This window comes from Thunnus thynnus, chromosome 12, assembly GCF_963924715.1.
Source record: "Thunnus thynnus chromosome 12, fThuThy2.1, whole genome shotgun sequence".
Taxonomy (NCBI): domain Eukaryota; kingdom Metazoa; phylum Chordata; class Actinopteri; order Scombriformes; family Scombridae; genus Thunnus; species Thunnus thynnus.
Window position 1 is genome coordinate 3935837 of NC_089528.1, and position 143395 is coordinate 4079231.

At 38.9% G+C, this 143395-nt stretch overlaps 10 protein-coding genes across 25 annotated transcripts in view; 4 read left to right on the forward strand and 6 right to left on the reverse strand.

Moving 5' to 3' along the window:
- LOC137193617 (xenotropic and polytropic retrovirus receptor 1 homolog) overlaps positions 1-14613 on the reverse strand; it is a 41679-nt gene extending 27066 nt beyond the window's left edge. Inside the window, exon 1 of the mRNA XM_067604856.1 lies at positions 14176-14613. Within this exon, the coding sequence (XP_067460957.1) occupies positions 14176-14244 (69 nt within the window). The 5' untranslated portion in view covers positions 14245-14613. The remainder of the gene's footprint in view (positions 1-14175) is intronic.
- An 18221-nt stretch (positions 14614-32834) lies between these two features.
- On the forward strand, positions 32835-51363 carry LOC137193619 (dual specificity protein phosphatase CDC14AB-like). Its single transcript, XM_067604859.1, has 14 exons — positions 32835-33410; positions 35547-35637; positions 40842-40917; positions 41009-41101; positions 41203-41282; positions 42599-42665; positions 43041-43103; positions 44947-45034; positions 45240-45470; positions 45604-45742; positions 47322-47532; positions 47791-47882; positions 49148-49291; positions 49454-51363. Exons 1-14 carry the CDS (start codon positions 33365-33367, stop codon positions 49500-49502), a joined length of 1470 nt encoding a protein of 489 aa, XP_067460960.1. The 5' UTR covers positions 32835-33364; the 3' UTR covers positions 49503-51363.
- LOC137193618 (dynein axonemal intermediate chain 4-like) lies at positions 51318-62776 on the reverse strand. 4 transcript variants are annotated; one of them, XM_067604857.1, is made up of 17 exons: positions 61163-62774; positions 60903-61071; positions 59932-60095; positions 59014-59120; positions 58568-58724; positions 58179-58318; positions 57463-57627; positions 56977-57162; positions 56622-56776; positions 55508-55588; positions 55240-55394; positions 54966-55126; positions 54718-54842; positions 54391-54489; positions 52780-53006; positions 52530-52683; positions 51318-52323 (listed from the first exon to the last, which is right to left on the reverse strand). In XM_067604857.1, the coding sequence occupies exons 1-17, from the start codon at positions 61219-61221 to the stop codon at positions 52273-52275; spliced, it is 2355 nt and encodes a 784-aa protein (XP_067460958.1). In that variant the 5' UTR covers positions 61222-62774; the 3' UTR covers positions 51318-52272. The 4 variants fall into 4 exon arrangements, 1 of the variants encoding a protein (XP_067460958.1); XR_010930862.1 differs by lacking the exons at positions 51318-52323; positions 52530-52683 and adding an exon at positions 53865-54038 and having other exon boundaries at positions 52919-53006; positions 61163-62776; XR_010930861.1 differs by lacking the exons at positions 51318-52323; positions 52530-52683 and adding an exon at positions 53865-54065 and having other exon boundaries at positions 52919-53006; positions 61163-62775.
- A 90-nt stretch (positions 62777-62866) lies between these two features.
- fam151a (family with sequence similarity 151 member A) lies at positions 62867-75413 on the forward strand. 2 transcript variants are annotated; one of them, XM_067604866.1, is made up of 14 exons: positions 62867-63258; positions 64336-64527; positions 64760-64923; positions 67137-67286; positions 67445-67594; positions 67695-67857; positions 68218-68275; positions 69327-69416; positions 70485-70561; positions 71013-71149; positions 71957-72127; positions 72866-72972; positions 73557-73736; positions 74687-75413. In XM_067604866.1, the coding sequence occupies exons 2-14, from the start codon at positions 64457-64459 to the stop codon at positions 74996-74998; spliced, it is 1830 nt and encodes a 609-aa protein (XP_067460967.1). In that variant the 5' UTR covers positions 62867-63258; positions 64336-64456; the 3' UTR covers positions 74999-75413. The 2 variants fall into 2 exon arrangements, with proteins under 2 accessions (XP_067460967.1, XP_067460966.1); XM_067604865.1 differs by having other exon boundaries at positions 62867-64527.
- A 620-nt stretch (positions 75414-76033) lies between these two features.
- acot11a (acyl-CoA thioesterase 11a) lies at positions 76034-92565 on the reverse strand. Of its 5 annotated transcripts, none has more exons than XM_067604860.1 (17): positions 92413-92565; positions 88836-89027; positions 88589-88658; positions 88429-88489; positions 87508-87612; positions 87186-87321; positions 86408-86499; positions 85854-85915; positions 85112-85231; positions 84790-84928; positions 82889-82944; positions 82608-82674; positions 80340-80423; positions 80127-80260; positions 77580-77747; positions 77350-77476; positions 76034-77269 (listed from the first exon to the last, which is right to left on the reverse strand). In XM_067604860.1, exons 2-17 carry the CDS (start codon positions 89017-89019, stop codon positions 77036-77038), a joined length of 1839 nt encoding a protein of 612 aa, XP_067460961.1. In that variant the 5' UTR covers positions 89020-89027; positions 92413-92565; the 3' UTR covers positions 76034-77035. The 5 variants fall into 5 exon arrangements, with proteins under 5 accessions (XP_067460961.1, XP_067460965.1, XP_067460963.1 ...); XM_067604864.1 differs by lacking the exon at positions 92413-92565 and adding an exon at positions 92221-92240; XM_067604862.1 differs by lacking the exon at positions 92413-92565 and adding an exon at positions 92060-92129.
- A 1648-nt stretch (positions 92566-94213) lies between these two features.
- On the reverse strand, positions 94214-100709 carry mrpl37 (mitochondrial ribosomal protein L37). Its single transcript, XM_067604867.1, has 8 exons — positions 100215-100709; positions 99596-99779; positions 98362-98477; positions 97908-98093; positions 97635-97789; positions 97319-97450; positions 94900-94974; positions 94214-94633 (listed from the first exon to the last, which is right to left on the reverse strand). Exons 1-8 carry the CDS (start codon positions 100579-100581, stop codon positions 94556-94558), a joined length of 1293 nt encoding a protein of 430 aa, XP_067460968.1. The 5' UTR covers positions 100582-100709; the 3' UTR covers positions 94214-94555.
- A 330-nt stretch (positions 100710-101039) lies between these two features.
- Positions 101040-107590, reverse strand: LOC137193623 (uncharacterized). Its single transcript, XM_067604869.1, has 5 exons — positions 106836-107590; positions 105253-105401; positions 104301-104451; positions 103518-103616; positions 101040-101726 (listed from the first exon to the last, which is right to left on the reverse strand). Exons 1-5 carry the CDS (start codon positions 106879-106881, stop codon positions 101554-101556), a joined length of 618 nt encoding a protein of 205 aa, XP_067460970.1. The 5' UTR covers positions 106882-107590; the 3' UTR covers positions 101040-101553.
- A 1203-nt stretch (positions 107591-108793) lies between these two features.
- Positions 108794-125495, forward strand: LOC137193624 (casein kinase I-like). 4 transcript variants are annotated; one of them, XM_067604870.1, is made up of 12 exons: positions 108794-108940; positions 113462-114618; positions 114904-114973; positions 116569-116717; positions 116839-117073; positions 118152-118237; positions 118398-118482; positions 118663-118811; positions 119297-119377; positions 121331-121432; positions 123051-123157; positions 124269-125495. In XM_067604870.1, the coding sequence occupies exons 2-12, from the start codon at positions 114340-114342 to the stop codon at positions 124321-124323; spliced, it is 1398 nt and encodes a 465-aa protein (XP_067460971.1). In that variant the 5' UTR covers positions 108794-108940; positions 113462-114339; the 3' UTR covers positions 124324-125495. The 4 variants fall into 4 exon arrangements, with proteins under 4 accessions (XP_067460971.1, XP_067460972.1, XP_067460973.1 ...); XM_067604871.1 differs by having other exon boundaries at positions 118666-118811; XM_067604872.1 differs by lacking the exon at positions 121331-121432.
- Positions 125496-127360: 1865 nt separating this feature from the next.
- LOC137193629 (major facilitator superfamily domain-containing protein 12-like) lies at positions 127361-139776 on the forward strand. Its single transcript, XM_067604886.1, has 11 exons — positions 127361-128212; positions 128471-128590; positions 130899-131109; positions 131249-131378; positions 132868-133107; positions 133311-133403; positions 133480-133572; positions 134869-135039; positions 135126-135220; positions 137184-137314; positions 137812-139776. The coding sequence occupies exons 1-11, from the start codon at positions 128065-128067 to the stop codon at positions 137853-137855; spliced, it is 1476 nt and encodes a 491-aa protein (XP_067460987.1). The 5' UTR covers positions 127361-128064; the 3' UTR covers positions 137856-139776.
- Positions 139777-141516: 1740 nt separating this feature from the next.
- Positions 141517-143395, reverse strand: part of depdc5 (DEP domain containing 5, GATOR1 subcomplex subunit) — a 19569-nt gene continuing 17690 nt past the window's right edge. For all 5 annotated transcript variants that reach the window (XM_067604879.1, XM_067604876.1, XM_067604881.1 and 2 more), the window contains 5 exons: positions 143366-143395; positions 142675-142846; positions 142532-142592; positions 142326-142408; positions 141517-142243 (listed from right to left, as the gene is read on the reverse strand). The exon at positions 143366-143395 is cut by the window's right edge and continues 140 nt beyond it. In XM_067604879.1, the coding sequence (XP_067460980.1) occupies positions 141945-142243; positions 142326-142408; positions 142532-142592; positions 142675-142846; positions 143366-143395 (645 nt within the window). In that variant the 3' untranslated portion in view covers positions 141517-141944. The remainder of the gene's footprint in view (positions 142244-142325; positions 142409-142531; positions 142593-142674; positions 142847-143365) is intronic.

Genomic DNA, 143395 nt, shown 5'->3' on the forward strand with positions numbered 1-143395 from the left:
GAGGGCTAGTAGACAGCAGTCATTCAGTCGCAGTAAATGCTAGTAGGACAGCAGGGACAGTCGCCCTCTTTCATCTACTCTGACTCAAGGGTTAGACAGTAGAGCGGTCAGTCAGTCAGTCAATGTTTCAGAATGCCAGCAGAGCACAAGACCACAATGCCCTCTCTGTGTGCCAGCCTGCCCGCCGACAGAGCGGGACAACACTGGCTTCTGCAGCAAAAAGCAGCAGAGCAAGTCAAGGTCATGCTATAGCCCACTCAGCAAGCCCATACTCACTGTTTCACCAGCGCAGCCACAACAACAACGTAAACGACAACGACAACAGAGATCAACAGCAGACAAGGCAAAACAACAGCAAAGACGTATAAAGAAAAATCAATAATAAGGCAGTAAGGTGATTCCTATCATCCAGTGTGTCTGCCATTGTTGATTTGGAAAACAGTCAAGTATGTATTAATTCCTTAAACACCAAAAATGACAATTAACCTTACAAATATAAAATATTTATGTGATAAACAAGATAATCAGGCCTGCAAAAAGTATTTACCAGGGCACACACACAGAGAGAGAGAGAGAAAGCTCTGCAGACATTCAGGGTTGCAATATGGACATGTAGTAAGAGCATATCATTGTGTTTTCATTGACTGACTATAAAAACACAGCTATAATCTGAGGGAAGAATTCAGGATCAATACAAAACTGTTTGACATTGTAATCTGAGAGATTAAGGCACTCAGCAGGTAGAGGAGATAGAGAAAAGGAGTTTTTCAAATGTTGCAAGGAATACAGTCTACTGCTGTCTTATCTGCTAACATTCCCATCAGCTCCACTGGCTTCACTCTATTTTCCTTCACCACCAAGAAAAACAGCTTCTTTTCACACACACACACACACACACACACACACACACACACACACACACACACACACACACAAATACAAATACACGCACGAACAGAGTAGAAGCTAAATCCCAAGGCAGGCTTCCTGTTTCTTTCTAATACCACTTTTCCACAAGGGACGCATGTTCAGCCCGCATTTCCCAACATGCTGTGTGGGAAATAGTCAACCTGTCAGACTGGGAATTACTTAGATGGGTGATCGTTATACAACATGAGTCAAACTATTAAAACTGCACTGCTTCCATGGAATATCGTGAATATCTTTATTTTGCTTTTGAAATCGTCATTTGTTAATCTGAATCAGAAGTTAAAGTAACTTGAATTGACCCAGATGTTTAAAGAACAACAAAGCCAGATGGAACATAGATTCTTTTAATATGACACTAATTTACGGTAACAGTGCTTTGTTTGCCAATCTAATGTCATGCTATCATCAGCAGCAAATACACACACATTTGGGTAATTACTGCAAAACCACACGATTTCCCACACATCTCCTTAGGCCCATAGGATGTGCGTGCATACGTGTGTGTGTGTGTGTGTGTGTGTGTGTGTGTGTGTGTGTGTGTGTGTGCAGTCGATAGGCTGGCTCAGCATGTGCTCAGGCGCAAGTTTCCAAAACAAAACACACGCAGCTCAACAGGAAGGAGGGCAGCTCTGCTTATCCTAACAGATTACCCTACTTCTGTCCTTTTCCCCTTCACTCTCTCCTTCTCTACCTTCACACACACACTCCTTCCCTCTCTCTCTCTCTCTTTGTCTCTCTCTGTGTCTCTCTCTCTATCTGTCAGCTTCTTGCTGGGCATTTTCTCCTCTCCCACACACACACACACACACCTCTACCTTGATCTAGACACATAACTTGTGGCAATCACCACAGGCAGACTGTTGCACCACAACAGCTGACCACAAATCTGTGTGTGTTTGTGTGTGTGTGTTTGCAACCCTTCTCTTGGTTAACTTTATTTTCTTTTTAATGTTTTCCCTCCATTTTCTTCTTTTTCCTGTCTTTTCTCATTTTCTTTTCCCTCTTTTGTGCTTATATTTACAATTTATTATAATACCACCTACTAAACATCTCTGCCCACTCCTCTCTTTTTCACTCTCCTGCCCCTTCTCCTAATCTCTTTTATACACCCCTTTTCCTCTCTCTCTCAGCCCCTCTCGCTTTTCCCTTAACCCCCCCCCCCCCCCCCCCCCCCCCCACACACACACACACACACACACACACACACACACACACACAAGGACACAAACACTTTATATCTTGACACCAAACTGTTAAGAGGATTACATGAGTCATAACTGGATTAAGCTTGCATTTGTTTTCTGTAAAAACCTCAGATCTCTACATTTTCTTTTATTTTTGTGTTACTGGTAGCTCCTCGTGAAGGTGCTGCAAAACAGACAAGAAGCCAGCTGTGTTTCTAAATGTCAAGCCTATTGAGAGCCTGATATTAAAAAAAAGCAAACAGTGCTCCCAAAGTCCTAACTAAAGGTTTTGGAGATTTTGTTTGTTGCAGGACGGTGATGTCACACTTTCTGACGCACTAATGATGCAAAATAAAAGCTAAAGCAGCGGCTTCACTCTGCCTTAACATGTGACTGAGCAATTCTCTTAACTATGACTATAAGTGGAAAACATGACTAAAAATAAAGACTGGGTTTAATCTTATGTTTATGCAAAGATGACTGAAACTGTCAGAAAACATGAATAACTTAATTTTAGCTATTGTTGACTGATTTATTGTTGACAATTTACCTGAACTGATATGCAAAGTATTACAGATAAGCGTGTCAATGTGCAGGTATCTACTGTACACTCACTCACTCAACCAGACACACTTGCTACACACACACACACACATTACACATTGCCCTGTTCCTTAAAGGAGTCACGCTACTCTTCTAACAGTACATTTCATATAGACGGCCTATGAAGAATGAGGAGAGGGATTATTCTGATGCACTAGTAAAGACTCAAAACAATTCCACCAGAAACGTAGGGTGTTTTAGTGCTCGCACAGTGTGCCAGTGAAAATCATTAGTAGCCCATTGATATTAATGATCGTGTGAAATTTTAGCAGCAGCGGCTCATAATTCTGCAGCAGCACATGAATGTAGGGAAAACTCTGCAATTAGGGAGTTAAATATTGAATCTATTTCTGCTTCTTTCAGTTATAATTTTCCTTTTCGTGCTGCAGTGCAGTGGCTCAGAGTTTAGTGATGTTGCCACAATGTGCTTGTCTTGAATCTCAGCCCAGCTGTTTTTCTGTCTGCAGGTTCTCTCAGCATCAGTGTGAGGTTTTTATCTTCTATGCTCCATCTTCCCCCACACTAAACACATACATGTTAGCTACTAGGAATCCTCCTGATACTGATACTGCCCTCCTGCTATACAGGCTTCACACTGCTCCTACAACTCAAGTAGGTCAAATGCAGGGCATACCTTTCCCTGTGCAAAAGAGCTCAACGAGTTCAGAATTTGAGTTTTGAGATCTTGGTTCTGGGTGAGTGAATTTGCAACAGCTTTTCAGAAATCAGTGTTTCAGTGGGGGTTTTTTTGTGTTGAGGTTAAGGTTTGACTTTATTTCACCCAGAGCTGTAACAGTATTACAAATGACTGAATTCAGTAAAGTCAGGAATTGGTTGAATATGCATTCACAGGCCCTTTTCACAAAAATACATGTGTATCACAGCAGGAAACTCACAGGTGTAAGTAATAAAATAAATGACGGCTGATTTCCATTTAGCTGTTTCAGTTTCATGGTGCTGGTGTTGTTTGGCTGGCTCACTGTCACACTGTGATGACTTACTGGGACACTTGAATAGAACAGAGCCATCGTTAATGTTATTAGTAACACCTGTGCTTTTCCAAATCAAACCGTCTGCTGTGAAAAAGGCTTATTTTTGCGATCACAACCGAGCTGCAACTAGTGATTATTTTCAATGTCAATGTATCTACCAAATATTTTATCAACTGATTGATTAAACATTTGCATTTTTCTGTAAATCATCACAAAACAGTGAAAAATGCCTACTTGTCCAAACAACACTTCAAAACAATTCTAACCCTAACCCTGGCCCTAACCCTAGTCCTAACCCTGGCCCTAGTCCTAACCCTAACCCTAGTCCTAACCCTGGCCCTAGTCCTAACCCTAACCCTAGTCCTAACCCTGGCCCTAGTCCTAACCCTAACCCTAGTCCTAACCTTAACCCTAGTCCTAACCCTAACCCTAACCCTCACACAAGATAAAGAAAAGCAGTAAATCCTCACAAGTGAAAAGGTGCAACAAGGTACTTTTGGTATTTTTGCTTGAAAATGAATTTAACCAATGATTCATCAAAATAGATACATTCATGAACTGTAGATAAAATACCATTTCCCTAATGAGATCAATCATGTTTAACTCAACTAAACTTTGGCCTAATGTGAAGTGGAAAAAACTGCTTTGTGTCCTTGTGAGTTTAATCTGAAGCAACTGTTAACTGTACGTCACTGCTGTAAATAAACCTATGAAAGTAATCCATACACTACTTAAATCTACTTAAACCTCTAGTAACACAGTCATGGGGATTAGGAGTATGCAATACTGTTCATGTTAATACAAGTAAGAATCTTCGCTATTGTGACATGTTGACATGTTTACATGATCACTACGTACAGCAGCAACACTCATGGTTGGGAGTGAATGTGATGTTGTTACAGGCTCTGCTGTGGAGGAGTTAGTTTCAAAAAAAATGGAACAACTTCAGTCATGTGGAGGTGGTTTGATAATATGATCATTAAGAGAAAAAGAGCAGAGGGGCTTCTCCACACAAAACACTCTGTCATGTAGAAACTACACTGACCGCAAGACACGTTGCACCAGGTTCTGATTCAGGTCGGGTGACAATGACTGATCACAACTGAGATCATGACATTGTATTAGCCAGAACAGCATGTCTCAACTGTCAGCCTAAACCTCAAATTAAAGAGTTTCCCACCGAGTGGCCTCAATAGTTTGTAATGTAATACAGTCTCAAGACATGTTGCATCTAGAGTATCAAATGAAAACATTCTCAGATCTTTGAAGCCACACCAGGAGCTGCTGAAGGGCGTTGTGATAAAATAACTGACTGTAGTAGAAGGTGACACAGCCAACAGAGGGAAATAGTACTTATTAGGGCTGCACGATGTATCGTTTCAGCATCGACATCGTGATGTGCGCATGTGCAAAAGTCACACTGCAGGACGGGCGATGTCGAGTAAGGCAAATGACACGTCATGCTACGACTTTTGATGTGCTCTGATGAAGGGGTGCACTTCATCAACTTATCAAAAAACCCTTCACCGGAGACCATAGTGAACTGATCAACGTGCATGTCTGCATATCAGCTACCTGTAAACATGCACGCCTCACGGCTACTGTCACAGATAATGTCGCCTGTATGCTAGAGGCTGAGATTCACTTACACCAGGTAGCTTTTGAGTGCGTGTATTCCTGTTCTCAGCGGCACCAACAGTTAAGCAGTCACTGTGTCCTAATGTTAGCAATATAGCTGTGGATATAGCAGTGCAGTGTATGTACAGTTTAGGCTATTTGTCAGTGAAAAATTGCTACAACTCCACAAGACCCAAGCCCAGTTCCTGTGTCTTGCTTGCCACCTCCTGATTAAAGTGAAGGGAGTTAGCCTCTGGTGGAGCATAAATGAGCTACACCTGGTGCCCATTGGAACCTGACCAGGCTTACTTAAGGTGGACTGACCTTTAAGGCCCCCTCCCCATCGCAATATATAACACAGAAAAGAAAAAAAGATATCTCGATGTCAGTTTTTTCCCCAATATAGTGCAGCCCTAGTGCTTCTATGGTCTCATTAAGCCTCAGCTCATAGGACGGGAGGCAGTGATGGGAATCCAAAAGAGACCTATGCATGTGATCTATGCACGTGTGTGTCAGTTTGCATGAAAAGTGAGTATGTGTAAGTATGTGATCCTTCTAATACCAGTCAGGTGGTAGCCAATGCTATCAGCACTCAGTCCTGGTCTTTCACATCCCTCTGACCTTTTTACCCATTTCTTCCCCTCTCTCTCTCTATCTATCTCTCTCTGTCTGTCTCTTTCACAATCTCACCAGGTTCAGATTTTTTATCATTCTCAGTCTCCATACAGTACCAGTCTGTTGTAAGAAGGTTTGTAGCAAGATTTTGACAATAATTCCTTTAGAAATGTCCAATTGTCTGCTCTTTTAATCCCTCTCTTCTGTCTCCATATTTCCTTGTATGGACATTTTCTTGAATTGAATTCTAGGTGAGTCACGTCACTCTGTCTACACTGACCTCTTTGTGTCTGTGTACATCTCTCCATCTATATTGCCCTCTTTTTGCTCTCTCTAACCCCCCCCCCCTTCTTTCCCACTCCTCCTCTACTATGTTCTATCCTTTGTTTTCCATCCTAATCAGATGATAAGACCAGCAGAATCAGCAGCTGTCTTCCATGACTGTATTCTGCTGAAGGCAGCACTACCAAGAAGCAACCACTGGACTAAAACACACAAACACACAGATAAAGACAGGGCTAAATATATGTTCAAGAAATGTGGAGGAAACAACCAGTGGGTATGTTTTGTAGGCCTGACTATCCAACAATCCACTGCACGCCAGTCAACAGCCAACTGTTTCATGTTGCAATCATCAAGTCGTTAAGTAGGTAAATATCACATAACCATGTGTTCATCAGTCACTTGTGAATATGTAATATCATATTAACTGGATGAAAGAAAAAGTCACTGGCAGGTGTAAATAATGGAGGCCAGACATGAACTCTGCTGTTTGTTCTTGTTAGCAGCCTGGACAGGTTGTTAATCACTGGCTCTTACACACACTGATGGATTTTCCACTAGCCTACTTTTCTATTTGTAAGTTATCCATCATGTGTTGAAAGTTCATACTGTTAACCCAGGGTTCATGGAACTGACACTATTTCAGCACTAGAGTGGGATATCATTTGATATGTTCTAATCAAATACTTGAGTTTTGTATGTATAGATACCAAAATAATACTTTTTTTTGATACCTACAGTTCATATATTTTTCATTGGATAGACTGAATCGAACCAGACATTTTACTGACAGATTTCAGTACTTCAGTAACATAAAAGTACTGAGTCTCTGGGTATGCTGTCAGCCCATTGGAGGCAACTTCTTAGTAGTAAATTTGGGAGTATTGACTTTACAAATTGAGTAGGGGTGCCTGAACGCAGCCTAGACCTAGCCTAGTCTAGCCTTTGGGTTTCAGTTAGCTACCACTGTTGTCTGTCAGCAGCTGAGTCTTCATATTTCACTTCTATATACAGTATACTTAGGTTATATGGTTGCTTAAATACTGTGTGCTAGTATAGCTACTAATGGTGGAGCTATTATATGGATGTTCATATGTTCATTGTTTTGACAGAACTTTTATGTCAGATTCATATATAAGCCCTGAAACATGAAAAGCCAAACTGAGAGAAAAAAATTCCACCTTTTCCACCACTGACCTCAGGTGGGAAATTAACAATAAAATGGCAGCAGGTTCATTATGAACTGTAATTAATTATGTACCTTGTAGGGCTGTCACTTTTTATTTGAAATGGAGAAAAAATTAATATTCAAACCATAATCGAATTCAAAATTTACAGTCTATAACAGATCTTTTGAAGTAGTTTACCTCGTGATCCAGCTGCATCTTTGACCTATCAGTAAACTAAAATAATCAATAAAAATGGATGAGGACGCTAGTAAGCAACATCATGCTGATCGTATAATCATGACACCAAAGCATCTGAGAAACAGTGTGTGGAAGTATTTTGGGAGTGACAGCGTAGGTGGCAAAATTACCAACAAACATACCAAATTTGTAAAAAGCAGCTGCCTTACTCTACAACGGCAATAAATATCAGGACTCAGCAGCTAGTAGTAGCTCACCTTGACTGACACAACACTATCTGAAGACACACAGTGCAGTTGTATGACACCACACAGGGAAATAATAAGACTACACTGAACAGTAAGATACTCTCTGACCACTGACAGATGGACATCGCTGGCCATATATGTGGTTATGACACAGTTAATTGTATCTGACACATATGGTTTATGGGTTACGTTTGAATGAATTACTTGTTAGTTAGACTTCTTGAAAACGTGACAGCGCCAGTACCTTTGAAGTATAATCTTTTAAAGCTCTGTAAGATGGTAAAATATATATTAGCTTTAGACGGTATTATATGCAGTATAACTCTAACTGACACTTTTATTGTCCATAAATAATCACACACACAAACTAAATGTTAAAATTGACTAGATAAGTAGCGTGGGTTAATTAAGTCTGTCAGTGTTGTTTCAACAGGCCCTTCTTGAAATGTCTGCTGACTTCAACAGTGACTGCAAGTAAAAACAGAGGATTGTTGATTCACCCTTATTTTTCTGTCTACTTCTTTATTCATCACTCTGACTGAAACCTGCTGCCGTCAGCAAAATAACTTCCCATGAACCAAGGCTGCTGAAGCTTGGAGTTTCCACCATTGCAGCTATGAACAGAGCTCGACAGCAGTGTAATGCTGACAAGAAAAAAATTAGCTTTTTTTATAAAAGAGCTAACACCTCAGGCCTATGGCATATGGAAATTACGTCACAAGGTGCTGCTGCCCGCTGCGTAGTACAGTAGAATGATGACCCTTCTGCTCCTACACCTAACAAACTATACATATATTGCAAGTGACATGCTGTGACTGAGTGGACATGACTCAGGCATCAATTTTTAAAATAAAAATGAAAATGAAAGGGTTGTTTTCTTGAGTCAATTAAAATCAGTGTCATGTTAAAACCACAGTGGAGAGCAATGACAGCAGCTGTAAAAAGGTATAAATAGAAGTTGAAGAACTCGTGAAAAGCTTCTGGCTAACAAAATAAAAACAACACTGTACAGTAGTACTGAGGTATTTTGTTGTGGTTGATTTATTGTTCAGATAACATTTTAAAAGGGGGACATATTCTGCACATTTCCAGGTCTATATTTATATTTTGGGGCTCTACTGGAATATCTATGATTTACAGTTCAAAAACTCTTTACACAGCCCCTCGGTTCAGCCTCTGTCTTTAACAGAGCGTTTAAGCTCTAGCCTCTTCAAGGCCCCCCTCCTGATGAGACAACTCTGTTCTGATTGGTTAGCTTCCTGAAGTTGTGTCTGGGCTGACTTCCAGCCATTCAGAGGTGAACGTCAACAAACTACAGTAGAAGGATTTCACTACTTTTTCTTTACTCAAAATGTCAACTTCTCAAACACATCCGTCCATGTTCAAGCTGAAGTCCAATCCGAAATATGAGAGTGGACGACACAAACAACACATGGAAGAACGTTAGCAACAACCTTAGCTACAGAGGGCTACAGAACGGACAGCAGTTTATGAGCATGTGTGACAAGCTGACATCAGCTCATTGGCCAAGTAGAAAAACACGCTGCAAACGTAGAAGCATTCACAGCAGGTTGAAGCCCTGGCTTTTGACTTGCAGGAAGCATTTCTACCCACGTTACCCTCAAGTTTTGGAACTTCTATCATGTTTAGCAAAGATATCATAACAGTATATCAATAACAGAAAACCTCAACAAGCATAATATGGCCCCTTTAAACAGGGTTGGATATCAAACCCTAAAACATTTTAAATAAAGAGTATGGAAAACTGTCAAAACTGACACTACCTAGTAAGATGCTTAGACTTGTTTACTTGTTCTTGGATCACATATTTCCAAGGATTTGTGTTGAGAGCATATTAAACGCAGACGCAGATGAGAATTCAGGCTTATTCAGTTCAACTTCAACGTTGGTACCTGTATTTAAATGTTTTGAACAAAACCCAAATAAACATAACTAAGAAAACACATTTAAATAGCAAAAATTAAAAAATGGGAATCAGTGACATCACTGGTTAGTGCTGTATGAAAAGGCAGCACTGTCGCTGTTCAGAAACATATTTTTCACAAATTTGTCATTAGGAGAAGTACCAATAATGTAATGACAGAGCTTTCTTGATATAAAAGGGAAACATTTTTTAATTGTAACAAGAGCATTTCAAAAAACTGGCAGCCTGGAGGTTTAATGTACCGACCATGAACTTCAAATCTGGCCGAGGACCTTTGCCAAAAAATGTTTCAAAAAAGGATTTGATATGTAGCTGTATTCTGCAGAAATAGATAAATGTGAGTATTTGAATAAATCAATCTTCAGGACTAATCAGATTTCAAATTGACTCACTGAAAATGAACCAAATTGACATTCTAGATGTTTACATATCAGGACTGACACGTCTTATAACTACCCACCTCCATTTGAAGACACAACGGGTAAAAGCAAACGTTAACGTTAAGACAACAAGACACTGGGGGTTTCTTATCTCATGGTGGCAGCTCTCTTGTCAAAGATGTCTAATCTCTGCAGGAAACACACATGGCCACAATGTTGCGGTAATAAGGTTAGCATAGCAGCGCTGTCACGATCCATTTCAGTGTATGTATAGTAATGTTGGCACCCCACGGCTGCTTCAATCCACCACTCCACTCGCACTAAGCCTCTATCTTGAGCTTCCGGTCTCATTTTGTGTCTGGTGCGTCTTTCTCAAGTTCTCTACAAGTTCTGTCCTTCCTGAGACAACACCTAAACACCTCAACATCAACTTGTCATTAAACATCCCAGGGCCTGACTGAGTGCTACAGCCATGTAGTCATCAAGCAGGTTTGTTTCAGCCAGTCAATGAGTCCGTTGAGTCATACAGATGACCATCGGGCATTTGTATTCTCACAGTTCCTGTCTAGTAGTCACGCTAGGAATCTGTCAGGCTAAATAAAGCTGTTTCCATCAGATATTTTTATTGGGAAATGCAGCCAGTCGGTCGGTCAACAATGTCTGAGTCTGTTCCATTGTCCAGACGAAATCTGGATATTTCACACATTTTTTGCAGATAAAACTCCAAGAAAAAAAAAAAGTTGCTCTCTGTTATAGTGGCCTAAAGACAGGCTCTGTAATGAAACATGGCAGGTTTGAAACAGCATTAAAACAAGACGCTGAGGGTGTTTGGTTGAGCATACATCACATCATGACAGTGCAGGCTATACCTCTGTTTATCTAACTGTCCTGCTAAGTGTCTGACCCCACCGCAGCTGCCATGAGAAAACATGACATGCATGAAACATCCCTGGTCAGCATGGGTCTGCAAACCTCACAGGCCTGGCTTCTACATCTTCACGGGACTAAAACTAACTGGGCTCAGGGCCAGATTTACAGCTGTGGTGGAACAACAAGCTACATCTGGTCTGCATCCAAACCCTGCAAGAGCGAGAAGAAACAGACTCCATGTGAAGCTGCTGCTGAAATAAGCGACACAAAAATTGTTGGGAGAGAATCAACGTTCTCACATACGGCTCCTCCAGGTAACGTCAGGATAACTTCAGGGTGGCGGTGCATGTGTGAAATCAACCTGAGCGTTAACCATGTCCCTGCCTGATTATCTTAAAGTATATTAAATTCTAACAAAAACCAATGTCACTGAAAATACACAAAAACTTGGAAAGAGAATTCCCAACAGCCAAACTCTACGGGCCAAGTTTTCTAATACACCAGAGGCAGTTTGGTTTGGTAATTACAGAAGCCGTATTGGTGGCTGTTTGGATCTCCAGAGCTGAGCTTATCTGGGGTGAATTCTAAAAAAGGTGGCAGGCTGATATAACACTGAACAGGGCTGCTGAAGCTGCTAAACAGACCGCATTTCTAACAGCAGGAAAAGACTTTTGGCTCAAAGCTTAATGTGACTGTGCCGCAAAAGGAACACAGAACTAAAACAATGTGTCAGAAGTGCAGAGGAGATGATTGATAGCTTTTAACTGAAGGCAAATAAGCTTCTGCTTCATTCTGAATGAAGCAACGGATAAAGAATCTAAGTAAATAAGATACAAACAACAGGCAAGACATTTGAAATAAATTCCAGATCTTCTTCATAACGTTTCAGGTTCGGGTAACCGACTAAGTGACACTGACTGAAAGAATGTGCTGCTGTTACACCGAGCTGTACCAATATGTGACTATGCAGCACTGGCGATGACTTACGAGAATACTGCAACTACCGTCACCAAACAATGCAGATAATGCTGCTCACAGGTACAGAGAGGGAGAGAGACCCTGGAAGCAGAAACACAATAGCTGCATTCCTGCAACACCCGATCTCACAGCACAGAAACACTGTAGTATTGTGTATAATAAGACCTCTCAGTGCAACTTTATAGCTTATTTATATACATACATATTGACACAGCCTGTAACAACAAATGATGAGTCAGTGAAATGTATTTTCCAGTCGTACATTGTTGCATTTCTTCCTGCTTGGCAATATAACAAGTAACTATAAAGTGACCATACAAGTGTTTTATAATTAACAAGATCCATGCTTGAATAGTTCTGAACAGTAAACTTTATGGTTCAAGTAGGTTTGAGTTCCAATAGACAGTTAAGTTCTGGATCTGGTTTATCTCTTATCAAATCTTTCATCGTGATTCGTTTTCTATCTGCAAAAATGCCAAATATTCCCTCGTTTCATCTTCTCAGTTGCTTTTCTTTGTCCTATGTGATGGCAAATTCAATATGTTTGGGTTTTTGTTCACTTGCCAAAAGGACAAAAAAAGAACTTTTGGCTGTTATCTGGTTAATGTGCTCTCTGCAAGCCAGCGTCTGTACTCGACTAAAGATTGTTTAGGAAGAAAAAGAAACAGCGCTCTGGGAAGGGCTGGATATACTCCAAAACGGACACAGACAGCGGACACAAAAGTGGTTCTATTTATACTGCCGTGGTAGTTAAATTTTGGGCTGCACAAAGAGGGTCCACATGCCCCCCCACCACCACCCCCCTCCCACCCGCAGACATTGGGCAGATGACAAAATTTACAGCTGTGCGGAAGTGGAAAGTCAAATTTGACCTAACACTTTGTGATCATGCAGTTCAACAAGACCAACAGAGCGGTGAATTTTGGAGAAAGTAGCTCCTGAAAAATGAAGTTGCAAAGTAAGTAGGTTACCGCTGTTACTTCAAAGTGTCAGATACATATTCAATCATGTCGCATTCTGGTTGTGCAGCATCAAAGGTTGTGCACGTTCATTAGGCTGCCAATCAAACCAAAATCAATTTTTTCTCTTCTCAGCCAACTATGATTGGGGGTTTTAGTGAGTTTTCTTATTTACTTTAGTTACAAATGTTGAAAGCTGAATCTAAATTAGTTCATTACAGGATTTACACAATTCCTGCAGAACCATTTATGGCCAATATTACCTCCTTGTCCCAACGGACTGTGTAACAGAGTGTGCCTTTTGCATTACACAAACTACTGTGAACTGACTACAGATTGATTACTGGTAATGTAATTTGTCCAGCAAGCAGACCAATTGTGTTCCAGCTGTGAAGGTCACTTCGACGTTAGATATGGGTTAGTTAAGACTTATGTAGGAACTGTCATTACCTCATGATCAGCACCATGGTGCAGCTGCGTTTGGATATACTGTATTGCTATTCTTGTCTTCCAACCCAGACATGTTGGCAAATATACTAAGAGCATCCTGGACATTTTTTTTTTTTTTGCATAAATGCAAAATCTTTATTTGAATTTTAAATAATTTGTTTACACTGTCCGCTCAAATTTTAGGCTCATAAAGATAAGAGCTGAACTGCCTGATTTAAAGGTTCAAAGGTTGCAGGGTGAGCTGTCAGCGGCTCTCCATCCTGATGTTCAAACAGCAGCAGGACAGAGCTGGGCCAGCATTTGAGGACAGACAGAGGGGTTAACAGGCGCAAAGATTAACTAGCTCAATAAATGATGACTCAGCTAAATGCCTTTTGTCTCCAAAACACATTCCAAGCAGCTTGTGAGGACACACACGCGCACGCACACGCACACATACACACACATAGAGACAGGGCTCTGCTGTAGCTTGACGTGGGAACCTGCAGAGCAACAAAACAAACCTAGCTTGTGTAGTTTGCTAGCTAACACTGGTGGGCTGCTGTTTGATTTACGGACGTAACAAACGAAGCAGTTCCTCTCTTCCTGTTGTAACGTAACGACGATGGGAGAGTGAGCGAAAAGGAAGCCATCTCCATCTCTGTCCAAATGGTTATAAACAGAAATAACCGGTGTTTAACTGGAGAGACATCTAAGCTATACCGTCAGCTAGCTACGGGCTAACAGAGAGCAGGTTTAATGTGAAGCTGGCTTACCTCATACTGGATGTACTGTTTTCTCCACTCCGGGGTGATGTGAGCCGACAGATGCTCTGTGAATTTCATTTTGACGATTCCCCGGCTGCTTACTGTGAGCTGGACCTCAGCTGGGCAGCTGAAGGTTTAGCTGAGCTGCTTCTCAAACGTTACACAGAAACTCTCATCCGAAGATTACGACCAAAGACAGAGAGATGCCCTTTTTTGTCCTCACGTTACCGGCACATATTTCTGTCGTTTTAGACACACTCGACGAAGCGATTGTGGAGGCACATCTTAGCTAAAGAAAGATATTTCAATCTCGTTTTATCTGTAGCGCCAATGTCACCTTATAGCGATTATTTTGTGGTAAACAGGCTGAGAGAGCTGTCGCTAGCTGCTTCTTGCTATCTTTCTCCTCCTCTCTCTGTCGTCCAGCCGCTACCTCTCCCGCTACCTTCACGTGCCGTCGGACGTATTAAAACCAATCAATCTTGGCGAGGGGTGGCATCGTCAGACAGTGTTGTTCCACCAACCAGCACGGCGAAACTGGTCGTTTTAAAGATAATGGTGGGGCAATACGCTGTCTGTCATAGAAAAGGGTGGGGTATATACATTTTTTATATATAGGCTAACCCAGGAGATGCTGTCATTTAAAGCCTTGTTTCAGTTTTACTCACACATGACTGATATGTTATTCATCAACACACAGTATTTTTTTCTGGTTCACCCTGCTTTGCTAGATTTTGTTTGTGCTTCAACGACATAGATCACTTCTCCTCAGACAAAAAAGGCCGTGAAAATGTCTGAATCTAGATTTAAAGAATCCTCTCGTCCGTGGTGGTAAATTCAAAAACCTCCTGCAGCTGCTTCACATTAAAAGCCTTTCACAAGTATCTCTATCCGATAACATTTTTGACTGTCTGAATTATAATAATCGGTACTTGCTTCAGTGGACCTCAGTATCTATATAATACTTCTCAGTCCTGTGCCTATGATAAACTTAAAAATACCGTAGGTTCCGTCCAAAGTCTTTTAAATTGTTTTGAACTCTGTTTTCTCTCAGCTGTGTTTATAGCTTGCGTTTCAGAGAACAACCCTTGTCAACTCAACTCAACTCAAATTTATTCATAAAGAACATTCAAAAACAACAGGACCAATGTGGCTTCATCGCTACGTATTCCGACGACACTTGAATGTCACATACGTGACGTCGCCAGCCACCTTTGGGAAAAGATGACGTAGATGTACTGTAAATCGTCTTTGTAAGGCAGAAATTCAGGTGGAAAGTTTCCATCACATATCCTCCGTGTTCTTGTGCTTGACTCAGTGAGAATGTAGTCACGAGACAGAAATAGACATATGTGAACAAATGAACCCTAAAACTGCAATTACCTTGATTTTTTTAAATGATTTATATATGACGTTTAAGTGGGAAGTACAGGAAATGACTGTGATACCATTAGATGAATAGGTTCAAAGCCTCAGAGAAGAAACATGCTCACCATGGGGGAAACTGCTGGAGAATGATGAATGGACCAGGAGCAGCATGTATTTCCAATCAGTCAGTTTTGTAGCCTGAATAGATTGTTATTGTCCTGAGCTTGGATATGAATTTAACCCTTTGACAGCAGTGGGAAGTAACTAAGTACATTTACTCAAGTACTGCACTTAACTACAATTTTGAGGTACTTGTACATTACTGAGTATTTCCATCTGATGCTACTTAATACTGCCACTCCACTACATTTCAGAGGGAAATATCGTAGTTTCTACTCCACCACATTTATTTGACAGCTTAGTTACTTTTTGGCTTTTGATGTCTTACAAAAAGCAGTGTGTAGTCACATTTCAGATGTCGATGAGTTGTTAACAGCTCCACCAAATGGTGATTTTCCCTCTAAACCTCTCACACTTCTCAACCGAAAACAGATTTGTGAATCAGAACTTTGTTTTTTCTTCTTTCCTCTCCCATTAATCATCTCACGACCCCTCAGATTTATCTGCTGACCCTTTGGAGGGGCCCGACCCCTAGATTGGGAACCATTGGACTAAACTAGCTAACTGTATATAAAGTAGTGTAAACTAGCTCCACCTCCAGCAGCTACAACAGTAACATGCTGCTCTAACACTGATGCTTCACTATTAATAATCTAATGATGTCATATATAATAATATATCAGTCAGAGGGACCAAACCACTACTTTTACTGCAATACTTTAACCATACTTATGTACTTTTACTTAAGTGGGATTTTTCATGCAGGACTTTTACTTGTAATGGAGTATTTTTACATTGCTGTATTGGTACTTTAACTTGAGTAAAGGATCTGAATACTTCTTCCACCACTGCTGTCCATAATTTAAAGAAAGCATACATGTTTGTTCCAGATATCAGACACATTATAAATCAACATTGTACCTAAAACTTCAGCAAGATTTTAACATTTTTAACAGTAAATGTTGTTAACACAAAAGAACAATCAGCCTCTGTCTCAGGTGCTTAATTAAATCACCTTTAATGAAGTTATGATTGGTTTATCTTCTAAATACTAACCATACTGTAAACCAATAACATATTCCTGCTATCATAGTCCAATTTAAAGATGTTGAGTTTAAGATATAGGCTACTGGAAGTAGTCACAAGTGTTTCAACTATGACAGTCACCCCCATCTCTTTCTCTGTCTTTGTCTCTTTGCTTTTTTATAGAAAATGTCACTAACATTCCTTTCAGTGTCAGTGTTTATCTTCCACACTGTGCTGTCCATACATTTTTGTTATCAAATGTACTCCATGTTCAGGGTTGTGAACATGGAGTACAAGACTGTCATCATAAAACAGATATCTAATATCTTTACACAGAAATAAATATACAAATTATGATATTGAAAAATGATGTTATTAAAGGATGACCTTTCTTTAAAATTGCAGAACACTTCAATTTGTTTAATAGAACATTGAAACTTTTCCAGGACTGCATTTTGGTCTCAGGCAGAGAGATTTAATGACATAACCATCTGAACACGTCCATTTCTGTAAACGGTGCTGATGCTGCTCTGGCTTTTTTGACCATATAAGTCTTATCATGACATATCCATGGCAAATGCAGAACAATGGACAGGGCGGCTGTTATAATCAGATTAATGGCGACCTCTGCTGTTACATTCAGGAATTTCACCCCACCAGGTCTCTGGTGTTTTATTCTAGCCAGTCTTTGCTGTTTATATTTCTTCGGTTATTTATATTGAATGTTTCATAAGCAACATCATATATAATAGATAGGAATGAGACTTATAAGTCAATTTGACTGCTGTTATAAACTAATGTTAGTAGCAGTTGTAAGAGTGGCAGCAGCACTAGTAGATATAATAGTAGCAGTTGTAGGTACAGTATTTGTGGTAGCAGTAAAGATTTGATTTGATTTACTGATTGGGACAGTGTGCAGTTTTAAACATTAAAGATGTACTGCACCTGAGTTAGCTCGAAGCTAATTTGCATCTGTAGTCCCACACAATCAAAACATACAACAGCACAACAACAAACAGTAGAAAGCAAAAAAAAACAACAACAAAAAAACAAACAAACAAACAAAAAAAAACAAACACAGAACACACCATACAAAATACAAAATATAAAGCTACACACAACAGCACATCACATACACCCACAATGTCAATTAGAAATTAATAATGTAAACTAGATGGTAGCAGTATTAGTAGTACAGTAGTACCAGTAATGCTAGTACTGGTAGTTACAGTAACAGTAGTAATACTCACAGTGTTGGTAGTAGTAGCATAAGCAGCACCAGCACCAGTAGTTGTGACATTAATCTTTACATACACAGTAGTTGAGCCATGCCTCAATTTTTAGAAGACACATATTTAAAGAAATGTTTGAAATGTTTTCAATCATTAAAGAAGGTGTATTAAAAGTAAAGGACATTTTAACCATAACGACTCATAATATTTAAATTTCACACATAATTCTACACAAAATTTGAGAGAAATCATCCTAAAAGATGAGACGATTTTTTTTTTTTACAAATATGTGTTTAAAGTTTAAAGTGCCTTTGAGGTCAGTTACTGTGTGAAGCCTTTTGTGCCCCCTAGAGGTCAATTTACCAGCACCTGCATATCAGCACATACAGTATGTTACTGTATTCAGGCATAATTCAGCTCTCTACACTGGTGTACACAGTCTGATCTGTGTGGGATTTAAAATCCTTAAAGCAATATCTTTTAGACTGTTAGCTTACAGTAGTTAAACACACACACACACACACACACACAAACACACACACACACACACGTCTTTCATTGAACTGACTGCACATAAACTCATTCCTAACACACATTCATGCACTTTCAATATATTGTGAATTCCTTCAGTGCTGCAGAATGAATAATGTATCTGGAGACAAGAGAAAAGTTATTACTGATATGACTCACTTCATTAGATTAAGAAAATCTGCATGTGTTCGAATTTGACTACACCATACATTTCCATACTGTTTATTGATAGTTTGCCTTATTGTATTGATTATTAAAACATGAATTGAGTTAAATGAGTAACACCAGTTGAGGCTCTTCCTTCAGCAGCATGCATTCAAAGAATAATCCCAAAATCTGCTTTGCGTTCAGTGAGTAAAGTTGTCACACAGTCACATGTAGGACTGAAGGTGTTCTCTGCCGTCAGAGTGTGGGATTCTTCTGCTACCTGCACTGCTGTGCAGCGTGCCTGAGGATAACCACTGTTACCTGGCAACCACAGCCATGTGCCATTTGTTTTTGACTGATGCTTCAAACCCATTTGCATTATTTGCACAACTTAATTCTATTTGCATATAACAGCTACTGATGCCTGGTCTTGTGTTAGAAAAGCCAGACTAAACTCATTTTTAATAATCAATAAATCCTTTTTTAGGTTCTTCAAATGATTAAGAAAGTACATGACATGAATACTTATAGATACATTTTCAGGTTTTCTACCTAAATTAATTCTATAACTAACCACAAGAATTTGAATTTCCAGCTCCGGGAGCTTTTGGTTGATGATTGTTGACTAACTTTATGTCAAATTTATATGATTCATGATAGCTTTAGAGGTTACATATTGCGTGTTGCTTTATTGTGATTGTGGACTCACTAATGACAGGGTTCCTGAGGAGGAAATCACATTCCACTCTTTAAAAATATACTGTACTGGCTGCAGCTGCCTCATCATTTTGTTATATAATATGTAATTCAAAATGTTTTCTGTCTGATTCTGAGGGATTAAAATTACATCTGCAACCCATAGACATGCAACTTCAAATATATTTGAGCATGTAACTGGATCAATTGAGAGAAAAACAATGTTGGATTATATAATCTACGTGTGTTTTTGTGAGCGTGTTTGTAAGTGCGTGTGTATAGATGGAGCTGAGTGTGTGTGTGTGTTAATGTGAATAAAACACAGCTCTAAACAGAATCTTGTAGGAGAACCACAACATTTGTGAGATAGTGAGCGTGACAGACATGACTTACAGCCTGTGGAAACATTCAGAGAGCCAGCAGGACTAAATGTAGAGCAATCATTACTGAGGATTAACAGCCAGCAGGGTCAGATTAGGGCGGCTCGCCTTTTACAACAAGGTTGATGTAAACAAGCTGGTGTCTGCACTCTGAAACAGATCTTTAGTTCAATTTCCACAAAAAAGTCAAGTCACACTGTTTCATCGAGATATAAAAGATTCAAAGCCTTTATTATAGAGGCTGCATGTAAAGTCCTCCTCAAACAGTCACATACTCACAATTAAGTGAATTTTTCTCCTCTCCTGTTTTGTTCTTGCTTTAACAAAAATCATTTATTTACTCTCTTTTTTTATTTACTATTAGTATAAATGTCTTTACTACTACTGTGTGTGTCATAATGTATATATTTCCTTTGTTATCTGTGACAGTATTCATTCTTATACTGTATTTTCTTTATTATTAGCTGTGTTAGTGTTGATTCATATATTTTCTTTACTATCATTTTTGTCATTCATGCTTATTTTCATCGTTATTAGCTATTCATGCTTATTTTCTGTGTTTATTTATTGTGTACAGGTGTAATGAGGAAGCAGGATGTTACTGTATGAATTCTCATGTGTGTAATAAAAGCATTTATTTAATTCAAAATTGTGACTGGAGGAGCGCTGTGCGGTCATGTATCTACTATAATAAAAGCCTTTTTTTTGTATCTCGATGACGCGGTGTGACCTTTCGGGGGGATTCATTTCCCCTTTTTTGTGGACATCGACTGCCTACTTGTGCATCAAGAGCACCTGTTTTGTGTCACATCTCTGTTAGATCCAGAAAGTGCTATTTTATTTGTTTGTTTTTTTATCCTTATCTTTATTTCAGTAAATAATCTTTTTCAGGAGTCCCAGAAACACTTGCAAACTGTTGTGTAGTTGTCAGAGACAGTCATGTTGGGGCCAAGAACCTGCTTCATTAGCATTTCTGCTGCATGTGACAGTACCCACTGATCCTTTGTTTGTAACTTGTATCCCCCACCTCACCCCAGTATTTCAAACTCAATGAATTGCCACAAGCAGCAAAAATCTCAGTTTTATCAACATTCTTATATGTGAAACAGCCAGTTGAAAAACAAATTATAGGTCATGTGATATTCCACTGTTCAAACCATATGCTGCCCTCAATAACAGCTCACAGTGTCTTCATAATGCAAGTGAGTGCCAATGTTAATGTCGGGTACTCAGACACCACAACTGTGATTATTTATTCATCAGCGGAACATGATGTGATTCCTTTATTTATTATTCTGTGATTTATTTTTTAATATCTTTATATATCTTGCTTATGTAGTTGTGGTTCTTCATCGTCAGCTGCATGAGCCTCGTTCCAGTTTTTAAGTGTAGGAAACCTTACATTGATAAAACACCTCTGAGTATTTCTAATATCACTTTATGTGGCTGAAAAAAGAGTGAATATGGAACTGCAGTAAAGAAAAAAACAGCCTTACAAATTGAATCTGATTCACTTTATTGATCAAATGAAGTAAACCTGTATAGATATCTATGTGCAGTAGATAGTAACACATTTAAATACTGTCTTATGACAACATCAGTTCAAAAACTGTGCAAATATTCCTTGAAAAACATACAATATTCAATAGATGTAACTTTTTCACAAGATATAATCACGTCAACTCATCAACGTTATGATCACTCATTTTTACAGGCTAAAGTAAAAACTCAAAGTAGGATTGATGGCAAATGTACAAACATTAAATGAGGAAGAACTAGGGCCACCAAAATCTCCACACCGACATATTAAATAAACCGGATCTGGACAACTTCTCCTTATTGGACCCAGTGACATCCACTACTGAGAAGATCAGCTGCAAGAATCCCAGGTTCCCAGAGAGCCAGGGGGTTCTTCAGGCTGACAGGGTCTCTGGATTTCTTATAAGTATTAGCAGTTCAGGACTTTGTTGCAGGAAGGTGGCATTACTGAGCATAAAGAGCTGGTCATAGTTAATGAATAGTTACTTAAAGGCAGTGAATGCCTGATTCACTGAACAACACTAGTGACTTTACAGCACATACAGCAAAATGTGGTGAAATTGTCCAAGGCCTCCTGTAAGAGGCTTCATGGATGATCTGTAAATCAGGAGAATAGTCTATTGAGTAGCTTATTACCCAGGCTCAGTCTCTCTCTCTGTCTGGGTCACAAGGAGTATAATTACCTGCACATAGGTAGAAGTGCTTCATACAGTATGTATACATGCAGTCTTCAGTGTTTCACAAAAGGAATAGAAAGAAGAGGGCAAGGCTGATCACATCATGGTGGTATCTGTTGTCCTTCTACAGTATGTAACCTTGAGTCTCCTGCTGCAGTGATCAGTTCATTTCAACCTCTGACTCCAGAGCCTCATCACAACACCAGCGACCTGCTCAATCTAAAATAAATGCATCCTTGTGACCTTTGATGCAAAGTCAGGAGTTTGGGAACATCTGCATAAGTTAAATCTATTAGGTAACATAAGATTATTAGTATTCTTTCAAAACACCACAGACAAACCTTGAGTGATCAGGACTGTAGCTACTATTGTCCTCTGTATTTTTTTTATGAAATGTGGGGACTGGAGATGCTGTTTATGTTTTATCATTTCCTTTTTAAGGTAGATACTAAATGTTTTAGAACAATTATCCAAAAATTTTAAATTACAATTTCTAAACCCTCTTTTTAAATTCTTGACAGAGTAGAGAAAACAGATTATATAGATATAAACATGGGAAAATTAATGGGAAATTACATACAGTCATTTTTTAGATCCCTTAAAAATCACACTTACTCTTATACTTACTTGAATCTCATTTTTAGAATCCTGTCATTCACTGTGAAAGAGATCAAAAAAATGAAAATAATCTTCTTTTCTCAACAATAACATGTAACCCGAAAATTGTTTTCCTTGTTTAGTATAGTGCAGTCATTACTTGTGATAAAAATGCCAGACAGCGACGTATACATGTAGTATGCAGTAAATACATAGAGCACATGCTTGTATCTATACAGCTGCTCACATTCCCTTCCAAATTCCAACAGTTGTGGAGCAGTGAGGCTTCTCTCTTGGCATTCACCGCGTGCCTTAATTGACTGATTTTAAATCAAGGTCCACTGTGAACACTGAGAGAGGAAGTCCAGATTCATAGAAAGACAGAGAGAGTGAGGAAGAATAACCTTGAGGTTAAAGAGGCTGCTGAGGTTGAAGCTACAAGCCTACACATCTCAAATCTATCTCTCTATCTATCTCTTTATCTCTGTCAGCTGAACTGTGTGCACCATCAATTGTCCATTTTTCTCTTCCTAGCATGCAGCAGCATTGTTTTTCTGTAATCCTGTAACACGGTCACAGCTGCCAGTATCATCTATGAAGAATATTCCCAATGATTAACATCATATTTTGAAGAAAAATCAAGCCAAAATGAACACTTTTGAATCCTTCTAAAACACACTCCCTTACTGACAATAAAGGTCACACACATTCCAGCGGATCATCTCCCTTTTGCTCTAAATTTTAAAGCAGCAATCAGCTCTTTACACCTGCCTGCCTTAATGGACTGCATTCACAAGTCAAAATCATGCACAAACACAGATAATGTTCAGTCTTTCTTTCTCATGACATGTCAAGGACACATCAAGCAGGCAGCCATTACAGAGTAGAGCCCAGGCTGCATGGGGATCTAAATGAGGCTAAGACTAGATTTGATGAGGGAAGCTTATCAGAATGTAAACAGATGGAAACCGGAGCATCTGAATCGTTTTATCGTGGTGATAAAGATGACTTTTACGCACCAGAGTGTGGAAAAAGGGCGTTTTTCATAGGAATGTCTTCTTCTCTTCTTGTGCCAAATGGTGACACAGTATCATTCCCCTCGTGAACAAATAGCATCTGGAGTCTTATGAGCTATTCAGAATGATGATTTTAAAATCGTTACCATTGTCTAAATGGAAGAAAATAATGAAAGAATATAAGCATCAAACACGCACCGCAGTAACTACTATAAACACACCACAGTGCAACAGACACAATGTCCCTGCTGAATATTGTAGAGATAATAAAAAACATATAAATCATAAGGTTACATCATGCTGAATATTGACAAGCACAGACTCACAAAATGTCCCTCTTGGAATGTTATATAAGAGTGATTTTCATCAGGCTTTACACCCCTCCCGACACTAAATGGAGCAGATTATTACAGTATGTAGGCCGGGCCATGCAGCATTAGCCTATATACTCCAACAAGGCCTAACATTCTACCAAACAATAAGTAAATATTCCATTCAAATAAAAACATTCAATTTAAGAGAAATCATTAACTGTGTTAGAAAATATATGTAAATATATCTGTATTCATCTGGAATAGCAGGCTGGATGCAGCCCGCATCATCCTAATTTACGCACAAAGGCAGCCTCCTCTAAACGCACATCGATTGAAATAACAGGAATGAGTTGCCTAAATATGAAGAGCGTCGATGTCTGCAGTGAAACACGGAGCTGCTCCTCTTCTTGTCGCATTATCTCCTCCAGGATTCATCCCGGCGCCTCCACATCCTCCCTCTCTCCTCTCCTCTCCTCTCCTCTCCTCCTCTTTCCTCCAGATCCTTTCATGCAGGACAAAAAAAAAATGTTTCAGATGGAAAGAAAATAAATTTAATTCTCTTCCGCTGAGCCGCAGTCTCCTCTTCCCACTCTCCCCCAAGATGCTGAAAACTGATCTCGGTTAATTGGTTTAATATTCGAGACGGGTTTGTTAAATGAAATCAAAGAGTTTGGATTCATCCTCCCGGACAGTGCGGACGGGCGGGCGGTCGAATACGCACAGGAGAAGGCTTCAAGCGGCTGGGGCGGGGTGACGTCACCATGCAGACAGATGCTCTCTCTCTCTCTCTCTCTCTCTCTCTCTCTCTCTCTCTCTCTCTCTCTCTTCTCTCTATCTCTCTCTCTCATTCCCCCCACCACACCCCGCCACCCCCAACAACAACACTAGCATCCCCACCCCTCCCCCCTCTTTGCCCTTGAGACCGGGATAGGCCTGTACAGCTGATGCTGCCGTTTGGGTCCGTCACTTTGCTCTGTTTCCCCATTATTCAGCAGTCCATTTAAAAGCACAGAGCCCCATGCAGCAGCATTTATTATCTGTTAGAAGGAAAAAACGATTTTATACACTATATAAGCAAGAATCACATTCTACATTTAAAACAATTAGCATATAATAAACAAAAAACATTTATAAGTGAAATATGATGATGACTCAAAAGTGTGTGTATCTTTACAATAAAGTAAGGACTACAATAACTTGATGTGATGTTTTTAAATGGGAATACAATGTATTTGCAATGCACAGAATTTGTGCACATGCAGTGTACGACAGTGTGTTACTGAAAAGCTATTCTGATCAGGCACAATGTAGCTACCATCCAGCACAGCAAGGTCCTGTTTTCTTTTTGTTTCTGGGAATTTATGGATTTTAACGACATGGGGAGCAGTTCACATTGTGTAATTACATAAATGACACGTGGTGGGGTTTGATGGCTGATTTTGTTATTTTTTTAGAGTAAATATCTAGACTAAATTTGATTGTTTTGGGCAAGAATATATATAGAATTAAAATATATATTAAAATATAGAGACTGAGTCTTATTGAAACAGCATTTAGATTATCATGCATTGGGGTAATTATATCTATCTATCTATCTATCTATCTATCTATCTATCTATCTATCTATCTATCTATCTATCTATCTATCTATCTATCTATCTATCTATCTATCTATCTATATATATATACAGTGCTGCTTGAAATTTGCTCTATTTCTCCTTAAATATGACCTAAAACAAACTGAGGCAAAAACTTTACACTTGTTCATTTATTTATTGAGGAAAATGATCCATTGTTACATATTAGTGTGTGGCAAAAGTATGTGAACCCCTAAGATTATCAATACATTTGAAGGGGAGTGTTTCAATCAATGAGATGACAATCAAGTGTGAGTCTGGGAGGCCCTGCCTTATTTAAAGAAGAGAAATCTGGGTCTTCACTATCAAACTCTGAGCTTCACAACACAGGTTAGTGGAAGTGTGTCATGGCTCAAACAAAGGAGATTTCTGAGGACCTTAGAAGAAGAGTTGTTGATGCTCACCAAGCTGGAAAGGGTTACAAAACCATTTCTGAAGAGTTTGGACTCCATCAGTCAGCTGGCAGGCAGATCATATACAAATTGAAGACATCCAACACCATTGTTACCCTCCCCTAGAGTGGTTGAACAACAAAAATCACACCAAGAGCAGGTGTGTAATACTATGGGAGGCCACAATGGACCCCAGGGTAACATCTAGGAAACTAAAGGTCTCTCTTGCAGTGGCTACAGTCGATGTTAATGAGTCCATCATAAGGAGAACATTGAACATCAATGGTGTGCATGGCAGAGTTGCAAGGAAAGAAGCCAATTCTCACCAAACAGAACATTGCTGCCGTCTACGGTTCACTCAAGACCACGTGGATAAGCCAGAAGGTGGTTGGAGCAATGTTCTGTGGATGGATGAGACCAAAATAGAACTTTTTGGCTTGAGTGTGAAGCGTTCTGTTTGGCGATGAGCAAACACTGCATTCCAGCATAAGAGCCTTATCCTATCTGTGAAACATGATGGTGGTAGTATCATGGTTTGGGCTGCTTTGCTGCCTCTGAACCAGGACAGCTTGCAATCATTGATGATTTCTGAGTTGTACCAGCCAATTCTACAGGCAAATGTCAAGGTATCTGTCTGTGCTCAACAGAAAGTGGGTTATGCAGTAAGACAACGACACTAAACGACAAGTTGTTCTACCAAAGAATGGTTAGAGCAGAAGACAGATAATGTTTTGGAATAACCGAGTCAAAGTCCTGACCTTAATCTTATAGAAATGCTGTGGAAGGACCTGAAGCAGGCAGTTCATGCAAAGAAGCCCACCAACATCTCTGAGTTGAGACTGTTCTGTAAGGACGAATGGCCTAAAACTCCTCCAAGCTGATGTGCAGGGCTGATAAACAGTTACCGGAAACGTTTGGTTGAAGTTATTGCTGCAAAAGGGGGTCACACCAGTTACTGAAACCAAGGGTTCACAAACTTTTGCCCCCCACAAATATGTGAGATTGTGTAATTTTCCTCAATAAATAAATGAAAAACATGAGAAAAAAATGACGCTGATCACGTTTTTGGTCATATTCATGCACAAATACAGAAAATTCTAAAGGGTTCACAAACTTTCAAGCAGCATATATATATATATATATATATATATATATATATATATATATATATATATATGTAGAGTTTAAATGTCAATCAGTCACATAATAAATAATTTTCCAGCTTCCATCTATAAAACCACAGTTTGTGTTCTGAACTTCTCAGGTAGAACACTAAAGAGCACTTAATATATTTAATATACTTCCATGTGCGCTCATGATTAATGTTCTTAAAGTGTGCTATTCATGACATACTAACAATGTACTTATTATACTAATGATATACTGGATGTTTAGTGCAATTAAACACATACTGAAATACACTTTCTGCATTTGACTATTTTGAGACACCATTAAGTTGTTGCCATTAAGTCAGTCTGCTTAAGTATATCTTTTTGTACCGATCATGTACTTTGTTTGAAATGCATTTTTGTGAACTTTAAGTATATATTTGTCCTTTTAGGAGAACTACCAATACACATTTAATATACAATAAATATACTAATAATATAATTAAAATATGTAAAAAAACAAACAAACACTAAAACTACATGAATTTAACAAATATATATATTTACATACTGAAAATATTTTACAGTAATAACACCTGAAATTTGTGGTTTGAGTATAGATTCAAGCCTTATTTCAAGTATGTAAAGGTAAGTACAATAAATTGTGTTCAAAAATACTAAATTACAAACCTCTCAAAAAACAGAACCAAAAAAAAGTATTTCAAAAGAAAAAACATTAAAAATTGTAATATTTTACTTTTTAACTTGACATCAGTGTTGTGTGTGTGAATGAATGTGATGCAGAGTCAGTATGTGTATATTGAAGTACTACTAGATTAATAATACACATTAAAGTAGTACATTGAAACACAATTTTAATCCATTTTTCAGGCACTGAAAATTAGCCCCAAAAATAATAAAAATGTACTTCATACGTATTTATTGATATTTAAATATAGTTCAAGCATATTGTTAATCAAGTCAAGTATTAAAATGTTTTGGCATATTTTACTGTGTATTGATAATAGTATAATTCATAGTATACTTAATTATATTTAATAAAAAATCATCCACATACACAATTGTGTTTACAAAACACAAACTGTCTGTTTGATATGTACTCTCATTAGTATTTACTACATGTAGTTGTGTCATGACTTTATCACTCTTAATATTTATACTATTAATTTGTTCTATTAATGTGCAGTAATATCAGCTGTCCTGGTGAAGGGGAATCTTACTGTCGGTCTGTGACTGCGATGCTGAACGTGCATTAATGAGATAAATCAGGAACAATGGAAAGTATAACTATAAAACTGTGACATGACTGCGTGACATGGCAACACCTTCCCAGTAACAGCGTGTGACGAGGTCATAATTGCTTCCACATTTGCTGCTTTCTTTTTCTACACTCACTGTGACTCTACTGCTGCCCCTCCACATTTGAAGAAGTGTTGCCAGATCTTTTGAATGAAACTGATTTCCTGTGAGAGGACATTTCAACAGGAACTGCTTTGGGATTGATCTATTCAGACTCTCTAAGGGAGAAAGCAGTCTTTCAGAGCTGTGATGCTTCATAAAATGAAATAAGCTGCTGGGCAGGGCTGGGAGTGAGTCCAGGACTGAAAAGGTTTGAGTGGTTTCTTTGATTGAAGACTGTGTCACAGTAATAGACCTATAATTTAAACACATGCTTCTTTTCATCTCAACAAACACAATCAGGTAGATGGTTTTAACTTTCTGGTCAAGCTGAAACTTGTTTTGACGTCATGCTTCCTAAATGGAATCAATAACAAGTTGTGTTTTGGCAGCATGGACGGAGAGGAGCAGATTGGAAAGTTCAATGACACTTCAATGTGCCATCACTCACTGACGTGTTACATCACCAAACACATTCATCTGATGAGTGCTGGAGCAGCGATTTTGACTGCATGCTGCTGTCTTTTCTCTCTCTTTCTTGCTCTCGTTAACAACAGCAGACTCTTTGAACAGGTCAGGTTAAAGGATAGGTTCACAATTATTCAAGTTTGTCTTAAAACAACAAGAGGGTGCCCATAAGAACATTTAAACAGGTTTTACTTGCTGTAATCAGACCTCCTGTTCATACTAGCCCTGACGAGATCAACAAGTTCTCCACATTAAATGACAAAATATATGGTTGGTCCATGAACTCCAGAATGACACACAGAAGTGTTTTCTGACCTAACACCCCTATCAGCAGGACATCATTGTGAAATAAACATTGTGGACTGGGTTCAAATTACTACTTCTTTAAGGTCATGAGACCTTAGACGTCATGGTTACAGCAATACTCATGTGGTTAAGATAAGGGATTATTGGAGTTGTGCTTTTAGAAAACAATGTTGACTCCTACAGCTATCTACTGTGTTAAAATCAATGCTTTGCCTCTCTACACAGACTTTGTCGCTTTCCAATAACATCACCTTTGCTCCTGTCATAATTACTAAGGTCACTAGAGGGCTTCTGTCATTTCATCGTAAATATATGTGGTTTTGGGTCACTTCCTGAAATGTCGCCTATTGTTTTTCCTTTCCAATGTAAGTGATATTTAACGCTAATATGCAAAAGCTTCAGCAGTCTGATTTAGACAAATCAGGTGGGTATCATCCTAATCAATTTAGTACAAAATTCCATCTTTGTGCTTCCCTGCACAGTTTCTCTGCTGAACAGAGTGGATGGATATTAACACAAAGAGGTCATTTTGTACTAAATGAACTTTGGATGATTCCATTTGTTTAGCCCAGAGTGCTGAAGTTTTAGCATATTAGCTTGGAATACACTTTGGAAGATATGTTTGCACAGAATGGGGACACTTACACTGAAAGCACTTATGGGATGGCCAGTTAATGTCTAGTTTGAACAGGAGGAACAATTACAGCAAGCAAAACCTGTTTCAATGTTCATATGGTCACCTGACCTGTTTTAAAATATAAAAAAAATATGAATCTATCCTTTAACTAGACCTGTTCAAAGAAATCTCTAACGGATCAATAGAGTATTCTGTTTCAAGGACATCAGCAGAATTGCTAGTTTACCTGACAATTGCATGTTAATGAATAAATACAGAGGTACAGCAGAGAATCATTGCTGGACGGAAGAGGAGGAGAGGATGGGAATGATCAGACAAGGTGGAGAAAGATGAAAAGGCAGGACATGTTGAGGTCATGAGAGAGAAAGATGCAGCATGGCATCAAAATTGCTGCTGCAGCCCTCATCTGATGGATGTGTTTGGTAAAAATATGAACCTATCCTTTAAAAGGCACTTTACAGGGGGGTCAGTAAGATTCTTGGAAGTTAAAATACATGCAAGACTCATGACCACAAGGCAGGTAGAGCATCAACTACTAGTGGTTTATCAGATTTATGCCGGTAACAGGTGAGGAGTTAGACAACACATGATCTGACTCCTGGGGCTGTGTGGCAGTGAAGTTAAGAAGACAAATTTCTATCACCTCCAACTGTGATCACTCTAAATGTCAAAATAGCTGTTCACACAAGACAGGTGTTGTGTAAGGATTTTGCAATCATAAGATAGTGATTTAACCAATGTCTAAGAGCAGTAGAACAAGAGCCACCAATCAAATGGTACCATTCTTATACAGATGTCAACGGACAACAGAAAAACACATAAATATGAGTATAAGTCTGTATCAACACACACAATACAGTAGGTGATGACAGAGGGCAGGAAGGGGCTACCAGCTGAGAGTCAGCTGAATAACCAGGTTGTGTCTTTCTCACTCCTTACCAGCTTTTGGCTGTGATCCACAGGTTTGTGATAACCAAATCTTCATGAAAAATGGCCTGAAAAAATAATTGTGGACACACATCGTTTTCACAAATCAACAGCATTTGCACAATTTGCCAGCAGTGTGTCAGGGAGTCAGGTGATGTAGAGAATTGCATACTTACAGAGAGCTCCCAGTGAACAGGTGCAGAACACATCTTCATGACATACAGTTAATTACAGTAGTGTTTAAATTATACAAATATCTAGCATACTTCTGTGAACCCACATTTTTTAAATCAGAAATGCAACCATAAAAAGTTTAAGATGAAGCCTTCAATATGTCCGAACTTCAAACTAAAGTGAAACCAGGCTATAATTTGACAGAATTAAATTCAGCTATTATTCATTGTAACACTGCAAAAGCAGGAAATATTACACTACTTGATAGACTCATTGGCCTCTAGCAGCTACAGCTGATGTCATAATATGACTGAACATTAGGGGGCAGCGTGTTATTAAAGGAATGACAAACCATGACAGGCACCAACCCTCATATGATCATTATATGTATGTCCTCTAATTATGAAAAGTTTTATCAGAAGAATGGCCATCAATGGTGTATAACTTTAATTACTTAGTTTTCAAATATGACCCTGGTGAAAATAGATCAGTTTTATTTTTTCCATTAACTATCATATTGTGTGTGTATATTATATAGTCTCCATGATGCAGTTTGTGTCTCAGTTTGAAAGGTTTTATTTGTTGGAGTTGAGTTTCATTATTTCATGTTAATGGCGCAGGCGTCCTCAGCTGTGACCCTGCTCATTCTCTTCCTTCTGGTAATCTGATGTCTAATTGGCTAACTGGAGCAGCTGAAGCTAAGACCAGGAATAGGACTACATCCCGTACACAAAGATCTGTGTGTGTGTGTGTGTGTGTGTGTGTGTGTGTGTGTGTGTGTGTGTGTGTGTGTGTGTGTGTGTGTGTGTAACATTACTGAGATGAAGGAAATATTATATTACATGGTGGATTACATGATGGATTTATCTATCCAAGAAAAGAGACATTCATATTTTGCTCACATTTTGTTTCAATTTGACAAAAAAAAATCCAGTTTGAAATAAAGACTTTTGTTTAAAGTCTTTATTTCAAACTGCATGTCATAAAATTGCATTAAAATATTTGAATACTGACTACAAGTTTTGCTTTATGAGTGTTATTTGGAGTCTCAGCAATCAACTTGCTGTGTAACTCACTTGAAACCAGAGGAATCTCACAGGTTCTTGATAAAGGCAGCACTAGGATAAGAAATCATTTCTCATGAGCCAAAATTAAATAAATGAGACTGCATTCAGCAGCCTCAGTAGGTTACAGTACGCTATTTAAAATCAGGTGTTAGATTTAAAAAGCAACATTTTAACTGTAAAGGTGAAGTCCACTTTATAATACACTATTAGAAAGCAGTGACTATATCATAGTGACTACACCAGCACTTCTGTAAGTCAGTGTACAATGGGACTATTTCAGAGTGCCACTCAATCTGTACAAGAGTATTAGTGATTCTACAAATAGGTGACTTTTGTTTGATAAGAAACCAAACACCTAGTGTATAATCACCATCTGAAACACTTGTGTGATGTAAGTGCAGATTTAGTTGGCTCATGTGAAACTCACAGCTCAGCCGGCCAGTCAGGGAGCTCAGACATTTGGCACCCAGGCCGTCGGCTCTGCACCCTTGGGTGACAGGAGCAAACTGACATTCCTCAGACCAGAGGAGTCAATCTGAAAACTCTTATGATAATATTATATATTAGAAGATGCTGGAAGTATAGTACTGTTGCATTAAAGAGCATTGTACAATCACACTGGAAGTCACTGTTGAAATATAATTACAAATATGGAAAATAAAAATGAATCATTCTTTTTATAGCAGTATTAAAAGTATTATGTAAATATACATTACAGGAAATCAGGGATTACAGTCATATACTACAGGTACTGTTTTATCCATCTCTACCAGGCTTTAGCAACATGCCAACCTTTGAGTGTGTGTGTGTGTGTGTGTGTGTGTGTGTGTGTGTGTGTGTGTGTGTGTGTGTGTGTTTGTGTGTGCGTGCGTGTGTGCAGCCTCTGACCGAGCATGTGCAGAGCAGACAGATTAGCGCTCTCTCTGACTCTCTGGGCGGCTTGGTGCGTGTCCTCAGCGCTCGCTGGAATATTCCAGGAAACGTTTTAATTTAGGTGTTGAATAATTTGCGGGAAACTATCCCGCTCAAGCTGAGGAAGCGGGTTTCTGGGAGAGAGAACCTGAATGAGTTGGGTTTTATTGGCCTTAAGAGACTTTTGACGCGCGTGGATGGTGGACGTGGAACTGGAGACGTGACAATTTGCCTGTTAAAGAGTTCTTGGGACTTTTTTTTTTTAGAGCTGGACGTTTTTAACTCTAAGTACGGTTAGACTCATCGAAGTTGGATAGAAATACTGGATTTTATCATGATATTTTATACAGGAGGCGTGATATTCTGGACACATCTCAAGAGGCATCATAACAGATAATCCAGAATAAACAAACCCTCTTCAGTTTGATATAGACTTGAGCTGAAGAATATTCATATTTTAAATCATATAAAACAAAGATTCTTACAGGAATCACGTCGCGTAGTCAAATGGCAGATGAATATGAACAGTCCTGTGCGTCAGAATTTATCAAAGGTAAGTTACACGTTTGTTTGTGGTATTTAATAATCAGTGGTGGAAGAAGTATTCAGATCCTTTATTTAAGTAAAAGTACCAATATAGCAATGTTAAAATACCCCTTTACAAGTAAAAGTATTATGAGCTTGATGGAGTTAAAGTATTGCAGTAAAAGTAGTGGTTTGGTCCCTCTGACTGATATATTATTATATATGACATCATTAGATTATTAATAGTGAAGCATCAGTGTTAGAGCAGCATGTTACTGTTGTAGCTGCTGGAGGTGGAGCTAGTTTACACTACTTTATATACAGTTAGCTAGTTTAGTCCAGTGGTTCCCAACCTAGGGGTCACAGCCCCTCCAAAGGGTCACCAGATACATCTGAGGGGTCATGAGATGATTAATGGGAGAGGAAAGAAGAAAAAACAAAGTTCTGATTCACAAATCTGTTTTCAGTTTTTGGACTTTTTGTCTAATCTTAGATTTTTGGTGAAATATTGGATCATTTGAACATTTATTGAAATGGAACCATGTAAAAGCTTGTTATATTATCCATTGTGTCAAATCTTCATCTGAAAAGTAACTAAAGCTGTCAAATAAATGTAGTGGAGTAGAAAGTACAATATTTCCCTCTGAAATGTAGTGGAGTGGAAGTATAAAGTAGCATCAGATGAAAATACTCAAGTAAAGCACAAGTACTTCAAAATTGTATTTGAGTACAGTGCTTGAGTAAAAGTACTCAGTTACTTTCCAACACTGTTAATAATCAGTAATAATCTGTATAAATCTTCTACACAAATATCACTGCTACATCAGTCCTGATCCCTGAGAGGTACACATGTTATCAAGTGTAATTGGCTGGACATAAATACAGTAAATTGGCCTTGAACACTGAGACCCCCATTATAAATAACATAGAAATAGCCTATAATACTAAGACAAAAAGACAATATCACTACAACCTGTTGAGTACCACAAAATGGGTGTTTATGGTGATATTATAGGAATATTACAGTGACATAAGAGGCTAAATACAAATTAAGTTACCATAAACATGTTAAAAGCCATAAAAGCACAATACGATAACACTTTAATTTCCCCTATTTAGCTTTTAGAGTGGCATACAACATGCAATAAATAGTTAACAATACAATGTACACAATATAATGTAGTTGTTGGTGCATTTCTGAGAAGATCCTTTATAAAGAGTTTATATGTTGTAACTAATGACTTTATTGATGGTTAATAAAGTTCACTAATACTTTGTGATACAGATATAAGCCATTAATAAGAACAACTTTTGGGTTGCCAGGTTGTGACTTTATAGACTGTTCTTAGGTTCTTCACTTTCTAAAGAGCCATCATATATTCAGTTATAAGTGCTAACAAATCATTGATAAAGGTTTTTATTATTATTATTATTTACAACAATACAACTGAAAAACCAAAAGTTGATCCTATTAAAGGCATATAAATGATCCAAAGCATTTATTGAGCATTTGTAAAGCACTCAATTACAACTTCTTATTAGAGAGTGGTACCAGAGTGATCAGTGGTGTAATGTGACTAAGTACATTTACACAAGTACTGTACTTAAGTACACATTTGAGGTACTTTTACTTTAAATAATGTTTCTATTTCATGCTACTTTATATCTCTACTCTATATATCCAACGTTATGTAATTAAGTGTTACGTTTTGAAGTAATTCAGTGAAAAAGGTTTCAGTAGTGCTAGGATTAAGTTTTAAGTATTAAACAGGTTAAGTAACAGGCAGCGTGTGGTTTGAGGCGAGGAGCTTTGAGCTCTTGTTTTCAGAACACTGAACTTCAGTAAAACTGAGAGAATTTCCAGTTACTCATGTGGAATATCATAATTTAAATGTGCAATTTCTGGAAATGTACATTGGACATGTGAGTGCAATTAGAGGTTTCACTATCAGAACTATTTGTCTATATAATCCAGTTTGAAACCAAAAGCACTGGTCATCTGGGTTGATGTGTCCCTGAACCAAAAACTGAAAACCAAAACTGTCCATGATGCAACTCCTCCAGCTGAACTCACAACAGCCATCAATAATGCAATGTTATCTGTCTGCTTGTCCCTCTGTGTGTGTGTGTGTGTGTGTGTGTGTGTGTTTGTTGTCTACCACAGACCGGCTGTACTTTACCACTCTGCGTGTCAAACCAAAGAATACAGCCAACACACACTACTTCAGCACAGATGAGGAGTTCATATATGACAGGTACGTTCCTGTGATAAGCAGCTGGATCACATTAACATACTTTGGTCACTGTTGGAGTCGCTGCCACAGAATCTTTTGACAGATGTTTTTATCCACATCTGGTGACAGAACAGTGTACCAAAAACACTCAAACATGCATAATACATCAGTTCATCAAGTCTGCTCACTAAATATTTTGTCAATCAAATCATGTTGTGTGGTCTGTAGTCACCTTCAGTGTCTATGATGTAAACAGACTGAAATAATGACAATGTTGCCACTACTTAAATGCACATACATTGATGTTGGTTTAACAAATTCTTTATGCTATTTTTAGTATTGGACCATATTTTATATTTTCTGTATCTTGCATGTTATGATGTCATTCCATATTTATATTTACATTACAGCACGTAGCAGTTTCCTCTATCCTCAACATTTACATTACTGCTCAGTAGTCATGACTGATGGAACAAGTGAAGCTAGAGGTTTAACACCAGTCAAATCACTCCACTGATTAAAGGTGCACTGTGGAGTTTTCTTGTAAACAAACAAAAGCAGGGCTGAAAATAATGATTATTCCTATTATCGATTAGTCTGTTGATTATTTTCTTGATTAATCAGTTAGCTGGTCCATAAAATATCAGAAAATGGTGAAACATGTCGGTCACTGTTTCCCAAAGCCCAAGCTGACGTCTTTATGTGTCTTGTTTTGTCCCGACCAACAGTCCACAACCCAAAGATATTCAGTTTACTGCCAAAGAAGACAAAAAGAAAACTCAAATATTCATATTTGAGAATCTGGAATCAGAGAATTTGGACATTTTCCTCTTAAAAAATGACTCAGAATGATTCATCAATTATCAAAATAGTTGGCGATTAATTTAATAGTTGGAAACTTAAAAAAATGTTTACAGTGAGTGTTTATCATCAAACAAACCTGATGCATTTCCTTCTACATAAAACATTTTTAAAGATGATTTTTTTAAAGAAGTATTTTTTAAATCCTGTATCTTCTCTGCACTTCCTGGCGCATTACAGCCACCTGTAGATCAGTGGAATAGTGTGAAGTCATTGGCAGGAATGTGTATAGCGTCACCCGTGTGCACACTTGCCTGCATGTGAGCCTGCAATGGTGACCCACACATAAAAAAACTGCTTCATAGCTCTACTAGAGGTGTACCTGTGGACATGCAGCTAGCTTTGGTTTTATGTGATGAAGGTTTTAGATACTGGCCTCTGAAACTTTTGCTGCTACTCCAAAGCAATGGAACTTCAAGGAATTTTGATTGTTCTGTTTGAGATGCTGAGAATTTTTCTCACTAATCTGGATAATCCACAGATGCCACTGTCAACAGTTTTCATGGGGACTTCTTCAGTACAAAGTAATTGAACTGAAAACCATTCACACTGAGGTCTATGGATTATCCAGAGACGGAGCCATAGTTGTTGAGATTTTCAAATATTTAGACATCTCTGATTCAATATTTCAAAATCTGGACAAATTTAAACAAAAACTATCCGTTAAACATTATCATTAACTGACCATTAAAAGTATATTTTTGTTAGTGGTTGTACATTAAGAACCAAGTATTCCTTATCAGAGCAGGTAAAGCAAATCATAGAGGTTAGCAACATGTCAGTCCAGATTCTGTATGAAGAGTTGGGTCTTTAGTCTGGTTAACATCACAGAGCTGTCATGAGTCTGATGTTTGTGAGGACCTTAAAGTGACAGAGTGACTGCACGTGAGCAAAAGAGGTCTTAGTAAGTAAGTCAGCAGCTGATCAAATAAAAAGCCCCAAACTTTATATACAACACAGTTCTGTCAGCACAGACATGGAATTACTTAACAACACAATGTTCCAACATTTTCATACAAGTATGCAACAGAACGAAGACTTTCTGTTCTGTTAGTACAGCCAGTTATTCAGGGTGCAGTTACTTCTCTCCTTCACTTGTACCCTTTTGCTCATCTTTCCTTTGCCAGCGCTAATATAATCTGTCACCTCCGTCACTTGAACCATGTGCAAATTTATCTGAGTACATAACCCAACAGATCATCATGCATATCGAGTCGATGCTCTGTCTTAATACAGCTCGGAGCTGTATTATTACTAGCAACAGGGTCTTACATATCACACCCTTACATCTGGGGAAGTTGAAGAACACACAGGCTGCTGCACTCTGCATCAGTCAGAGTAGTTGACCATCTGCCAAATTAGGTCATTGCAGCTATAATAAAGTTTATTTATATATCGCTTATCAAACTCAGAGATTACAAAGTGCTTGACAAGGACAGAATGAGAGAAGACAGAAAAACAGGCAACATATGTGTTACATATGGATTTTCACACCTAGAGTAAACCAGTCTGCATATACACATAAATACACACACTTTTATTTTAATGTACACGATTTGAACAACAGTAAAAGAAGATACTGAGATTGCAATTGAGTTGGAGAGTCGTTCCAGAGTTGAATTGCTCTAACAGCAGAAGCTCTTTAGTCTTATACCTGGACATAAGAGGAGCTAATAGCTTCCTGTGCGATGACCTCACACTGCATGTAGGACCAACCTGGCAATGATTAAACATGTCTAGTGTCCACACCACTGGTCATTAGACTCTCTGCTATGACAGATTTATTTTATTATTTTATTTATTATTATTATATATGTATATATATCATGTATATATATGTGTGTGTGTGTGTGTTTGTGTGTGTATGTGTGTGTGTGTATATATATTATTTTTAGCAAAAAGGTTAGACTTCCCTTTCTTGCTAAAAGTGAAGAATGTCACTGTGCTTTTTCTTCAAAAGCACACCTCAGTAATTCACTTTAATACCAAACTGAAGCTTTTATTTATGTAAGGAATTGTGGATGTTTTCACATGAATACACACTAGCAAGTAAGTTATTAAACATCATACAGACAGGTGACATTAGAGGAAAAACCTGACTAAATGAGTGGAGAAACGAATGATCATGGCCTTTACAGTCACCAGATCTCAACTCAGCTGATCACCTATGGGAGGTGTTAGACATTAGGCTCTCTGTATGATGCAGAGTGTGTGTGTCACCTCAGACACATGTAAGTACAGTAGGCCAAGGAAATAGCCCAGTCATGGTTAATCCCACTTCTCTCACCCTTCATTCAGTCATTCTTGAATTTCATCTGGTCATGTGAATTCCAGCCTGAAGGTGAGGCACACTGGTTGCTGTAAACAGAGCTGGTGGTTATGATCCCGCTATAAGACATAGGTCAAGATGAGATCAGTGGCTTTGCCCTCGTGGTGGAGAGGGATTTAGGACAATCTATGGATGACGTCAGTTGGACTGGATCATTCCAGTCTACCAACTCAAATGTACACAGTCGCTAGTGGTTGACAGTCTGAAAAATAATGTTGCTATGTTTGAGAAAAAAAGATTTGCAAAATCCTACATGTCTTTCCAGGCTATAGTACAATAATTCAGTGCACTTAACACACACGTCTTACATGAACATCTTACATAAGTAAACCATAAGCATAATATGGAATATTATGGGACAATTTCACCCTTGTGAAAGCACAGTGCAGCTCATTGTTTGCGCTCACAAAGTATGTGTACTGATTTAAGCAGAAGCTTATTATGCAATCATGTCTGAAGGAGAGCTTAAAAGGTGCAGCTCAGTGGTGGAATTCATCTGAGATCAACAAGCTCTGAAAAGAAATAAAAATACATTTGCCTTTGCAAAGATCATGAGGCTTAACAAAAACTAGTATTAGACTTAAGTGGAACTTCATGGATTCAGAAAACAGGCGTTTTGTTGAATGTGAGGCTAAAGAGCAGCGGGCGGCAGATGTTGAAAAGTGCTCTTTGTGACATTATAATATGTTGGATGCCAGCTGTTGTACAAAATCAGCTTACTTCACATCATCAATGCAACCACAATCATGGCATGTCTATCAATAACATTATAATATCAGCAGCCAGTGAAGGGAAGCTGGAGTAAGGATGGATATGAACATGTCTCTGCGGGGGAAAAGCTGCGCTTCTGCATTTTGGAAAAGTTCCAACTGAGACCGAGATCTCTTGCTCAGGCGGCAGAAAATGGAATTATAATGATCCAAATGAGATGAGATCAAAACACGGATTATTTCTGCTGGTCATCGAACAATAAAAAAGAAGTAATTTTAAAAAGCAGGACTTTGTCACAGAGGTCTGGGCCACATAACTTTTCCATGTTTTGCACAAATTCTCAAGAACATAACCCGATTATGGATTTGGAGGCAATTAAACCACCTTCTCCCATGTATGTTTGTCCTTTAGCTAATGAAAACAAATATTAGAGGATTTTAAGGTGGAAGTGCTCCCAGCTACCTTACAACTATTTTAAGAAGGTGGGGGAAGTCCATAGTCATAACACCAGAGCCAGTGTTGCAAACTAATAGATTTAAGTCTAACACAGGTACAGTAAGGATTCCATTGAATCCTGCCCAGTCATCCTGAGTGCTATTTTTTTACCCAAGCACCCTGTGGTTCAGGCCAATCACCCGTCAATTAGCACTCTGGTGTGACCTTATGGCAAACATGAACACATACCATATGAGAGCAGGAGTTGCACCTTTCATCATGAACCCAGAATATAGTGCATTTACACTCATGTATTTTTTCAATAAGGGTGGAGGCTGTGGTGTTTGTAGAACAGTTTGGCCTTAACAAAAAGGAAATCCAGGCTCTTGATAAGTCACGGCGCTCTCATCTTAATGCATCAAACTCAAAGCCTGTTTTAGCAATCTTACCTGGAGCAGATTATCAGAACACACCACTGTCCTGTTGACTCTCTAAGGATAAATCATTTGCCATTTTTGAAAATGAAACAAGACCATGTCTGTTTTGTCAGTCATACATATTCTGTACATGCTGAGCTCCATTTGACCACAGTAATAGCTCTATAGTGTATGACAACTATACACACTTTACTAGATTTCAACATTTGCATTGCTTTTGCATTGACAGAACCACACCAACAACCAAACAGCCACTTTCTCTTAAAGGCTTGAATATGGTGGAAATGTGTGAGAAAGGTTTATACTTGTCAAACTAATTCAGCGTGCAGGGCTCTTATGTATGAAATTTTATGAATAGATCATGATTTCCAAGAATAGATTTGAAGGTGTTGGTTTATATGACATGATTCTGCTCCCCTGCAGAATAAATGAGCATTCTGTGTGTGTTGCAGTTTCTATGCTGACTTCGGGCCTCTCAACCTGGCCATGCTGTACAGATACTGCTGCAAACTCAACAAGAAGCTCAAGGTAACAAAAACACAAACAGGACATTCGTTCAGTCTACAGTGTGCATCCTTTATATCAGTGCTGTTGTTACTGACTGTATTTATCTCTTCAGTCCTTCACGATGTCTAGAAAGAGACTGATTCACTACACCAGTTACGACCAGAAGAATAGAGCCAACGCTGCTGTTCTTATTGGTGCCTATGCTGTAAATATCTCTTTATTTGTTCGTCTATTCCTCTATTCATCCATCTATCTGTCTGTCTATCTGTCCGTTATTAATAATATAGGTTAATCTCCTTCCTGTAGGTCATATATTTGAAAAGAAGTCCAGAAGAAGCCTACAGGACTCTGATCTCAGGAAACAACATGGGCTACCTGCCTTTCAGGTAGGCCTGTACACACACACACACATACACACACACACACACACACACTGTCTGCAGTATTATAAAGGCATAATTTCTCGCCAAGACAAATGTGTATGTTTGTGTTTATATATCATTTAACACACCAAGCTACAAACTGTGCTGCATGTGCATAGTTTAATGTATCTCACTTAGGTACGGGGTTAAAAAAAAAAACAAACATCTTCACCTCTCCATCGGTGTCTGTTGGATTTATTGTCAATAATATATTTTTATTCACATCACTTCTCTAAGTGGTTTTGACAGAAAGTACACTAATCTTTGGTGGATTGGGTAAAAGTACAAGTTCACTGCATCTTGGGTTTAGATGTGATTCATTCTTTGTCCAACCTAACAGCAATTTAAAAATAAAAAAGTTAGTGGTAAAAAGCAACCATGTATTACTGTAAAGCAGCACTCCAGGGATTTAGTGCTGCAGTTGCATAAAGTTAGTGTGAGAGACAGATTCAAATAAAGAATGGTTGAAACTGATGCAGGTTTAATCTCCTTAAACAACAGACTCACCTTATGTGAGGTGTCCCAATTCACGCACACTTGGATATATCAGAGCTTTCAGAAGAATTCCAGTTTTTTGCAGTCTACTTTAAAACTTGGATGTTGATGTGAAGACTACTTACAAGTCTGGAACTCATAATTCCAATAACTCCAATATGATCTCATCCAGAGCAACAGAAGACATTTTACAAATGTTTTCTACTCATGAGCTGAACTTGATGTGTAAAATCTCATCAAAGCCCCCTTTAAAAACAGTGAGACTGTAAAATGATAGTGGTCATTTGTAGAGCTCAAATACAGTACATGTAACTCTATGCAAAACAGAGACTTGACTACAGCTGCAACGATTAGTCGAATAACTGATTACTTGATAGAAAATGAATCGGAAACTATTTTGATAATCGATTAATTGTTTAGGTCCTTTTTAAAGCAAGGGTTCAAAAATGTGTGTTTGCTGCTTTCCTTGTCTTACAGTATAGAAAATGTAATATCTCTGGGTTTTGGACTGGTGTTTGGACAAAATAAGACTGATGATTATGGAGCGAAATGATTGATCAGTTGAAAAAATGATCTGAAGATTAATCTTTAATGAAAATAATCCTTAGTTGCAGCCCTCAACTTGACATGTTCAAAATTTAGTCAGGTGTTTCTTGTCTTTGATGCATCCGATGCCAACGTTTGGATGCTGATCACAGTAGAAGGCTTTTAATTAGAATTAAATTAACATATCCATATTGGTGTGTGTGTGTGTGTGTGTGTGTGTGTGTGTGTGTGTATCATAGGGATGCAGCAGCAGGAGAGAGCTCCTTCAACCTCACCATCCTCGACTGTCTACAAGGAATACGCAAGGTGAACTACACAGGCTTAACTTAGTTAGTAGTAGGTAGAGTACTAACTGTCTCGTACACACTGAGTCTATCAGAGACTAGTGAAAGGTCAGTTAGCTTAGTTAGTCAGTGAGGAGAGAAACCTAACCCACCTTTATAAGATGACGCAAAGTTTAGTTACATCATATTGAAGTGATGTAAGATTTGAATAGCGTCTGGTAAAGAGACAAAAAACAACAGCTGCATGGAGGTCAGAGTTTTTCACCACTATATTCTTAATCTTTTAGTCTTATGAAAGTTTAGAGAGGTCATTAGGAGAGACGTTGCATCACAGTATCAGACTTTATTAAAAAAGCTACCCTGGGTCAACTCTCTCACTCTCTCTTCTGTCCTCCAGGCGCTGCAGTATGGTTTTCTGGACTTTGAATGCTTTGATGTAGAGGAGTATGAACATTATGAGGTGAGGGCACACAGACACTATCATCAACCCACACACAGCTCCACCTGCCTTAGAATTAAAAGACACAAGCAAGGACGATTATAAAATAACTCAACAGAGTAAATGAAAAACATCCAAGTCACTGCATGAAAAGATAAAGAAGGATTAAATTTTGTTTTTTGATCCCTGCTGTAAGCTAAGTAGAGATGATCTGGTTCTTTGTTTTTCTTTTTTGTCTCTTTCTGTCCTTAATCATCTTATAATGATTAACGAGGTAATATAATTTTGGTGCGTCAATGTTAGTTTTGTACCACATGTGGTCCTGTGTTTCTATACTATATATGAAAAAATTCATGACTGAAAATAATATTTCAAAGAATTGAAGCAACAGAGGCCAAAACATCCTGACCTTTACGCAATAATATGGCAGAAAAAAGCACTACATTTCCCATAATGCAACCAACAGCATGCTTCATTCCCACACCCACAAGTTCACACCCCCAGTTTATAATTTGTAATGCAGACTTTCTGTTATGAATTTTCAGCCAAAGCAGAGATATGATGACATGATGATATGATGACATCATCAGGGTTATTTTTCTCCAACTACAGAAAGCTCCTCCACAGCTGCAGAACATGTCATACAGCTGTTTCTACATGCTACGCGATACTCTTCACTCTTCAGAGGAGTCAATTGACCTTTATGTGTACAATCACTCTAATCACTAATTTACATCAGTCACTTATCACTCTTTCCCCTTTACATATTTTACTCTACATATTGTATCTTGTAATTGTGGTGACACTTTTTTTTTTAAATCACCATTTCATGTAATGTCTGATTCCAGTGGTGGGAGAAGTATTCAAATCATTTACTTTAGTAGAAGTAGTAATACCTCACTGTAAGAATACTCTATAACAAGTAAAGGTCCTGCATTCAAATTTGTACGTAAAAATACAGAAGCATTAGCAACAAAATGTACTTAAAGTATCAAAAGTAGAAGTGCTCAACATGCAGAATGGCTTCAGATCATTATTACTGATTGATTACAGTCATTTGTAAGTGGTACATTGGTACTTTGAACTACTTCATGTACAGTTCGCTGGTTTAATCTATAACAGTGTCTCATATTTTATAAACTGATCATATGATTTGTATATAAAATGAAATGTAGTGGAGTGCAAGTAAAAGTACTATTAAGTGGAAATATTTATGTTGGTCTATGGGAGGGGGAGTAACATAAATAAGAGTCAATTTATTGAGGTTTTCAATCTTTTATTGCCAGTTATAGAAGCTTGAATTTAACTTCAGGAAGAGTCTTGGCCGAAATAACAAACCAAACAGCCCTGAGTAGAAAAATAAAACCAAAATACTAAATAAACTACTTGAAAAAAGGTTAATCCCTAATAACACATAAAAACAGGAAAATGAGAATGGAACAAAAATGGCAGGTCTGCCCTACAGGGCTGCAAGGAGCTATAAATACTGTGGGTGTAAACACATTATTAATACAGGTAGACATCCACTTATGGGGAATATAACACTTCAGTAAAGTTCAAGTACATCAAAACTGTACTGAAGTACAGTACTTGAGTAAATGTACTTCAGTGCAATTCATAGTTTCCACCACTTTTTCAGAAATCAGAATCATTTGTTATGATGAATGATGAGTGGTCTTAATTTTAATAAACATTAGCGCTGGTGTGAGATTAGTGCTCCAAATTGTCCGAATGGTTTTACTCGTTTGCAGTAATAAAATCAAAATATCAATTTTACAGTTATATTCTGATGTTTCAAAATGATACATGCAGTCTTATTACCTGTCATACACTGCATCTCCTTCTTCTTCTTCTCTGTGTTTAGCGAGTAGAAAACGGGGATATGAACTGGATCATTCCTGGGAAAGTTCTGGCATTCAGCAGCCCTCATCACCGCAGTAAAATAGAGAACGGTGAGTCAGGTGTCAAAATGATGTCCAAAGGGCCTGGCATGGGCTCTAGTGAGGCTTCAGTAAAGTAAAGAGAAGTATGTATTTGAGTATTTATTGAATATGCTCATTTGAAGTTTATCACTTCGGAGTACAAATAATTACTCTTCAAAGGAAACTACTCGTCTGAATGCTAAGAAATCATATGATCATCATATTGTTCTTCCAGGTTATCCTCTCCACGCACCAGAGGCGTACTTTGCATTCTTTCACCAAAATGACATCACAGCCGTGGTTCGTCTGAACAGGAAGTTGTATGAGGGCAGGCGGTTCGAGGATGTAGGAATCGAGCACCACGACCTCTTCTTCCTGGATGGGACCACGCCCTCTGACCTCATCGTCAGGCGCTTCCTGCACGTGTGTGAGAGCACAGAAGGAGCTGTGGCTGTGCACTGTAAAGGTGAGAGTGGATTTGTGTGTGTATCAGGGTTTTTTTTCTCACAGTCAAATAAAATAAAATGCATCTTCATACAATATATAGAGAGTAAACCTTTTCTAAAACGTCTCCCTTTAAACACTCCATCCAATCATAGCTGGCCTGGGCCGTACGGGCACCCTGATTGGATGCTACCTGATGAAGCATTACCGGTTTACTGCAGCTGAGGCCATCGCTTGGATCAGAATCTGCCGGCCTGGATCCATCATCGGCCCCCAGCAGAACTTCCTAGAGGAGTGAGTCTCAGTTATGAATTTACAACAGCTCTGCAGATGTTTTTCAGTCTTCTGGTCGTTCAGTCATTCCAGCTGTTGGATGGATTGCCATGAAATTTGGCATGAACGTTTTAGTTTTTCTATTTACACCAACATGCACCAACAGGTCTAATTTTCCACCATCAGTTCATGGCAGCATACATCAAAAACTAATGACAGAAATTCCCGTCAGCCGCAGTTATAGTTTGAGATTAAATGGTGATTTTATAAAATATTTTTCTTATTGTCAACAAAACCAACGAAAAGACCAAAACCAACAATGAATTGATCTACTAATAAATATTGTGTGTGATATATCTTACTCCTAGTAGTTTATTTTGAATCAATCCCACATACACCATCCCGCTGCTGGAAATACTCAAGCAGCAAATGTGAATTAATCCTCCGCTGAAAATAGTCCCCAACAAATGCACTATTTCCTCCAGTTTGAGTGACGTTTGCTAAGAACTATAGTGACCAACTGCTTTGGGAAATTACTGAGCCTTTTTAAAAAATGAAAATATATATCTGTAAGCTGTTTTAAAGATTTACATCCTCAGTAGGAACAACTGGCTTAGGGAGAGCTGCAAACTGGGTAGGGTAGAGAGATGGACTAACATATTGTTGGTTTTGGTATTTCTATGGGATTTATTGACAATAACCAAAATGTTGACTATTGTCAGCCTTATCCTTTAAACTTTTTAATGCGTATGTTAACATACATGCCAGCTGTTGGTAGTGTGACAATAGAACCTGAATCTGACATGCTGAGTCTCAGGTGTCCTAATACAGTAAGAACTGAAGTCTTAAAGCTTGTTTATCTAATACGAAAAGAATCCAAAAGAATTTTCAGGTGATTTGTATTGACGCTACTAAAATGATGATAAAGTGTTACTCAATTCTGAGTAGGAATCTGTTTTACATATAACTTCTGTCATCAGTTGTTGTTCAAGTACAGAACAACTGATGCAATGAGAAAGGAAGAAAAAAGACAACACTAGTTCAAATTCAAATTAGAATAGAAATAGACATTTAGATGATATTAAGAGTACAACAGTTGAGAGCTACTGGTGGGACCATTAATGGGGAATTTGACCTATTATATCATAGCAGAACATAATTACATGATGGCATTTAGATTTACATAAAGACAGTGAATCTGGTTGAGAGGAATGTTTTTCATATAATCAAATAAAATAATGCCATATGTTGTAAAAGGTTTCAACCAATATGTATTTTTTGTGTTGTATGAATTAATTGATTTCTGCAATCCACATCCCAACTGGCACTGGACCTTAATTTTAGAGAAACACATTTTTTGGCGATAATCAATAAGATTTTTTTAAGCTTGACATCACTGCCATGACGACCAAGTCTTAAATTAGTTAAATTACCCAGCAGGTGGAACATAGGAATGTATGTTTATCTTCCCCTAAGCCACATGTAAAGCAGAGAGGTGAAGGATGGAATGATGACAAAGCTTATGGCAAAAATGTTGGTACCAGTGTATGGAGTCATTTTTATTTGTTCCTTATGTGTGTGTGTGTGTGTGTGTGTGTAGGAAACAGCACAGTTTGTGGGTCCAGGGCGATGTCCATCGCTCCAAACAGAAACTGGTTCAGCAGAGACAGAGTCGGCGGCAGCAGCATCTGCAGCAGCCTCACAGCTCGGACTCTGCGGGGGAGAAACAAGAAGCTATGTCCCGCCTGCTGTCAAGCATGGATGACCTGTCAATCAACACCACCCTCTACAAATCATACAGTCTGGATGAGGTGAGGGGCGGGGCTTTCTGGCATCTTTATTATTGCTCCTTTAAAGTGAGGATTACATTATTTAAGACTATGAACAGACATTAGCTACGTATTTACAATCCGATCCTACGGATGACTTCACATTTTCTTGAAGTTCAGTTTGAATAAATTTTTCCTTTTGTTTAATTTTATTTTGTATATTAAAAAAAAACTGTTGAAAAATGGTCATTCAGGAACCCAGTGTCTTAACAGACTGATATTACTCTATGCATACATTAGAATAACTGCAAGGAAACCAGTCTAACTCAGGGAGACCAACTGAGAGCACTGAAGGGAAAACGGCCACCAAGATCTGCCTCATCTTCCTCAAGGTACACTGCACTGTGTGTGCATGTGTGTGTGTGTGTGTGTGTGTGTAAGTAGGTGTGTGTTTGTATTAATCATGTTGCAGGTAGAAAAATGGGTTTATGATGTGAAATTATGGGAACTTGCCTCACATTTGGTGAAATTAGTCCCATTGAGGTGAATGATTTAAATTGTAGGGTTATGATTTGGTTTTGACTGAAGGTAACTATTGTGTTGGGGTTAGGCATGTAGTCAGTATGGTTAAAGGAATAGTTTGACATTTTGAGAAATACACTTATTTGCTTTTTGCGGAGAGTTAGATGAGAAGATTGACACCACTCTCATGTCTGTCACTCAATAAGCTACATTGTTAGCTTAGCTTAGCACCAAGACAGGAAAAAGGGTGAATCTGAAAGGGTTATATCTCCTATAACAAGTTAGTCAGTCAGTTTTTTGAGGTGCTAATAGGCAGATTATTTTTACATTTGGATAGCCAGGCTAGCTGTTTCCCCCTGCTTCTAGTGTTTTTGCAAGGCTAAGCTAACAATAGCTTTTTTTGTATCTGTCAGAATGTAACTCTCGGAAAGAAAGCAAATAAGTTAATTTTCCAAAATGTTGAAGCTACTCCTTGAAAGGATAAGGCTGGTGATTTTCAATGTTTTTCTTACAGACAATAAATGTTCAGAGTCAAACCAACAGTGAATTGATCTACATACAAGTTATGATATGTAGTACAACAAGCTAACGAAGCTCTGGAAATGGAGCCGTGTTCCTGCACAGGCTCAGTGTGTCTGCCTTACACAGAACTACTCTCCTGAGACTGAAAACGTTATTGCTGTTATTAGTTTTTGGAGCCATTTCTAAACAAACTAATATGGTTGTAAACTTTTTGATGAAGAAACATGTCACCCAGTGCATCCGTATGACTCATTGACGTGTTTTTAATAGTTTTTGGACAACAACGGAGGTCTACGGCACAGAGGAATAAGATATATCAGATACTTTTAAGTAGATCAGTTCATTGTTGGTTTGGCTCTGCACGAGATTTGTTGACAGTAAAAAAAATATAGAAAATAACAGCCTGATCCTTAGAGGTTAGAATAAGTCTCCAGGGAGTGATTGTGAATTAATGCAATGCCCTAGCTCCTAAGTGACAAAATCAAGTAAGTGTGTGTCTTTTTACTAATGGTAAGCAACAGGAATTCATGATACATCCTGTTTTAATTCATGCATCACCCATACAGACATACATATGTAATTATCTGTCAATGCCTTTGTGTTTCTTAATTAGGTTGAACTTGTCCAAGGCCTCTCACTGCTCCATCCTCCCACCCCATAAGTCCTCTAAAGTCCCCCTCTCCTTCTCCTCATCCTCCTCCTCCTCTTCTAAGAAGCTGGTACGAAGCTCCTCCTCCTCAGCCGTGCAGATCAAGAGGTGAGTCTCCATGTTTTTGTTCCTTTTAACCACTTTTCATATACAGTGCACAAGCATTAATGGGACTCTCTGACAACACCATTGGGAAGAAATGAATATTATTTCTCATGTCATACTCTGCTCATACTCTCTCTCTCTTTCTTTTCTATGTCTCTCTCCCAGTCCCTTCAGCCTCAGTCTGTTCAGTACCAGGCATGCTGTCATTCACTGACTTCACAGTTTCCAATCTGCTGACAAGCTGAGTCAACCTGTGGTTGTCTAGGCCTTAAACATTTTGTCAACCTTGACAATTAATTATCTGTCTGACACTGTAACTTCACATTTAATGCAGGGATTCACAGAAACAGGAGCTTTGTAGAGTTATCCCAAAGTCTGTAAAACACTTATGCATAAAGTTAAAGGGCTTTGTGGATCATTGGTCACCTTAACCAATATGTGTTAAAAGGACTGGCACCAAAACACATGTCCATGTCTCCAGTACGTTATAATCAGATGGTGTTATGTAATTATGGGCAATTAACATGATCTTTAACATGAGAAAAGCTGTAACACTGGCCTTGATAATATCTAAACTAACAGGATTTTTTTAGAGAAGAAAAACAAAAATGGAGCTTTGCGTGGTTCAGGCAGAGCACTAAAATCACCATGCATGAGTTGATTGGCATCATCATTCATGTTTAACAATCATTCATCAACATAATATAACACTGTTTCCTCCAAGCAGAATTCTTTGTTCTCATTTGTATTTAATGAACAAGATCATTAATGAAAAACATTCATTAAAATCTTTTCAAGGGTTTTAGAGCACACTGGAAGTGCCGTTTTTGGAGTGCATTGGAAATCTATAGTGTTGTTGAACCCTTGTACAACTTAGGCTTTTATTGCAGTCACTCAGAGTTTTTCAACATTTGTTACAAGGTTTCATCCACAGTGGAAATGAGAATAAATTGTCAAAGGAGACCTGGGGCAAACTATCTGTCGGTCAGATCACATATTGGTTCAGGTAACAAATGGACCAAACTTAAATAGGTGTTTAAAAGGTATTTAGTACCTTTCCCAGCCTGAGTAACTTTGAGTTTAAATCACATCACAGTAAGTAGCAGCAAACTGGAGAACATAATGTAAAGAATGAAGGGGATTAAAGCACAAATCCACACACATTTCAAGTATCTTTTGTATAGGTATAGCTGGCTGTATGCTGTACATCACTGGAGGCAGAGCATTGCAATACTGAATTCAAAGCTTTACCATATGGGTCTCTATATGGCAAAGTTATTAGGATTTAAAATCAAGAAGTGAGCACAGATTATAATAAGAAGGTTGATGGTTTTTAATCTGTATCCTTTTGATGTAACAGCATTTTCAAACAATGTAGAAATCGGTGGAGGAGTGAAAACAAAGCCATGTAACTCTCAACTGCAACTGCACTTTATTTTTTAGAACTTTAAGATACATGTTTTTGAAAAGAAAAAAAACTTAACTTCATAAATTATTACTGAATATTTGTTTTGAATCAAGTAAGGAGCACTATATGAACAGATCATATACGTACATATAGTTCAATTAAAATCAGATTTATCAAACAAAACACAGCATGGAAACTTAAATCACAGAGATATTTTTAGTTGCCAACAATAATTTTGGCAACTAAAACTGTCTTCATGAAGGGAATTTTTTCAGTGGCAGGCCACAGGAGCCATGCCTGTGTGTGTAGCTGTGTTGAACATTTTTTCTGTTTTCTGAGCAAATGCTATGTTGATATTTGTTTAACTTTGTTTTTGTTTCTTGCAACGTGAATGCTAATCATGCTATGCAAATGATGTATTGTTGCTGTTATGAAATATAATCATCTGCTCTTGGATCATTTGTGACCATTATTGCTGGTGTTGTTTTGGCACTGTATTGTCTGATCACTGATTGAAAAAATAATCATTTGTGATGTACAATTTGATGAGTTGGTTGTCATTAGTGTTGCTGCAGAGATTATTATTTTCAAAATGAATAAAGGCTGCTGATGAAGATAAAATGATTCACATTACCCTTTATTAAGCACACATAACAGTAGAATTGACGCATGTGATAGCCGTCAGCTTCTGCTTTCATACTCAAGGTCTTATAATCATTTTTCCTACAAAAGAAACAACATATCCAGGAGCTTGAGGTTACAATGTTAAGTCATTAAAAAACTCGATTCATGAAGTGGCTGGCATTTTTTTGACTTCCTGTTAAATTATTGATGTATTTGACAACAAGAAGTTTAGGGATGAAACAACAGAACGTTTTGTCCCTGTGACACTTGTCAACATAACAACAAAGACTGAACTGGTATGCGAGACTAAATGTCAAATGTATATTTGTAGTAGATAAACATTCCCTGAAAAGACCCTAAAATGCTGTATTCATGAATGTAGGGGCTTGATTTTGCTCTGTCAACGATCAAATTAAGGTGTTTTACCCTTAAATTTCCCCCCTCCCCATTATTCACTACAATTTTAATCTCACAAGACACATTTAAGGGTGTTTAAGTTAAGACAATAAGGGGTTCTGTACCTGTATGCAATCTCAACATGATTATGTGTATGTGCTGCTTTGGCTCCCATGTGAACAAGCAGAGGAAGTTAGGATATATCATCACAAACATGATGGATAAGAATCTAAACATCTAAAGCACCTAAAACTTTTTCACAGTGCTGTATCTGTTTATGTGTATTTGTGTATTTCACATGAGAATCCATCTTGTCAGGCTTCAAGTTATGTGCTTGTGTCTGAACCACCTGTAGTTCAGACAAATCAGTGTCCTATGAGGATTCTCGCGTGATCTTGTGATCTCGCCAATACAGCTGCCTCACAAGGTAAAATCGTGATAGACAGATGGTACATCCAATCTCCTGCCAAGTATTTTTTGAAAGTGCCTGCCCTTTTCCGAAGAGTTTCCAAGGACAACTTCTCAAATGGTTTTGTGTAACAAACCATTTGGCGCATCAGGTTAATCTGGATATTGCAGAGCAGATGATGCTTTCCAGAATATCCACCTGAAAGAAAAGATCCAGAAAAACACTGAGTCAGGTAAGAAGCTAACTGAAGAAAGAAGCTTCTAAACTGCATATTAAATGCCTCACAACAGTATGATATTCTGTCAATAAAAGGCAAATATTACATGAGATGATAATGGAGTGAGTTTAATAAAAACTCATCAGTTGTATTTTTGTCCAACTCGCCACCTGTTCCTCAGTTTTACCTGGCTGCTCTCTCCCAAACTTAGGTTCTTGAGCTGGTAGACGGTCACTTGTCCATCACTGTCCCCTACTAGGACACAGTTTGTCTGTGTGGCAAACAGCAGGGACTTCATCGTCACACCAGGGGTAGCAGGCTGCACAATAATCGGGTCTAGGCTGAAAGAGACGTGTATGAACATACAGGATGCATCAGAGAGACAAACAGGGTGAAGCTAAGTGAGTACAAAAGTCTCTCTCCTCAGTCTGACTCACATGCTTGAATTCAGATCCCAAATCTCCAGCTGTCCCTCATTAACAGCCCCGAATACTGTGGCCCACTTTGGGGACCACTTGATGTCACACACGGCTCTCTGGGCGGAGGCGAGACTTAACACGGGGCTAAAGTGATCCTGCTTCCACAGCTGAATGGTCCAGTCAGAGGAGCAGCTCAGGAACACATCAGGACTGAGTGGACACCATGCGAGGGAGTTGACAGGACACTGATAGGGAACGAGATCCGTGAATGTTACTTAGGGGTTGTCTGAGTGCTTAACAATGACCCACAGATCTTTAAAAAAAACAAGATTAGCAACAAGTAGTCACAGAATTACATGCAGAAGAAAGAGTAAAAAACTGAATGCAGAACATACAGTGAGATCTACAGCAGAATAAGTTTCCTTCTCAAGGCCATAAATGAATATTCCTAGAGCGAGGAGTGAGGATTTTTTAAAAACTTCATAATACAAGCATTTTGATTCCTGGAGAAGATATGGATGGATTAAGTAACTGGTGAAGAGATGAATTTTCAACTTATAATAGAAAATATGGAATGACTAAGCTCTACTGACTTCTACACTTATTTCTACTTATTAAAGCTCATCACTTCACTCTTAAAACTTCAGTAACTTGTTTTTGGCCACTTGGGGGCAGCAGAGCAAGCTGAAAACACAACCCTGACATATCATAGTCATTTAGAGTTGTGTTACTGGTCACATGATGATTCACCGATTCCCTCTCCATCAACTCCTGAGAAAAATATCTGGCTCTTTATCTGCTAAGTTTGCCGCTACATTCTCCAGCGAGTTGCCAACTTTGCCTGTCTGTCATTTGGTGCGAGGCAGGCAGTAGTGGACAGTTTAGTCTCTCAGGTCTATCCAAATAGAAGTAATATCTGAATAAATTATCAGCACATTATCCCACACCCACCTGCTCAGCTGTTGCTACTCCCCAATTATCTTCACCTGCTGCTCATTACCCCATCGGTACTATATATACCAGTCCTCTGTCATTCACTCCCTGCCAAATTGTCAATGTTGCTTCAGTGTACACTTGCTTTCCAGCCACCCTGTATGTATTACCTGTTCCTGCCTTCACCTGTGGTTTCCACCTTCTGTCAGTTTGTGACCTGCCTGCCTTGCCCCTTCAGACTTGTTTGCTTCTTTGGACTGTATTATGGATTTTGATTATTAAAGCCCCTTCTCATTCAACCTGTCTGCCTTGGTGTCTGCATTTGGGTCCTCCTCCTGTTTGCCCTGTATACACACCCATGAAGTACTGTTCTGCTGTCAACAGAAATAAAGTACAGTATATTATAACATCATGTGCTCATGGCATTCCTATGCATGTGCTAATAAAACGTGATACAAACAATACATGGACCTACTAATGAAAACATTTCTTTACAGTGCCATTAGTCAAAACTCTACACTTGCCTGTTAATCAGATCTTATCACCTAAGTAGAAAATGAGATATGAGCTTCTGCAGTCTACTCGGAATAATACACCTCAGGTTTCTGTGTTTTAAAGCAGCTGTATCAAAAGAATTAACATGATAGAATATCCAGTCATTCATCATGGTTGAAGGTTTTATACTAAAGGACTTACATAGTGTTTCCTGTAAGTCTCCAGAAACTGCTGACTGTTGTAACAGGAGCACTTGTGGATGAGACCTTCCCATGTACCAGCCAGATAGATACTGGAGTCCTGGAGAAACAGAGAAATGTAGAAGAGAAGTGTGATGCATGATAGCAATGATGCACTAATTTATGAAGTTAAATACAGAGAAACACAGGTAAGAGGAAAAAATGTCGGATGTCGGAGCAATTTCACCACCACAACCCTCCAACAGATATGTATTTCCACAATAATGGATGAGGAATCAAGCTCAGCTAAAACAAGCATATGGTAAACTCATTTATGTCATCAACTTACTGTTGGATGAAAGTCAAAACACAGACCAGGAGTCAGTGCTGACAGAATGCTTTCTGTATTCTTTTCTGTTTTGGTCCCTCCAGCCTTCTTCTTAGTATTATGAATCCTCTTGAGCTTCATCAGGTCTATGGCAAAAGATGTTTAAGTTGTTGGAAATTCTGCTTATTTCTTCATCTACTTCTTAATCAGCACATGTCTCAAACAGAAATGACATGGTTAAAACCACTGCCTGATGTAGAGCACAGTACCTGTGCATTCGAGGCCATTGTTGCAGACAAACCACTTGCTAATCCTGCCGTCTGCAGCCACAGAAAAGAGAGCTTCTACCTTTTCATCTCCTGTTAAGCTCAGTTCTTGTTGAGTCCACCTGAGCTGCCACACTGGACCCAAGTGTTTGTTGGGACACCCACTGTGTAGAGCCAAACACAAAGAAAGAAACAGCAACAACATGAGTAGCATCTGCTCGATTGTCAGTAAGTGATATACAGTAGGAGCCTCTGTGTCCACACACACAGTCCTCACCGGCTGCTAATGACACGTGTGTTCTTGTCTTGACTCTGCACACTGTAGATAGCAATGCTGCCATCTTGCATCCCAACAGCCAGCTGACTTGGGTTGTTGGCTGAGAAATCCACAGAAGTCACAGTATTGTCACAGTGGATGACACGCTCAGGCCACTGCAGAGGGGACACATGACAAAAACAAAAGCTCACTCAATATTTTGCATGAGGTAGCAGGGGGCACTGGAGGATGACATCCAAAAGTTTGGGAAAGTGAATAAAGGTCATACTGTGGGGTTTTTGAGGGACCAGCAGCAGACCAGTCCTGGTTTCTGTGAATCAGACTCACCATAGCCCACAGCCAGGAGGTCCTAGCAGAGAAGAGACGTTTCATTGAGGTGCAAACATTTCATGTTTGTAACTTTTTAAACTAATAAGAACTTAAAGTAATAGAAGCGTAAAAAGTAAATGGTTGCTCACTGTGTTGAAATAAAAGTGTCAACCAGGGTTAATACCCTTGCAATTCTGTTAGTTGTACATCAGACTATTTATATTGTATGCATGTGTCACCATAATTTCCATTTTTTAATTTAATAGTTATATTTGTTCATATTTTGAGAAATTCTCTGGAGGTGAACTTAATTACGTCTATGTTTCTCAAAGCATTATAAACAATGTTTAAAAAAATCAGCAGCAGTCTATCTTTCCAAACAATGTCTTTGTTACTGTCAGCTGTTTTCACAAGGACTATTTTCTGAAGGAAAGTAGTTCCAACGAAAGCTGCTGACTGCATGATTTAGCACAGTGGGACATTGTTTCTGGAAAGAGACATTACAGATAAGTTTTTCAGATATATTTAAATGCTTTGAGCACTGCAAATGAAACTTCTATTCACGTCTATTCTATTCTATTCTATTCACTTGTCCTTCAGCCACTACTGTGACCGGGTCACAGTACATACCTGCTATAACTGCTGTTATGGATGTTGATTACAACATTTTGTTAAATAAACTGCTTTCTGTGGGTTTTGATGCTTCTGCTTACAGCTGGTTCAAATCATATTTCTCTGTTAGAGTTAAAAATGTTTCTGCTGATGGTTTTAAATAAATCCCCCTAATAGTTGATAAAGGTGTCCCTCAAGGATCAGTATTAAGCCCCCTGCTATTTACTCTACATAAATTATATTTACTTGCACTGTAATGTCCATTTGTATACAGATGATACCATCTTGTATGCCATTGGGCCTACCACAAACCAGACCTTCTCCAGGTTATAGTCTGTTCTCAGGTCTGTCTTGCAAAAGAGATTTTCATCTCAATGAGACTTCCTGAATAAATAAAGCCTAAGTAAAAAAGACAAAAATGGCAGTAATTCAGGAGACAGCAGCAGGTGTGTCTGTGTTACCGGGTTCTTTGTGTTCCAGGCCATGCTGCTGACGCTGCGTCCTTTGCTAAGCTCACAGGTGAAAGTCCAGAGACGCTCCAGGGCAGGAGTCGGAGAGCTCTCTGTATCCTCCTGTCTACACCTCTCAGCCCCAGGCTTCATTGGACTGTCAGGATCTGACACAAACATTCATACATACTTATTTATTCAAAAGGTAGCAATTTATAAGACTGTGACAAATGATCTGACCTTGCACTAGGTTGGGAGGTAATATTTATGCATTGGGAGGTGCTGGCCAGTCAGCATCTGGATTCAACTGCATCATCACTTGTGCACGGCAACAATGCACGGCATGTGGGTGAAGAACTGACTTTACCTTCTAGTACAGGCAGCTGCCTGTAAGCAGCCAGCTTGGGTTGCAAGGTGTTTCCCAGGATGCTCCTCTCCATAACTAATAGACTATGCTGAAATTTCTCTGAGTGCATGATGAGCTGCAGGTCTGTCTCAGCATTTAAACTGTTCCCAAACACTTCCATGTCTTTCAGTGAGCTTGCAGCACTGCCTGAAGAAAAATATGAGAAAGTAATACATGCACATTAATCAATAATATCATTGAAAACCTATCCCAATGTTTTCTAATGATATCTGAATCACATCAAACCCTTCTCTCTATACCTTAGTTGTGTCAGAAAAGTCACTCGCAGTGACTGTAAAAAAAGAGGCTTGAAAATACAGTTAATTTATTTACATATTGTTGACTTGTCCACCACAGAGAAAAGAGTATTTTTGGTTATTCGCACTGGAATTACACGCAACAAAACCCAGACTGAAGCAGCGCACCCTCAGTGTGCTTCATTGTTACCTGTGCTGGTGGTGCTGCCCACTGACAGGCTCCTCTCTGCACCTCTGCTGGTGTCCATCACAGCCTCTGGATACTCAGCCTTCTCTGGTTCAGGGCTACACACTGTTTTATCCTGCTCAGAGCTGCATGAAGTATCATACATGTCCCAGGTGGTAACAGTGGTGGCTGTGGACATGGAAACATTTGAAAAGATCATCCACTTGAAAAACTGAACACTGAACAGGATTGGTTCAATTTAGATAGCAAAGTCCTCCACTGTTTAGATGTGTAAGTCCCAGTACTTATTTTTAGATGAGTAAGTCAGTACTCATTTGGACAGCTGAAGCTTCATATATACATATATATATATATATATATATATATATATATATAGCTTTGCATAAACTTTTAATTACATTTTTGCACAGTAGGAGGACTGTGGATTTTGTTCCCCATCACTTACATTGTAAGTGCATTATGAACGGATCTTCTAATGGTCAGTATGAACAGGAGGAATGATTACAGCAAGAAAAACATGTTTCATTGTTCATATGGGCTCCTGACTTGAAAAAATGTGAACCGTCCTTTAAATTCATCAGGTGGCCAAAAACACAAGTCCAAATGAGTGCCAACCTTGCTCTGTGTTTGCAGGATTATCTACCTGTCACCCACTTTAATGGATTTGTATAAATCATCACTTAATTTAATACTAGACAAAGAGAGCAATTAAGCCTAACCTGCATCCACCATGACCATGCTGTCACTCGGGACTTGTTTGTTTTTAGTCACTGCATTCAATGTCTGCATTGCTCGATCAGTATACTTATCATTGCCCATTCTGTTCTTGCAAACCTTGGCATACTGATTGTTTCGCTCTCTGTAAAAACAAGAGGAAGATGACAACAGCTTGTTACAACCAAAAAAGCGTATACATTTTTCAGTTATTGATAAATAAATTCACTTCTATTTTACAGTATGCGTGTCCCAGGGCAGTTCCACAGAGCAAGACATGTCAGAGTGGTGAGTCTTTTCCAGGGTAAATCTTGGATTAGCCCTACTCAAAGTTGACAGATTTCAGATCTTGTCAAACAGTTAAGAAAACCAGGAAGTAGAGGACGTCACTCACATGATAGCTTCTGCGTTATCAGCATCCACTGAAACAAAGGTGCTGGGTATGTCCAGCAGTGAAATGCTGTCTGTCTCAGAGATGTAGACATCTATGACCGCTTTTAACATGTTATCTGTCACCTGTTCTTTCACACTGTTTCTTTTCCGATGCAAATCTGGCAGGGAACAAACATGACACAAAAATAAACTTTTACCACTTACCACAATAGATATGTTACAGCTATCTGTTAGAGAGAACTGTGAATAAATCATAATAAAATTTATTTGTAACTGTATTTAGCTTCATTTAGTTTACTTTCACTTGTGGCCATGTATATCCAGGAAATATTAGGTCAAAACAATGAATATAGTAATTAAAAGGAATAAACAGTAGAACAAACACACCAATGATGCCCTATATATTTAAAATGAAAGAATAAAAAAACATATAGTATTGTAATGAACCTGGGAAGTTGATGGGTATGTCCCGTTTGGAAAACGTATCCTCAATCTCCTCATTTACTGACTCTATGGTAGACTGGCTGGATATTCTGCTGCTACCTAATATTGACCTGGAAAACAACGTAAAGAGTACATTTTTACACAGTGAAAATGTGTGGCAACATTTGCCCAAATGGCCTATACAAGAAATAAAAACAGTTATTATAAATGATACAATACCTCACAAAACATAGGTCTACAAATCATATTTAAGCATATTAAGATAAAATACTAACACTTTAAGTTGGCATTTATTAGTATATAAACAATTAATAAATGGTTAATAACACGCTAGAAAGTAAGTTGTAGGCTTACATAAGGACATTGTTAAGTGTTTATTAATGTACTTTATTTGTCAACAATTGTAACTTCTCTGAAGAGATTTTATATTGTATCAACTGTGTTTTACCATATTCTCATTAATACAGCAGCCTCCACTTATGGGTGCTAACACAAGGATTTATAGTTGTTGACAAATACATTAATAAACACATATCTGCTAACAACTACATTATAGTGTGTTATAAACTATTATTAAACTGTTTGTATACTGCTTATAAATGCTAAATAGGGAACTGTAGGTAAAGTATTACCGATAAAATTATTATTTTCCTGCCAACCATCATATCTTATCAATAAATGATACATTCAACTAGAATAGGTGATTTCATTTACTTATTATTTTATATTTGTATTTTTAAATTAGACTGTATATCATATGTGCAACAAACCAGCTGTTGGTGTTTTTCCATTTTCCTAAATTCAAGTGATGTTGTGTGTTAAGTAATGAGGTGCTGGATCCACACCCTGCCATCTTACATCATCTCCAGCTGTTTGACCATCAGCTCAGCTGCTGTAGAGTGTCAGCATGTGCTGAGGTACCTGGAGAACGGCATACTGAAGCTCCCACTGGTTGTTGTCTGCTCTGATGTTGATCCAGCAGAGATCTCATCTAGAAAGAACCTGCCGGCTTTGGCCTGCAGGGCTCCTGCCTCCGCCTGGTACAGTGGCTGAGGAGTGACGTCATTGTCCTCTTCATCAAACACCTGCAGCAAGAACAATTAGCTGCCACTAGCTAGCTGCAAGGTTACTGCTGCTAAAGGCCAGTGGTGGAAAGTAACTAAATACATTTACTTAAGTACAGTTTTGAGGTACTTTGCTTGAGTATTTCCATGTGATGCTACTTTATACTTCCACTCCACTACATTTCAGAGGGAAATATTGTACTTTCTACTCCACTACATTTATTTGACAGCTTTAGTTACTTTCAGATGAAGATTTGACACAATGGATAATATAACAAGCTTTTAAAATACAACACATTGTTAAAGATGAAACTAGTGGTTTCCAACCTTTTTGGCTTTGGACGTCTTACAAAAAGCAGTGTGTAGTCGGGGTCACATTTCACATGTCTATGAGTTGTTAACAGCTCCACCAAATAGTGATTTTTCCCTCTAAGGTTCCTCTTTCCTCTCCCATTAATCATCTCACGACCCCTCAGATGTATCTGGTGACCCTTTGGAGGGGCCCGACCCCTAGATTGGGAACCATTGGACTAAACTAGCTAACTATATATAGAGTAGTTCAAACTAGCTCCACCTCCAGCAGCTACAACAGTAACATGCTTCTCTAACACTGATGCTTCAGTATTAATAATCCAATGATAATAATATATCAGTCAGAGGAACCAAACCACTACTTTTATTGCAATACTTTAACTACATCAATACTGTATTGGTACTTTTACTTAAGTAAATGATCTGAATACTTCTTCCACCACTGCTAAAGGTACAGTGCGAACAGGACTAATATAAATACATATATAAATATGTGTTAAGCCTGCTGTAAGTTACCCGAACAGCTTGTCTCGGGGTTTGAACGGTGCTCTTCTCCAGGACTTTGCTTCCTCCCAGGAGGCTGAAACTTCTCCTGCTCGGGGAAGCGACGGCGCTGGCCGAGAGTCTTGTACTCTGGGTGACTCCATGTATGGCCGACACTGAAGTATTTATTGTTCGAGAGGAACTGGGACACAACGAAATAAATATTAACACAAGAATTAGCACGGTTACCGTTTCTTTGACCATGTTGACTTGCTGTGAAAATGTCAACTTACGGCTTCAGAAGCAGAGTACGTCTCTTCTGTCTTTCTTCTTTTGCCACCGCTGTAGACATCTTTGTAGTATTGTCGCCATAGCAACGTGACGCTCCGCGCCCTTGCTGGAGTGACGTGTAACGACCAGCAAGGTCCAACCATGGGTCCGTTACTATGGTCCGTTATTGCAGGATTTTTCATTGGGGGGGCGTTAGCCAACAGTGGAAATGCACTCCTATATATATTTATTATTTTTTCCCACTGCAGCTCTCCACTCTCCACCAACCGCCTCACTGTAATTGAATCATGGATGCAAGCCAACTTCAAACTAAACTGTGATAAATCTGACATAATCAAACCAACCTTCTCTATTATTATTACCCGTTCTTTTAATTCATTTAAGAAGAAAAGGGGGAAAAAAATGGCATACACACACCATTTCTGTTAGACTGCCATATTTGTGTTTGTGAAGAAAAGCTGTTGGTCAAAAAGGCTAAAGTTGAGGGATTAAAACAGTGTTAGAGTTCATACATTAAAATTTCCTTTCTGGAAGGTTAGTTAACTTCAGCACCATGCACTGTTAAAACAGCACAGTGCAACCATTGGTTTTAATGCCTTTCCTCATGTGTGTGGAGGAAAGTGACAGAGTTTAACGTGTGATAAAGTTTTATAGCATATCTTGAATCAAAGTGACATTTATATTGTCTTCATGTAACCTGATCCAAGATTAGTAGGCTACTAATGATTTTATGATTATGGCCTCATGTGTTTACTTTGCTCAGCTGTAGGAATATATATGATATAATACGACATTAATGTTTTCTATCCTGATAAGTGGTGTTTGGATTGCAATAAATAATTTCGGTTCGAGAAGTTAATGTGTGTCTCAGCTGCAGTAAATAAATAATGGACTGATGACTGGAAATGAAAATTAAACTGTCCAAAGTAGTTCCAGAAGTAATCTGAAAGATCTCATGTTCTCAGATTCATGATTACATCCATTTTCAAGAAAAATTTCACACAATTTTCAACTTCCCCAAAATGCAGTTTGACTCTATTGTTGATGTTAAAATTCACAACAAGGGAGTTGTCTCTATGTTACATGACCTATGTATCGATTCTGTGTTGATGATTGCTTGTGGAGGATTGATGAAGCTGATATTATGTCTGTTATTTCTTGGTGTTGATTTAGTCCTTAGCCAAACCAAACCAGTAAAACTGGCACTAGGCCAAATCTAATCACAACTATAGGGCACTTTACCCATTTTCAGTATCAGTACATCAATTCATGAGGAAAACACAAGAATGTACATCAATGAACACTGAAGTTTGTCCTGTCGTAGCCTTAAATAAGCCAAATTTACATCCTTGGATTTCACCTCATAAGTCTTTGATACTTGTGTGTGTGTGTGTGTGTGTGTGTGTGTAATATCTTATATCAATGCTTCCCCCTCTCCCCCCACTACCTGCCTCTCGCCTGAAGTAGGGGGCTGAGGGGGCGGCCGCCCAAGGGCCCACGCTCAGGAGGGGCCCGCTGGGGAAGTAGTGCTCGACCCCGTGGGAGCAGCAGGAATAGGAGAATTTAACTCTCTCAGCTTCTTCTCTTCATTCTCTATGGTAGTTCTTATCACTATGGGTGTAATCCCCCCTCCCACCACAATGTGGATTGCAATGGCAGAGGGGCGCTGTCCGTATTTGTGCTCGTTAACTCTGCGGGAAGTAAAGACCGCAGAAGCAGCGATAAAATGTTTATGACTAACTTCGCTGAAAACTTTATCCAAAATATGAGCTATTCGCGTCTTTTTATGTTTATGGTGAATGAAACTTGCCAGACAAAGTTTCAGCCTTCTGAAGCTCAGTAAGAGTTATTTGCGTTCGTGTGTGGATGAGGCCAAACTATCCAACCTCACTTTGCTGTGTATTGAGTGGGACATAAACACTAATAAGGACTAAGTGGTTGGCAGGTTTGCCACCATGAAGGAGAGGAGGATGAAGTTTTAAAAAGTTTGTTTAACTGTTCGGATTATTTTGTTCCATGGAGGACGGAGAAATACACAAATGGACTAACGTTACACTAAACTACAGCAGTCTAGGCATCCAAGCAAGGACAACAACTGGCGAGTGAAACATCCATGATTAGTCTTCATTATTTATAAGTTCGTTATGAAGAAATCAGTCATAATGTTAGATTAATCTGTTGTTTAACTCTATGTTTACTACATCCCAGCACCTGTCTGTGTCACTGCCTGTGGTGTTGTAGACTGTCTGCTTTGTATTTGAATAGGCCTTGTAGTATTGGAGACCGCTGTGTCTATTTTATGTTTATGTTATTCCCGTGTTAGAAAGACATTATATGGAGACAGAGCACCTGGCTTGTTGCTGTCTGTTGGTGGTGGTGCTGAACTGTTCGTCGGTCGGTGTAGTAAAGCACCACATGCTGCCCTCAGTGCTGAAACATTTGACCGCGGCTGGCAACCTGTTTTCCTGTTTGTTCTTCAGAACAAGCTTGTCTCAAAGTGGCTTCACTGTATGTTACCTGAGACATAGGCTTGCATGGCTCAATAACAATTTGTGATTATTAATAGGATATATCAGCTATTTTACAGTAGCGAATTTTAAAATGACTGTTTTAGAAAGGCCCCTTGAGAATGTTTCACCCCTCTGTTCTGAGAGTCTAGCTCCGTCCCTGAATGAGGCATAATGGAAAGTAAGAGACAACATGAATCTCTGAAAAAAAGCTGAAAAACAGAAGAAGAGAAAACTGGGCCCCCATGACCAATTATGCTTAGGGCCTCCAAATGGTTAGCAGCAGCCCCGCTTCCTAACCTGTTTGCCTCATGCATTTACAAAAGAAAGTGATTTTCTGATTACAGGTCAAATTTGTCTAAAGTTTAGAGGAAAAATCAGGAGAAAACATTTTTTGTGTATCACTTGTGTAGCAGAACTGTAGTTTTTCTCTCTATCTGTCTTTTGACCCTAGATGGGCCCCAACTGCTGACTTCTAATGTGATCCATAAGTGAAAAAACATACTTATTGTCCCTCCACTAAACACGTTTGTTTATTAAAGGACACTGCTCTCACTGTTTCTCCCAAGTTCACCTTTAACCATAAAACAGAGCTCTGAGGGAAGAGTGGAGTATGAAGAGAGCATGTGCACCTTATCAGTGAAATCACTGTGATCTCTGCTCTTTAGATACGGCTCATATAAATGGAGAGATACGTCCATATCTGTCTCTCAGTCTCTGTACGTCGAGCTCTTTACAAAGACTACGTTTTTTAACTCAGCGGACGGTTTAAAGACCAGGTGGAAGAGGATGGAGGAAAGAGAGGAAAGCCAGAGAGAGGAAGAGACTGGGAAAGGCACAGAAGAAGAAGGGCAACACAGGTCAGTGACAAACACATGAATGGAAATATTTGTCAAGCTGCACATACAAAGCAAGATAGGTGAGCTCCTCACATTCCTTTCATAACAGGTGGTGTGTGTTGTGTCCTTGAGCATAATACCACCTAAAGATACCACAGTATATCACTTCTTAAATGATAACTGTTGTTTATATAATTACACAGATTGATGAGTGATCAGTTGTTCTACCGTATGTTTGACTGTGTTCCTACAGGATCAAGCAGCAGCCTGACCCAGAGGGTTTCCACTCAGGCAGGAAGAGACAGCAACACCTTTATCTAGGCTGTTTGACAAAACAACACCTGATAAGGATATCTGTGGCTGTCGGATTGCTGATAATCATTACTGTCACCGCCATATTGCTCACCAAAAAGTCAGGTACCTCATATTAATGTAACATTATAAACATATAAACTACATAAACATTTTCTAGAAATCACTACAAAGCATTTCCAAAGCTTATTTTAAAACATAGAATAAAGGTAATAATACTGTGTACCTGACCAGCAGGAGTAGTAAAAGAAGAGTAACATGTACAAAGTTCCACAAATATTTAAAAATGAGTAACTATCTACTTTTTACAGCAGATATTTTAACGTGTCATAGCAGGAAAAGCTCAGGTGTTACAAATAATGTTAATGACATAGCAGGACCCTGAAACTGAAACAGCTAAATGGAATTCAGCCATGAGTCCATCATTTTTTTATTTGTCTCTCTGCTTTTCCTACTGTCACATGCCAAAACATCTTGTGTGAAAAAAGTCCTATCATTGTCTTAACAGCCAAAAAGGCTCAAGCTGCTATTACTGGTTACAGTCATGGCACTTTTAGAGGGAGAGAGAAGTCGTATGACTTTGACTCCCTCTGTTTTCTGTCCCACTGTGATAAATCTGAGTCTTTGTTCTCACTGGAGCTGAGTCTCTGCAGGAGAACGGATCAACAGTCTGTACAAACCTGAAACATCAACTTCCTTATCTGAGATTGCCAAAATTCTCTGTCTGTCTCAGAATAATAACTATTATATTCTTTTTTATGAAGGGAAAAAGGTAAAAAGGTGTTGTTGTTCAGTCTGTATGTCTGTCTGGGTTTGGTAAATCATATAATAAACCCAGTCTTAAATCTAATTTCTGAGATTTCTCTGAAGTGTGATACAAGATTTGTGGCTTTACAAAGTGCATCGAAACATAGTGGACACAGGCTAAAACTGCTGCTGTCTTACATCACTTAAGATCATTATAATGCATTTATCCAAAGCTGTGTTTGAGTAGGGCGGTCAAAGTTCTCGCAGTAACACACACTGTTAATCTTAATGTGATGATGCATCATATATTCATATATTCATCACTAGGCAACAGTCCTGCTGTAGTGCACAGCAGGACTTCACTTTGCCACAGTACCTTTAAAGCCTCTGAAAACTTAGTTTAGTATTTCTCTGTAACATTAAATACTCATGACTAGATCATGAACAATTAAAGTCAGGAAAGTTCAGGAAAAAAATATCCTAAGGTGTTATTAATTATGAGTTTAACACTCAGAATTCATTTGATCTGCTTCATCAGGACTGTGTGTGTGTGGCTTTGTCAGATTTGATTGACAGTGGGTTGGCTGCATAAGCAACAACCCCACAACTATCATCACATTTTGATTCAAATGTTGCTAACGTATGTTACATCACTTTTTCCATGAGCCTCACTCACTTCAATCCAGCAAGAAGAAACTAACTAACTAGCTAAACTAGCTGATTTGGTTGCAAAGCCCAATGATAAATATCCATCACTGTCTGTGCTCAATGAACAACATTATACCAACTCACTGCTCACAGTCAAGTTTCAACACATCAGTGGTGTGATGGGAGAAAATCTAAGGATTCTGGGCACTGTTGGGCACCTTGACAACATCAAGGAGTGTATCTTTAACAAGGCTATAGAGACAGACAGAAAGAAAACTATACTCTGCCGTTGATTCTTGTTTTAGGAATATGTCATTTCAAGTGGTTCTCAGTAAATACGTATGTATGTAAGAAAATTTAATAGGACTGAAATGTACCTGTTAATTACAGTTTTAAAATCCACCATCTGAAATTGTTTTAAATTGTTTTTTTAAATTCTTGCCAAAAGTTAACTCATTTGTGTCACTCATTTTAACTTTTCTTTTTAACTTTTTCTTCTTCACACTGATCTGTGCACAGTGAAACTTTCCTCCCACAGCAGATGAATGTGAAAACAGCCTTCTAGTGTCAAACTTTGCACATAAATCATTCTGCACAGTGAAGCTCAAACATCCAACTGAAAGAACAAGAAGAAAAACACATTTCTAAGTGAAGGGAACAAATCTTGAACAAATCTCACAAAAAATATAATTGTACATCTAACACAATAAGAAAAATGGAGGGGGATTACTTGAAACATATCTAATAAATGACTAATAAATTGATCGTTAGATCTATGCATTGTATTGCCCACAATACATTAGAATGTGATGTATGTAAAAGTATATCTGATTCTGTATGAATGACCTTAAGTCTTGACATGAATGTTTTTACAATCCTGTATAGACTCATGTGTACCTGCATTTGTCTTGCTGTCCAATCAGGTTCTCCAACTCCTCTCCCCTCATTTTCTACTGGTGGAGACATGCTGGACTTCCTGGTGCAGTCGGGTGACATCAGCAAGCCTGACGGTCTGTTGGCTACCTGGTTTCACAGAGCCAACGGCAAGGAGGAAATGAACAAAGCTCTCGCAAGTAAACACACAAATACACACACACACACACACACACACACACACAGACACAAAATATGATTCTTCACTTAGGGTGTTGTTTGTCCTTGGAGCTCAGATGTGCTGAGGATGAACTTACTGATGTTAATATGACAACATATCCTTCTCCCGACCCTTCAGGTGATGTCATGATCTTGGAGGCTGATGTCACTCTGGAAGGTTATGGAACACCCAATGAGAAGCCAATCCCTATCATGGCCCACCCTCCTAATGTCTATAGTGACAACACTCTGGACCAATGGTTGGATGCAGTGCTGGCCTCTAGAAAAGGTTCTGGGCTTTGACTGAACTGTAGTAGAACAGAACTGACCATTCAATTTGACTTTAGATTCACAGATTAGAATAAAGAAATCTCTACATCTTTCTGCAGGCATTAAGTTGGATTTTAAGTCTCTGGCATCAGTGGGTTTGTCATTGGACCTGCTTAGTCAAAAGAACAGTAGTAGAGGGATAAACAGGCCTGTCTGGCTTAATGCAGACATTCTCCGAGGTCCCAACGTACCAGCCTTCGTGCCTCCAGTCAATGGAACCAGGTAAGAAAGCCTGATTTTTATGTATTTATTTGTCCATCAGTGCCTTCTCAAGCTTGCATTATGCAAGTATTAAGTAAATTATTGATCAGAAAAATCAAATCAGAAACACTCCCTCAACAAAGATGGATTTACATTAGATTTAGGTCAGGAGATACACTGATAGTTTACATTGGGAGGTCTGGAAAATGCAGCAGCAAATAATAGGATATAATAAAAAATGTAGAATTTAAAGAAATGTTAGTGAATTGTAATGTACATATCTATACAGGACAAACAACATTATAGTTTCATTAACTCACGGCTCCATAATAACAGACTGTACATTCCTCTACTCTCTTTCCCTCCTTCCTCCTTTTACAGATTTCTGCAGTTGATTCAGGAGAAGTTTCCAGATGTGACTTTGTCTCCTGGATGGATGGTATTACATGTTCACAGCCTGATTAGGAATCACAGTGTCGTACTTGTATAACAGGGTGTAGTGATGGTAATGTCAGTCAGCTGGTCAGTTGATATATGGATGCAACACCTCGGTCCAAAGCTAAGGCCAAAGACAGATATGTAGCTAGTATTTAGAAATAGTGAGGTCCTGAGTGCTACATTCATCTACTCTGGATAAGAAATGTTTTCTGCCTGAATTGGTCTGAAACAAGTTTATGAGTCCACTGCCATATTAGCTGCTCTGCTTGCTTGGAGCAGTGCTTTGAGCTAAATGTTAAAATGAGCATGCTAATATTCTCACAATGACAATGCTAACATGCTGGTGTTTAGCAGGTACAATTTTTGCCATGTTAACCATCTTAGTTTAGCGTGTTAGCATGCTAACATTTACTAATTAGCACTAAACACAAAGCAGCTAAGACTGACAAGAATGTAGTTCTGCATGTATTTGGTGATGAATCAAATTACTGGACAAATTGCAATTTTGACCAGATGATGGCGCTAGATGAAAAGTAAAGGGATCACCAAAGTTATTAGAATTTATCCTTTTGCCACCATAGATATCTGTACCAAATGTCATGGCAATCCACCCAATAGTTAAGATTAGTCAAGATATTCGCTAAAACCTCAAAATATCAATGTCATGTTTGTGCAAGAAAAAAGTCAGAAGATAACCAATGTCAGTAAGATTCATAAAAATCATGTAATGTAATTTGCTGAGAAAAACCATAAGAATGAAGCCTGTATATTTTCATCAGTCCATCTAGCATCACCCAGTGAACTTTAATGCTCACTAGAGGACAAATCACTTTTAAATAGTTAACAACATGGTCTTCCCTTTTGAGTCCAAGCTTTACATTTTAATGCCTCACTAGTGGTAACTTAAGGGCCTATGAATAGCAAAGTCATCCCTTCATTTTTCCAGCAATTGTTCTTTTCTAGTGCATAATAATCAGCCTCATATTGCTGCTATTGTGGCTTTTTGTCTGAATGATTGTACTGTACACCTTATGCTACACTGTTTCTGACAGGTTGCCTATGTTCCTCCGATTTTAATTGCAACCTACACCAGGTCCATGATGGAGGACATGTATGACATGATCAAAGATGTCCCGCAAAAGGTAAGCATCAAAAACATGCCAAAACATCAGTAGGAGAGAAGATAATCCAGTATTATTAACTATCAAACAGCTTGAAAATGATGCCGGTCAGATCAGAAAGTGGTACAGCAGGATTCATTCAAACTGTCCTGCTGGAAGCTTGATGTGGTGGCTACTAGCTCTATCACTAACAATTTGTTAACACAGTTCATTCAAGTATTTGTTTGAACTGCTCTCTCACATGTAACTGCAATATCTGCAAAATCATATCCCTACTGTGGAGACGCTATAGTCCGGCAGAACAGGGTCATTTGTAAAACTGACTAAAGTGTCACAGCTAAAATGACAGATGATTGATATATTGAAGAACTTTGAAGTGAAGTTTGATATATTACCATGAACAAACAAGACTATCAACATAAAGACTGGAAACCTCTAATGACATCTGTGCTGCATTTTGTGTCATGATCTACCAGATACACTGTAGCAGGAAATCTGATGAATGTGTTTACAACAGGAAACAGAAGGAGGGCGCTACAGTGACAGATACTTAAAGGGATAAATGTCTGAGGAAAAAATCACTTAAAGCAATCGTTATCCTCTTCAGTAACGTCAAACAGGTAGTGTGATACAGGCAGAAGTCACCTTTCATAACACTGGAAGAGGAACTCTGTTGTCTACCTACTTATGTACAGCCCCTGTTGCTAAAAACTTATTTTTAACCAGGAAACTTAAAAAATCATGAATTTACTTTGTAGACACTGGCTGATGCTACTTATATTTCTATGTGTGTCATTAAGTATTTTTTAAATTTCCCTGGCAATCCTCTGCATGAGACAAGGCTGGATTATCAATTGGGCAGCTGTCTTAGAAGCCCAGACCCTCAGGGGAGGCACCATGTGGCAATTAGTTTGTAGCAGTTTGATTAATGACTGTTATGCACCACTTAAACACAATACAAACTGAAATGATAGGGGCCAAATTGCAATGCATATTACCTTGCCTTGAAGGCCGTCATCTTTATTTCAGTTTATATTGTGTGCTGCAGTTCCATTAATATATTCCATTAACATTGATTTGTCTCTTCAGGTGACATTCCCAGTCCAAGCCCTGCTGGTTCGCAGGGGCTGGCAGCACATCAGCTGGCTCCTCAGCCAGTCACCACGGTAACACAGTTTCCATCTGTATTGTGGCAATGACCGAAAATACAATCATTTATTTATGAAAATGACCCACTCCTTACTCTATCTATAAACAGGCCTTAAAGTGATCATTCACAGCATATCCATGCACAGCATAATTTGCTGTTTGCTATTTGCTCTGTCTCCACTTGATTAAAGCACATATCAGCTCATTAAAGCTCTCATATTTAATGTTCTAAACACTAACACATACAGTCTGGTATAGTTTTTTCCAGGGAAAAATTCTCTGGTTCACAAGTTGCTGAGCAATCTCAGAAAAGAGCATCAGCTGGTCTCAAACCATAGAAAACTCAATTCATTTACAGTATGTGACTGTGATTTTGTTCATTTTTTTGTGTTCATTTCCAGTAATAATCCACTGGATATGGCACTTTGGGACACTGAGTCTGTTTTGGTGTTGTGATTTTGTTTCCAGGTTCAGTCTGACATTGTGGCAGGGTCCAGATCACCCAAACATCAGCGACCTGCTGTTCATCCGTGACAACACCCACCCTGCCAGAGTCTACTATGATATATATGAACCAACGCTTTCAGAATTTAAAGAGATTGCAAGTAAGGAAGAACTGGGCAAAACATGCAAACATCAAGTCATGAAGATACCAGTCACCCAGTTTAGAACGAAAGTGGAGTTTAATGTGTAGAGCAGCATGTAAGAAACTGAAAACATCCAAACCAAGATTAAAAATATATCTTGTGTAGGCCGTTTTGCTTTGTCTCATCTACATTCTTAATAATAAATATAGAAATTAACAAATAATACATTTTAAAAAATATATGATACGTTTTTTTTATCTTTAACTTTTTGGTTATGTATAAGATACAAAGTGTCAAAAATGGAAAATGGAAAAATAATTCATGATTTAGTATTGGAGTTACTGAATACCTGCTGGAAAAAGGTTTATTAAAAATATTAAAACTATATTTGAGCTAAGATAAAAACAGAATACATGGCTGACACTAAAAAATGTAGTTAAAATAATCAATAAAAGGCACCACTGAATGACCCAACACTGCTGTGATAGTCAGTCAAATTGTGAATGAAAATTGTGGGAATGTCTTGAAATTTTAACAACGATAAAAGCTCTCACAAGGCCTTGACAGGGTGTCACTGGCTAGACTCACAGGAAATGTAATTTCTGAATGTAATATTATAAAGATTTACAGTTTTAAGATTTTACTACATGTCATTGTTCATAAAGAATATATCATCTACAACATCATCATTAGCTGCCATGTTGGTGATACACTAGTCAAAAGCGAAAAACAATTTTCATATTTTCATACAGATGACAAAGGTTACAGACAACTAGTTGCTGTGTACTGTATGTCCATTTACTTATGTATTGATCATGTTTACAGGACAGCAGGGCCGTCTGAGGAGATTCTATCCTGGAGGAGACCTGATGGACTTCCTCTATCACACCCACCACCCAGACTCTAACTTCCCATCTGCGGTCACACAACATGACAGCCTGGAAGTCCACTGGTTTACTGTCACTGATCAGGCCTCTCTACTGGCTCAACTTTCAGGTATTAAGATATCAAAAACAGCTTCTCCACACATTTCCTGGAACCCCTTGTTTATACACCATAAAGCTGTCACTAATAGTTTTTCTTCAGACATACAGACAGACAGTCATTCAGTTTCATTGTTGTCTGTACTCAGTTATTATTGAATTATTGAATTATTAACATTATGCTGTCTTGCAAAGCTGAACTGCATCATCACAGTATTTTCTCCATCAGCAGTTGCTCTACACATCAAAGTCATTGTGTGTAGGATTTTACAAATTTGTCACTTTAGTGCCATCTAGTGGCAGAATATAGAACGACACTGTGACACACAGCACTGCACAAACAAATCTACACAGTGGCTTTAAAAATGCAAAATAAGTCCAAAATTTTTTTTTTTTTTTTTTTTTTTTGCTTGGTAGTCACTGAAAAGACACTGAATTTTTATTAACCACAATCACAGTAATAAGATTTCCTTCGATTTAAAATAAATAAATAAATTCTCATGAGTTATACTATGGTCACAGCGCAGCTACTTTTTATAATGAGGTTGACACTGACTGAAGTGTATAGTTTGCTGTAAAGCTTGCACTGTGGTCTTTCTTCACTGCTTTAATGTGTTCAGTGAGGACGTCATGATAGTGTAAACCTGTGGACACTGTTGGTGTTTTGAACACACTCCATCACTGTGACAGCTACAAAGCATTAATCCTGTTCATCTTTACTGTCATGTTCATAACCAACATGCCTGTGCAGATGGTGCGGGTGGTATGTTGGTGCTTCGGGTGGGATCTGACACCGACCGACCTGGAGTCCCTCTGGTGGAAGGTTCAGGGAAGAGCTCAGAGCTCCTCACACTGCAGGTATATCAATACATACAGTATATCAAAGAAGGTTGTTGCTGGCAGAGCAAACACTTTTTTTACTTTCCTTAAAAAATGACATCATGATCCCTTCCTACAGCTGATTGTCGGAGCTCCCCACTCTGGGCTGTCACTAGTCTGTGCTTTAGATTTAAAATATGGTGGCTGTTCTGGAAATGTCAAACTGCAAATCTGTTTCTTAACCCATCTGAGGAAAGAAATGGGCCACAAAGCTGCTAAAATAATACTTTGTTTTATATCTACACCTCATTGTTTAAATATCGGTTCATGAGGTTTGGGAGATTTTAGAGGCGGCAAGTGACATTATTATCTGAACACTCCCTGTAATACAATGATTGGTCCACATGTCTGTTTGAGCTCAATTGATTCACAATGGATGTTTTCCGGATTTGAATCTCAAAGCAAAAACTTACCTAGTGTCTGGCTTTACAAGTCTATCATGTTATTAGTAGTTTTGTGCAGGTCTTATATTTTTATGTTGATCTCTTAAAAGGTTTCTGACTTCAACCCTAATAGTGAACATGAGGCTTAATAAGGCCTTATGTATGGTTTTGTGTGTGCAGGATGTCCTGCAGCTGCTTGAGCAGACAGCTGACGCCCCCTGGGGTCTTTACCTGCGGGTCAAGACTCAGCAACTTCTGGAAGCTTCTCTCCAACTGCTGCACTCAGCGTACAGCAGTGAGAAGCTCTACAGGCCAGTCTGGATCAGCATGGAGGGTTTACAGAGCGGTAACAACACAGATGTATGTACAGTACCTCCCTGCCCGACAGACTTGCTTCCACCTGTATGGCTTCTGATACAATAACCGCGATTCAATTTCTACTGATTTTATACCAGAAATATGTTAGTTTAACAGTGTAAAAGCTGTGTTAGCAACTTCTTAAGAAGTGTTTGACAGGTTTAATTAAAATCCTGTGACACAACACCGGTAAGGTTTCCCTGGTAGCACATTAGAAATAAGTATTAACAGAATCTTCACAATAAATCATACATACTTTCATAACAGCTAGAAATGTGTTTTGTTTTACAGTTATGAATGTTTTTCATCTGCCAGGCAGCCAATGGTTTTCACTCATTTCCATATTATGTGAAAATATAAAAGCAGACTCTTAAAATTTGTTTGAATTGTGTGATCCATCACAGTTTACATGACATCTGCATACATATACACTTTCTCATTCAAGTGAACAAGAAGGTGTAGCCCACCTAAACTAACTGTTTACTACTACTACTCCACTGACCACAAGCTAGTCTACAGGCTTTCAATATGGGCAGTCGTACACTTGATCAGCAGAGCACAATTAACTTTTGGTTGCTATACCTAGTTAGTTGTCTTCCTTTGAGGCTTCAGCACCCATCTATACATACTGTGTGTGAGGTTAATTCATTATGTGCTTTCTCAAAATATAGATATCTTCTCACATGACCAGAAAATGTGAGAATGATTAGCATTTTTGTGCCTGCACGATCTCCAACACTGCTGTTGGGTGTAGAGTTACACACATACTGTAGAATGCCAATCATCCTCTGATAGGTCAACATTTAGGTCTGAGAAGTATTATAGAAGTATTATCTTTACAGAGCTGTGATCCCTGATACATTTCAATAATTATTCTTGAATTTGTCTCTTTATGTGTTGTCATCTACATAGTGTAAATCCTCTGCTGTAACCTCCTCCTCTCTCTCTTTCAGAGGTTTGTGTCCACAGTAGAGAGTTTTTTCCCTTACGTCACCCTCGTCCTGACAGAGCAGAGCTGGCCCCCTCTGGTCCCAGAGACAGTGTCGGGCTTGTCTCAGAGGGTGGCTCTACATCTGAACACAGCAGCACTGCCAAAAGGAGAGGAGGAGCTTTACTCTCTGATGGACATGATGGACAGATATGACATCATAGTGGAGGAGGACGTGGGGAGCAGTGCTGAAGCTTTGTCACACTTGAAAGCTCTGATGATGCAGCAAAAAGAAAGAGTAAACAAAAACCTATATGTTATATCTAACAAATCATAACTGAGGATGGATATGAGCAACCTAGACTAAAAATACTCAAAAAGTGTCAAACAGATGTATTCACAATTAATGTGAATAGAAATATATCAGCGGTACTGCAATAACATTGCACATCATTCATTTTTACAGCCTGACAGATATACTGGAGGGCTACTATTATCAGCTGATATGGAGTAAAATATATTGTAAACAATGCAATAAAGAGTGCCTGATTTGCAAGACACTACTATACTTCTGAGTGACTTCTATAGTGGTGGTTGGTTAAATTAAATAAAAGGCAGGGTAACATTTATTAACATTTATAACCCTGGTTCTCTGAATGCCAGTGAAATGGGGGTTTATCCACACCTGACTCTGTAGGAGAAAAAACACTGTTGCAGAATATGTTCATGAATAAAACACCCTTCTTCCAGTACATGTCTACATGTCATGACTCTTTGACTGCCAAATTAGAAGCTGCCTTGCTAAATATATTAGCCTATAAATTGTTTTAGCTAATAGTGTGACTATCAGTTAGTTGGTTGGTCCAGAGTAAAATATCTTTACATCTACTTGATTGATTGGCACAAAATTTGATACAGACATTAATACTTCCCACACAATATGTCCTAATGACTGTGATGATCCCCTGACTTCTCTAGTGCCACCAGCATGTTGATGCTTTTGTTTCAGAGTGAACTATCTCAACGGCTTTTGGCTGGATTGCATCGAATTTTGGTACAGACATTCATGATCCTCACAGGATGAACTGCAATAACTTTGGTGTATAATAAAATCTCACCAGAGTTTTAACATGCTGACCCATTGAAAAACTATATGATAGTGCCACACACATCTCAGAACATAAGGCATTTACTTTCACCCAACCCTCTGGCCAATTTTTAGTTTTACTTCACCAACTCAATTATCACTTCTTTATCACGGCAGTTTTTTAGAAAGTAATATGTTACCTTCAAACTGTCTCCGAGATAAAGTGCCATAATGTAGTTGTGTAATCATATTCAGTTGTGAGCAAACATTTTCTGTTAAAAACAATTTAGTTTAAAGCAATGTTTAATGTTTTTATCAAAAGAAAGATGTCACCTTGCACAAACTGCAGTGAGCAAATAAAGACAAGTCTTACACCACTTCATGCTATTAGTGTTTTTCAAAAAGAACCCCACATTCCCTGTAAAGCTCACACTTGGTTAGATTAAAGACCCCCTCCAGGTATGTTCTGAGATATATAAAAATACTGCTTTGCTATGCTTTGAATAACAACATGTACCTGGTATGTTTTTTTTACACAAAAAGTTCAATTACCAAGTTTAAAATCCTTAAAATTACATCTCCTCCTTCTGTCTCCTTCTTCACTTGTAAGGTCCATTCTCAGTGTTTGTGCACTGGAGGCTTCAAGTTTCCACATCACAATTGCATAAATTGCATACTGGACCACAATTAGCTTAAAAACTATTTGCGGTGTCACAAATCCTGCTCAGAAGTACTACATAACTTATACTCGGATAGAAGCTGAGCACAGTGAAACTTTCCCTCTTTAGCAGATGAATGTGAAAACAGCCTTCTGGTGTCTCTGCACATAACATAAAGCAGAACACATTTTGAGTGGAGGAGGACTTTGACAATAACATTCACCATGGATTTAAAAAAATAAAAGGAATTCATGTTAAGTGACCATTGGTGGCACAGATCACAATGTTTCATTTGTGTCCAAACTGAATACTTAACACTGAATGAGTCTTCATTTTGAAATCAGGTCTACTGTATGTCTTACATCTGATTCTGGTTTATTATTAAGCTGTGCTTAAGTGTGTAAGGCATGTTTTCTTTTTTCCTAACTTTATTCTGATCTTTAAAACTTTGACTCGTTTATTAGATTTTCTATTCTAGCATTTTTTTTAATTAAGAAAACTTCTAATATAAAGAAATATGTGAAAAATATCATTCCTTCTCAATGTGAAAAATTAAAACAGTCCATCGTACCGTCTTGTGTAAACAGCAGACTAACTACACTTTTGTGATGTAAACTGGCCTGAAAGTCTAAAGGAGAGTGCTGTTGAGGACCACTGACAGGCTGTCAACTTCGGTGGTGGGGCTGTCTATGTTCGTGGCCTGGTTTTGGCTGGTTTGCTCCTCGGATTCCGACGGCAGTCTGTTCTTGGTCAGGTACTGTCTGCAGGAGCAGAAGGTGTTGTAGAAAGAGGAAGAAAGGCCGGCAATATCTGTTGAGATGTAGGGAAGAACCTCTGGAGATGCCTGGTTATAATAACTGATCTGAAAAAGAACCAAATAATAACGGTCAAGTTAAGATTATATGTAAAAATACAATCAGCTAAAATCGTTGTTCATCTTACCAGTGACATGTTGTTTTTGGTCTCTAATATGGTAAATCCAGCACATAGAACCTCTCCTCTGTTGTATCCCTCAGTGGTGGGATGAGTGGGCAGCGACACTGAACGCAGAGCGATGACGTATGGATCTCTGAAGAGGTAAAAAAAACAAAAACCAACAGTAAATCCTGCAGGTTAGAAGTGTGTGACCTTTGACGTGTTGTTGACATCTTCCAGACACTCATTCTACTGACCCAATGCCGCACGGTTTCCTCTTGGACGCCAACAGAATGAAGTCCTGGAGGATCCCATCTCTCTGATTGGCCGAAGCGGGGGATCTCAACCCACCGTGACCCACTGATGGGGCCACCACACGGTACAAGAAGTCATCATCGTCCACCCGGTGAATCAGCTCACATTTCCTAGTTTAGGACATACAGGGCACAGATGATAAAATGTAGTTTATTTGAAATAAAGTGAAGAAAATTTGATGATACTGTTAAAGAAATAGTTCCTTATTTTGGAAAATCCACTTATTCACTTTCTTGCCAAGAGTTAGATGAGAACATTCATACCACTGTCATGTCTGTAAGATAAACATTAAGCTACCAGCAGTCTGTTAGCTTAGCTTAGCATAAAGACTGGGAACAAGGAAACAACCAGTCTGGCTTCTAAAGCTCAGCAGTAAACATGCTATATCTTGTTTGTTAATCAATACGAAAAGTGAAAAATACAAGTTATGGTTTTACAAGTGGTTCAGTCCCAGAGCTACATACTCAGCCCAGACACAGAGTATGTATAGATTGTTCATCACCTGAAACTTTAAAGACCTTGTATTGATACATCTCATTGGACTTAAGGCTGGACCATATGGACAAAGTCAAATATCACAATATTTTTGACCAAATACCTTGATATCGATATTGCAACAATATTGTAGGGATGACTATTGGTGGTTTCACAAAATATTTACACAATGAGACTTTTGATAAATAATCATCAGTAATGTGGATATAATGACTAAGTGGATAAAAGCAAATAATAGAACAGCTAGAACAGTCTGGTAAATTCAGAAAATTACATCACTGTAATGCAGCCTTTAAAACCAGGGAAACACAACACTTATGCCCTGTCATGATATAGATATAATATTGACATATTACCCAGCCCTGATTGGACTATTCACATAAAGTGAGACCTGTGTTTCTACTTGGCCACAGTCACATAGCTGCCTGCCAGAAACCAGCAGAGTCTACACCAAACTAAACAAATAAGGCTATTTGGCTTCAGCAAAAGGTGACCTTTGTTTTGTATGCAATGTTAATCCCTTCTGATTATGAGCCTAAACCCAACTATACTAGCTGGATTCTTCACTGCAAAGGAAAAAAATGTGTATTTGTGAGATGTAACGTGTTAATTTGTTCCACCTTTTATGTTGCAGTGCTAACTGCTCATCAAAATAACAAAAGTTAGACTACTAACAAAAACTGTCAATAATTAACAATTAACAACCACCAAGTAACAAAATTAAAAATATCAACATTCTGTTAAACCCACCAATGCTTCATGTCACACTAGGGTGCAATATCAATTTGAGGCTGTCAGATTGTGTGCTGAATGCCTGGTGAATCATAGTGCTATGATGTAAATAGAAGTATATGAAAACAAAGGTGTGTCTTCAGCTCATATCATCCATCTGAATGGCTCATATGTTTTAAAATGCAGCAAAGTCACACAAACTTCTTTTCTGTTTCACCTGCATTGCTTTTGTTTTTGTGTGTAATGGATGTATTAAAGAGAACAAGTGTGTTTCCTCCCTAAACTTTATTCAAAAACTGAACTTAGTGTCATTTAGTGTCAGAATTTGGGCCCTATCTTATGTCCAGCACAAAGCGGCACCAAGCGCGACACAAGTGTCTTTGTTAGTTTAAGAGCGACGCAGTTGTCATTTTCCCACTCAGTGCCCACACTCTTTGAATAGCAAATGCACTTGCGCCCATCAGAGCGCCCATGGGCGTGTTGGTCTTTGAGGTGTGGTCAGGCGCATTGTTGGTGCATTGCTATCTTGAGGCAGCAGAGAGCGATTGCACTATTGACCAACAACAATCTGGTCTGAAGTCAATGGCGCAGTGTTTCACTGTTATTTTAAGGGCACATTATCAAGACAGTAATATGCACCTACATAGGCTGGTGCACAACATAAACTCTGCTTGTTAAACACACACACACGCAGCCATGCAGCAGCGCACAGACATGCAAAAGATTACAAATAAAAGGATTACAATGTGAAAGATTATTACTGTGTACATCAACATATTTTAAAAAATACATGTCATGTGGTTTGTAGATGTGGGTCGTAGTAGCCGTCACGTTGTGAGAATTTGGTCTTAAATTTCAGACACTGTCAGAATTTTATCTCAGGTGGTCTTTGGTCGCCAAAGCTCCACATCAGTCATCAGTGGACGTATCTTACAGTGAGATCTAGGACACTGTTTTGAATCGATGACCAATGATTTCACCATGTTTCTCTCACATAATATACATAACATTATATCATTCTCAAAATGGCATGGAGCTATGGATTTCAATAAACTTCAGGACTAAAACTTATCAGTAACATGGTTGTGTGTGATCTGTTACCTCTAAAATCCTATCCTGAGCAGGATTGGTCATAAAGTATACCCTGACTTTTATACACACAGTGAAAAGACAGTTTGTCAAGCTTGAACTGATCTTTTATAAGCATTTATAACCATTTATAAGTGTGAATGTGTGTGTGCGTGTTTGTATGAAAGCATTACTGATAATGTGTGTCCCAGCTTGTCCGGTTGCTTAGGTCAGCCAACAGATAAAAGGCTCTTTGAGGAGGAACATCCACCTCTGCTTCCACCCTGAAACTCAACATGGACTTCTGCTCCAGCGTGTAAAGACTAACCTAGGAGCCAAGAATAATATTAATCATCCAACTCCTCATGGGGAACGAAAAACTCTTTCAAGTAGAGAACAACAGATACCTTGTCTTTCTCAGAGCTGAGGCGCCAGTTGTTTCTAGCAGCCAACATCTTCAGAGCTGAAACATTGTTGTAGCTCAGATACACCTGGAAAACACACACAAATAAGTATACACACAGAGCACAAGAGAGCATTTTGATACCAGGCCACTGTATCATATATCATAAGCACATAAGCAGTGTTTACAAGAAGATATAAAGAATCAGCAGCAGCATTTTCTGATAGCCATCTGATGAAAATCACTAAATTCTCCTATCACATGCTACAAAGTTTTTCATATTAGTCTAGTACTAAATAAATCTGTATCTTTGTCTTTGAAGTATGAAATTTATTTTAGTTTTATTACTCAAATATACTTTATATTTCTGCTTGATTTTTTTTACACATTTACTTCATTTTCAGGCAGCCATCGATTTACATTCATTTCAATATGGTATGAAAATTAACCTGCAGAGACTTGACGCTTTCTGAACATAGTTAGATTGATCTGTCACAGACAACATTACATCTGCTTTTAGTGATGTTAAAGTTAAGCTATTGTTAAATGGTAATGCAGTAACTCAAATAAGTCAGATAGCATTTCAAGGTTGACTGAAAGTCATATTTAATCATCCCTCGTTGAAGTCAAAAATAATGTCAACATGTTTTTTAAATGTATCATTAATGGTTTTGTATTATTAGATTGAAAAAAGGGACTATTTGGGGAAATATCAGAAATGCACCTTTTTGTCTGGGCAGGGGAGTGTGTCAGAGGTTTATTTGTCTGACATTAGGTGGCAGGCTACCATTATTACACCATACAGAAAGGAGACAAAGTAAACTAACTGCTGAACTACATATCATGGGCAGACAGTGTGTTGTTAGCAGTGGTATTGAAGAGTAAGAACCAAACCAGCATCAAAACATACCAAAGTGACATTTGCAGATAAGTTATGTATCCTGCAACTGACTTTTCCCCGGTGAATGTTTGTTTGGCGGCTGGTTCAACGAGCTAAGCTGCAGGGCATGTGTTCATGTTTGTAAATTGGATAAGAAGGAGACTTCAGCAGGAAAGCTAATGTGGGTTGTTGTTGACAGTCTGTGGCTCTTGTGTTGTGTAGCAGGATGCAATCAGGCTCAGTGTGACCGTCTGCTCTGCCTATGACGACACGTTACTGCTTTATTCAAGATTTGATTGGATGTATCGAAATAAGCACTCAAGCTTCGTCAGCACATGACAGAACACATTATTTCATCAAAGTAATGCAAAACTAGGGGGCAACACCATGAAGTAAAAGAATTTAAAATATAAATTTCCCCTTTTTGGTTTTCTCAAAGGACAACTCAGGACAAGTGATTTACAGAGCAGTTATGTTACTGTAGTAGACAAAAAAAGGCAGCCTAATTTCAGTTGGAATTTTGACTGTGATAACTATGCTGGACTAACTTTCATATTTCACTGAAATTAATTGAAATCAAATCAAAAACATGTTAGATGAATGCTTTGGAAAATGTCAAGTAGTATTATAAAGTCTACCAATTAAAATTTATACTCCTCTCTCAAATATGAATGATGATTTCAGTAAATGAGTAACTACACAGACCTTTGACCATGATAACTAATAGTAGTTTATTGTGACTTTACTGAATGAGTTGTTTAACAGAGTTACAAGTTCCTAACTGACCTTGTTATCAGTGGTGATTTCCCTGTTTATCTATGTAGATGTTGATAGAGCAGGTGTTGGTGAAACACTATCTTATTGTGTGATCTCAGATAGTGAATGTTCCTTGGAAAGTTGACCTATGTAAAGGTCATTGTTATTTCAAACAGATGACAGTTTTACAGGTTAAAGATAAAAAGCTTGCTGTTTGTTTGTGTGTGTGTGTCTTTATCTACTGCTGAACACTAAAACACAGTTTATCTTATAAAATGACGAGTAAAATTACACTATTAGGATGCTACAGCTACATTAATGCTGCTTATAAATAGTTAGCAAGAAGCTAACTTTCTGTCACCTTCTGCTCTCTGCTCTATTTTTTTTGTCTGAGAATATAACCAAACACACAATACAGGTCTTGTGTTTGTCAGATGTTTTTGTATCAGTTGCTGCTTTAATTGCCTGAATATCTGTTTTCAAGCACCAGGCAGTTGGTGTCATGGAGGTCAATAAACAATGCTATGCCAAAAATCTCAGAGTTCAGTCTGTGAGGATGCGACAGTTTCAGTTTTGCAGTTTTCTGATGTGTTATTGATCATAGCGATCACAGACTGATTCCTAAACATCCCTCACCTGGTTTGTGGGGTCCCATGGTACAGACAGAGGGACCTCGCCCTGTTTATGGGAAATTATGTATTTCCTGAAACAGCAGCAGGGGAGCAATTAGGAGCATTTTTGATATTTTCAAGTGTACGACACAACACAATTAGACCAATAAAAAGTTAAATCCCTCTTAGTTTTAGCTCAAACAAACTGAAAATATCATACAAACTGTTTGACTTCTGGTACACTGAGGTGGACATCTAAAAGCTGAGAAAGAATGTGCTCTTTACAGGAGTGGACAAATAGGTCACCTGTCCAATCTGATCTTCTTTCTGGCTATGGCCTCTTGGAACCTCCTCTCCCCTTCCTGTAAATGAAAGACATAGAAGGGGCTCATTTAAGCATACAATAGTGTTATTTCAATTAAAGGTGCAACATGTAGCATTTTTAGGTATTGCTGTGTTATTGTAAAATTAAAGGCATACTTGAGCAATTAAGTTTTGCACTTCTATATTGTCGGAATCACCAGAGATTAAAAAATAATAGTCAAAATGTGGGCAGCAGAGGCTGAGATATCCTAACTAGCTCCAAGAACACTGGATCCTACACTTCCCATAATGCACTTAACTTGACAGCATCTTTCACTTGACACTCCCTGACTGGCAACATCTTTCAAACTACTACTATATTGAAAGTACTACTGTCAAAGAATGAATATGTAAAGCCCCAAACATAACACCTTTCACCCTGCAACTCAACCATTCACTGCATGAATTATAAATCCAGGAGTACAACACAGATAAGAGTTGCTTCACTGAACATTATGCCGGCCCTTCAAAGGGTTCGTCAGTGGTGACGTTTTTCCGCCAGCATTCTTTCCACTTGTCAGGTCGTGTCAAGTTTATAGCTCTGGTCTTTGTTGAGCCAAGCGTTCACACTTCTCCAGTCCCAGCTCTGGAGAACTTACCGAGAAGATTATATGAAGTCAACTTCCATACAAATTCATATGACTGCGGTTTATATAGCTGGGAAATGATTAGCCATATGTACTGCAGTATTTGAAAGGTGGTGGTGATTAACAAATCCAATCTGTTATCATTAGTTGTAATAGCAGTAGTAACACTTTGTCAGTTTCTGAAAGTTATAAAAGATTGACCCCACCTGACCCACTGTTAGGTTTTCACCGGCTCATGTTTTGGAGTGTATAGCGTAGTGCCTGCCAAAAGCACACTGCTTGAATAAGCCTAGCTAATAAGTGCTTAAAAGTCTTAACCAGCAGGCACGACTTTATATACAAGTTATATTGCTTATTTTCCAGAATATAAAAAAAGTTATCTCAGCTATCTAGAAGTTATCTTAAAGGTCTGGTGTTCAGTTCACTGGAGCTGCAGTCAAAAATCTATTCCTGATAAAAAAAAAAATGGATCAAATACTCAAGGACAATTATCAGCCAACTCAACTCAGCGCACACAGAAGACAACTTTTTGATGTAACTATTTGATCTTTTTTATTAGAGTAAATCTCACAAGGAAGAGAGAAATAAAGAATATGAAATAAACGTAAAAGACCCTTCAATGCCCCCCGCATACTATAATATCATTCGTACAGTCCCTTAGTGTCTTTTAGCTCATTGTTTTGGTTTTACACACTGCAACTTTACTGTTTTGGTTCAGTCTCTCTTATCATGTGTCTGTCTGCATGGAAGGTGCTGATCCTTACTATCTCAGAGACAGCAGAACATGTGGCCACGATACAGGTTGTTTTGGTTTCTGATTGGCTCGCAGGATTCCAATAAAACTGCCTAACAGGACACCTTAAACAAAGATCCGGTCAAAATTTTGACCACCTTACTAAATCAGTCCACAACAATAGCAACATTACTTTAGCCTGATTCTGAACTACAAGTTGACCATAAACAAACTTGACACATGGATTATGATTTCAACACCTACCTTGTTATCTTTTGGTAAGTACCATGACATAATCACAATAATACATTTCATCAAGTCCTGATATAGAAAATAATGGACTCCATCTCACCTGTTATTTTCCCATATCAGCACATCTTGTCATGCATTACTGCGAACTTGGTGTTGATTGAAATTTTTCATATTTCATCCAAACAAGTATTTGTACAATAAAGTGAATAGCTGGTGGGGACTTGTTATTTCTGTACCACCTTTTGTGTGTTTTTCATGAGCAACTGACTCACCACTGGTTCAGGTCGTATCCGTGGTAACGTACATGGCTTCCCGTGGTCATCGAGCACCTCAAAGGTCATGAAGGCAGAATTTATGTGCCGGTTGGGCCCTTCCTCCTGGTAGGCCTCTGCTCGCACTCCGACCTCAATGCTGCAGGACACATAAAACTGCTAATTTGCTCCATTCTTACAACAAACTATTTTTCTTTGCTGTATTTACCCTTAAATACTGAGCTGTTGTTGTGATCTGTTGTCTCCAGATGGATCACTCATGTTTTATCTTATCTGATGTTATCTTCTGTATCTTTATGACAGTTTCTGGGCACAATGATACCTGTTTTTGAAGGCGTTGTTGACTATAGCCCTCAGAAGAAGTCTGTCTCCAACTTGAGAGGGTCCTCTGAAGGTAAACATGTCGATGGTCCGGAGAGTCGGGTGAGCCTGACACAGACGGCTACAGAGAGAGAGAAAGTATACAAACATTTTAAAAAGAAGACAAGAGACATTTCTGGAAACACTGTGTATCTGTGTCATGTGGTTGCAAAAATGAATGTATTTGTGTGTTAACATAAAAACTGTTGCAAGTCAAGTGTTTTTGAAGGTTGATACCAATATTAATGTTTTTAGATCAATGTTTTCAGCTGCTGATAGTTCGTGCAGACATGTAACAGCTAAAACATTTAAGCTTTATATTCACCAAACTTGAATAACAAGTCTTAGGTGTTTACTCCATGTAAACAAAATCTCTGTTGTTTCAAACTTCTCCTCAGGGTGGGAAAGTTAAAAACAAAATACAGACCATCACGGGACACAAAACCTCTGAATCAGTGAAAGCCAGAATCAAGAAATTCTTTTAGGTGGGTAAACAGCTTGCTTAGGCAGAGTGAGGATGATTTTACACACTGACACTACAAAAGCTGTTTCCCACTGGAAGGTATGATTTCACCAAATATCTGATGCAAAGTAAAAACAATAAAAACATATTCACTAGCCACAGTCACAGAGGAAGTGATCAGAGACAAAACCCTGATATTGGCTACATATTTAAGTGTGTGTGTGCGTATGTGTGATTGTACCTGGCAGCAATCGTAGCAACATTCACCATCCAGGCCATGATCTGTCCTCCAAATGTGTTCACCTGGTGTTTGGACAAGCAGAAATGAATCCTTTAACATGATAATGACACAGTGTTAACATGACAGTGAATAAAAGAGTCATTGGAGGAGTGCATGAATACAAAACAGCCTTTAATGTCACATAATACCTCATGCTTAAATTCACAAAAACATCATTTTAAATGGATTTCCATAATATGGTGTATTTTGGCATCATATCAAAATGTTTATGTTGATTTGACTCATTTGGACGGCTGATGCTTCATATTTAAATACATTTTTGCACAGACAGAGTATTGTAGATTTTGGTCCCCATATGTACATTGTAAGTACATTATGAAGGGATCTTCTAATGGTCAGTATGAACAGGAAGAATGATTATGGCAAGAAAAACCTATTTCAATGTTCATTTCAGGACCTGAATATTGTTTTAAGGCAGAAAAAATGTGAAACTATCCTTTAATACTGGGATATATAGACAGAGAGGAAGTCAAAAAGTTACATGAATAAATAACCTGATGGTTAGCGTGTGGAGGTAGAACCAGTTCAACACTCTCCACCTTGGTCCTCTCTGCTGCCACCGCATTGCCAACTGCAGAGTTGTCAGCTGACAAACACACAAAGATTTGGAAGTGAATGAAAGCTTTTAAAGGATAAAGTTGGCATTATCCTATATTTTTCTAAATGTCAACAAATCCCATCGAAAGACCAAAACCAAGTGTGTTAGTCCATCTCTCAATACTTCCCAGCTTGTCTGTGGCACATAGTCCTAAACACATTGGTTCCTACTGATGTTAATATCTAAAACCAGGTCACACATACACAGTACATAGCTTCATTTTTACAAAAGCCTCAGTAATTTCCTAAAACAGCTGGCCACTGTAGTTTTCAGTAAAAGTTACACAAACAGGAGGAAATAGTGCCTTTGTTCATGGACTATTTTCAGCTGTGGATTAATCCATATTTGTTACTGAGCCAAAATAATGTGTGTGTTCATGGTAATGAGGGAACATGTCGTCCAGTGCAGCGATGTGTCTCACTGATGTGTTTTTAATAGTTTCAGTTCAGCCCTGCGTGTCCAGAAAGGGACATTAAATACTGAAATACAAGTTTTACAGATACAATCATAACTCATTTTTAACACAGCTTCATTGTGTTTATAGCCTTGATATTTTGTAATCAGTTGTTGTCCTAAACTTTCTAAGCGGTGAATCTCCCAGCTTGTGTCTTCTTAATCAGGGGAGCTACATCAGATGTGGATTGTTGTACACTGTGATGTGGCAGTGTGCCTACCCTGCTGGATAGACCCATGGGAGAGCAGATCCCTGATGATGTCATCGTGTACCATCCTGACCCTCCGTCTCTCAGCAGCCACACTGTATTCAACCTGCTCTTTCTGAGTGTGAGGTACGCTGGGCTTCAAGATGACCTGTGAGGTGATATGTCAGTAAGTATGTCCTTTTAGTGTGACTCCTTTGACTGTGACAGTTCAATAATGATTTCAATCTAGTTGTGCAGCCAGTATTAAAGCAAGTTTTCACATCACACACATTTATGAAAGCCACAAAGGGTTATAATCGCGCCAAAATCATTTGCGTTCCATATGACCCATTACCTTCTTTCCAGTGTTCGTGCGCTGGGTGACGAAGGTGGCGTAGGCATGACACACCCTCCAGTGACGATCAGAGAACAGGTCCTCACAGCTCACCTGTATGCCCACCTGGGATGGGATAACAGATAATCTATGGTCAAAACATATGTGTGGTTAATTCATATTTTGGGGCACTATCCTCTTTAAAAATATCTTTGTCAATATTGGAATAAATTACAACTTTAGGAACCTGTAGCTATGAGTCTTAGTTTAAAAAAAAGAAAGAAAGAAGCAGCTCACAAATTTTTGGACAGGACAGGTAGCTGGACATGATGTTGGAGGTTTAGAGTCTGTCTGATACATAGCTGTAGCCCTGTTGTTTATCATGCTTAACCCTTCCATCGTCAGCCCTGAATATCTTGCTCTGAATAAAGCACAGTTAGTTATGTGTTGTGTTGTGTTTACTGCCACAGAAAAGGACTAAATCTTTGGGTTATTTGCATAACAGAACAGAGAAAGTATTTTTTACACACAATGTAAACATAAACCTATGTGATTGTGTATACAGTGCAAAAAAACACTTTAAGTAATGTGATCTTTTGATGAGTAACATGTAGTGTGTAAAATACTGCATTTTCCAACTCAAACCCTTAAACCAAACTGAGGAAAATCATGAGTTTCCAAAAACAAATGAGAGCTGCTGAATCATGAACCTACAGTTACATTATCCAGGAGATTCCTGTGTTTCTATGTTAAAAGAAAACAGCAGCTCTTCCCACTTTGCACCTTTATTTTAGTTACAAATTCAAGTGAGTTCTTGCCTTACAAGTTTACTACAAAGTAAAAAAAAGGGGTATAATAGTAACCATGTAAACAAAGCCAGAGTGCATGTTTGTCTTTGTGTATGTGTGTGTGTGTGTTTGTAGAAATGTGAACTTGTCTGACCTCCATACTGGTGTTAAAGGCTCTGTTGACCTTCGCCTTGATGTTCACCACCTGACCCACACTGAGCAAGAGACAGAGAGAGAGACATTGAAGAAGAATGAGTACATACACATCAGCAAATCAGAAGAACCTACGCCTCCGCACACACACTTCCTCTTACCTGATGGTGTGTTCAAAGTGGATGTCATCCATGGAGGCAGTGACGCAGGGAGACCCAGCATGCCGTTCAGCTGACCATATGAAACAGAGATTTGTCATTTCCTGTCTGGCTAGTAGTCAGTGGTTACAACATACACTGGACACTCACACTCAAACATTTCCTCCCTTCTACACGTACACACAGAAAAATAAGCATCACACCGCATGACCTAACCTCAAACACACACACACACACACACACACCTCACCAGAGAGGCAGGCGGTGGAGTCCATCCATTTGAGCAGTTGTCCCACGCTCAGCTCCTGTTGATGGTTGCTGTGACAGGGCATCACTATCTGACTCATTTTCACCTCCGATGGGTTGACGCTCTCTTCTTCTTCCTCCTCTTCCTCCTCCTCTTCCTCCAGATCACCTGAAACTCTGGAACTCATCTTGGAAGCTGAAGGGAGAAGAAGAGTTTCTTATACCTATAAATAAACATTATTGATACTGTTCCTTAAATTTTGTTTTCTTAACAATTGTGAATGTGCTGGGAAGACATTCTACAGTTCAGATAATTGTGTAACTATTATCTGGTGGACAAACTATATTGTGGTGACACTGTTTCAGAGCATATCTTTTGGCGGTCTAAGTTTTAAACCAATAATACCACCAATAACCACAAGAAGACATTTTGACATGTGACAGCAGGAGAAACACAGGTGTAAATAATAAAATGAATGATGGCTGAATTCCATTTAGCTGTTTCAGTTTCAGGGTCCTGGTGTTGTTCAGCCGGCTCACTGTCACACTGTCACGACTTCTTGAATAGAACAGAGCCATTGTAAATATTATTAGTAACAGCTGTGCTTTCCTACTGTGAAAAAGTCAATTAAGGCTTTTAATATACAGTTTCTATTTGTTCCCCATAAGACTGTCTCTGAAGAACTTTTTTTTGACCATATTTAAATCACCCTATTGATTTTCATGTAGCCTTAGTATGTAGTCTGCAGATGTATTATGAGCTCAACAAGAACATAATAAGGATAAGTGCATGACTAGAATAATAATACAAGAATATTAAAGGACTCTGATTAGGGTGTGGACCAAAAAACATGATCAGGACATCCCAAATAACCCTATTAACCTTTGACTTTCCTACAAGAAATGTTAAAAAAAAAAATCATTTCAAGCAGAAGCTCTGGCTCAGGGACCGGCTGCCAACTCTCACTTCGCAGGAGGCCGGACTGTTATTGGTCTGCCTGGTAAAAAGAACAAAAGGGATCAAGAGGAGGCCCTGTTGAGGGCTTCAGATGCATTTACTGTATTTGGCCCAGCAGAAATTGGGACTTTTTTTGTTCCCAGCTGTTTCACAGTTTGGCAGCTCCTTGTTTTATGTACTATCTGAATAAATTAAAGCATGTCTAGGTTTCAATCAGATCAGACTGGAGTGGTGTTACATGTTCATTGATTTCTCTTTTTACCATAAACATCTAGATCCAGTTTCCTGAATAGTTACACCTGCTCAGGATATGTAATGTGAACACTAGTAAACATGTAGTAGAAGCATGACGCCCATGTTTATTGTAGTTTACTCTGAACTACTTTACTACTATACGGATTAACTTCTCTATGTGACGTAAACTTTGAAAAGCAATGTCCCAAATGTCATAAATGTCTCATTAGGTCTTGAGGGTTGCACTCACGCAGCCAGTGATGGCGACATAGTTTACTGCAACAGTTTCCTGTAACATGATTCATTTCAGACAGAATCTGAACCTCCTCTACATTCCACAGACAGACGTTACATCTGTGAGGCTGTAGTGGGCTCAGTTTTAAAGCTACAGATACTGGTATCATATGAAACTAGGAGACCTAAGGTATCTATTGGTACCAACCATGTCATGCTAGCTTGTGGGGAAAGGGGCTAAATAATAATCCAAATTTAGGCTAAATTTTGTCGAGGGATAAGCTGGCATGACCATTTACAAAGGGGTCCCTAGACCTCTCATTGAGCCCAATTGTATTCATGTGTGATGATGTTAGTCCCCTTAGTAGCCATTTCATTGTGTTGTGATCTCTAGGATAATCACAGCCTCATGAAACTTTACAACCACAAATTAAAAACCAGGACATTCAGAAGATGTATGTTTTTCCTAGATACATTGATAATAAGGGTTTCTGAGCAAAGGAAGAGAAGTGCTCGCCATCCAATCGCTGAAAAATGCGATTCTTACAGAGATCTCCAAATGTCAAAAGTTTTTGATACCACATCATCACAGCATGAATTTTTCTATGGTCTTCCTCAAGGTTTTGGTGTCTTAATGTGGTGTTTTGGAGGGATTTTTGATCATTTTTATCAATTCTTGAGTGGTCAAAAATGGTTAAATTTTGCACCAAATCTGTGTAACATCAACCCAAAAATTGTTGCAACAACTTAGAGACATAACTGAGCATGGGAATGACCATAATATACCGCCATCATAATGTTCTAAACCCTTATACACTCTCAACTTTCGAAATTTGAATATGCATCAAAACCAAAACACAATGTTCATTACAAATTTATGACTTGACACACATTGCTGAGCTGCATCTCGAATTAATCTACCGGTTCCCAGCTTTCAGATGATGTACATCACTTCTATGTGGCATATACTGTTGACCTGCTGTCTCCCCCTAAAACCCACATCATTGTGTTGACATTGTGTTGAGGCAGCTTTGGTTGGCTGGCTGATGGTTTGAACATAAGGCTGAAACAGAGAACTGCATGGTGGAGTTGGAGCCCTGCCAAACACCCCAGAGAGCCTTATATATCCTGTCTATCATGAATGCATCGACCACACAGATAAAATGAACAATGCAGTAACTAAGCAGTTAGTAATTAGTAGGATAAATACCTGCAGTCTCATGAGTATATTTAAGTATTTAACGTTAGATGAACAGATGTGAAATACAAGGAAAACATACAGCTGACCGTCCATGCACTCAGAACAAACTCCACACAGTCACAGATATGAAAGACAACTTCACCTTAAACATATGACACAGAAAATATCGACAACAGAAGTAAAACTTTGCTATTCACATAAACTATGTAATCTTTCATTAATTAGCTAGAATGTTACGAGCGAGCAGTTAAGTTAGCTTATAACTAAAACAAATCTGTGACGCAGACACATAGCTGGTTGGTTACAAATACAAACTAATGCTGATAACTTTTTGAGTAAACGCGGAATAAAATGCAAATGTGGCAGATAAACTCAGACATGTTCGCGTACTGACCTGGCAGAGACAAATAACAGTATCAAGCTAACCATTAATAGGATGTATTAGCAAAAGGTGTTCCGGTCATACCTTTCAACCGTAATGTTTCTAACGTTAGTTAGCGAAAACCTCTGGTATTTTACTTTTATTTCTGTTTAACTGCTTACCTGAGTGTGTTTACCTGTGTGTATTTACCTGTTTACCTATGTGTGTCTCCATGTTTACCTGTGTGTTTCCATGTAGAAAATATGGTAAGTCTTGTCTGTTCAAGACTTTAAGCATTGATCATATGTAAACTGAGGTATTTAGTGTATCACTTGAAAAGAGAATACATAGATACACGATCAACTGACAGACAATGATCGACCTAAACAGACCAGACTTACCACAGAACCTACACCTGCAATAGCTGCTCTTTTTGATGCATGGCACTAATTGCTCTCAGTATAAAGGCAATACACCTGACTTCCGGTATGTTTCTGTGTATCTTTGGCTAACTTGACACAGCTCAATATAAGGCAAATTGCAGTTTGGACTAGAAAACAAAGTACTACAACTCTGATAATGTTTTGATTTACCTTTCTGTAGCTGTGTGTGCTGTAGATCTCTTCAGGCAGGCCTCACTCTCTCTCTCTGTTTGTCTCTGAGGACAGTTCAGTGTGTTTTACAGCGTCTTGCTGCCGTTCCTTTGATTTGAGGGCGTAGACTGACTCACACCGCTGTGCTCCACCTTTTAAGGAAAATATGCTGACATGCAGTCTGTCCGTTAACACTGCACTCTCTTTTTAAAAAAAAAATGTAAGAAACACATTACTCTCATGTGAACAGATGTAATCCCGTGTAAACCAGTCAGTTATGTTAGGTCTAGTTTTATGGTCAGTAAATGTAAATGAGAAGGGGTCAGCCACCCTGCAACTTTGGAAACTAACTTATAGAAAAGTGCAAAATCATTAAATTGGTTATTTTTGACACTTGACACAAGTTTGAAATACTCTCTTTCCCCTGGGTGTCTTTAAAGTGATTTATTGCAACTTTGATTATTAATTTTAAAGTTTTAGTCACAATTTGCATTAATCAAATATATAGATTTTTTCTCTAATGATATATCTATGTATGTATTCTTGCATTGTCTCTTAAAAAGACCTTTTGAATGTAATGACATTACCTGATTAAAGCCACTCTGTAATATTTTTAAAAAATCCTAATCTGGCGACTCCTGGTGGTACTGTCATGAACGACAGACAGTAATGTACACCATCACCTGCACCAATTTCCATTGTGATTCGTTTCATTTTTCTATGAAAAAAAAAAAAAGCCTGCCATCAGAATAATTATGGTGACATAAAAATACTACACATTACAAAGTAACTATAAATATCAGAATTACTAAGCAAAGTTGTTATTAATAATGTTAATGATGGGGCAATCTGGCAGCCTAGCGGTAGAGGTACTCTTTTCCTGTCATATCTCCACTGTCACTGCCTAATCATGGTATAAAATACCTCAAAAATAATATTAATGATGGCACAGTTCCATCAAGTGTTGCAGTAATTCATTACAGTGAGCCACCATGCCAGCGTAGAGGAACAAGCTCATTTAGCTGGAAAGAAGCCATCATTGACGTATTTAGTTGTACCTGTGCTTTTTCAGATATCACATGTCAAAATGTCTATGACTGGGCCAGATTATTGGTGGTTGTTACAAGACATGATCATAAAGACAGCCATTCAGTTCTGTGGATAATTGGTTTGCCAAAGATTCACTGTAGACATTTTGATATGTCACAGCAGAAAAGGCGCAGGTGTAACTAATAGCATTAATAAAGACAGTATTTCATTTAGAGACTGGGGACATGTACACATAAATGGAATGCAGCCATTATTAACATTATTAAGTACACCTGTGCTTTTCTTGCTGTGACATTTAGAAAAGGTGTGAACAATGTCTGTTCCTTATTGTGCATGGTGGCTAACATACATAAAACAGATCATTATGTTAGTTGCACCTGTGCTTTTCCTGCTATGACAGGTCCAAATGTCTGCAGTGAGAAAAGCTCTCATGTTGTGCGTAGAGGTTTGGATATATGTTAATGTCTCCTGTCCAGAATAATTTCTAGACATGCTGATATTTCCATCACTTCTAGACATTTTATCCTGTTTATCATCATCATCTATATTTGCAACACAGCACCCTAAATGGAGTCGGTTCTTGCTGTCTCTTCCCATGAGTACTACTGTGTTATAACAGCTTTGAGGATGAACATTCATAAGAACTTCACACAAAGAACTAATACAAATATGATCCCTTGTTCATTTTCTAAGTAAATAATTTTCACTAGCACAGTGTAAAAAAAAAAATCAAAACACACTTGTGTACATATTCAGAATGACACTTTTTTATTGAGTTCTCATAGTAGCAAGAACAAACAGACAGACGGAGTCAGTGTGTCAAAATGAATTTTAAAGTTTCAGTGCGTTTAAATTACACACTGCAGCATGTTTTAGAGAAATTGGTTTTCAGATATATTGGTTTAGATCACAGACACACATACTTGTCTAGTGACTCACTGCTCAGAGTGTGTCCATCCACACACACACACACACACACACACACACACACACACACACACACACACACACACACACACACACACACACACACACACACACACACACACACACACACACACACACACACACACACACACAGAGGTATGTAGTCCTACACAGCTCCGTGTAGGTACAGGGCCAGGAACCTGCTGAATGTCTCAGGTTTATATCCTGTCAGACCAGCTGGTACCTGCAGGGAGACACACAGCAGCCAATCAGAATCACTTAACTGTTGACCTCTGCACCTCTTCTTACCCCGTGCAACCAGACATTATCGTAAGAACACAATGTCATGCAAAAATGTAATTATTGAAATGTTGGTGATGGAATCAACTGCTTCATGTCCTAAACTGTCACATGACAAGATCATGTGACAGCCACAAACTGACACACAATCAATCTTGTTGAGAGAACATGGCTGTAAAATAACAGCAGGTTTGGGAGTGATTGTCATACCTTCACTTGCTTCTTCTTGATGAGTGGTCGGACTTTTGCAAAATCATAGAGTTCAACGTCTTCTTCCAGCCACAACTGCAAATGATCAAAAAAGTAATGAGAAAGAGAAACAGCGAACCTGCTCCAACATCATGATTTTTTGCTTTATTGCTTAATCAAATTATTTTGACAGACAACTGTTGATGAGCTAGTTTTGAGGACAAGATTCTTTGCATAACGTTTGTATTTAGGTTACAGTATTTAGTCCTGAATCAAGGCCAGGTCACACCAATGCTAAATCTTTTGGTAAATTCAATTTGATTTCAAAGGAATCTGCATGAAAGTAAATCCACACAGTTTTTTTCACTTCAAGTTCGACTTTGGTTCACTTTAACAGGCAAATTTGCAGCGTTGACCGAAAGACCTTTTTCACAGCAGACACTTTGACATGTCAAAGCAGGAAAAGCACAGGTGCAATTATTAACATTACTGATGGCTTATGTTGGTTCACCAGTATGACTTCCTTCCACACTTAAATGGAACTGAGCCTTTGTCAATGTTATCAATTCCACCTTTACTTTTCTTGCTGTGAAGGTCTATAGCAAGCAGTCTTGACAGAGCTGACGCGTGAGAAGATGAAGAGCCGGAGAGTCCAAAATAGAGGAAGCTACCTTTTTTTTTTTTTTTTTAGCTGTGTTGCATCATTCCCTTTTATTTAGCAAAACTAAAGAGCAATGGTTTGCACGAGACAGGAGTTGAATTTGCCAACTCACTATTAGTGAGCTTGTTTTCACAATGCCAGGAGGAAGTATACATAACGATTGTGAGAAAATAATTAGAGAAGTTTAGTGACTGACTAGAGTTAACAGCTACATCTAGTTCTGTAAGTAGTGACTAAGGCCTAATTTGCATCTGGTGTTAACATGTGATCTGTATCTGGATAATGACATTCAGTCTATGGGTCTTTCTATTTACATTTGGTACTAAAATGTGTTCTTGTTTTCTCAGTTGTGCCTGCACTGTGATCAGATCCTGATATGCAAATTAGACAGGCGGTACAGATCGCATTTACATCTGCTGAGAACCAATCACAATGCGAGCCGAACCAATTCTAGAAGGGGTCTAGCCAATCAGATCACAATCCAATCACAATACATTCTGAGTGTATGTACACCAGCATTAACATGCAATTTCACTTATCCAGATAACATATCCAGATACAGATGGCATGTTAATACCAGGTGTGAATGGGGTGACAATCACCAATCTTCTGGCCTCACCTATTTCACCTGGACAAGATCATGTGACTTAATGGTTTGACTGCCGCTTTAAAGCATTAACCAGTATTAAAGTGCAAAGACTTGGTCTCGATATGCTCATAATGTTCTGATACTTTATAGATATGAGAGGGAGCATATTGAAGGTATACTCCACTGTAAATAAACACTCATAGCCTTGAAAGGCAGCTCTGAAAAGACTGACGCTTGCTCCTTCACGGAGGACGGCAGCTGTAGTTAGCTTGGATTCCCAAAAGTTGCACCACACCCCAGAGTCACAGCGAAAACAAAAACATCCATAGAACCTTCTCCAACCATCCAGCAACATAATCCTATCCCCTGTTGTTCTGCATGTTCCATCGTCATAGTTTCTCCACGATATTGCTGCATACGCTGTTTGTATTCAGTTACATATTGAAGTGAAGTGAGGATTGTTTGGATCACATGATTATGCAGCAGGAATGGTTTCAGAAAGTTCTATGGATGTTTTAAAGCATTTTGACTTTTTGCTGTGATTGTGGGTAATCATTGGAACATTTTGAATCCTTTAAAAAAAAATGGTGTGGCAACAAACAGCGCCCAAAAAAGCTTTGCTATGTACTAAAGCACAGCTGAAACATTTAGTGGATTAATCGATCGGCAACTATTTTGATAACATTTGAATTATTGTTTTAATAATTTTGAGGATTTGATGCTTTTCTTTGTCATACATGATAGTAAACTGAATATATTTGGCTTTTGAACTGTTGGTTGGACACAACAAGACATTTGAATATGTGATCTTGGGTTGGGGGGAGCAATTTTCACTACTATCTGACATTTTATAGATAAAATGATTCATAGATTAATCTAAGAATCGGCAGACAAATTGATAACAAAAATAATTAAACCGTTCACACACACGCTGCTAATTAGTATTATGACTTGTGTATTTATGTTTAAGTTGTAAGATTATAATAAATGTAGGTTTTGTGGTATTTACTGCAGAACTGCAGGTTTGTGTTTATTCAGTCTACCTATCATTTAAGCATTAGCTCTGTCATAGATGCATATCCTGCAGTAATATAGCAACGCTTCCCTCATAGCCAATAACATGTTGTATGTCTGATTCTCTCTCATACAGCTACAGAGTACATTCAGCTAATATAACAAAGCTGAAGCACCTGGTTCTTGATGCCGTCGTCTCCTGAGAGATCTGTGGTGTTGAGCTGGAAAACCAGAAACTGGAAGATTCTGCCATTGGTCCCCACTGCCTGGACTGTTATAGGATGATCTAATACACGCTGGGGCTGGGTCTGAGACACACACACACACACACATAAAAACACAGTGAAGGAGGTAGAAAGATGATTATGATTTATATAAAATAAAGTTAGACAGATTGAGAACAGACTACTGTATTTAAGACAAGCTAGTCGTTGACCCAGACAACTCCACCCTGTTAACGGTGTGTGTGTGTCATTATGTGTATGTCCTTACCCCGTACAGTGTGTGTGCGCGGGCCAGAGCGTTTCCAAAGGTGAACATGATCATCTTGGCTCTGAACTGATCTGGGCGGAGCTTACAACGAGCATCAGCTCCCTCCAGGAAGTACAGAGTGTGGGCATGAGGGTAAGGGTAGTCACCCCTGAAACCTGATTGGATGAGAGAGATGTCACACTCCTTAAACTGTGCTCAGTCTCACCTGGAGACAGAAGACTACTATCAGACCATTATTCCTGTAACACGGGACAGGACCGGGTGACTCCTCACCTGACGAGTTCAACTCCTTGTACACATGTACTTTCTGCAGGTCGATGGTGGGCGAGACGGGATAGAAGGTTTCCAGGACGTGATCTGCCGTAGCTGCCACTTCCTGTTTCCCAGAAACCTCTGGGAGAGGATCCATGCTGCTATGCAGTAAACCGTTCTGACCCCTGATCTGTAACAGGTCCTCACCTGGAACACAAACATAAAACAGAAATGGAAGTCTATTAGAATGCATTCAGTACGTTCAGATTTATTATTATTTCAGGCAGCATCTGTCAATTTTATTCTTCACTGCCTTTCTTGGCAGATAACTACTTTCTTTGCCTGTCATTGTTGCCAACTGTCAGTCAGTGGAATAAGCCTGCATGCCTGCTAGTGTACGCGATACAAATAAAACAGGCACCCACTTGCTACTAGCAGTCAAAAACTCCACAGGGTACCTTTAATCCAATAATACCTCTTTTCCATGAAGCTGCCAGTGAATATCTCTCAGCAAAGATCCTCCTTCCAATGGCTGGGTGACTGGGCTGTAGAGTAGCACACAGATGGAGCAGGTTGAAGAGCAGTGTGTTGCTGCGGGAGGAACAAACCAGCGGTGAGTGAGGGGAGAGTGATTTTAAGCATAAATGTGCTTGTGCTGCCATCAGTTAGCAAGATTCAACCAAATATTTACAGAGTCAACACATTTGTTACTTTTGAAAAGCAGCAAACTCCTTTACACAGTATAACACACACAAAAGGTGTTAATATAAGCTACTCCATGGTGACTTCAGGTGACTCTAAACAACTAAGGCCTCCATTTTTTTCTATGGAGAGAGTGAAGATGCTGAATTTTATGCCTGGCTGCTTTCAACTTTGATCTAGTTCTTCATGACATTTCAATGCATAACCAATGAGATAATAGCATGGATGAAAAACATTTCATTTTGGGGGGCATTTAAGGCCTTTATTAAATAGTCTGCAGGAGAGAGATGACAGGAACTCAATTCATGAATTGTGAGTCATGGTTGGCGCTTCAATCCCCTAGGCTACCAGGGCGCCCCTTAAGTATCCTCTTCTCCGCAGTAGTCGAACTGCCAGTGCTTTCTTTTGTGTTAAGAGAAATGTATAATTCACTAACAGTCTTTGCTGAGGCAGTTTTGTTTTGTTCCTTGCTTTTGTAACCTAACCCTGCGCTACACTTTGCCTTTGTGACTGTGCTCTGTAACCCATCTTGTGGTGAGCACAGATCATACCAGATAATGTGTGGAGAACCTAACAAAACAAGGCATGACCCACATCCATCACATTTTAAAGACTGCTAATTCAACAAAACTCTCACTGAACTGACACTGATGTTGTCTAATCCAAGCTTATATTTAGGGATGTAACTAATATTTATCTTTTTGATTAATCAGTTAATCACTTTGTCTATAAAATGTCAGAAAATAGTTAAAAAAAAAAAAAAAAAAAAAGCTGCAATTCCTCACATTTACAAAACTGAAAGCAGTGACTGACAGTGAAGTAATCAAGTAAATGAAAAATGGTGTTAACTCTTCTTGTATTTGTTTACCAGATGCAGTAGCCATGTACAAAAAGACAGAATTTGCATCAGATTCTCTGAAAGTTTGCAGTTTTTGTCATGGTTTAATGTTTGTTAATCTACTACTACTATACAGTTATACAGATGTTGTTGTGACTTGACACTCTACCTGTATTTCTCTTTGTTTGGTCGGTCCTCTGTTGTGTCCCAGAAGCGGGCATGTTTGATAGCGTTCTGCACGCGCTCATCTTGATTTGGTATCTGATTGACAGGACTCTCCGCCAATGAGAGGAGATGAGGGGGCAGACCAGAGATCATCTTAGTTTTGGTCAACCACAGAGCCTGAAGCACACCTGAGAGAGAGAGACATGATGAAGATGTGAAATGCCACAGAGTCTGGAAACATTATCGGCAACAGTAACATGCACTTTATGTGACGAGGAGAAAATGAATGCAAAGTGAGAAGTTCATAATAATCACATGACATGACATAAACTAACAAAACACTAGCAAAAAGGTTTCTGTTATAGACTTAGACAGTCTCATCTGCCAAAGTTAGTGCAGGTTTAGGCTACTGTGACATCTTAAAATTAAATAAATTCGGCCTAACAATAATCCACCAAGCAGCACGTGAACTAATAATCTCAGGATTTGCTTCTTCTCTACTCTGAGTCTGCTATGAATAGATCGGCAGTGATAACAGAGCCTCAGCCCTGTTTGTGTCTCTCATGTTTTACCTTTTACACATCATGGATGTGCTTGTAGTGAACACAGTAGTGACTCTTTACCTTCCAGCGCGTTGGTCCTCTGGTTGTACACATAACACGGCTTCTCTTTGTAAAGCGGCATCTCCTGAGCCGGAGGAGCTTTGTAAAACCTCGGGTCCTTGTAGTCCCGTTCCCAGTGTGGACTGGCGGGTTTAGCCAGCCCCGGCACATAATGCATCCTCTCCCCATATGTGACCCTCTCCAGTCCGGGGATGTCCACTCTCTCCCTGGGCTGCCGTGGAGGAGGAACCTTGGCTGTCAGACAGCGGCTGGTAGTGAGGTGTCTGCGGGCCTGCAGGCTGCCGGCTCCTCCATGTGCGGACAACCGCCTCAAACCCTTCATCAGGACGGCTTGAGAGAATAGCGGAGCCGCCGTTTCTGGAAACATGTCTCCTCCTGGTCTGCTTCTTATCGAGTTTTCAAGATGAAAGCTGTTACTCTGACTAAAGTCATTGCCTGTCAAAGTAAACGCTGCTGTAGGGCGCCGACATGTTGGATTCTCTGACTTCTTCGGGGATTTTTTGCCAGTAAAGCAGACTTATGGAAGTAGAGAGCGCCCCCGACAGGTTACAACATCCACAGTCCTTCTGTGCAAAAATGTATTTAAAAGTTTATCTGAAGCTAATATGGAGCTTGATATGACTAACTCGCACTGCTGAAGCCTCATAGAAGCTTCACATCATCTTTTAAATGCATTTTGCACAAAATTTTGTGTGGACACACTGTGGATTTTGGCCTTTCAAGACCTCTGTAATGCCAGAAATCTAATTCTGCTGAAAAAACACAAACACCTTTATTTTTTTTATTGGATTTTTTTGTCCAAAAAAGGGTATAAAGAGGTTGAGGTGAGTGTATACCCATTTTTTATTCTGCACAGCTCATTTATGATGGCATTGTAAGGATGCTAAACAGCCAAATAGTACACATTATTATGTCTTTACATCTGGTTTGAGTAGACATTTCAGTAAGCCTTACAGGGGATTTTTGTCTGTTGTAAAACAGAAAAACAAAACAAAACAAAAAATGTCATGGCTATCACTACAGTGTTTAGGACTATTACTAAACCCTTGGAACAACATACATATAGTTTTCGTATAGAATATGTCTTACAAAATCTGTTTTCACAAACCACACCAAAAGTAAAAATGATAGGGAATAAAACATGCTAAAAGATGATTTACATGAGAGATGAAACACAAATTAAAATATATCATGAACATTAGAACTTAGCAGGGAAGCAAGAACGTAAACACTAATTTGTAGAATCCAGAATAGATTAATCCTGAAGTTGCTTCATTGAAATTAAATAATAACTTAATTTGAGAATTAAAGAATGCAAAAACTAAAATATGGAATTAAGTTATAAAGGCGAATAGTAGAAACAAAACATTGTTGTGGAGAGAGATCTGCATCCTTCTCTCCTCTCCTCTCCTCTCATCATTTTTTTGTATTTTACAGCAAGGCAGACCAAACAGAGGAGGAAGATGGCACTTTTTCCCAGAAGCATCCAGAACCATAACTGACCCTGCAGACCTACGTGGACACAAATGGATGCAGATTGAGTTCACATAAAATCTCTCTATAGCAAAGCTGCAGGAACACATAGAGATCAAAAGGAGGCAGAGTTAGAGCAAACACAGTGCTAAAACATGAGTATGAGAGTATTAGTCATCTTTACTTGATAAAGGTACATTTCAGATTACATTCATTTGGATTGACATTTGGTAACAAACATGAGCAGAATGACACTGTATGTGAGAATAAGAGAAGCAGTAGTCCCATATATCTTCTGCTTTACTCAATTTAAAAAGAAATCTATGAAAGCAAACATCTGTAATCATTTGAATCTCATAAACCACTTAATACCTAGTTGTAAAATTGAATCATTACTGAGTATTATGTTGAAGTCAGTTTAGTCAGTCTATAGCAAATATCTTATTCCATCTGTAAATCATCTGTCTGGATTTATGTGGTTTGAATTCTCCTCTCTGAATTCACTAGAAAGATATTTCAAATTTTGCAATTTGCAGTCTGAATCTAAGTGATCCAATCGTAGCAACTTGATGAACAATTGAATTTGAGCAACCTGAATATTGCGTTTTAGGTATTGGGCCTGAATCTGAATTTGTGAACCCTTAAAAACAAAGACAACATGAAACACCCTTCAAGAAATTTCAAAGAGGGGGAATTCAAACTGCGTATATATAGATAGATGGTTTTAAAGGACTTTAAATTTCACAATTATGTATTAAATTGCTTATACAATTCAAATCCTTATGGCCTGTCTTGGCTTCTGTACCCATCCAGCCAACAAGAGGAACTCCCAAATTGTCAAAGTAACCACGCTTTACTGCTGAATTTCAAATTGTCATCCCTTGCACTACATGAGTGTCACTCTAATGAAGTCACATTCTCAACTGTGGATGGCGCCCAAAATAATGCAATGGCATACATTTTAAATTGAAGTATATGTACAGCAGAAATATGTTGTTTTAATGACGATGTTTATTTTCATTTTTGTAAAGTTTTAATTTCACCCCATATTTCCTGATTTAGTTTAAAGCTGGCAGTGGTTTGACCACAATATCAGAAAACACAGCAGCGGGAATTTAAATCTGCGTGGTGTTTCTACCATTTCTTTGCACATACTATTCTCTTTCCAGAGGTCTTCGTAATTCATTTTTACTAACTGGTGTGGGTTTGTATTTGTAGCCTTTTTCACAGTGGACATTTAGACTTGTCATAGCAGGAAAAGGAGGTGTTACTAATAACATTAACGATGGCTCTGTTCTATTCAAGTGTCCCAATTGACAGTGTGACAGTGAGCCAGTATGCACAATACCAGGACCATGAAACTGAAGCATCTAAATGGAATTCAGCCATCAGTTATTGTATCATTTACACCTGTGAATGTCCTGCTGTCACATGTCAAAATGTTAGTAAACCGTTCATGCAAACATACTAATAGCAGTGGTGTGGATCATGAGAGAATGCAGTGAGGAGTCATTCTTTGCCTCAGCTTAACCTATGATACTGCACTGAACAGTATATTTATGAAAACAACTTAAGAGGGACACATAGGCCTACGGTAGTTTCATCTTCAAGTGAAGGCTCTTTTGTTGAATATTTCACAGAATATGCTATAATGTTGTATCACAGCCTCACACACCTTCATAAGTTACAGTAATACTAATACTGAGAATTTGAGAAGTGATCACAAATCATTCCAAGGCTCCAGGCCCTGATTTGTTACTAGTTACTGTGGCTGTAACATCCTGCCAAGGTTAACAGAACCAGTGCCCCTCCTGAGCTGTGAGCTCTCACCTGAGCTGTTACACACTGGCAGGCTGGGTGTGGTCAGGGTAGATGTTGTAAAGTTGCGTGGGTCAGGGGTGGTAGCAGAGGTGTTAGGCCTGGTGCCTTCTAAAGGAGGCAACAGAGGAAAGTTAGCCATGTAATATTCATGTAATTAATATAGTACCACACAACCACCAAAAATGTTGTCTACAGCCATGTTGGCAGCTTGCTTTGTTGTGAGGCTGTACTTAGGTACAGCGGTGCTTTGAGCTACATGCTAACGTCAGCATGCTAACATACCCACAGTGACTGATAACATGCTGATGTTATGATGCACTATAAACAATGTACAGCTGAGGCTGTTGGGAATGTCGTTAGCTTAGTCATAAACCAAAGTATAAGACGATACAACAGTACAATTTGTAAAAGTTGACCTGATGAAGTTACAAATGTGAATCTCATGGTGACACTTGAGGAAAAGTATCATCAGTATCATTAATCGCCAGACGTCACATGTGTAGCTGTTCTTAATGTTCAACTTTGCAGTCTGTTACTCAAAAGCACCATTTACTAAAATTGAAAGTAATTAGGTGACATTGTATTGAATTGTATCCATAAATGCAAAACTATTATACAGACAGTACACAAGTTACAGTACACTGTATTAACTGAATTGAACTAAGCCATTGAGCTAAATTACTTGCAGTTTTAGTAGATGGTGCTTTTGAGTACCTTACACCTAACAATAATCCTAATACTTGAAAAGGGCCACTGTAGCAGAGTTTGAGTCAGAGTTCTTCAGCATCTTACCAACTATCTGAATGAAGATTTGGCTGATTGTATCAGACGGATGGACTGTGCAGGAGTAATAACCAGTGTCTGCCTTTGTAACAGAGCTGATATGCAGGACAAGGGTCACATTGGGCTGGATGGAGCTAACATTGACCAGGCACACACCACCCTAGGAGAAGAAAATAATTATTGCTGTAACGATACACTCTGGTACCAATATTGGCTGATTTAACAGTAACTTATCACAAGGCCAAAAGGCAATAATTCACTGCGTCTGAAGAGTGCATGGTTGCACCTATAACCCAAAACCACAGTGATGTCACTGTGTACCGAAACACCTTGGAGTACACTTCTACATCACTAAAGCACACTGAAAAACAAAACCACTTGTAGGTCAGTAGAAACAAGATTTTCAGCTGCTGTTTAAGTTGCTCTTTTAGAAGGGTTTACAGCGTCTCAAGCTCCCAAAGAAATCCAAACCACCAAGCGAAACTAAATATTATAAGCATTATTTATTGCAGAAATGTATTGAATTGCATTATTGAACAAGTGTTAATGATATTGTGATGAACAGGGAATGGATGTGTTAAGGTGAAAATCAGTCATTTGTGGATCAGAATTCTCATTTTCAATTGAACAGACAGGAAGAAAAATGCAAATTGGATGATATTCCACAAGTCATATCTAAATAAAGTGATATTTCATTGAATTTTTTAAAAAATTTGACACTTGGACATCACTGGTTTTACATTTCAGTATAAGAACAGCACATGCTTGAAGTACTTAATGCACAGGGTGCAAACCACGCAACTGACTGAATCATAATCATCCTTAATAACGAGAACCAATTTACTTGTTGCTTAACAGGTAAGACTTTGGTGCATAATCAAGAGTACACTCCATATCAACTTAATTCATGCCATAATAAATTTTAAATGTCATGAAACCCTTAAAAATATTTTTGAACTACCTCATATCCTCTGTTCTTCCACAGCTGGGCGACATGTTGGGCTTCCAAACATTTGATCTCACAGCCCAGTTTGAAGCCCTCTCCAGCATGAAGCACCATATTTTCTCCATAAAAAGTCATAGAAGTTTTACCGCATTGTCTGTAGGTAGCTGCAGTGAAGGGAGACATAAAAGATAAAACTGCTTAGTTAAAATAGTATAATTCAAACCACAATTACAGTATCTTAAGTTTCTAGAGCAATTTTGAATTTTTACTGTGGTCTCATTTGCTCAAACTCGATTGGAACTGACTTTTTAGGTTAGTAGGATTGAGTGTGGAGGAGCAAATGAAATGTTAGTGCATGAATATATAATTTAATGCAAGTGCTGTCTTTCTCACGATGTTGGGTTTAGTAGGATTACCCATAATGTCAAATGATACAGCAACTGTCATTGTACTGTATGGTCTGATAACAACATGGTAACAGAAAGGTGTTTAATATAATGTAATATATTGGTAAAGTGCAAATATAATTAGTTAGCCTACTTCAATAAATGAGAAGCTAAAAGTTCATTTAATGAGTAATAATATGATAGAAGGGAGGAAAAAAGACAATTAATTCATACATTCATTTTATTATTTAAACCTGTGCTTTTCATACCGCGACATGTCTTATGTTGTCTACCTGTTCACTTTTTAAGCAAATTAACACTGATGAGTTCATGTTAAACATAAAACATATACACATCACATTTGTAATTGCATGTATATGTTCAAAATATTTTTGGGTGGCCAATATACATTTAATGGTGCAAAAAAATACAAATCTGCAAACAGATTCATGATATAATCAGTCAACTCCAACTGAAAGTCATGTACATGAGGACATTTTATTTGGTGAATATTTGTATATTCTGAAATATATTGCAGGTGCCCTGTATTTTTTCCCGTAATTAGCACATTTATTTATTCATAGTTTTATTTAACAGGGACTGTGCACATTAATTAACAATGCTATAAATGCACTAGAATTAGCCAAAGAGGCTAATTTTCATCTGTAGTCCCTGGACAGATGTTACAGTCACCCTAAAAAAGAATATAAGAATATAAGATTTAAAATTACAAAGTTATTGAGAACATTTATAAACACGCAGAGCAATAATAAAAAGAGAATAGAACATTAATGTTTGTGTGTGTGTGTATATATATATATATATATATATATATCATACAGGGCATTAAACTAAATTATATGATTGTCCCTTTGCATCCATTCTGTGAGTTCTCCCAAACACACACTGTATCCTATTTTTTCATACATCTGCTTCTACTATAACTAACGTATTAGTGACGATTGTAGTTTTTCTTATTCTTATACATTCACTGTCTGTACCTTTTACTGTTTACGTCTTAGTGCAGCAAATAATAAGACAAACAGCAATAACAAAATACATAGGAACAACTAAATAATAGACAATGACTTTATTAATATAGATGCTGTCATCATTTTATTAATCACTATATCAAATATACAATAATAAATACATATTAATATACAGTAATAATACTAAAATTTTTAAATTCTCTATTATTAAAAATCTCACCTTCAGTTTGAGTCCAGCACAGCAAACTCACCACCAGAAACAACATATCTGATTCTTTTTTTCTTCCTTAAACTTGTGTATTCTTCTTGTCACTGTCAGACTCATGTGTCTCATGTGGTTTCGGTGCAAGGTGTATTTCACACTGACATATAAGTACTGACAAACTGTCAGAGTGACAGAAGCTGCTGACCTAAGGGTTAAACAGGATATACATCTCTACATTTCTGAGTGGATGAAGGCTGTGATAACCACCGCAGAAAAAGTTTCTGCTGATAACACTGACCATAATGTCACTGTTAGCGACCTGCATGTATGACAGGCAAGAGCGGAAAAAAATCCCCACATCTGCTGCAATGTTGATAAGGAAAAGTGGCAGATTGAACATTATTGCTGGCGTCAGTATAACAGGAAATCATTTGTTGTTATCTGTCCTATTAAAAAGACAAATGACACTTTGTAACAGGGTAAGCAGTCTCTGAGATTTATGAATCTTCACTTTAATGGTACACAAATAACAGCCTGTTAGCTGATGACATTTCAAAATGATAAATCAGACAGGTGGTGTTTCAAAATTTTTGAGTTTATAGTGGCTTTATTGTACTTTATAGTGTGTTTAATGTCCACAGTAAACCCTGCCTCATACTACTCCTATAACATTGCAGGGCGGTACGGCTTCTCTCATGAAGGTTTTAGTTAAAAATGCATCAGTAACATTAAAGTGGAAAATGATAAGTTCAAAATAAATAGATTCTACATGACACCACCACTGTACTGTATATATATACCTGGTCAAAATACATATGCTGATGTAGCTCATTTGACTTCTGACTTACATAGTAGGGAAAAATGCAGTCTTTAAACTGACACAGTATAATTGTTTTTGCTCTGTACCACAGCACTTGGATTTGAAATGAAACATCAAACTGTTTAAGTGCAGACTTTAAGTTTAAATATGGTTGTTTACAACATGGCCAGATTAATTTATTGAGGGGCAAACAGAAATTAGTTTTGTTCTTGAACCCCTGTTGCCCACCCTCCTCCCAAAACCCTTATTATAAGCCCAGAGAAAGAAGAGACCAATCACTACTCCTCTGCTGGAACACTACACGTTTTGTGTGCCAAACAGCAAACTGATTAAACATTACTTTATTTAAGAATATGCACTAAAGTACAGTAGATTTTGACACAGGTCCCCTCTACAAGAACAGGGCCACAAGATAAAGGTAATAAAGGACTTGCTTCAGTTTATACTGTATCTAATTGATATAAATTCCTAAAATAAATAAATAAAAAGGTGTAATTAATCAAAGTGCAAACAACCAGTTGACACATTGTAAACTCATGCTTTTGGGGCACTTGAGAGTCTGGGCCCTTGGAGCAGTTGGTTAATAATCCAGACATGGTTGTCTGGATTATAATCCAGACATGGTTCACATTCATTTTATATGGGCAGGTCTTTACCACACCTCATTTCAAACGAGCATTTGATTCACTTGCTGAAGACCAAACTTAGGGTACAAAGTTCCTGAAACAAGCCAGAATGTTACATATCAAGACTTTATTTAATTATGTAAATAACTGGATGTACTGTCTTTAAAATTACTTCACATTGGTCCTAAAAAGTGAAGATATAGATAAAAGGCTTCCTACGCCATTCACCGAATATAGTCTTTTTTTAATTTCACATTAAAATGTACTGGAGCCACACAACAATATCCAAATACAGATTGGATTAGAAATGCACAACGTATGAAAACATACACACACTCGTTGTTATTTCAGCAAGTGGTGGTAACAGTAAAAACAACTTTTCTCCACAAATCAAAGTGTGCGGGACCCCCACTCACGCACACGCACACAGACACACGTACGCATTCACAGATTTTCTGTGGATATTCTTCAAAGGAGTTTACGCTCGCTTATTCCGTTTAGTGCGCCGTATTTATCGGCATCTACGCCAGTGACGTTACGGTCTCTGGCGAGGCTTTCAGCTGGTTAGCCAAACATCCACAGAAAAAAGAGATGAGCAGGAAAACGAGACGAAGAACATAAGAACACATTTATTACAAGCTAGAAAAATAGCGACATAACGGAAATCTGTTTAGGTACGTAAGCTCTTTTTCGAACTTTGCACGAATTAGTTTTGTTTAATTAGCGAGCTATGTTTATGAATGACTGTCTGTAGGGGCAGAAATTCATCGTTAGCCAACACTGGCTAGTTAGCTGGTTGGCTAACATGCTAGGCTACGTCTGGCTACGAACACAGCTGCTGGCAAGTGGGTAGCCAGCTGTTTACTAGCTATCTTTTTCACTACTTTCTGCTCATATTGTCGTTGTATTCTCAGACATTACTTTTCTTCTTTTGCAACTGCATTTTCTCTAGCTAGCCAAGTTACTTCCGAATTGTTTCAATGAAGCTAACGTTGTGAAGCTACACTGAGGCCAAACACTGTCACACACAAACTACTGTGGCCTAAACCCAACTTCCTGCGTTACCCAGCTCGATCCATAGTTTAACGTGCAATAACACCACATTATTAGAATCGTCCAACATAGGCTATACATAGCGATTAAAGGCGTGTATTAATCAGATTGAACCGTGACTGCTCACTGAATGTTGAAATCTGCTGCAGGCGTATCAGCTAGCTCTAGCTCCGTGAGCAAACTCACTGCATTTGGTCATACAGCAGCTTTCTGTTCGAAATTTGAAATGTTGACAGCATGCAAAGATTTTCAATATTACAGTATCTTTGGTTGGTTTCTAAGTATTCACTAATTTCTTCACTTATATTCAGAGATGAGTATGAAGTGGTGCAGCTAAGTTATTCATTGGAGTGTGGGTGGTGAGACAAGGCCATGTTGATACTGATAGATATGCGTTATTTTCCATAAAAATCCCATCAAGAAAATGGTACTGCCTGCTGAGAAGAGATGAAATGAACAGATTTACTATCGTTCTCATCGGGGCCACCACTACTGCAGTGCACGAGTTGTACTGTAAGGTGCCATTGATACTCAAGTGGCATACCTTAGCAGGGAGACACATTTAAAATGTTGTATACACTGCCTAACACTGTCAACAACAATCAATACAGGACACAGTGGACTTACATATCAAGAACAGTAGTGGCAGTGGTAATTTTATAATCAAATTGAGTAAACATTAAATTCTGAATGGTCATAAAGTTACTGAAAAGCCATTGTGCAGTTCTTTGGTTTGGGACAGCAATATTAAGGACACCTGGTGTAGGCTGAGGGCATGATTATAGCCGATGTGAAGCCAAGGCCTATTGTCTTTAGTTCATCTCTCAGGAAATGTACAGATGACGTTTTTATTAGTAAGCAGTGCTCACATATTGTCATCAGCTGGCTGAGGTGGATGTTCTCTGTGTCATCAGGCCTCACACAGGGATAGCTGATGTGTAGCTAAGCTAAAAGTGAACTGGGAAATTATTGTCAATTAGCTGTACAATTCATAAATATATGTGGTTATGTAGCATCAGGTCAGAATATGACATGCTAACCCACTGAAATAGAATGAACAGTGCTGAGTAAAAACATTCGTATTAAAGGATTAGGCATTTTCCTCCTGTTTCATAGATTGTCACACACACTCTTTATCTATAAAAACACAACTTATACGCCCAGCTTGTGTTGTATTACAGTAGGTGCCAATACAAAGGCTCCAGGCTGATTTTTAATTTTAGGTTAGTAATGTCTAAGTTGGCATATTTAAGAAAACCATTCCAGTGCGTCAGATTTCTCCTCTTGTGGAGAAACTGTAGAATCTGTTGCACCAGTTGCCTTGTAATTGAGGTCAGGTTTGTAGCCTGTGGCATGCTGTGTAGTGGATACAGTTAGGGCTGTATGCAGTTCAGTGGGTGTAGAAACTACTAAACTTTCACTGTTCTGCTTAAAGTTGTCAGAGAAGAGCGGATCATAAAACACATAACACAGTCAATTAGCACTCAGTATTGGATAATGGTGCTTTAAATGTTCCGTCCCTAACAAATGTACCTTTTATACCTGCATGGTTAACGTGCCAAGACAGTGTAAAGTAAAGCACATGTTTACACACCATCAGTTAAATAGTTTTATTTAGAGATGTATCTCCCAATGAAGTACATGACTCTAGAGGAGTTTGTATTAGAGAATATTAAACTTTAGCAGTCATGTCTTAACCTTGAATTTGTTATAAGATATCAGGCACAGGTGAAAGTTGTTTTTTTTTTTTTTTTTGGTAGAAGCCAGATTTTTACAGAACTCACTATGTCAAACTTGTGTGTGAGCAAAGGCTTCGTCCTTGTAAGGATGTATGCATACAAGAGTTTCAAACTCTTTCTTTAGCCTAGGCCAAAGATAGTGAGTGTGTGGGAGTGAATGTGCCTTCCGCTTAGCACAGGCCTGACCCTCTCTTGTATATGGCCTATACAGCAGCATTGATTTTTTGCTGTGAGTTGCTCAATTTGACAGAGGCCTCTGTGGGAGGGAAAAAACAGCACCTGCAACAGGGGATGTAATTAAAGGCATACATCTAACATCAGTCGGGCCAGAATGCTATTTAATTTTATTAGGCAATTTTAGCAAGTCTTGCAACCCTGTTTAAAGTTTCAAGCAACTTAATTCCCTCATTTGAAACTCAGCTGAGCACAGTTCCCACATAAACAACAAATTCAAGTTCTCAGTCAAAGAGTTGACGCAGCTGTCGCACATAGCTCACAAGTCCTTCTGAAATCCCGCTGTGTTCATAGATTGGTATCAGCCATTTTTGACATGCATTCAGCAGCTGTGATTGGCTACACGTACCCTGTGTGGGGTGCTTCTAGTTATATTGGTTTGATGAAATCAGAATATCAATAACTAAACCAGACTGTAACCTGCATAGTTGTTTGTGTGGACACAGTGGTACACGATGGCATTTATTTTCTAGATCTCTCCATAGAGATCAGAGTAAATAAGATTTGTTGACTAGAGATGTTTTTTTTAATGTAGTCTTCAGAGAAATTCAGCAAACACAATAACAACCCACATGTAAAAATTGGGTCATTCTGCTGATGTTCATAGTTCGCATGTTGCCCTGCCTCGCATTTTTTCTGCTAATGACATCAGAGGAGATGCGCAGACATACTCAGTATTGTCCACTATCTCAGACATTTCCTCCTCCTCCTCCTCCTCCTCCTCACTGTTATCAATTCAATTCAGTACAACTTTATTTATCCATGTAAGGGCAATTGTATGCATCTCTGTGTATATCCTCTCTCTGTCCTCCATGTCATTATCCAGAGTAAAGAAGTGGTCATGAACCTCTTGGGCAGTGAACTATTATTCTGAAGCTGACTGACACAGACAATGCCAGGAAAAACCTGTACTTATATAGTCTGTGACCTTTGTTACACCTCAACCCAAGTCACTATAATCTTTCCCCATACAAATTCCCATTAACAGTGTGTTTTGTGAAAGAGTAGAAGTCACTATTTGTGTAAACTGTCTTAAATTTGTTGTTGTTCAGCTGATTGTTTGAGTTATAAAACTCAACTGTGAAGCTGTCAGCCAACAAAATATTTACCAATTGAATTTAGAGCAGATTTTCTTAAATTTGATCATGTATTGTTTTTAATTTCATGCCTATAAATTGTCTTACAACAAATAATTCTGAGGCTGAACAGAAAATGACAAAGCCATATCTCATATTTTATAAATAGAGGTAATGCTGTGTTGCAGTAATGTCTTCTTAACTTCATTTTGAGAGAGAACAAATTGGATCTCAAATTCTTTTTGGACAATGAATTAATTTGACTGAACTTATTAGATCTGCAGCAGTTAAAGTGTCTGCAGTGGCCTTGCAGCAATAAGAAATCAGTAATGAGAGCTCAGTGGGAGGATGCCTCCAGGCCAGCAACAAACTTATTATTGTTTTAATAAAGAGGCATTCGTGTTTGCAAAACAAGAAAATGCACCTTCTACCTGTCCAGTTACATCCTAATAAATAAATACAAACTAACACATTATCTGTTACATCTTGTATTAGTATGGAGAGCAGGAAGAGAAAAGGATGAGTAGAGGATGTGAAAAGAGGAGAGGTGAAGAGGATAGATTAGATGTAAAGGGAAAGAATGGAGTGCAGAGGAAAACAGAGAGGAGAGAAGGAAGGAATTGGAGTAGCCAGGATGAGTGTTATTATTAGAAGAGGAAATCAGAAACACAAGAGAACATGTCCTTTCCTCCTGGAGGAAGATCTGGCCTGGTTTTTGGTTAGAAAGGCCAAATGCTGTCAGTTTTCTGCTGTTTTTAAATGTTAAAAATGGAACATTTAAACATCCCGAATGTTCCTTTACTGTATGCACAAAACTATTTTGTTTGAGTTTCTAAATCAGGGCAGACAACTTTTTGGCCTGCTCTTTCACCTCTAATATCCTTCAATTGCTGGACCATAATTGTCAGGGTCAGATTATTGTGGTTGCTACACATTATCTGATGTAGACATAGCTATTTCTGCATAATTTGAGATCAGCACTTAGAGGAAAACTAATAAAATGTGATACTAATGCATATGTTTGAATCTATTAAAAGATTTGCCTTCAAGCACAGTGTGCTAAATCTAATTTTTGTTTCGCTCTGTCTTTTAGGTGGTACGTTGAAACCTCAGCACACAGCATTCCTCGCACCCAAGGGCCACAGCTTCACCTTCATCTCACCAAGCAGAGCCTCTGTGTGGCAGCTGTACAGTACAGAGGTCCAACATTTATGGGAACACATGCTCTAAAACCAACTAACTAAGACCTATGGCAATAAATCAAACAACTACAGAGTTTAGTCTTACCTGAATATCAGATGTAAGGAAGGGGAACCTCTGAAGTCCTTCAGTTTTTGATCAACTCAACACATTTCTGTCAAAGTCTGCACTGGGGTTGGGTGCATGGGTGTTGTGCTGACAGCAGTTTATTGTCATGGTGGACTGGTATGTCTGAGCCTGAAGCTAGTTTAGCTTCCCAGTTTCATATAGCATGTTAGCATATGGCTAACTGCGTATGGTGACAGATCAGGCCATCATCCTCTTCCCCTCCATCACCATCTCTGGCCCCTACAAGGGGGTATTAACTAATTGGTAGTGGTGCCCCCTTACCCCATCATCTTTTCATTTCTGTTTCATTTAGTCATCTATCCACTCACCCCAACAATCATCAGCTTTTGCTTTTTCTTCATCTTTCACTCTCATCCTCCCTCATCACTTTTGTATTGTACCCAGGCTCTGGTGTTTTCATGAGATCACTCTCTTTCTTTTGAATTCATCTCTTATCTGTGTCAATTCAGTGTGCATTGCCACAGTTTAAGAGTCCCTGTCATCTTTAAAGTCCTTTAAACCCCCAATCCCAGTGCAACTCAGTCTGGCCCAGAGTAGACCACCTCAACGTCTGACAGTCAAGCCGCTAGGCAGTTGTTTTGGTGGTTGTTTTGGGTGCATGGAATCGGCTTAACCGTGGAGAGGCCAGGCTACCACAAACTGATGGACTTTGACAAGCGAGGAGTAGGGGGAGGAGGGGGCGGTGGAGGAGGTGGTGGCGGTGGAGGAGGTGGAGGGAAAGGGGAGACAGAGGAGGGAAAGAGGATGTCTGGAAAGACGGGGAGTCGATCAGGGCATGGTGGCCGGGGTGCCGGCTCCAACTCTGGAGTCCTGATGGTTGGACCCAACTTCCGGGTTGGAAAGAAGATTGGCTGTGGGAACTTTGGGGAGCTGCGACTGGGAAAGAATCTGTACACCAATGAATATGTGGCTATCAAACTGGTAAAAATCCTTTCTCTTCAGCTAGTTTATAGAATTTTAGGGCAACTCAACTGATTGACATGATCACTGATCTGTATTTTCAGAATGAAAGAATTCAATTGTGAATTGAGAAAATGAAATGCACCATTATATTCCAAGAATATGTTTCAAATTTGGGTTTGACTACCCTGAATATGACAGTATTGTCAGAAAAATACAAATCCATATTGATCCCTGATGATCTCTTCTGAGTTTTAATACCTCTATTGGATGACAAAGAATTCATCTCATAAACCTTCTTTGTAGGAGCCAATCAAGTCACGGGCACCACAGCTCCACCTAGAATATCGCTTCTACAAACAGCTGGGAAGTTCAGGTGAGAACCACCGTCTGTTAGTTGGTTTTCTACTCTGAGAATCAGTCAGGTTTGAATGGAAGGGTTTATATGAGACCAACATTTATATCATATGCTCAACATATCTTCTCACCTTCTTTCCACTGTAACATGTGGGAGGTTCATGCTGTCCCTCCATTGACCAACCAGTACCAGTTGTTAGTGTAGCAGCAAGGATAAGAAGACTTGATGACTTTCCCACCTAATGCATGATGTTTATTGGAAAACCAAGCCAGAAGTATTTTATGCCACATATAGTCACGTATTATAGAACAGCAGTGTAGACATGACTTGTACCAACTGTGTTTTTGATGTTTGTCACTTGCGCTTCTCAAAGAACAGATACACTTCACATACATCACTCCAGGATCCCCCAAGTTTTTTTAATGTTCAGAGTCTATTTTTTTCCTCCTCTGGCTCATTTAGTGAATCTCCACAGACAGCTGTTTAAATCACCCAAATCTCCCATTGTTTATATGTTCTGAACTTATTAACGGTATCTATCCTATGCGCTTGCCTGTTTCACTACAGGCAGATCCACCTTGCCTGCTACGGTGGGTGGGGGAATAAAATCAATGAATCAGTAAATACAAACACTGTTGATTTCTTCCCCTGGAGCCAAAATGAAAACTATTTTGGGTCAGTAAATTTCTGCTGTCAGTCAGCTTGGTGAAGACAGTTTGTCCGGCCGCTGTCCTCTCAGCTCGTCAGGAGCTGCTGCTGATGGACAGCTGGTTCTGTGGACAGAGACGTCTGAACACCGATGACTCATGGACACACAGACTGAAGCCCTTTGACTTGGAATGCCTTGATATCCTCCCCTAGTCCAAAGATTAAAAATGTTTCTTTTTGCAAATCAGCTTCTCATTTTCCTGACAACAGATATACTTCCAGTCAATCATGTTGCATGAGCAGGAAAAAGGTGCATTTGATAGTGCAGAGAACCAAAAGTAGATAGCTGATATTTTCACATTCAAATGTAAAGATAACCATGGTCATCTGAAAACAGAGGGCAACAGTTAGCTCAGAATTTATTAATAAGTTTTATAGGAATAAAATACCAATGCACACCTGAGCATTTTACCTTTGAATGTTATAAAGTTTAGTGTGGATATTCATTCTTGACCCTGGAAACATTTGTTTTACAAAATAATCTTAAGGCCACTTGTTATATTTTTATGGAGCTTTCAACCATATATAAGCTATACAGTTTGTTTGAAAGTAATACATGCATATTAAAAAAAATCTCTTCAAATGTACTATATTAACTGCATAAAACATTATGATGACTTGTTTTGGATTTGAAACACACTGTTGAGAACTTAGACTTCATCAACAATGAATTTGTCCCATCTCTGATATAAAATAACTATGGTAATCTTGATGTGGAGATACAGTACATGTTGTATTGTGGGCTGAGTCTATCATCTCACCCTGTAAAAGAGTGCAGCGTAGAGGCCAGTAGCTGCTGTCTGTGGTGAGTACAGTCATGACTTATAATAGATGCAGTGATGATTGATGTTTGATCGATGTATGGTGTCACACATATAAATGTTCTTTCTCTATCTGTGATCCAGAGGGCGTACCCCAGGTATTCTACTTTGGACCTTGTGGTAAATACAATGCTATGGTTCTGGAGCTCCTTGGACCCAGCCTAGAAGATCTGTTTGACCTCTGTGACAGGACCTTCTCTTTAAAGACTGTACTCATGATAGCCATACAACTGGTAAGACAAACACACTTCACTTCTTTTTTTTACCTCATGTTAACGTTCAGACGTCAGAACACTTGTGGTCCATGTTTGGTTTCTTAGCGTTGCTTCGTTTTTTCTTCGTCCTCTCCTTTAGATAACTCGTATGGAGTTTGTCCACACCAGAAGCCTGATCTATCGAGATGTGAAGCCTGAGAACTTCCTGGTGGGCCGGCCCGGCTCAAAACGGCAACACACCATCCACATCATAGACTTTGGCCTGGCGAAAGAATACATCGACCCGGAGACCAAGAAACACATCCCATACAGAGAACATAAGAGTCTGACTGGAACTGCTAGATATATGAGCATCAATACACATCTGGGGAAAGGTGAGCTGCTCCCTCATCTACCACTCTAACCCAAACCATACATCCGTACCATATCAACTATACATCTCTCAAGGCTGAGGAAGAGCTGTGTGTATGTGAGCACAAAAGAGCTGTTCAGCAGTAGGTGGTCAGAGCTAGCTTGTCTGCCCTGTCTAACTTTTAGCTCATCTGTCTACTCCTCAAAAGTGTTTTTCAATGCATTTAGTCACAGTAACTCTCGATGGCATAACATACTTGGGCTCAGGGTACAAATATAAACAATAATATGAATATAAATGACCCTGATTATAAGACGACCCTGCCTTTCCAACAGCTGTTTTTGGAAAAATAATGTTACTTTTTGAATACATCTTACATCATAGTATAGTTACATACTCACCCACTCTCCTGCCAGGCTCAAAAATTATTTTCTCCAACAGTTAGTATTAATACGACTGCCTGTTTGTCTTTTGAAGCTCCTTATCATCTGCTTCAGTGGTATTTGGCAGCTTGACATATTTTGTTTCTGCAGTAGAGACGTTAGAAGATGCTTTGGACTCGTTTTCACTCTTCATTAATTTATTTCCTCCGTGTTACATGAGCCTTCAGAAACTCCTGCAGGTTAAACTGGACTAATGAAACACTTTGAGAGCCAACCGACTCTAACACACTCACTGTAAACAGACTTTAAGCCTAGCAACATTAATGCTACAAGCTACCCATAATGCAACACTCTGTGTAGCAGTTGGTTTTACACTGGCACTTTATCCATTCAAAAGGAATATCTGATGTTGTGAACATGTAACTGTCAAGCTGTTAGTGGAACGTGGATGCAAATTAACCTATAAACTAACATTCTTAATCGATCAAAAATATTCTCGGCAGTTAACTGATAAACAGTTAAACATTGACATCCCTAGTCATAAAACAATGAGACCATGGTGAACATAAGTAGCCTCTATGTCACAGCAGTGGTATTGCGAGTACAAGACTGGGTGTTGAAGCATAGCGTTTGTGTTCTCGGCATCAGAGGTGTTGAATTTAACACCACTGATGCAGTCCAGCTATTTAAGCCTTTGTTGTTGTTATGTTATTTCAGAGCAAAGCAGGCGGGACGACCTGGAAGCTCTAGGTCACATGTTCATGTACTTCCTGCGAGGCAGCCTACCCTGGCAAGGACTCAAGGTGAGGAGACAGCTGATCAGCCATCCAGTGTGATCATCAGTCCAGTCGTCTTTGTTTTCATCCCTTCCTTCCATGCATGGACCCCTGTCTTCTCTCTGTCACCTAGCATCCATCCATTACCTCTTAGGAATAAATGTCTCCCTGTCTCTCTCCCTATCAGGCTGACACTCTGAAAGAACGTTATCAGAAGATAGGAGACACAAAGAGAGACACACCAATAGAGGTCCTCTGTGAGAACTTCCCAGGTTTGTATACACACACACACACAAACACACACACACACACACACACCCCTTTACAAAGAAGCAGTATTTCTGCGCAGTGATTGCATATAAACTCAGGCTAGCATATGTTGATCAAATTTTGTGTGCGTGAATCTGTGCATGTGCGTGTTTGGTGCCTGTGCGTGTGTGTGTCTGTAACAGAAGAGATGGCCACCTACCTGCGGTACGTGCGTCGGCTGGACTTCTTCGAGAAGCCAGACTACGACTATCTGAGGAAACTCTTTACGGACCTCTTTGACAGAAACGGATACATCTTTGACTACCAGTATGACTGGACTGGAAAGCCACTGGTTAGTGTGGAACGGGTGTTTTGTGCTGCACACACACACAGTAAGCTCCTGGGTTTAGGTCAGGGTGAACCCTGAGAGGTCAGTGTAGCAGTGAGACATAATGACTCACCTTCTGTGTGAAGAGGAACTGATGGAGTCATGCTATTAATTTAGACTCATATCTCCAGTAAATCAGAGACACTTCCTTCTCCTTTACAAAGTTTCTTTGTCAGCTGTTATCTGAATAGACTCACTCAGCAGAAAACAGAGTTAAAGTTGAAATAACGTGAGCCTTGATGTCAGTGGTGAGGTTTGTAATTTGAGTTGTACACAAACATTCAGTGCATCACTCTCAAGCGTCGACATTTGTTGCGATTAGTTTTTTATGAGTCGCACAGAGCTTCTAGTGTAGCCCCTCCATAGTACAACAGTGTCATCCATAAGTTCACTAATATGATGTTCCTTCTTCTGATGCCATGTTGACCTCACTTTTCTTGTATGTTTAGCCCACTCCTATTGGTCCAGTGGCCAGTGAGACTCCACTACAGACGAGCAACCGAGAGAAAGCACCGCAGACCAAAAACCAGGTACACACACTCATTCTCAACAAATACGCACCGTGCTCAAAGCACCATGCTTTTCCCAATATATGGAACTTTATCTGCCAAACATTATTCATCAACACTAGCCATGCTGCGTCTAATTAAAAAGAGACACTTAAAAACCATGTCTATGTGCCAGCCCAGTCAAGAAAACACACAACACACACATGAAGCAGGCCTGCCTCTCTCTCACAGTGCTGCTCCTTCAGCTCTTGTCATATTCTTGTTTGCTCCACTTGTCAGCAGTTAGCTGGCCTTGTTGCAGGGCTAACTCGCTTGGTTTCTTTTGTCAATTAAAACTAAAGATAACAGCAAATATACAAGCAGTGCTGCAGTGATCTGAATTAATGCTGTTAACACCAGAAGTTAACGGACTAGAATAAAAACCTCATTGTTACATTTAATCTGTCTTGTACTACCTCAATACCAAGATAGTTAACTTTAAGAGTATAGTTATTGCAACTGTGTAAAGTGTTACCCCCTGTTGGGCTTTTCCATGTTTTGCTGTTAACAAAATGGAATCACAGGAGATGTTCTTTGACACTGATCAACAGGAAAGCCCCAACACACTGAGTATCAGTCACCTCCTGTAGGCTGTGAAATGTTTATTGCTTGCTTCCTCATAGAGGATGGCAGCTGGAGTCAGATTGGATCCACAGCAGTTATAGTGGATTCCATTTCCACAGCTTTCAAAAGTGCACACATTGTAGACAGATGTAGAGGTGTGTATACACCGTATATCTCTGTGAAAACACTAGTATCTAGGGCTGCCCTGGTGGCCTGATGGTAAAGGCGCCTGCAATGTCCACGGTTGGACTCCAGGCTGCGGGACCCTCGTTGCATGTCGTACCTCTCTCTCTCTCTCTTCCTGTGTTTCAGTTGATCAGTGTCAGAAAACCTAATTATTGTGTCTCTCATATAATGATATTACTTAAAACATGGAAAAAGTAATGAGGTGGGAAAATACTTTGCTGTAGATGCTGAGTGTTGGCGTGTTGATAGAAATCCACTTGTTGTGTGCTGTGTTTTTAAAAAATGGTGTTAAATGTCAATAGTTTTCATTGTATTTAACACAATCAGATATTGTAGAATCATTGCAACACTTGTCCATTTACGCCTTCGTACAAACAACACACACACACACAAGGGCTGAGCGGTATAATCTAAAATTCATATACATGTTTATCACGGTGTATATACATCACAGTGTATATGTTTCCCTTCTAATTTCAGTACAGAATGATTGAAATGCAGTGCAGGATTCTGGGATACTAATTGTTTATTGCTTGGAGTTAAAGTTATTCACTGTTAACAATTAATACACTGCAGTTGGTAGTTCAAATATTGTATCCCAATCAACCTCTCGGTGTGCTGTTTGTTATACCGCCCGTCCCTACATTCACACTTAGTAACACAAATGCAGTCCAGATTTACCAGTAGTTAGGTTGCACTACGGGCCAATTTGGGTCTTCATCCTAAAAAGCAGGTTTGAGGTTAGTAAGGTTGAAAACACCACCTTCCCCCTTTTGCATGGGGCTCTCACACACTCTGACTGTACTGCACACCGGAGTGCTCACCCTCCTGTTGCTCCTCCACCAAATACTGACTCTGAACTCACTGTTTCTTTTCTGTTTCCTTTTGCACTCTTTCCCCATTCTTTTCTCCTCCTCGCCGTACCGCTCCTCACCCGGCCCACTCCTCTCCTCCATCTGCTTGTCTTCCCACTTTGCCTTCGCGTCACCGCTCGACCTCCTCTCCACACTCTGTTCCGTCCTGTCTCTTCCCTCCTTTCCAATTGCAACCCTCTCACCTGCCCTATTCACCTTATCTCCCTTCTCACCACCACCACCACCACCACCACCGCCTCCTCCTCCTCCTCCTCCTCCTCTTCCTCCTCCCTTCTCGTTTCTCCTGCAATCGGCTTCCCGTCTCCTCTAGTCTCCAGAGGGGAAAGGCAGTGAGTCCCAGCCCACTCCAGTCACCAATCGAGAGCTGCTGGGCTCCCATCTCACTGCTGATAGACTGGGCGGGTCTGTCCAGGTACTGAGAGGAAGGGTTAGCTCTGCTGGCTTCCTGTCTGTCTGCCTACCTGTCTTTCTGTCTGCCTGCATGACCCTCTTTGTCTCTGCAGCAGGGCTGACCTCCAGTCTGTTCGCTCACAACCTCAGGAATTCCTTCATATGGGAATATTGTAATGGAGGTTAAAACCTTTTATTTATCCATGTTAGGTTTGTGCAGCATATGTTGTTTTTTTTTCCAGCTCTGCGTCATGTTTACATTCAGCAATTTTAACACTTTAACTGTTACTACCACGACTTTATTAACATTAAAATAATCAAGTGTCTGCAAGGAGACAGAAGGTGTTTGCCCAGCTTCTCTGTAGACAATTGATTTTGTGAGTTGACCAGTGAGGAGATAGAAGAGGCTGTTTCATACTGTGTATGCAGCAAAAACTAGAATAAGCAATAGAAAAGTAGCAGAGCTTAGTGTACGCTGGTAGTCATTGCTTGGATCATAAGAGTCGGTGTGGTTTATTGTAGCCATTTCACACATAAACTCTGTGTGTGACACTGAGGCTTTGGCTTTTCATCCTAGACTGGTGTTGATCTGTAGATATAGTATGTGGTCTTGTTTAATTCTATGCTGGCCTGGGTCCAGACCTTTAAACTCCACCCGCTCAAGTTGACTGACTGGAGTGTAACGAGCTGACTGACATCAGGCAAATTCTATGCTTTTCATCTTTCAAAACGGTTAGACAGCAACTAGCGGTCACTATAGCAACATGTAGCGACTCGCTGATGTGATCAAACCACAGCGCAGAGGTAAATGTGCTGGTGTAAAGTTAATTTCAGCAAAGCTTTGTCTTCTTTGTGTGATTTTTTTTTTTTTTTTTTTATGGTAAGGACAGCAGCTTCTCTTGTTTTGTTTGTACTGCACAGCACTGTTTCACATAAATGCAGTGCACAGGGGAATAAAACATTAACACACACACACACACCTTCCAATCATGTGACCATTCACAGATCATCTATATCAAAAAGTGGTTTGTTCTGTCGCCTACAATGATACTCTCTTTACTTCTTTTGAACCCTCAGTTTGTTTTTGATGAAACTTTATTTTTTCATTTCCCACCGAGACACACATACACATCGCTTTTTGCTATAAATTCCGTCTGCTTCAATCAACAAAGCACCACAAACACTGTCTGCCATTAAGCAGCTGTTTTGCATGGCAACGAGATGAATGTTGGCGATGCCTGTATCTCTGGAGGTGTGAAGCTTCCTGGATGTCACAGCTCGTACGGACAGTAAAGACCACACGTCCACATTAAGCTAGCTACATTTGAAAACTTTTCCTTTGTGATGACGCACAGCAGGACACTGATGGACTGTTTAGCTGACACTCAGCAAAGTTCCCAGCCTCTGGAAGGAAGATGGTTTTTATGTTTTTCTATTGTTTTGATGTTTCAGTGAGGAAAAGTAACTTCTTAGAAACAACCTGAAAACACTACTGAGGGTTTGTTGTTTTCACACACAACAGCGTTTTCAGATTTACCTGCCTTAGTGTGGACGTAACACGAGTCTTTTTTTTAATAATTTTGTCCCATCGAGATAGGACGTCGGTACATCTGTGCTCATCTTCCTTTTCTCACCTCCAGGTTATGAGTTCAACCAATGGAGAGCTGAATACAGACGACCCCACTGCAGGACACTCCAACGCACCAATCACAGCCAACGCAGAGGTGGAAGTGGCTGATGATACCAAGTAAGGACACACACACACACAAAAACTATGTGTAGAGTATATCAGCACCTGCTGCTCATCTTTTAACTGTTTATTCACCAACAAACTTCTGCAGTTGAAAACAACAACAACAACAAACCTGTGCGAAGCTGCTCACTGTAACTGTCTCCAACACTTCCTGTGGCTTTGTCATTCTTTTTTTCTGTATGGCTTTTACTCTGAAAAGCAGTGCTTCAGGAAGTGTTGACTTAGCAGTAACAGCATGCTGACAAGTCAAAAGTCTGCGTTCTCTCCCTCTCTCTCTCTCTCTCTATCTCTCTCTCTCGGTTTTTTGTGGTATGTTTATTATTATTATCTGTTCTATTTTTTAGGTTGGTCAAAAAGTCACATGGGCCATTTTATATTTACTGTTGAGAAGTAGACAAAGCCTCTGATATATGAATATAAGTTCATACATCTGTAGCCGTCCCTCCTGTCAGTCAGTTTGTTTTATCAGTGAAAGCATCATAATAACCTCCTGATAAGTTGAAGGTGATTGTCTCTTGCAAATTGCTTTTTTAACCATGTAAAACAATTAAGTGTGATGTTGCTACAGATAAACACAGCAAACCAATGTAGGTGTCTTTACTTTGTTAATACACCCCATAATCCTTCCTAACATCATCTCCATGACCCTTAAAATACGTTCTTCATGCACGTCCACTCCTCTGCTAATGTTTATTCCACCAGTCATCCTCATATGGTCAGCAGATATTGCAGAAAAGTAATGTTAGGAGTGTAGATTATTAAAGCTCCTGAAAACTCATAACATTAAATATTCTAACAATCAAAGTTAAAGTTTGGAATCAAAAAATCTTAGTTAATAACCTTAGTTAATATTTATTGAGAGGGTCTAATCTGCTTCATCAGGAGAGTGCATGTGGTTTGATTTGTGGTTTTGAAACATATGTTTTGATTCAGATATTGCAAAATAAGATTGGTCACTTCAAACCAGTGAGAGGAGCACAGACAAAAACAGACACAGAAATCTCTCATGTGAAAAAAACCAAAACCGTTGCAACTTTTTCAGTTTGTTTTGCATATGTACAATAGCTTTATTTGCAGTCTGTTAATGCTGGTTTGTGTGTTGCAGGTGCTGCTGTTTCTTCAAGAGGAGGAAGAGGAAAGCTCTCCAGAGACACAAATGAAAACGAGCAACAAGAGAGACACCCCTGCTCTCTTTTTCTTCCTTTTCTCCCTCTCTCTCTCTCTCTCTCTCTCTCTCTCTCTCTCTCTCTCTCTCTCTGTCTCTAGCCCTCTTCATTTAACCCCCCCTCCTCTCTTTCTTCCCCCTCTCAGTCCCCTTCTCTCCCTCCTCCTCCTCTGCTCTTGGAGGTCCTGTAGTCTACCTTGGGTTGGCTGGACTGGCTGGACCACCAGGCAGCAGAATGTGTTTGCTAAGCTGATCTACTGGTTTCTGCTGCTCTGGACTGAGCAGACAGAGTAACACGTGTTCGCCGTTCCACCCCGGAGCTTTAAATGTGGACTAGCTGCACCAGCGGTGGACTCTTCATGTATTTATGGTCACAAACTGAACCGAAACTGGATCAACACAAACTGCTGTGGGGGGCAAAGTGACCACAAATGAACAGTTGTTAGACTGTAAAAGGTGAGACTGGATTCAGCTGGGTAACTGGCAGACTGGTTAGTTATCTATTTTTTGATTTTTGATTTTTTTTTTTTTTTTTTTTTTTCCTTCCTTACTGACTGGTTCAGAGGAGAGAGACGCGTATTTCTGAGGAGATACAGCAATGAGACTGTCGGACCACACGTGCACACACACACACACACACACACACACACACACACACGCACGTACAAACACGCTGTACATTTACTCGAGCTCATCAAAAAGAGACTTCATGGACGAAAAAAGATGCAGCTCTCACACATAGTCTATAAAGTTTTTATTCCCTCGGGTCAAAGGAAGTACACAGTGAGCGGCTATGTCTATTTCCTGCGATGGATAGGGCTCGGTGTACTTCTCAGACACATTCACCCTCAGAGGAAAACCTCACAACCACCAGAATCAAAAGTTTAAAAAGATGTTTATGTAAAAACTATGCTTTTTTTTTTCCGTTTTAATTTGTAACTAAAAAAGAAGACTGTCTACGATTTGGAACCTGTGTTTTTTTTCTGTCTTTTTGAGTTGTTCTAAAAGTTTGTGTTTTGTAGCTTCTAGTGTGTTCCTCAAAATGTAATTTTTTAAATAACTTGTATTTTTAATTTTCCTCTTTCTCTCTGGGTTGGAGGATGGAAAGTCGGATAACTCCATTAAAAACAACCAAACAAAATAAAAACTTATCTTTATTTAAGGTGACTGTGAACAGTATTTTTGAAAGTCTTTTAGAAGGGATGTTTTTGCCTGTATTGAAGTGTATCATTTAACTTGCTACAGTTACAGCACAAGCAGGTGAGGATGTGGGTCTGGAAAATTGAAAGAAGCGTTATTCTAGCTTGAATGTTTTCAGAAAAGTGTGTGTAAATGTCTCCAGCTGACAGTAAAGGTTCAATCAAACTAAACAGCATACTGAGCATCTACAACCTTGCTAGCGTGTCTGTAAGGCTGTAATGGACATTGTAAAGAATACCAAATTGTAAGATGGATAACAGTTTTATTGATCCTCAGCAATCATAGCCTGGTTTTATACCTCTGAATACTGCACACGTATTCAATTTGTTTATTAATCCAGTGAAACGAAATGGTTGTCAAGCTACAACAGTTGTGGCAAAGGTATAAATGGTTGTGGTTGTTATTCTAACATTCTCACAAATAATGATGTTGTGAAGTTAGCATGTTAGCATGCTAACATGCTAACTGACATGCAAATTAGAACTAAACACAAAGTACAACTTGCAACTACCGTGCAAATATTATTTACGCATATAAGCTTTACAAATGCAAATATGGTTTAAGATGAAAAAAAAATGTACACGTGTAAACAATATTTGCACTATTTTCTCTCCGTAGTCGTTTATGAGGACAGGTTGTGGAAGATGCTGGTGGTCCTGCTGTCACGTCCACATCCCAGGTTTCTAGTTTTCTTAAAAGAATCTCCCAAACTCAATCCTGGCAATGTCACTGTATGCTCTGGCACACTTGGAAATGAGAGTTGTTAATTATTTGAAAAAATTGATGCAGAATTGACCTGTTGCACATGATTATCAATGGGGAACCAATCAAAGGAGGATAAACCAGGAGTAGTGTGATACTTACACTGATATGGAGCCTGGCAGACACATTTTACAGCTACTGGCTGTTAATATGAATCTTGATCAGGGTAAAAAAAAATAAATACATGTGAGAAATTAATAACAGTCAGGTCACTGGGAGATAGAAACCTAATTTATAGGAATTTCCTATTTAATATAGATATCCAAGCACCAGCTAGAAGAGAAATGTGGTTTTGTGGTTCAATATTAGTTTTGTTGTCAGCTTTCCAAAGTTTGATGTGTTTTTTTTTTTTTTTTTTTAATTATTGACTTGGACTTTGGAAACACCACATGATTAATAACTAATGAAGGTGAGGCTTTGCTCTTCTCAACGGAGATGGTGTCAAATATAGCAACATTTCAACTTTAAAAAACCCAAGTGTTGTAATTCCAGATAACTGTATTTTACACCCAGATGAGGTATTGAGGTAGTATCTGGGTTCCTGGTCTCCAGGGTGTAGAGGTGAAGTCATAAGTTGTCATAAGGTGTCAGAGTAGCCCTTCAGATTCTAAACATTACACTATTTTATAACATACCTGCAACTTTTTGGAACAGTTATTTACAGAACTGAGAAACATATTAAATGCTTTGTTGACCTGCATCTCAGCACATAGCAAGGCAGTGAGTGTGACGTCAGAGCCCTACATGCTGTCACATGTAAACCTTTTTTTGTTTTTTAACAATTTTTTAACGATTATTATAGTTCACCTAAATAGCAAAATATGCACAAAAAATGTCCGCTAGTGGCCAACGTGGCTGTGATTTATAGATTTTAAATGACATATGACATCTTTGGTTTATTGTGCAACAGCGGAAGTGAGTTGGGGATATCTCTCTCATTTCTTCGCTTTACTACATAGTCACTCTTTGGCTGTCAGTCTGCCGTCGCGGCTCACGCTATTGGCTGAGTGGAGCAAGAAGGGTTTCCTATTGGTCCACTCCTCCGGGTTTTTTTACGCTTACGTCATCATCGGCGGTCTGTGTTGTTATGAACATCTGTTTGTATGTTTATCGCCAGATGTGGGTTGCGTTTGTCTGTGAGTGTTGGCGATAATGCCGCCGCCCAGTGTTTTCCGCTCCGCTGCGGGTTTGACCTCCCGCACAGCTGCCATGGAGTGAAAAGAAGAAGAACAACAGGCTCTTCGGGGGTTTGTGTCTCGTTTTGAGGTCATTTTAATGGCATTCTGATCGTTTTCATTGTTTTTCAACAGCGTAATTTACTCGATTACACCCGGCGGTAGGCTGAGGTCGAGAATCCCGCTCACGTTTCATCATTTTTACAGATAAGCAGGTGTTTACATGTGATGCTAGTTAAGGGTGATGAAAAGCCGGTTTTATCCACTGGTGCTGCTCTGTTTCGGTTTTCATTCCTGTTCACATGCTCCTCCTGGCTTCTCTACACTGTCACCTGATTACAAGAGGAAACTGACTGAGATTGAAGGGAATATCTCTGTGTCGTTGCTGCTGCGGGTGGTATAATTTGCTGAAGAGACAAACGCATACAGATAGAGGAAAATAGCATGTGAAAAAAGGGAACCGAAACAGCCGTCATTTACCAGTCAACTCCTCCTAAAGTCTGAAAAAGTTCGAGGTCATTAAGGCAACTAACCCGTGTTAACATAGCTGAACAAAGTGCGTGTTGCGATCGTAGTTTTGCGCGTTTTTTGTCGTCATAATGTCGGACACTGAGAGGTCTCTGCCGGCCCTCAAGAAGCTCAGCTATGCGGTGGGACACTTTCTGAACGACTTATGTGCCTCAATGTGGTTCACATACCTGCTGGTGTTCTACCATTCAGTGCTGGGCTTCCAAAACACAAATGCAGGTTAGTCTGTCTATCTGTCTATCTATCTGTCTATCCATCTATCCATCTATACATGCAGCCTTATTCAATAACTGTAATAAATCTCTGTAATAAAGCTTATAATGTTCAGGTTTCTGAGACTGTGTCAGAGGGATATTGTGTTTTTAATTGTTTGTGCATTTTCTGGGATCTTTATAATGAATTAATACAATGAATGTCTACATGTGCTTCCTCATCTCCAGTGTATTACTGAGTAGTGACTGTTTACCTGTACTATAGGTGTGCTGCTGCTGGTCGGGCAGATAGCTGATGGTATCTGTACACCTCTTATTGGCTACGAGTCTGACCGAGCCCCTGGCTGTGGAAACTACGGCAAGAGGAAGACCTGGCATTTAGTCGGTGAGTCAGTCAATCAGTCTGATTAGATTCAACCACTTGGTCTGACATCACCAAGATTCAAGATTATTCTTGGAAGTTCACACTCAATGTCAATTCAGAGCATCTCTAATCCTCATACAGCTGGATTACACATAGTTTCAGTTCCAGTTCCCAGCAGGAGGTTTACGCAGCTCAAACAGGTCAAATGTAGTTTATTTTATAAATTGATGTGTGAAAAATGTCTCGTTAAAAATGTGAGAGATGTGGTGTGAATTGTTGTGACACCCTTCTGATGAGTTTCGGCCACAAAGTGTTGAAGACTTTATGATGTAGTTAGACTGCTAGACTACCATAAAGATAGAGAGACTGATATTTTTACGGTTTCAGTGTATTCTCTGTTAGAGCTGCAATGATTAATTGATTAATTGATTAGTCGCCAACTATTGAATTATTCAGCAACTATTTTGATAATCGTTTTAAGTCATTTTTTGAGGAAAAAAAGGCCAGCTTCTCAAATGTGAATATTTTCTGGTTTCTTCAGTCCTTTATGACAGTAAACTGAATATCTTTTGGGTTGTGGACAAAAGAAAAACATTTGAGGACGTCATCTTGTGCTTTTGGAAACACTGATCAACATTTTTCACCATTTTCTGACATTTTATGGACAAAACAACTAATTGATTAATTGATATAATAATTGACAGATGAATCAATGAAGAAAATCATTGTTAGTTACAGCCCTATTCTCTGCCATCATCACAGTGACCAAAAAGATGAGAGTCTGAACTATTGATACATATTATGTGCTCATAACGTTTCTAGAACAGGACACACATGAATGTGAGCCAATACAAACTAACACTGAATGGAAACTAACTGGACTGAAGCTGGTTCTGATTGGTTTTGTCAGTACATCCTCTCATAAAGACAATATATGTAACTTTTTATGTCACTGTTGTTTGGACTATGTTCCCATGCTGGACACTTGGTGTTTATTTTATTGATCCAGTTAAGTTCAGGTCATGTTTTACAAGACAGTCAATGAGACATGCAAAGTGATTGTCAATGCTTGAATGACTTGACAAGTACAAGTAGGTGTCACATGCAGACAGAGTCAATTATAAACTGTCTACAAGGTCATGTTGGGTTGGGCCGAAGCTTTTATATTCCTGTTTCTTCACAGTGGTCAAACAGTTTCAATAATTTCACCCTCCTAACAAGCTTTTAACAGCCATGCTAGCAGCTCCGTGAGGCTGCACTCCAGCTAAATGCTGACATCAGCATGCTAACATGCTCACCTTGATGATGCTAGCATGTTGATGTTTAACAGGTCTAATGTTTAACATCTTCACTGTGTTGGCTAAGCGTGACCCATTTGCCAATTAGCACTAAACACAAAGTACCGCTGAGGCTGATGGGAACGCCATTAGCTTCGCAAGTATTTGGTCATTAATCAAAATGTTGGACAAAAGGAAATGTTGACCAGACGATGACGCTAGATGAAAAATCAGGAGATAAGAGTTATTACATTTCATCCTCTGGGGACCATGAATGTGTGCACTAAGAACTCAAAGGTCAACCTCATAGTGGCGTTACAGGAAAAGTCAGAGGATCACCAAAGTTGAATGTCTCCTGTTGTTAAAATCATGACAATCCATCAAACTGTTGTCCAGATATTATTCCTGCTGATGATGCTAGAGGAAAAAAGGCAGCAGGATTCATCCTCTGAGGACCATGAATGTCTGTATGAAATTTCATAGCAATCCAGCTGTTGAGATATTTCAGTCTGGACCAAAGTGATGGACAACAGACCAACATTGTCATCCACAGAGCCATGGAAGTAAAATTCAAACTTACTGCACTGAAGCCATAAAATGATTCATATATGTAATGTAACAAATTTAGGTGCAAAAGTTGCCACAGACGACCTTTGTTTTGCTGTCAAATAAAGACTAAATGGCCCCATAAATAAAAAAATGTTTTAATCTCTGAGAGTATTAAAAATGAAAAATGATGACTTCAGTTGTTTTGCAAAAGTCTATGTAAATCTCATTTAACAGGTTTTAACTTTGCGCCACATTGTATTAAAAAAGAAGTTTGAAAGGTTTTGTTTTATAAAACACTGCATGTATGTAAAAATCTGTGAGTACAGTTAATACTGAAGTCTTCATATAATTATGTTTGCACAAGGGAACTTTACTTTGGAAGGCAGTGTTTTGCAAGTTTTGCAAGTTTGAGGACTCTCGTGGACTTCATTTCCCAGAAATAGTGTAATGGATGTGTTACTCCCAAGTTTCAGTTTTCACTTTCCTGTGTTTGTGTTATCCAGGGACACTAAGCGTGGTGCTGTCCTTCGCCTTCATCTTCAACCAGTGTCTGGGCTGTGACTCCCTCACCCCCCAGTGGGCCAGTTTGACCTACTTCATCCCGTTCATCATCATCTTTCAGTTCGGCTGGGCGGCCACTCAGATCTCCCACCTGTCCCTCATTCCAGAGCTGGTCACATGTGAGCACGATAAAGTAGAGCTCACTGCATACAGGTACGTTTTATACACACACACACACACACACACACACACACACACACACACACAGAGCAAGGTAATGGATCCTGAACATGTTGTCTCTCCTCTGTGTCTGTGTGTGTGTGTGTGTGTGTGTGTGTGTGTGTGTGTGTAGGTATGCGTTCACAGTGATAGCCAACATCACAGTGTATGCAGTGGCTTACCTGCTGTTCCACGCACAAGCCGGAGAGGACGGTGACCTGTTAAGCGATGAACTGGGACCAGTAGATATTCCTGTCTTCAGGGTGAGGAAGAGGACGTCATATCAGCTAACACGTGACACTTAATGATACATTTATATCATACGGTGAACAGAACCACTAAACACACTGTACCTGTACTTTTAAACCCAACATTATGTGTGTTTGCATTGCAGATGGGATTTAGCTGTAATGTCATGTGAGTCATGGACACACAGGGGGCAAAAACACTGGCTGGACTTGATAATTATTAACCTTTATCTGAATGAATCAGCATTTTAAAAGAGTCCTCTTATTACACACATTATTCTTCCTAGTGACAAGTGACATCACTTGAGGCAGTTCATCAGATTTCACACAGCTCCCCCTGGAGACACAATCTCAAACCTCTGACCACACCCCTCACTTGCAAAATGTTTTTATTTTGCTTGTTTTATTTTAGCTAGTACACATTTATATGAAAATCAAAAATGTGTTTTTAATGTTATTATAGTAGACTCTGTGCTGAAATAGATTCATGTTTGAGTCTTATCCACAACTGCTTGTACAAGGTTGAAGTTCCTTCAGGAAGCAGGAATGATATGTCGTCATCTGCAGCACTCTGACATCATCAGAACATTTTTCCTCAAAGCAAAACTCCAAAAACACAATTTTCTCTGCATATTCACTCACATGTTTCATTTCATATGGGAACAGGATTATTATACAGTCATGTAAACTGCTTTAAAAAGGTGTTATTTTTCTCAAAGGATTTACAGTGAAGTCATTATGTGTGCATGTAAATATACCCATAATATGACCAACTGAACACAACCTATTTAATTGCTTTATTAAACCAATATATGAGGAACATGTGACATCAAGTGACATCAAGTGATGTTGAGTCAGCATCAGTTGGGTCTGAAGACTACAAGTTTGAAAATGAAAACACTCTCTGGGGTTGTGAGGTTAGCAGACCTCTGTAGCTCCTCATCTCTGCTGGAGGCTAGCAGCTCCAGGCTACATTAGCTGCTACTAGCATAACTTACCCGAATTTCCCTCCAAACTGTCAATGGTTGAGTTGCATTGTGGGTAATGTAGGCAGCAGGTCTTGGTAAGAAGAAGAATCTGTGTAATAATTAATATTATAGATAGAAATTATAGAAAATAAAACATATAGAAATCATTTATTTTTAATTGTCTATTGTGATTCAGACAGTGTTGGATCATATGAGTACGATGCTAAATCAGTGAACTCTTAATAATACTGCAATTTCCAAAAAATCGATTTTTTTCACATATTGCATTCACATATTGTCAATTTTAAATTAAAAAAAAAGTGATTTGGTTGAAGAGCTTCTCTGAACTTCTCTGTTTTCCCTCTACTTCTGTAACCAAAGCTATGCTCTATTTGGGATGCTGTAGTTACACTTTGTGACTCTGCATGTTAAAGGCAGGAACAGTCTTCTGTTAGGAGACTCAGATTGTGACTTTATTGTACTTGTTTTAAATGGCACTTTGTGTTTTTGTTTGATTGTATTGTGTGTGATCACAGAATCTGGCGTTGATCGTACTGGGCATTGGCGCTCTCTTCTCCCTTTTCTTCCACCTGGGCACTTCAGAGAGGAGGCCTGGAGCAAGAGAGGAGACTGGAGGAGAGGAGGGGAGTAGCAGGAGGAACAGGACAGAGGAGGAAGAGGAGGATGGGGAGCGGAGGCCCCTGCTTCCTCGCGCCAAGACCTCCTCATCCCCTCTGCAGTGGAAGTGTTGGCTGCAGCAGCCCTCTTTCTACCAGGTTAAACCAGATCTTTCTCTCTTAATATCAGAATAAACACACTAAAGCTTCAGCTTCACTGACAGATTGAGAGAGAAATGTTTCCTATTACAACAACTTGATAGTTGCCACATGTTGTGTTCCGTCAGATATCATGAAGCTAAGATGTAGATCAAAGTTTTCACTGCTTGCTGACAGATCTCTGTGTCACTGTGTGTCTGTAGGTGGCCTTACTCTACATGTCCACCAGGTTAATAGTCAACCTGTCCCAGACCTACATCGCAATGTATCTCATCAACACTCTTGGGCTTCCTAAGGTAACACAAAACTCATCACAGTCATTATTTATCAATGTCACATTTGTCATTCTGTTTCTCGTTCTCCCTCCAACAGAAGTTCATAGCGACTATCCCACTAGTGATGTACGTGAGCGGCTTCCTGTCCTCCTTCATAATGAAGCCTGTCAGTAAACGCTTTGGAAAATCTGTAAGTAGGATCTTTTACCTCAGTCTGCATCACCGCACATATCTGCATTTGTTTTTCCAGGGAAAACAAAATGCCATTTCAGTCTGATCATGATGCTTCTTTGACCTTTAACCTTGAATTATTGTATACAATCAGATTACAATCAAGTTGACTAGTAGTCTCTATCTTATCATTTCTGCCTGATATGTAGAACAACCTACTCTTCCCAGTGATGATGGCTCCTCTGTTGTCCATTGATGATAAACGTCTATAATTCTTCAGAAATCATAGAAAAAGGGGTCCTGGAAGTTTCAGATTTTTCTTCATAATCATCATGTTTAAGTGTTCTCTATTGTCTAGTGTCAAGGTAGTCCAGTGATTTTTGTTTGTACATTGTTGTTACAGCACAAAGAGGAACTGCTGGTAACCCACTTCCATGTTGTAGATTCACCAAAATGTAAAGAAATACAGAAACACTGCAGCTCTTGTTCATGTCATCCAAAGCATGACGGGTTACCTGGTTGCAAAAAAGTCTAAACATGTTCATTCCAGATGAAAATGAGAAAAAGAAAAACAGTAATTAAAAAAATAGTAAAAAAGTAGTAAAATTTCACTTACAAAATACAGTACATGATGAATTCCTGACATATGATGCAATATGACAGATGAAGTTATCTAACATACAGAAGTCCACCTCGACTAACAGCAGTAAAATGCTGCGTCCCCCTTAAATGATCAGTAATAATAATCCAGTAATCTAATATATGATAGTATAACACTCACATTTATCTGAATTATGAGTTTCCTACTTTTACTTTTGATACTTTAAGTACATTTTGAAACTTAAGAACAAGTATACCATCGTTCCACTCACATCTAAACTGGTGGTATTTCTCAGTAGCCTCACTTAGTCTGAATATAATAAATGTATGCACAGTGACTCAGCCAGTATACTGTAATAAAAGAGTAAAAACAGCCAAATGTTCAAAGTGTCAACAGCTGAAGTCCTCTCTAATATTTGATCCACCCGTTCAAAAACGTCGCTGTACAAAATATTAGAAACCTCTCTCAGTATAGTGTAGTTCACACTATCACTAACCACAACCTCAATCAAGTGCTGACTGCTTGTCAGATTCTAGCGTTTCCATAAATGTTAAGTAATAAATACTAATACTGTGTTGAACAGCAGGATCTGATATGAACTTGACTGACCCTGTATCTATATATCTGATTAGAAGAGGAAGTATTAAAGTCTTCAACTTCATTTCATTTGAACCAACATCCCACTCATCCTGTACTCTCCTCTGATTGGTCCAGCTCACCTACTTCATGGGCCTGCTGCTGATCATGGCCTTCTCCTACTGGGTGCTGCTGGACGACAGTATGAGCCAGCGGGTATACGGGGCGGCTGTCCTGCTGGGGGCGGGGTCTGCCACTATCCTGGTCATATCGCTTGCCATGACCGCTGAGCTCATCGCCAATGAGACAGTAAGATGAGTGCGAGTTTGTGAAACAGAGAGGGAGGTGCGATGTGACATCGCTGATGGCGTTCTTTGTCTTCCTCTCTCTCACAGCAAAGTGGAGCGTTTGTCTACGGAGCCATGAGTTTCACTGATAAAGTGGCTAATGGAGTGGCTGTGATGGTCATTCAGGCCCTGCATCCTTGCCAGTTAGTGCACACACACACACACACACACACACACACATACACACACACACACACACACACACACACACACTCACACTCAAGTAAGTCATTTAATGTAATACACACAGTATATATGTTAATTACTGATTTCTTTTGTAGTTAAGTAAGAAGACTGGGTCAATGATTCTTCATTCATTCTGCAGGCAGGGAGGATCTAGTAAAAGATGCTGTTGAGTTGCATGATGGGAAATGTAGGATATAGGATATAGATGTGTTTTCATTTTGACCACTCATTTTTAAAACATAAGGCTGGTGTTAAACCATAATATTCTTATTTTCAACAAATCCTATGAAAAGAACAAAATCTACAGTGTTTGTTATCTTATCGTCAACACCATTGGTTCAGTAATCTCCAGCTGGGAACTGTAGTTTTTAGCTCAAACAGGAGGAAATAATGCATTTTTTGGGGACTATTTTCAGCAGCGGATTAATCCTCATTTGATCCTCTACTGAGTATTTGTTGCAGCAGGACGGCGTGTGTGGCACTGAGATAAAATAAACTACAGTGGGTGTGTTCATATTGATAAAGGAAAATTTCACCCAGTGCAGCATTGCAGGCCCTGTTTTAACTGTGCAAGTGTAAGGAGTGTGGGCGTCTCCGGGCACACCTGCTACTTTGGTTGATGTATGTGCAACAGTGCAGTGTGCAAAAGAGCTTAATGAAGGTGAATACAGATCAGCAGATGTGGTAATTATTAAATATTCTCTCAGCCAGTCACATCACTGCTCTCATAGCTCTGAAAGAGTTGTGCCAATCACAGTTAAACGTGATAACGACAGCTCAGCAAACAGAAAGCTTTTCTTCAAGAAATGCCTGGATGGTTCAGAGAGTAACATGAACACACGTCACTGCAAATCTGCAGCCAAAGACAGATGGAGTAGTTGTTTTCATCAGTTAATTACTATAATAACGATTGAAATAAAAAATAAATTGATTTGGTGAAGCTATTTATATGATTATATTGGACTGATGCTATTTCATCTCAGTGTGTTTCAAGGATAAAACATGAGACCCTTCTGCTAAAAAAGAGAGTTGGAAAAGAGGCTGATGAGCTGCTAAACCGACGTCTCCTTCATAAAAAACAGATTTACAAGCAACCAGTCTGATGTGTGTAGAAGTGTGTGTGTGGTTCTACTGTAGCAGCCTGGTGTCATCAGATGGTTTAATGAAGGTGTATAACGGCACTGCGCTCTGGTGTGACATTCATCAGAGTCTGCAGATTTATCAACGTATCAGTCCTGCTGCCTTCAGATGTTTCAGGGATTTAATAAAGTGAAGGAGAAGCTTTTCATACAGCATAAAGCAGCTGTAGACAGCACTGCAGATTTACTGACTTTCCCGTTTTAACCACATGAAACGTTACTTTCTGTGCTGATTTTGGTTAGACAGTGTTTAATTGAGATCAATCATTTATATTTTAAGCATTGATCTGTTATTGCGCCATGTCTGCAGCGAGTATTTAGTTTGATCTTGTTGATAAAATCACCAAAGCAGCAGCAGATTCGTCTTAGACGTCTAAGACCAAATGTCAACCAAATAACTGTCTGCGCTCTGCTTCATTTGAATGAACCTCCCACCTGTGTACCCTGCACTCTGTGCTGGTCTCCAAAATACCACACAGACATGCAAAACAAGTTTCTAGGTCAGGAAAATACCAAACAGTCAGAGCGCTGCTTGCCTCCACGAAAATACAACCTTGTGACTCAATGATGTCTTTTTTTAATCATTTTTGGACATCAAGAGGAATAAGATACTTTGATATTCACCAATACTTGTTAGACATGATGAGTTGAGACACATTGTGACATTTAAATGTCAAGAGTTGCATGTCAAGTAAAGAGATGATATCAAAAAGAGACAGATTTTGAATAAGGTCATTAGTTTCAGTGTTTCATTCTCTCTCTCTCTCTCTCTCTCTCTCAGCACTGTGCAGTGTTGTCCGGCCTGTGTGTGGTTTTATCATTACGTCATGGTCATAGTGACGGGAGGCGTGGCCGTTGTCGCAGCTCTGGCACTCTGCTCCATTCTCATCTGGCCAATCAGGATCAGACCACGTGAGTCTATAAATATAAATAAATATAGTTTATATAGATTGATCTGATATGATAAGATCAATCTCTTCAAAAACTTCAAATTGTATCTTTCACAGTGTTTCCTAGTTTATCACCGATTTTGATATTAAATGAATTCAATAAATGTATCCCAGTGATGTAAGAAGGTGAAACGAGACACATTTCTCTCTGCAGCCTTCACGTTAATCTGACAGCTTTCACTTCAGACTTGTTGGAAGTGTTAAAGGAAATGTTGCGTGTTAAATTGGCATCAGATTAACATGAAGGGATGCAGGTCTGAAAGAGTCCTGACTACACGCTGTGCTTCTGAACCGTTGGACATTAAAGAGTCAGCAACAGCATCCTGTCTAACAAATGATGAAAGTGATTATTTTCCTTTATGTCACTGCTTTAACTACTTCTTTTCTCTCTCTGTATGTGTGTGTGTGTGTGTGTGTGTGTGTGTGTGTGTGTGTGTGTGTGTGTGTGTGTGTGTGTAGGTGGTCTGTCTGTGGTCTCTGATGATGCAGCCAGGATCAACTAACAGCCTCCTCCCTCACCATCCCTACAACTGACACCCCAGCAGCAGCAAAATCACAAACTCTGGACAGGAGGAGCTTTCACTTTTGTTTGTTTTTAAGATTAGTTTTTAGTTTTTTCAGGGGGAAAGCTCCAGGGGAATTCCTGACTGGCTGCACTACTGAACTGGTGCACTTAATACGGCGGATGTAGAACGTCTGACGGTGCTGTAGGAGTGAGCAGGGAACTAAATGAGCTCAGGAGGGAGATTTTATTTTCACACTTCACTGACAATTGCAGTCATTTCCAACCTAGGCCTTGTTTTCTCATCATCCACAGTGACTCAGGATGCACATTTAGAATCTTTTGATTTGATTGATAGTTGTTAACAATCAATAGTCCTTATCTTATTTGTATTAAAGTATAATGGTACGTGTCCTGGCGCCAGGCTTCAATAATGGGTCGTTTCCCAAATATCCACCACAGAGCAAGAGAACAGACAGATAAAGCCAGTTTCACTTCATTAAAGAGAAACACACACCCAAATCTCTGATCAAACTGTACATGACCTGGTTGCATTGTGGGTAATGTAGGCAGCAGGTTTTGACAAGAAAGAAGAATGTGTGGAATAAAAGGGACAATATCTGCTTCTGCTGCACCCATTTAATTTAAAAAACAAACAAACAAAAAGTACTTTTTTATAATCTCATTTTGGCAACTAAGACATAATGAGCTCTATATGCAGTGAAGCAGTTAAAGGGAATGTTGATCAAAAATATATACTGAACTTTGGAAAATGATGACAAAACAAGGTCCAGGTCAAAATAGCTTTCAGTTAAACTACATTTATCACATGTCTGCTGTATTAGACAATACAGAGCATGAGAGGAAAGACTGGAAACATATAGATATGTAGAGTTCTTACCTCACAATAGTGTGAATTACTGATGAAGCTTCCTGCTGCTGCAGGACATTCACTAAGGGACGTCAGAGCTAAAAGAAAAGGATGACTAAGGGAACTAGATATTTAACGTATTCCTGTGGTGCAACTCAGAAAAGCCAAAGAAGACGCTGGATCGATTTAAAAATCTACTATAATAACAGCTGATGTCCTGTCAGCGTCTGGAAACATCAGCTGGTTAGTTATCATGGAAGAAGATAAGGAAGATTTTCAACACTTTGATGACAGATTGATCGACCACTACATTGACAGTCAGACTAACTGACTGACTAGAATCCACACATCAAGGCCTCGCTGCTACGCACACACAACACTTCAATCATCACCTTCCACGTTAGTGCAGCGGCACCAATCACCTGGAAGATTTGTCCTGTGCTGAGTGAAAGATTCTCACGTCACCGGCTGTCATGTCAGCTGACATCATGCACTTCCTTTCAGGATTCCCAGTTGACAGTGTTGAACATGCTGCTGAGGCTCATTTGAACTTGTGTAGATCATTGTGACGAAGCACTCTAATTATTTTTTGTTCTCTTGCTCACTGAACAGCTTATTATTATGAGATATTTCTATTTTAAACATTCTTCTTTGTACATTGTTTTTACTTCTTTATAATCAAAGACCAAAAGGAATATTGAGACAAGAAATATTTTTTATTAAATATTTTTATTTTTATCAAAAGAAACTTGAATAGCAGGATTGTATTTGCTATTAAAAGAGTTTAAAGGGATCAAACATATAATATGTGTATAGAAAAGGGAACCAGGCCAGCAGTAATAATCCTCCATCTCAGTTATAACTAATGTTACTTTTGTATGTCTTTGTTTGCCAGACAAGATGACTTTACCCATGATTACATGTGTTTTATAAAGGGACTCTCAGTAAACATGTTTAATAAGGTGCAAGTGGAACCGTGTCTGTGTTTGACTTCAGTTCTTATGATCATGACGTGTTTTCAGAATATCTGTTCCAACATTTAAAATGGTTTTTAAACAAACATGGATGAGAAGCCCGTAAAGTGCTCTGAAAATAATCAGAATTTGACAAACTCCTGTTGAGGAAGATGTGATACAATCGAAAGCTCTGGAGCAGCTACTAAAGGGACCCTGCAATGTGATTGTCTGTCATTTGCTGTTTCCAAGGTCAAGAATGACCTGAGCGTCAATCTCAACAAATATGTTTGTCTTTCTTTTCTCAAGTCTTGGCTCTAATGCTGGAGAGATTTACAACTTCACATCTTCAAACTAATAAAATCATCTCATCACTCTGAGAGACGAGCATCACTCTGGTTGAACTGTTCACAACTCATCATATAGACAAACTCTAATCACTGTGTTAGAGTGAAATTCCTGAAAATGTTTGACTGCAACATTGAACCCGTTTTGTCAAAAAAGCTTAAAAGATATGAATGTTAAAGAGCATTATTGTAATGTTGGTTTTTAAATGCGACTGTAAGCAGCTTGTTGTAAGACTTTAACAGACTTTACTGTTTACTTGATTCACATCAACAAAAGGCAGAGAAGAAGAGCGCAAGCTAGTAAACATGGATGTAAATCCTGCTTGTATCTTCATTGTTCACTTTAATACTTTAAACATCTGCTTTGAAAATGTTTCATGGGGAATGAAATGCATTCAAGACGTTTTAGTGAGTAACACAGTGTAAACATAACTTTTGTTTGTTTACAACGCTGCACAAGGCCCCTTTAATGTTACACTAATGCACCACTAAAAACAGTTTCTCTACCATCATTTTTCATCAGTATCTATTGTATAGCCTGACCCAGACTGGGTCTTGAGGCTGATACTGTTATTGATATTCTGAGTTTAAAAAATCTGACAATATATCATCCAATAGTGATCTCATCTTTACATAAATAAAATAAACAATCTTGATCCAGATCCCTTAGATTGTGTTTTTAAGATTTTAAGATACTAAGCGGAACATTTTCAGTTGATGTGATGACCTCCAACATATCTTTGAAATTAAGGTTAAAGTTTGTTTTTGATTTCATTGTTTAAGTCAGACTTTACTGTTGTTTGATTTTAATGAAGTGTCTTCCAGTCCGGTCATATGATCATATACAGTATCTTCATTTAGCCCAGAATGACATCAGCAGTGGATCATCAGACCTCAGGTTCATGTTCAAGAGGTGAGTAAGTGTTTTTTCCTGCTGACATTGTTTCATTTCATTTGATACAAACTGCAGCTCGTTCATCTATTTATTACATTTTCTATAGATGGATTTCCTGTAGTGTTACAGTCTGTGCCTGTGTTAAAACAACACAGAGCTGTAACATCGTCTCTCACCTGGTTTCATTTGGAATTACTTGTGTAAATGATTAATCACATGTGAAAAACAAACAGGAGTCTTACTCCGGTCTGTATTGTCCAATCACATGATTCAGCTACAGATCCGTTATGTGGCGTGTTTAAACTGCTGACAGACTGTGACTCTGCTGACTAAGAACTGACAGGAAGTACACAACACAAAATCAACATTTGGAGCGTGTCAGGTGGATGTGAAAGGAGAAGGTGGAAATGTAAACACAGTTTCTGTGCTTCACATGCAGAAACTTCCTTGTTTGACTGGTTTGTCTTGTCTCACAAAAATAAATAGGATAATTATATTGTATAAGTTCAGCAGAGCTGCACTTAATTATCTTCATTATCACTTAATCTGCCAATTATTTTCTTGATTAATCATTTGGCCAATAAATTGTCAGATAATAGTGAAGAATGCTCGTTGTAATTTCTCACAGTCAAAGATTACATCTTCATATGTGTCATTTGTCTGACTAACAGTCAGCAAGCTGAAAACAGAGAATATTTGGTTTTCTGCATAAAAAAATACTGAAACAAATAATTGAAAATCAAAACAGTTACAGCTCTAAAGTGAAGAACACAACATTGACACAGAATCTCAGCTCTTAAGGCATTTTTTGATAATCAAAACTTCATGTTCAATCATCCGAAGCAGAGATTCAAGCACATAAACAGGTGAGTGGTTGTTAGAGGGGTCAGTCTGGAGCAGGAGGCCCAGCAACAGAACAGTGTGGAACTCTGACTCTACAATTTTACATCATAAATAAACATTTTAAAACATGATATTTTCAAAGTCCTTCTACATTCTGTTTTCCAGTCGTCTTGTCCTGTGGTCAGGGTGCGCTGGCGTTCATCTTCTCCTGGCAGCTGTCCCAGAAGTTCAGCAGTCTGTTGTCCTTGTTGGCGCAGAAGTCGCTAAAGTCTCTGAGCAGGCGGTCGGCGAGCCTCTCGTCGCCCAGCACGCCCGTCCTCCAGGCTTTGGTCAGCATGGTGTTGTACGCCCAGTAGTAACCGGCCCGTTCCTCGCCGCCGAACGGCCCCTGGCTGTTGGAGGTGGTGGAGTTTCTGCGCCGGCGCTGCTGCCCGCTCGGGTACTTCCTCTTAGAATACGGCAGCTGCAGGAACACGGTGCCTGACAGAAGAGAAGCAGATTGAAGCTTCCAGAAGACACAGACGTCTCTGTGGTTGTTTTTTTATGCTGTGATGTGACAAACCTGTGACGTGGATGTACTGGGGCTTGTTCTCTGAGGGGAAATTAAAAGAAGAGGCAGAAAACTTGTCGTGCACAAAGCCGAATCTGAGGGAAAGAACACAAATGTCAGAGAAAATATGTGGTCATGACACCAAACTTTGTCAGCTACTGTACGTCTTACATTTAAGGATTTCTATAACGTTCAGAAAACCACAAAACATCAAGAACCTGTAGAGTATGGCTTCTTGAAAGAGCTGCATCCTGTCCCAGTACGTCTCGGGTTCGAAACCTGTTTGATGAAAGGAAACAGACTGATGTAACTGAACCACACATCACATATACGAGAGCTGGCAGTGAGAGAGCTTCCTCACCTTCAAACAGGTTGTCACTGCCGTTCTTCAGCAGACAGTGGATGTTCAGAGGGATGAAGAGTTGGGCTCTCAGTGGGTCTCCGTACAGGTAAGAAGTCAGTGCGAAAGGAACCTCCAGCACGGGAACCAACAGGAAGCCGCAGGACGCCGCTTTCCTGTGCCACCCTTGAACCTGATGGATAATAACTGGTTAAAAGCTGGCAGCTCAGAGTGAAAGCTCTCTGTACTGCACATCTGCTCCTTCCTCTTATAAAGTTCATAAGGTGACAAGAACCATACAGAAGTCTCAGTCTCTTCATATAAGCCAAAATCTTCCCTAAAGGTCAGCCTTAAGTAACCTTAAGTTTCTTCACTGTTTCCTTGACATTGACTTCAAGAATTTGCTGATACTTCTGAGAACTGGTTCTTTATTTCCTCAATACTTTCTGTCATAATAGATCCACCTCCTGCTTATCATTTGGCAAGATGTTCTAATGCTTCTCTCTCAGTTCCTCCAATCTGCAATCATGTTGGCAGATTGTGACAAAAATAGCTCAAATGTCAAATGTCAGTTGTACAGAAAGTGTTTCCTGTGTTGCATTCTGAGGATGTCGAGTGTGTCTGAAAAGATTTCATTAATCAGTAAGAAATCTGGAAGTATCAAATTCCCTAAATACTCCAGAGGGAAAACATAGAAGAAACAACTTGTTACCATCTCAAAGAGCACTGCAGCGGTGACAGC

Bases quoted from the DNA above. Each gene is read 5' to 3' on its own strand.
- mrpl37 (XM_067604867.1), bottom strand. From the start codon at position 100,581: ATGTTTCCAGAAACGGCGGCTCCGCTATTCTCTCAAGCCGTCCTGATG. The intron at 97,790-97,907 runs GTGAGGAGTCAC...TCATCCAATCAG, and splicing joins CAAGGAGTTGAACTCGTCAG to GTTTCAGGGGTGACTACCCT. The intron at 94,975-97,318 runs GTGCTTCAGCTT...GATCATTTGCAG, and splicing joins ACGACGGCATCAAGAACCAG to TTGTGGCTGGAAGAAGACGT.
- LOC137193629 (XM_067604886.1), top strand. From the start codon at position 128,065: ATGTCGGACACTGAGAGGTCTCTGCCGGCCCTCAAGAAGCTCAGCTAT. The intron at 135,040-135,125 runs GTAAGATGAGTG...TCTCTCTCACAG, and splicing joins AGCTCATCGCCAATGAGACA to CAAAGTGGAGCGTTTGTCTA. The intron at 135,221-137,183 runs GTTAGTGCACAC...TCTCTCTCTCAG, and splicing joins CAGGCCCTGCATCCTTGCCA to CACTGTGCAGTGTTGTCCGG.
- fam151a (XM_067604865.1), top strand. From the start codon at position 64,457: ATGGAGGAAAGAGAGGAAAGCCAGAGAGAGGAAGAGACTGGGAAAGGC. The intron at 67,287-67,444 runs GTAAACACACAA...CCGACCCTTCAG, and splicing joins AATGAACAAAGCTCTCGCAA to GTGATGTCATGATCTTGGAG. The intron at 69,417-70,484 runs GTAAGCATCAAA...TTGTCTCTTCAG, and splicing joins TCAAAGATGTCCCGCAAAAG to GTGACATTCCCAGTCCAAGC.
- acot11a (XM_067604860.1), bottom strand. From the start codon at position 89,019: ATGAGTTCCAGAGTTTCAGGTGATCTGGAGGAAGAGGAGGAGGAAGAG. The intron at 77,748-80,126 runs GTAATGCTTTCA...GTCCTAAACTAG, and splicing joins AGCTGGGACACACATTATCA to GAAATGTGAGCTGATTCACC. The intron at 77,270-77,349 runs GTAAGATGAACA...GTTCTTTTTCAG, and splicing joins CCAAAAACAACATGTCACTG to ATCAGTTATTATAACCAGGC.
- LOC137193624 (XM_067604870.1), top strand. From the start codon at position 114,340: ATGGACTTTGACAAGCGAGGAGTAGGGGGAGGAGGGGGCGGTGGAGGA. The intron at 117,074-118,151 runs GTGAGCTGCTCC...ATGTTATTTCAG, and splicing joins CAATACACATCTGGGGAAAG to AGCAAAGCAGGCGGGACGAC. The intron at 118,238-118,397 runs GTGAGGAGACAG...TCTCCCTATCAG, and splicing joins TACCCTGGCAAGGACTCAAG to GCTGACACTCTGAAAGAACG.
- LOC137193618 (XM_067604857.1), bottom strand. From the start codon at position 61,221: ATGTCTACAGCGGTGGCAAAAGAAGAAAGACAGAAGAGACGTACTCTG. The intron at 57,628-58,178 runs GTTAGGCTTAAT...CCATGTCCACAG, and splicing joins CATGGTCATGGTGGATGCAG to CCACCACTGTTACCACCTGG. The intron at 55,589-56,621 runs GTAACACAGACA...CTTCTCTGCTAG, and splicing joins CCTGGAACACAAAGAACCCG to GACCTCCTGGCTGTGGGCTA.
- LOC137193623 (XM_067604869.1), bottom strand. From the start codon at position 106,881: ATGTTGTTTCTGGTGGTGAGTTTGCTGTGCTGGACTCAAACTGAAG. The intron at 105,402-106,835 runs GTGAGATTTTTA...CCTTCACTGCAG, and splicing joins GTGCTGGACTCAAACTGAAG to CTACCTACAGACAATGCGGT. The intron at 103,617-104,300 runs GTAAGATGCTGA...TGCCTCCTTTAG, and splicing joins AATCTTCATTCAGATAGTTG to AAGGCACCAGGCCTAACACC.
- LOC137193619 (XM_067604859.1), top strand. From the start codon at position 33,365: ATGGCAGATGAATATGAACAGTCCTGTGCGTCAGAATTTATCAAAG. The intron at 35,638-40,841 runs GTACGTTCCTGT...TGTGTGTTGCAG, and splicing joins GAGGAGTTCATATATGACAG to TTTCTATGCTGACTTCGGGC. The intron at 45,743-47,321 runs GTGAGTCTCAGT...GTGTGTGTGTAG, and splicing joins CAGCAGAACTTCCTAGAGGA to GAAACAGCACAGTTTGTGGG.